General features: G+C 51.0%; 1 long non-coding RNA gene across 1 annotated transcript; it reads right to left on the bottom strand.

The window, feature by feature from the left end:
• Positions 1-86078: 86078 nt before the first annotated feature.
• Positions 86079-143919, bottom strand: LOC134756844 (uncharacterized). Its single transcript, XR_010130143.1, has 3 exons — positions 143813-143919; positions 124446-124522; positions 86079-86422 (listed from the first exon to the last, which is right to left on the bottom strand). It is a non-coding gene; the product is annotated as an uncharacterized lncRNA (long non-coding RNA).
• Positions 143920-144179: the final 260 nt, after the last annotated feature.

Below are 144179 nucleotides of genomic sequence, written 5' to 3'. Positions count from 1 at the left end.
AAGCAGGCTCAAGGCCACATCGCCCAGGTGAAGGAGCCAGGACCCCCTCCCAGCCCATTCCTCCAGGGCGCCGTCTCTTTCACTTCCACCTTCCAGCAAAAACAGGGCTGATCAGACGCCCAGGGCCTGGCGGGGGCACAGGACAGGAGCGTGGACAGGGAAGCTCGGCTGCGGCAGGCCAACAGTGGCTCCTGAAGAGAGGCCCACACTCACGCCCCGAACCCCTGGATATGATCTTATTTGGAAAAAGGATCTGTGCAGGTGCAATTAGGTTAAGGACTGTAAATGAGGCCATCCTCCTGCATTTGCCTCATGGGCCCTAATCACCACCCCCAGTGTCCTTATAAGAGAGAGGCAGAGGAGATTAAAAAGCCAAGAGAAAACCCATGTGAAGACAGAGGTGGAGTCTGGAGCATGGCGGCCACAAGCCAAGGAGCACCTGGAGCCCCCAGAGCTGGAGAAGGCAGGAGGGTGCTCCCCTGGAGCCTCTGGGGGTGCAGCCCTGCCGACGCCCTGGCTGCGGACTCTGGGCTCCAGCGCTGAGGGAAGAGATCCGTCTCCAGCCTTCGAGGTTGTGCTCCTTCCATCCTGTGGTGGCCACAGGACTCACCCACACAGCCTTCTGAGCTCAGGGCTCAGTGGGCAGGCCCACAGCATGGGGCACCTGGAAGGGCTGGGACAGCGCCAGCAGGGGAGGGGCTGGGGGCGGGAAGTGCCAGGCAGTGGATCGAGCCACCTGTGCCAAGACCCCTGTGCGACTGGGCCAGGGACTTGGCCCTCGGCATCTCTCCCGTGCCTGGCCAGTGAGGCTGACCAAGAAGGCACCAGGCTGGGCCAGCCCCAGACAGGCTGGAGACAGGGGGACAGCCAGGGAGGCCTACACGTCTGCTGTGGCCACTCTGGGCTGGACTCCTGGAAGAAGAGGATGGGCTCAGAGGCAGGAGCAGGCAGGCTGCCCACCCGGTCCAGACAGGGAGCAGGTCACACCCATGAGCCAGGGTTTTCCTGCCAGGCACAGGGCTGGGAATTCTCATGGATGCAGGGTAGGCCCTGCCCGGGATGTCATTCAAACGCTGGGGCAGCAACTCCCAGACCCAACTGCCCCAGCTGCAGGAGCAATCCCACCACGCCACAGGGGCCTGCGGGCTTCTGCAGCCAGAAATGCGAGCTGGGCAGGGGTCCGCAGAGGAGCTGCGGGGGAATGGGCCTGGGGGTGACACACAGGGTGAGCGGCAGGAGCCCGTGCAGCCCCCACCCGAGGGGCACAGAGGCGGCTCACCCACGTCGGCATCAGCCGAGGCAGCTATGAGGCACGAATTTCTGGTGAGGGAGAATGGACATTCTCTTCTGATTGCTTCTATTTGGCTGGGGGTGGGGGGTGAACAGGAAGGGAAGGAAAGGCAGCGCATGGTCCTCCAGGGAACAGCCGGGGAAGGGGGGCCGCGCTTACTTCCCTTGAGTGACCATGAGCTTCAGTGGAGATGGTCACTCGGCTGTGTGCCCTCCTCCAGCCACACATGTCCATGTGGGGCTGCACTGAATGGACAGAAGGTGAGAGCCAATCAGAGGCCACTGACATGAGGGTGACGCATGTGTCTGTCTCTGAGTATGATGTGTGGAGAGGGTTAGTGTGCCCCGTAGATGTTCAAACGGAAGGCACAGCCATAGCTGATTAGAATTGTGTTGCTGTTCGCATCCATTCTCCTTAAATAACCTTGAGAAAGAACTATTTGCCCCAAGTCTTGTGCAAATTCCTAGGAGGAGAAATTTCTTACATGTCTCTGCCTTCTATGGACCTGACATATCCTACTGAATACCGTGTGGAGTGGGTTGAAGGGTGGCCCTGGAAACAACAGGTCCACATCTACCTGGAAACTGTGGCTGGGGCCTTATCTGGAAAAATGAGTCTTTGCAGATGCAGGTAAGTTAAGGGTCTTGAGATGAGATCATTCTGGATTATCCAGATAGGTCTTAAATCCAGTGATAAGTGTCCTCGTAAGAGACACATAGCAGAAACACTGGGAGAAGAGGAGGGCTGGTGTGAAGACGGAGGCAGAGGCTGGAGCGACGCGGCCACAAGCCAAGGAAAACTTGGAGCCACTGGGAGTTGGAGGAGGCTGGCAGGCCTCCCCGGGGGGCCTCTGGAGGGCAGCAGCCCTGCTGAGATCTGGATTTCATGCCTCTGGCCTCTGGAACTATGGGAGAGTGCGTTTGTGTTGTTTGAAGTCCCCTCGTTTGTGGCATATTGTGCAGGACACTAACATGCTGTTTAATGTAGGTTTCCCACTTCCCCATCTACAGACCCAAAGCTCAATGCTGTAAGAGCCCGGCGGGGTTCCCACCAGGGCTGAGATGGTGACGTGGCATCCACCCGCCTGTCAACACCCCACTCTCCCCTGCACAGTAGCTGCCGCGGTCTTTCTGCTCCAGGGTGCAGCTGTCTCAGGTACCCTGCGCCGTGAGCGGGCCACCCATCGTCGGCGTCTCAGACGCGCCCACCCACTTGCCTGAGCTCAGAAAGTGCCGGCTGTGCAGCCCAAGCGTGCCATGGGCTTCCACTCGGCGTTCACGTCTCACCTCTCAGCTTAGGAAAACTCACGCCTCGCGCCAAGGAAAATGAAGCAGAATGTTGTGCAGCGTTAATGAGACCATGGGCCTGGGCATCTCCCGGCTGCTGCCCCCTGGAGAGGCACTTCCATTCACCAGGGCGCCCCGCCAAAGCCCCTGCCCGATGAGGAATTTTCCCCGCTTTGAAGCTGGTGGGTCTGTGCCAGTTTGGAACACGGGGATCCAGCTTCTTGCGGGAGAATAAAAGCAACTCGCAGACAGTAAATGCTGGCAGAGATTCGGTTCTCTTTATTTTTGTCAACAAGGAGATTTGTTTTAATGGGAACCAGCAGATTTTCCACTCCTGCAGGTCTCAACAGCAGCAGCCCGGCTTCCACCCCAGGTGGGACAGCTGCAAATCTGGGGACAGTGGGGATGGAGGGAAGGATGGGGAAAGAGGGAGTGCATCCTAGGGAGAAGGGGCCTCAGCAGCAGCAGGGCAACTCCCGTCTCTCTCCTGGCCTTGCGCCCCGTCCCCGCACGTCACCCTCCAGCTCACTGGCCCTCTGCTTCAGGCATCTGATGCCACTGTCCCCCAACGTCATTCTCCTCTTTGTGAGCTGACCTCAGGGCAGGACACTGACTCCTTTCCCTCCCTTGTAAGGAGGAGGGTAAAGGAGCAGAAATGCTTCCTGCAAGATGATCACGTATCTTAGGCAAAGTACTTAGCCTCTCTGTGCCTCGTTTTCCTCATCTGTAAACTGGGGAACCTCAAAGGGTTGTCATGAGGATTCTGTGAGATAATAAGTGCCTGCAGAAGCAGCTGGATTCACACGTCCTAATATCAATCAGGCTTCAGCCTGGACGCGGAGAGCTGATCAGAGAGGCTCTCGGTTGTGTGTGTGTTTCTGACCCAGCCAGGGTGCAAACCTCAGACACTGAGGGGCCTAGAGGCTGGTAACAGTCCCACAGCTGGACCAGGCTGCCTGAGCTGCCCTTCTCCTTTACTCTGTAGACCTTGAGGCCCTGGCAGCCTCACCTTGACCCTGACCCACTGCTTCACCTGAGGTTGGTCCACCTTCCTAGCCTTAGGAGAGGTCCAGGTATTCCGGCTTGCTGCAGCCAACAGTGCATGTCTCTTCCGAAGTCTGTGTCAAAATCTGCCTCGGCCGGAGAGCTTACACCACAGAAATAGGCAGATGCAGCAAATTAAGGCCTTTTCTCTGAAGAGTGAGTCAATCATTAAGCACTCGGCAGCACCCACTGGTTCCACCCCAGCGGGATCCTGCTGCTATTGGCCTGCCCTCCTGGGGGCCCAGGGTTCCTTGCCTGCACCGTCCCGGTGATGTGGCAGGCCCTCGGGCTCCAGCTGACGTTGGCCTTCCCTCCTGAGGACTCGGGTTTCCTTCCCTGCACCCTCCCGGTGATGTGGCAGGCCCTCAGGGGAGGATGGGAAGTTCAATCATCCCGTTATCCATGTTAAAAGCCCGGATTTCCTGTGGGGTGGCCATCTGCCTTCTTAAGAAGCTGTCTTTCCTAAACAGCTGCCTGCAGATATTTGCATGGCCATCATGGGGAGCAGGATTATTCCATATGGGCCAGGAGGAGAGAGGGAACATCACTGAGTGGAAGTTCGGGGAAGCAGTTTTGCTTTCACTCCGCATATGTCGTGGGGTCACAAAGGCCCTTCCCAGGCCCATTTCTCTTTTCTGAGGACCCCTCCAAACTCCACTCACTTAAAGAGTACAGAGATACTGTCGTTGCAAAGCCCCTGCTGTGGCCAGTTATGAAGGGTGCCTATCCCTGCCCCTGCTTCTGTCACCCAGAGGCCCTCCCAGGGAAAGGAGAATACATGCCCAGCTCTTGACACAGGCCTGGTGAGAATTCAATGTCTGACCATCAGTACGTCCCAGGCCCACGTTCGCATCAAATCATAGAACTACTGGGAGGACTCTCAGAGGTGTCGTGTTAACTTTCAGCAACTCCCCCTGAAAGGAGGCTGATTTCTTCATCAAAGCCCCCAGCTGAGGCTTGCTGAGTGGGGACGCTGTCCCTGCCTGCATGGGGTCTGGAGCTGCTTTGGTAAATGGCCAAACTGTCGGCCTGCATTGAGGCTGGCCACTGGACAGCCTGGATACAAAACATGCTGTTTTGTTTGTTTTGTTTACCTTTGAAACAAATTAAAACAATTAAGGCTAGATTTAAAACTGGGTTGACTGACAGTCTTTTGGGGGCAGGGTCAGTGATCACATGTGCCTGAAGATGAATCGTGAGTTAATGTCACAGGAAAAGGTTGGGTCTTATCTGGGGAATGTAAGTATTTCACTTCCGTGTTGTTTCTGGTTTACGCAGTGCTTTCAGACAGGCCCACAAGGAAAGTAAGCATAGCACAGAGAAGCCACGGGTGGGCCCAGCGTGGTGCTGTGTGGGGCGAGGTTGAGAGGAGAGCTCAGGGCTCCTGGCCACCGCCTCCGTCTTCATTCCCATGTGGAATGGCGACTTTCCTCATTCAAAAATGATAGCGTAGTTCAGTTAATAGATTCTGCAAGTGGAGCGTCACATCTGCCTGGCGCTGCGTGGTTACTCAAGACTCAGATTGCGGTCTATAATTGTCACAGTCCTGGGAACACGAATTCTGTGAGGCTGGAAGCTTGCGGGGAGCAAGGCTCTGGGCCAGAGTTTGGACCACGCCTTCCCGGGTCCACGGCCATGTTCCGTCTCTGCCTTTGCATCCTAACACCTTCAGTGCTTAGGGAACTAACCAGCTCTCCCCTGAGCCTAGACCTCTTATTGGCTTGACTTGGGGTCAGAGAAAACTGGGCTTCTTGCTAAAGAAGGAACATGTAGTCTTCTGTTCAAACATACATGTAGGTGTGGATTTGAGAGGCTGCTGGGCCTGTGTGAGGAAGCATTTGCTGCAGAGTCAGGAGGGCCTGGGGGTCCATTTATTGCCAAATCCAAATGGCTGACCTACTTTCCCTCCTCCTCTTTGGAATGAGACTTACTCTCCAGAAAGGCTGTGCCCCGTCCACTGTACCCTCCAGGCTGCATGACTCAACTGCAGGAAACTCAGTCCCTCCCCGTGATGAGCAATGGTGCTGGCGGGTGGGTGTCTGGAGGGACTGAGACAGCTCCCCTCCTCTGCAGAGAGACTGTTTTCAATGACCAGAGTGTGGGGAGGTCAACAGACATGCCTCACACCCTAGCCCCACTGGCAGGGCCAGCTGGTGACTCAGGGGCATGCTGGCGTGCAGAACTTCAGGTAGATGGTGGGCCCTGAGCTGCAGAGGCTGGGGCAAGCGAGAGCAGGACCCAGGAAGAGGCACCCAGTCGGGCAGTGTTTGAGGGGAGTGCCAGAAGGTAAGCTTGGATGGTGTTGGCCTTTCTGAGGCAATGTGGTGGCTGCTATGGGCTGCCGGAATGTCCTGGTGGCTTCTGGAACATCTACAAGTCCCCTTGCACATAGATGCTGCAAGAGGCAGACCAGATGGCTGGTGGATTGTCCCATTTCTTCTTACAAAAGCTGAATTTTTGTTTTCTGTTCTGAAGAAAGAATCTCGGAGAATTTGAATGCCCACACATAAAATAGAGCAGAAGCTGACTATATTCTTTCTACACTGCAGTGGGGGTCAGCAAACAGCCTGAGAGACCAATGAACAAACCCTTGCATGTCAGTCCTGGCCAGTCATGTGACCTTGGGCAATTTACTTATCCCCTCTGAACTTCAGCTCCTCCTCCCTGGGCAAGTCACGCTGTGAGTGTCTCCCGCGCCGGGCATGGAACAGCTCTGCGAATCTCAGCTGTCAAATGTAGACCTGACCCTCGTTCAGTGCTGCCTGAGACCAGGGGCTTTGCCAGCTCGGCCATTCTGCAACTGCGCTGTGCAATGCGGTAGCCGCTGGCCAGACGTGGTTACTTAAATATTCACTTAAAAGTCATTACAATTAAGCGACATTTAAATTCAGTTTTTCTGTCACACAAGCCGCATTTCAAGTGTCAACGGCAACATGTGCGTAATGGTTACCAATCACCCCGCCCACATATAGGATGTTTCCATTGGTGCAGAGTTCTATTGGACGTCAGATGGCATCAGTCCGGAACCTGGGGGGACCCACAGTCAGCTGGGACACTGGCCAAAACTGCAGACCCCTGCACTGCCCTCTACAGATTCTACTCAGTGGAGTCCTGGTGATGTTCCCCAGAGTGCCAGGACCAGATGCGGAGCCACGCCCACCACTCTGACAGCTGCTTCCGCTGAGTGACAAGCGGAACCGAGAGGCACCTTGATGGAAAACACAACTGAGGCCCAGCAACCTGCCGAGGCCCCACAGCCAGGGAAGGAGCTGCCCATTAGGCAGGGGTGGAGGGGAGGACGTTTGCTCCTCTTATGAGAAGCCTCGGCCCCCATGCCTGCCAGGGGACAGGGACTGGCACCCTTGCCTCCTTGGTCTCCCCAAATTACAGTGTGCTGCATTCTGGACACACAGCATGGTAGCACTGGGTGTTTCAGTGTGAAGCCCAGTGGCGCCGGAACACAGGACCTGTCATAGACCCCGTGTGCTAGCCTAGTCCACCGAAAACCATCCTGGCGCTCCAGAACATTTGAATGGAAGTGACTTCCAAATAGAGGGAACTGGCGAGGGAGCCAAGAGCCCGTTTCTCGCAAATGAATCATGTAGGGCTGGCTCCAGCCTGGCCCCGGGTTTCTACAGGATGATGCTTCTTTCTGTTCATTCAGAGCCGCAGTCATCTGTGGATTCACTTGAGTTCTGGAAAATTCATCAGTGCGGCCCAGAGGAGGGCTCTGAATGCGCGTCTGTTGGACTGTGTGGCCGCCGTGGCAGTTCTGCAACCTGCAGAGCCTCTTCCTGCAGCCCTGCTCATCCTCCCAGGCCACCATTGCCAAAGAACTTTTCCAGTTAACTCAGGCCCAAGGCAGTCTGCAGTCCCAAGCCAGTCCTTCACATGACTGTAAGCAGATGCCACGCCATGCTGGATGGTTCCATGTCTCCATTCAGTCACCAGATCTCCGAAGTGCACCAGCTCTGGCCAGCTTGGCCGCTAGCACTGCAGTGACAAAGGGGGACAAAGCACAGACCCTGCCTTTGCGGAGTTCCAGTTTGGTGGCAATGACACCCTTGTCAGCAGCTGGCTGCAGCACCAGAGATGCCCTGTACAAAGCCGATACAAAGCGGTGTGCATGCCAGAGAGGCTGTGATGAATCCTGTGGGAGCAAGAGGAAGGCAGGGAGAGAGGGGCAGAGAGAGGAGGGAAAGAAGAGAAAGAGGAGGGAGGAGGGGGGAGGGGGAAGGAAGGAGACAGGGATGGAGGCAGGGAGGAAGGCTGGGAGAGAAGGGCAGAGAGAGGAGGGAAAGAAGAGAAAGAGGAGGGAGGAGGAAAGAGACAGGGATGGAGGCAGGGAGGAAGGCAGGGAGAGAGGAGCAGAGAGAGGAGGGAAAGAAGAGAAAGAGCGGGGGGGAGGGGGAAGGAAGGAGACAGCGATGGAGGCAGGGAGGAAGGCAGGGGGGAAGGGGCTAAAAAGGAAGGAGGAAAGGAATGGGAGAAGGAGGAAGAGGAGGATGGAGAGGAGGAAGGAATGATGGAACGGAGGGAGAGAAGGATGGAGGGCAGGAAAGGAGGGAGGGAAGAAAGAGGGCTTTGTGGAGGAAGAATAACCTGTGCTGAATGAGGCTGGAAGGATTAAACGATGCCTGGAAGCGCAAACGTTGAACAAAGCACAGAAGCCCCTTCCAGGGAATTGCCCCCTTTGGGGAATTGCCCCTTCCAGGGTGTTGTGCCTTCCAGGGAGTTGCCCCCTTTGGGGAATTGCCCCTTCCAGGGTGTTGTGCCTTCCAGGGAGTTGCACCTGCCAGGAGGTTGTGTGTGGGTCATCGGAAGATGGAGAGGCATGGAAGGCAATGGTGGCTGCTAATCACCAAGGGCCTTGTCTGCTGTCACTGGTGTGATTTTTGTCCAGAATTGTCATTAAAATGAATTAAAAGCTCAAGCCAGCTTTTTCTGTGTAGCCCCTGCTCCTCAATGTGGGGTGTGAAGCCTGGCACATGGGTGCCCTGAGGGGTACCCCAAAAGGTTCAGGGCTCTCAGACCGATGCAGAACTACCCTGAATCCAGCTGAACACACAGACCCAGGTGCCCCTGTGCAGCCGGCCTGCCAGGGGGCAGCTCTCCTCCTGGCCACACACTCAATCCCACCGGGTCCAGCTGCGTCCCCCCATCTCTGCAGCAGGTCTGCCCCGATGACTCACACACAGGCAAGAATCGTGTTAATTTAGAGCGAGGCTGTTCAACCTCAGCACTACTGTAATGGAGCCGAGTCATTTTTTGTCGTGGGAGCCACCCTGTGCATTGCAGGGTGTGGAACAGCACCTCTGACCTCGGGTGGGTAGCATCCCCCTGCCATGTGCCATACAAAAGCATCCCCAGACATGGTCCCATGTCCCCTGGGGGACAAAATTGCCCTTGATTGAGGACCATGAATATGCATGGATCTGGGGGGTCCTGGACTGGACCTTCTGGCAGCCACAGGGCGGATGCTCCGCACCTGCCCCTTCCCGAGGGAGGGGGGGCCCTCACTCAGCAGATGCCGTAGGGCCCACACCCTTAAAAGTTCAGACCCTTGATCTGGAAACATCAGAAACGCTCTCTGTAAAGGGTTAGCCAGGACATACTTTGGCCGCACAGGCACAAGCGTTGGGGCGAATTTGGCTGGTGGCCCCTGTGGTAGCGCAAGCCTCTCCTTCTGCCCACGCGTCAGTGGGATCATCCAGAGGCATGAGCCATAAGTGGTACCCTTGACGGGCGTCCAGCTGCCCCGACCCTACGCCTGTACCCTGCTGCCCCCTCCTACCTTGGATCACACACCCGGACCCTGGAAGGGGCCAGCCCAGTCGGCCTCTGACCTGGGGCACACTTAAAGCTCCGGATCTCTTCCTGGCCAGAGTGGAGAGTGTCTGGTGAGGAGGGGAAAGAGATTGACATTAGCAGGAAAGAGCTAGATTAGTCACTGCCCCAAGTTAATCCCAGTGCGGGGGAAAGCCATCAGAATGTGACAGCAGGGTCGGGAAAAGCCCAGGGCAGGTGCCTTATCAGAACCTGGCCACTCCATGTATCTGGCAGGAGGAAAGATAACTCCATTGTCAGGGGCATGGGGGTCCTCCAGGGCCTGTCTCAGCAGCTGTGTGGTCGGCCCCAGCACACACAGCTGGCCTGGGACACCTTCTCCCCGAAAGGAGTCTACCCCCAGGGACCAGGCTGCCCTATTTATAGCTCTACCCAAACCTTCTCAAGACGGCAATTTCATGCCCACCCATAAATTCTCCTTCCAAACGGGTACTTGTAGGTCAGTGGAGACGAAGCCAAGAACCAAAATTGCTGGACTCTCCATTGGGTTGCTGAGGCAGAGACACAATTAGGATCCCAGCAAGGCAGTGGCCTGGGCTTTGCCAGAGGCCAGGACACGTCGGCTGCGGGCAAGGGTGGTGCCTGGCCATCATGTGGGTGAGTAGGGCACAGCCAGCCTCAGGGAGGACATGAGGGCAGCCTCCACGAGCTCAGCTGGTCGAGCCAGGCCCGTCGCAGGCACTCGAGTGGAGGCCAGATGTCCTGGCCCAGCCCCACTGTGTGTGTTTCTCTCTGGGCAAGGACCAGGCGCTGCCCCCTGATGTGCCACAGTTCCGCAGCCACACGCCCACCCCGAGATGCAAGCAGGGGCCTGTTCTGGATCCTCCCAGCACTGTGACCCTACAGGGGCATGGGGCCTCTCACCCAGGATCCCTTGTCAGGCTAAAAGCTAGATCTGCCATGAAGACACAGCCAATACCCCCAGCATGGGTCATCCCAGAGGGGCCTGGGGGCAATGGGAACCCAGGCCAGATGCCAGGTGTTGGTGCAGCCTGGACCGGAGGCCTGGCCAGGTACCTCCCAGTGGCCAGCTGGCCGGGAAACCCTGGGAGCATCCATCAGTGTCTCTGGGCCCCAGTTACCCCAACCATAAAGGGTACATTGGACTAGATGGGCCTGGGTCTCAAACACAGTATCGCCAGCCAACTCTGCACTGGGTCCTTCTCCCATCGGCCCACAGTGCTGGAGAGGATATTATCCTCAGGAAGTTGATGGCATAGGGGGCAGCAGTGGGGCTTAGGCTCAGACAACCCCAGGCTCAAGCCCTGGCTTCCATCTGATCACCCACATGTCCTTCCTGAGCCTGCAGACGCAGGTGGCCCCAGACCTCAGCAGAAGAAACTCAGGCTCTTGCTGGGCCATGCACTGAGGGCCCCACGGGCAGGCACCCTACTGTTGAGTGGCACAGGCCACTTCTCCCGGGTCTGCCTCCTCTTGGCCTCCTCTCTTCTCTCCTGGGAAGGATTAGAGCCGGGTCTGGTCTTCATAAAGCAGCACTTTTTCTAATCCTGGTGAGATCAGAGGCGGAAAGCCCAATGTGATAGTCTATCTCTCCAGATGACACATTCTCTCCACCCCCCACACACCAAGGGCTCAGGCAGGAAGCTGCTGTTCACAGGTAGGAGACCCTCAGCTGAGCAATACGAAGGGAGACCACCCTAAGACCCCCTCACCAGCTGGGAGACTCAGGATGTGGCTGTGTCCCATCCAAGCAGACTGCTTCTGTGATGGATAGAAATGATCGCCACATATGGGTGTGGGGGAGGGTGTGAGCTGTCACCCCGTGTCCCTGCACAGCCTCCAGGACCCCATCCTCTCAGCACTAAGCCCCCAAGCCTCTGCCTGGAACTCATGTCCTCGTCCTCTCTGACCCTGGTGTAGTCTGTCATAGAGCCCCTGCCAGTCTTCACAGGTCATTCCTGCAGTTTACCGGGCTGACCACGTGCCCTGGGGATTCCAAGATGGCACGGTGCAGCCTCCACCTGCCAGAAGCCCCAAGTCTGGTTGAGGAGAGAGACACGAGAATGGATCATTAGAGCCTACCAGGGTGGAGAAGGGCACCTCGGGAACAGGGGCTGGGTCTGGACCCACCCCTGAGGCTGCCTCGAGGGCCGGTGCAGTCCCACCGCCACATGCCTGCAGTGCAGGTGGGAAGAGCAGCCCCCCTGGGGGGATAGAGGCATGAGACACAGCATAGCTGGAGAGCACACCCCACCACTCCCCTGGGGTAAATGTCCACACAGAGGAGCAGGCGTAGAAGCCAGAGCATGTGGCCAGTCTCTCACCCGGCCTCGCTGCCCCAAGATTGCTGCCTCCTCACGGCACAGCATTTTGCATATTTTTTCTTCCCCACACCCTTCTCTAGGAAGCTGGGCTACCCTTCCAGGAATAAGAACCCACCCCTCAAGTCCCATCTGACTCCCACCTCCCTCAGCAAAGCGGCCAGGGCCCTCCCTTCTGCAAGACTGTTCCAGTTCAGCTGTCACTCTGAATAAGGTGGGCAATGGGCGTGGTCCCTCCATGGGCCTCCCGCGGCCTCATGTCCACCCTGGTCACCAGAGAGGGAACCAGCAGGCAAGGCACGTCCCAGAGTCCTGCAGAAGGGAAGTGAATGAGCCTTAGACAAACACATGCTGATGGGTCTTAGGAAATGGAAAACATCAAATCCTTTCTCTGGCAAGAGAACCAAGAGAGGAGCTGGAGGAAGCCAAGGAGGTTCCGGCCCGGCTTGTGGGCTCCAGTGCAGATGGTCCAAGCATCAGGCAGAGAAGCCAGCCTTGGCACCCGTGCGTGTGGAAACCCACATGTGCAAGCTGCACGAAGCTCATAAAGGCGGCCGGGTCTGGAGCTGAAACGTGGAGCAGGAAATGGCCTGAGTGAGCAGGTGGGGAGAGAGGTTCACAGGCAGCCCTGCAGCCCCGCTTCTCCCAGAGTGCCCTGTCTGTCTGGGCTCCCAAGAGCCAACAGCCAGGAGCTGGAGATGAGCTCCCTGGGGGAAAGGAGGCTGGACAAGCAGCCCACGGACAGGGCCCGGAATTCCGAAGGCGGTGGAGTAGTTGGAGGAAGGGGGTTGGGATGTCGCACTCAGTAGACAGGGGCTGGCGATTCTGCCAGGGGTTTGCATGAGAAGGAGCCCTATTCTTGGCAACCAGGAGGCTCTGTCTACAGGTAACAGAGTGCTCACTGAGGGCCAGTACTGCGAGAAGCCTAGGTCTCAGGAGGGCTCGGGTCCAGTGGCTGCGGGGTGGATTGCGCCAGCAGCTCACCCACGCCTCTAAAGCCTTGGTTCTTCTGGTTCACCTGCGCTGCTGGCCTGGGTACGGTGGCAGCCCCGGGCATCACATCCTGCACTCCTACATCCTGGGGCGGAAGAGCACTGGGTCTTTCTGAGCTTTCACAATTGTTTCAAGAGCTGAGGGCCTTTCCTTTCCCAGAAAACCCCCTCCATACCCACTCCAGCAGCATCTCCCTCGTGGCCCTTCCCCTACCAGTCAGAGAAAAGAACAGAGGCACGGTGATTGGCTTAAAGCGGGGATGATCCTGTTTCTGGGGTGGGGGATAGGGTCGCTGTGTGGGGTGACACTCAGGCACCCTCCCCAGGCTGCTGATCCAGGGGCCCCTAAGGGCTCAACTCTTTGCAGATCCTTCACCAGGCCAGCTTGACCCTGCGCAGCTTCCTGCCTCCCCACTCTGATGTCTCTGTGCAGCGAGGGCCTGGGAATAATACCAGACACCACTCAGTGCCCACGCATGAGCCACCCAAAAGCAAGGGGGAGTTCCTACCCCACGGGGGACACCTGGACCAACAGGAGCACAAGCCGGTGGATAAATTTTTCCCACTTTCTTCCCCTGGAGTGATGGTCCCAAGACCAGGTGTGAGGCTTCCCAGAACCTGTCTCATGGGAGACTTTCCCCACTCCCCCCATCCCGTGTCTGCTCCAGGAGGCCATACCCCCAAATGAATCTGTAGCACGCAGTCCTTCACCAAAGGCTAAGACAGGTGTATTCGCTGAGCACATGGGTATCACAGAAAAGGGTGAGCTCTGAAGCCAATCAGCCAACAAGAAAGAGAAATTTGGGTAGGCAACTAACAGTATCTGCTAAAACAGTGATTTTAGGGCCAGGTGCAGTGGCTCACACCTGTAATCCCAGCACTTTGGGAGGCTGGGGCAGGCAGATCACAAGGTCAGGAGATCCAGACCATCCTGGCTAACACAGTGAAACCCCGTCTCTACTAAAAATACAAAAAATTAGCCGGGCGTGGTGGCGGGCTCCTGTAGTCCCAGCTACTCAGGAGGCTGAGGCAGGAGAATGGCGTGAACCTGGGAGGAGGATCTTGCAGTGAGCGGAGATGGTGCCACTGCACTCCAGCCTCGGTGACAGAGCGAGACTCCATCTAAAAAAAACAAAGCAAAACAAAACAACAGTGTATTTTAATAAATTTGAAATCCAAGTAACGGGGAAAAGATGTGAGAGAAAAAACTTGTTCTGAGTAATACCTTCAGAGAAAAAAGGTCTGGGCCAAGACAGTTTTATGACAGTGCTCTTTCAAATGTTCTAGAATTATTATTAGAATTCTATCATGGTAGAAGTATGTATTCCCAGGCTGCGTAAGTGGTTCCAGGTCACAGAAGAAGCAAAAATTGTTTAACTCATTTCACGGAACTGCATCATTCTTATGTCAAAATCAAACACATAGAAAGTAAAAGCAAATGTATGAGTGCTTCCATGGGTCAAACACGTTTGAGGTCAGGTGCAGTGGCTCACGCCTGTAATCCCAACACGTTAGGAGGCTGACACAGGTGGATCACTTGAGGTTAGGAGTTTGAGACCAGCCTGGCCAACATGGTGAAACCCCGTCTCTACTGAAGATACAAAAACTAGCCAGGCGTGGTAGTGCGTGCCTTTAGTCCCAGCTACTTGGGAGGCTGAGGCAGGAGAATTGCTTGAACCAGGAGGGGAGGTTACAGTGAGCCAAAATCATGCCACTGCTCTCCAGCCTGGGCAACAGAGCGAGACTCCATCTCAAAAAAAAAACCAAAACAAACAAACAAACAAACAAAAACACTGAAGCATTTTATTTATTCAATGATAGGGATATAATTGTAATCCAGTTTACATAAGAGAAACTGAGGCACAAAAACATTAAGTTCCATGCTGAGGTTCACCTCCCAGATCAAATATGTAACACTTCCATCACCCCAGAAGGCTCTGTCCTGCCCTGAACCCACCTTAGAGGTCAGCACTGCCATCCGTAGATTCCTGCACATCAGTCTTGCTTATTCTTGAATTTTAAATAAATGAAAGCACACAGCATGTGCACCTCTGTGTCTGACCCCTTTTGCTCAGGATAGTGATGTGAGATCCATGCCTGTTGCTGTGAACATCAGCAGATTGTTCTTTCTTTATTGCTGGAAAGCGTTCCATGTATAAATCTATTACAATTTGCTGAGCCCTCCTCACTTGGTGATCAGTTGGGTTGTTTTTAGTTTGGACCTCATATCAATCAAGTTTCTACAAATATTTTTGTACATTGCGTGTGTGTGTGTGTGTGTGTGTGTGTGTGTCTTTATATTTTCACTTTTCTTGGACAGTTATCCGGAATTACCACTGGGTTTTTTCAGGTTTTAGCCGTTCTGATGGGTGTGTATTTACATCTCTTTATGGTTTATACTCGCCTTTTCCTGATGACTAATGGTGTTGAGCGTCTTTTCATGTGCTTATTGGCTATTCATTATCTCTACAACAAAATTTTATTCGTTTTTTTATTTTAAAATTTAAGCTTTTTACCTTTTGATTAATTAGTTGTAGGCATTTTTAAATATATTCTGGTCCAATTCTTTTCTGGTGTGTACATTGCAGATATTTTATTTTTCTCCTAATCTATCAACTGCCTTTCATTTTCTTAGTATTTTATTGAATAGAAGACACTTTAAATGTTTATTAAATTCAATATATCAATTAGTGCCTTTGGTGTCTTGTTTAATCAATCTTTGCCTAGCTCAAGGCCATGAAGATATTCCCTGATATTACCTTTTAGAGAAGATATAGTTTTAGCTTCCACAATCAGGCTTATAATCCATAGTAATTTTTGTTCATGTGGTGAAGTAGAGGATCAAGTTTCTGTTTTGTTTTTTCCTGTATCATATCCAGCTTCTTCAACACCATTTATTGAAAAGACTTTCATCTTCTCCACTAAATACAATCAATGCCTTTGTATGAGCCTATTTCTAGACTGTTTTGTCTTGTTGATCTGTATGTCTGTTGTCAATCTGTACGTCTGTTGTCACACCAAAGTCATGCTGACCTAAGGAGTGTACCTTTATAAGAAGCTGTGGAATTGGGTAGTGTAAATTCTCCAACATTCTCTTCTTCTCCAAATTTATTTTGCCCATTTACTCTAGGTTCTTTGCATTTTCATATACATTTTAGACTCAATTTATAAATTTCTATAAAAAATTATTTTGTTGATTTATTTTTCTTCTGTGTCAACTTTTTAGTTAAATGGATACCTTATACATTACAATGTGTATTCTTGATTTATGACGTCTTTTAGGCATATAACTCAAAATGCTAAAAATCATAAATAAAACCTTAAAAACAGCGTCAGGGTTGGGGGCATATTGTCTTCGAAAGAGCAAGGGTAAACTCGATGGCTGACTTTTCAGCGAAACGATGGAAACCAAAGCACAATGGAACAACGTCTTTAGGGTGCTTAAACAAAGGTGTGAACACAGAATTCTATAGCCAGTGAAAACGCCTTTCACAAATTTAGATGAAATAAATAATTTTCATGCAGTAAAAACAAAGCTTAAAGAATATGCTGCCACCATACTTGTAGTACAAGAAGTACTGAAGGGAGTTCTTTAAGCTGAAGAAAAATAATACCAAATAGAATCATAGGACTGTACAAATAAATGAAAAGGGCCCAGACGGTAAACATGTGGGTAAATATCAATGAATTGTTATTATGTAAGGCAATATCAACAACAATGTCTTTTTGGTGTTTATTATATGCAGGAATCAACAAAATATACGAACATAGCACAAAGGGCATGGGGTGTGTGTGAATGGAGTAAAACTAATATAAAGTTCTTGCATTTTGGGGGGAATTATTCTAGTAAGGATTTTTTTCTTAAAGTCTATTTGTTGGTATTAATCTAGCTATGTTTTTCTGTTGTTGTTAGTATGTACTTGGTCTATTAACTTTCATCCTTTACTTTCAACTTCTAGGTATCCTGATGTTTTAGATAGATCTTTTTAAAACAGCTCATAATTGAATTTTTTAAAGTGATTTGGCAATTTTTATCTTTTAACAGAATTTTTGGTTTATTTACATTCATTTTAGTCACTCATATGTGGATTTATTCCTGCTATTTATTTTGAACTTTTTATTTATCTTGCCTCTTTTCTTTCTTTTTCTTCTGTTTTCTACTTCCTTTGGATTGATTTAATATCTTTATTCCAGTTTTTCCCCTTATAGTTATACACACTATTTTCACTATTTTATTGGCTACCTTAAACATTAATATTTTAATATGTACATTGAACTTATGAAACTTCATAGTCAATCAACAGATTTACCCTGCTCCAAAACAGCAAAGGTATAAAGCACTTCAACCCAAACCATTCCCTCCTGACTTTTGTTTTATCGTAATTTGTAAAACTCCCTAAGTCATTTTGATTGTTTTACGTTGTCAGTTACTAATTACATTGGCCTACATATGTAGTAACACTTTCTTAGGTTATCATTTATTCTTCTTCTTTTTTTTTTTTTTTTTTTTTTGAGGTGGGGTTTCACTCTTGTTGCCCAGGCTGGAGTGCAAAGGCGTGATCTCGGCTCACTGCAACCTCCACCTCCCGGGTTCAAGTGATTCTCCTGCCTCAGCCTCTTGAGTAGCTGGGATTACAGGCATCTGCCAGGTTATCATTTTTTCTTGCATCTCACTTCCCACCAAAGATTACTTTCACTCTGCTTGACATACATCTTCCAGAATTTCCTTTAGGGAAGATATGTAGGTAGAGACAGTTTTGTTTATCCAAAAATACTTGTATTTTGCCTTTATTCTTGAAAGATATTTACTTTGGGTATGCACATTCAAAGTAGAATTTTTTTTTTTTTGCCAAGAAAATATAAACATGATTTCACTGTCTTCTGGCTTCCATTGTTAATACTGAAAAGTCAGATGTCAGTCTCATTTTCATTTCTTTGTGGGAAATTTGTCTTTTCTCTCTGGTACTTTAAAGATATTCTCTTATTCTTTGTGGGGGTGTTCTGCATTTTCACTCTTGTCTCTAGATATTGTGTGACTTTTATTCATCCTAATTTGGATTTGATGGGCTTGATGAATATGAAGATCAGGGTTTTTTTTATCATTTCTCATCAGAATTGTTTGCCATTACTTCATGAAATATTGCTTCTTCCTCAACTAGATGTAAGTGAAAGCTTTTCTCTCTGTTTCTATGATTATTTATCTCTCTTTTATATCATCTGTGCTTTTACATCATTTTGTTATATATAACAAAATTTGTTGTTTGTTGATATAAACATGATCCTTTATATCATTTGTTTATGTGCTGCATTTAGAATAATTTCTACAGCTCTATCTCTCAGTTCATTGATTCTCTCTTTAGTTGCATCTAATCTGTGGTTAAATCCATCCATTGAGTTTTTAAATTCAGTTAAAATGTTTTCCTTTTCAGCGATTATATTTGGCTGTTTTTCAAATCTGTTTGGTTCTTATACTTTCCTACTCCTACTCATATTTTCAATGTCTTCTTTTATTCTTTTAACCATATTAAGGATACTTATATTCCTGTCTAATAATTCCAGTAGGTGAAGTCTTTTGCTTCCTGTTCTTCCAGTTGTTCCATTTTGTGTTTTGGGTTTCATTTGAGTCTTCTTCATGGGTCTCTGTTTTCTTGTGTGTAATGTGACAGGAAACTCAAGCCACTTGAAGTGAGCTTATTTTGGGGAATACTTTGAGGCTAGATTTGAAGGGGAGTTTCTCCCATAAGGATGTATCCTTACTTCTTTTAAGTACCTCAAGGTGCTGCAGACCCTGGCTACTCTAAGCTGCATTTTCAAGTTGAGGCTCTTTGGACCACCTAGGTAGTGTGAACTCATACTGCAAACCATGTAAGGGCTGGATTGAGGCTACAAATTTCAGGGAGAACTTTTTTCTCTATTCAGTGCCAAGTTGTTTATAGCTGGTTTTCTTGACTGCCCCAGGGCATATTGGAGGTATGTTTAATTCACCCTCACACTGATATGAATCCTTTGGCATTGCAGCAATGGGTCTATCTTAGTCCATTTTCTGCTGCTTACAGGACAATATTAGAAACTGAGTAATTTATAAAGAAAATGAATTTATTTCATACAGTTATGGAGTTGGAGAAGTCCAAGGTCAAGGGGCCACACCTGGTGAAGAACTTCTTGCTAATGGGAGGCCATCTGTAGTGTCCCAAGGTAGAGCCAGGCATCATGTGGCAAGGGGGCTAAGCATGCTAGCTAAAATTTCTCTTCCTCTTATGAAGCTACCATTCCCACTCCCATGATCACCCACTAATCCAGTAATCCACAGTGAATTAATCTAGTCGTGAGGGCAGAGCCCCTGTGATGCACTCACTTCTTAAAGGGCCCACCTCTTAGTACTGCCGCCTTGGGGGGACTGGATTTCAACATGAGTTTGGAGGAGGCAAACATCCAAACCACAGCAGACTCCTGTTAGAGTCCCCTCATTGGACAAATGCTGGCCTTTTGTTGTTCCCTGCACCCTGGAAAGCCACCAACACAGAAGGTGACATTCACCTAAGGTTGTCATGGCAAAGACCTGTTCAGACACGTGGGGTATTTTGCCTCAGAGAATCCTTGCTTTCTTGCCAGGAGAGTGCTTTGACAAAGCAGTTTTAAAATGAACCTCAAAGAATAAACAGGTGAGAATAGCAGCCAAGGCATTTTGGGAAAAAATAGTGAGTCATAACATACCATCCTACGTTAAAGCACGACAGAAAGTCCTAATAATTTTACATCTATGGCGCTAGCTCATGTCACAACTAGAGATCAGCAAAAATAAATAAAATGTCTAGAAACTGACCCTGTCATAAGAAGCATTTTAAATCAATGAAGATAGAAAGAGTTTATCAACAAATAACCAATGGTTGGTAACTATCAGCCATTTAGAAAAATGTTCAGTTAGGGTTTCTTGTCCATCAAAATAGAGTGCAGATGGATTAAAGAGTCAACAGTAAAAAGTGAAAACATAAAAGGATATTCAAAGAGAAAAATAATATTCAAGCAATCTCCAGGTGGGAAAGTCATTTGGAAGCATAAAAAGCAAAGGAAGAAAATATAAAATAAAATTTAAAATATTTAAACTTCTATTCATGAGAGACTGTAGTGACTGAAACTAATGGGCAAAGGCCAATTACAGAAGTGGATGGGAGTCATGGCAAAGACCAAGATTTATATTGTTTGCCTTTAAGGAAATATTACAGCTTAATAAAGCAAAGGCTAGAATATGGTATAAAAAGAAAACTATACCAAAAATTCTCATGTTCACTAGTAATCAAAGAAATGTTCATTAGAAGAAATATAGCTTCCAGGCTCACCAAATCTTTTTCAATGAAAACACTGTTAGTAAGGTTCGGGTAAATGGATGTTTCCTCTCCTGATGGTAATTTAAATTGTAATTTCTGGAGGACAATTTGGCATTCTGTATCAAGAGCTATAAAACTATTCCAACACTTTGATCTAGCAATTCCCCTTGTATAATTGTTTTCTGAGGATAAATGAGATCCAGATACATATGACTGTTATTAGCAAAACAGTAACAACCACGAAATCAATATCTAATAATAAAAACTGACTAAATACAGTAAGGTAAATCCAAAGAGTTGACACATGACGAAACAAAGATTTTAAAAAATCAGGCTTTGGACAAAGGAGCAGAAGCAATACCATGGGGCAAAGACAGGCAAGAAGACAAATGGTGCTGAAAAAAACCACATATCCTATGTAAAAAACTGAATCTAGACACAGACCTCACACCCTTCACAAAAATTAACTCAAAATGGATCTTAGGGGCGGGCGTGGTGGCTCATGCCTGTAATCCCAGCACTTTGGGAAGCCAAAGTGGGCAGATCATCTGAGGTCAGGAGTTTGAGACCAGCCTGGCCAACGTGGTAAAACCCCATCTCTACTAAAAAAAATACAAAAATTAGCCGGGTGTGGTGGTGCATACCTGGGAGAGGCTGAGGCAGGAGAATTGCTTGAACCTGGGAGGTGGAGGTTGCAGTGAGCTGAGATTGCACCATTGCACTCCAGCCTGGGTGGCAGAGCGAGACTCTGTCTCAAAAAAAAAAAAAAAAAAAAAAAAAGGATCATAGACCTAAATTCAAAAGAGTTAATAATGAAATCTACCCGGTAAAGTGGCTTTGAGGGCTTTGAGGATCGGCTAAGTTATTTAAGGTGGTTTACAAAGGTTCCACCTGAGCTGACCAAACACAAAACTGTACAACTCCTAGAAGATAACATAAGAGAAAATCTAGATGCCCTTGGGTATAGCAGTGACTCTTTAGATAGAAAATCAAAGGCACATCTCTGAAAGAAATAACTGATAAGCTGGAGGTCATTTCAAATGGAAAACTGTTGCTCAAGGCAATGCAACACTTTGCAAAAGACAATGTCAGGAGAATGAGAAGACAAGCCACAGACTATGAGGAAATACTTGCAAAATAGACATCTGAGAAAGAATTGCTATCCAAAATATACAAAGAACTCCTAAAACTTAACGATAAGAAAACTAACAATCCAATTTTTTAATAGGCAGAAGACCTGAACAGGCACCTCATCAAAAAAGATGTACAGGCCGGACGTGGTGGCTCATGCCTATAATCCCAGCAATTTGGGAGGCCGAGGCGGGCAGATCACCGGAGGTCAGGAGTTCGAGACCAGGCTGGCCAAAATGGTGAAATCTCGTCTCTACTGAGAATATAAAAATTAGTTGGGCGTGGTGGTGCACACCTGTAATCCCAGCTACTCAGGAGGCTGAGGCAAAGGAATTGCTTAAACGTTGAAGGTGGAGGTTGCAGTGAGCCAAGATTGTGTCGCTGCACTTCAGCCTGGGCAACAAGAGCGAGACTCCATCTCAAAAAAAAAAAAAAAAAAAAAAAAGATATACAGATGTTCGACATCACATGTCATTAGGGAACTGCAAACTAAAACAACAAGGAGGCACCACTGCACACCTACAACAGCCAAAATCCACAACATTGACAACACCAGATGCTGGTGAGGATGTGGAGCAATAGGAACCCTCACTTGCTGCTGGTGGGAATGCAAACAACATTCCCTATGGCTGCTTTGGAAGACAGTTTGGCAGTTTCTTACAAAACTAAACATACTCCTACCATACAATGGAGCAATCATATTTGTAAGTAGTTATTCAAAGGAACTGAAAACTTACGTCCACAAAAAATATGCATACGAATGTTTATAGAAGCTTTGTTCAAAATTGTCAAAATTTGAAAGCAACCACAATGTCCTTCAGGAGGTAAATGGATACATAAACAGTGGTACATCCAAATAACGAAATATTACTCAGAGCTAAAAAGAAATGAGCTATCAAGCCATGAAAAGATGTGGAGGAATCTTAAGTGCATATTACTAAGAGAAAGAAGCCAACCTGAAAAGACTGCATGATGTGTGATTCCAACTCTGTGACATTCAGGAAAGACAAAATCATGGAGACAGTAAAAGGCTCAGTGGTTACAAGGAAAGGGGTAGAGGAAGGGAGATGAACAGCTGGAGCCCAGAGGATTTTTAGGGCCGTGAAACTATCCTGCATGATGTGGTACTGATGAATCCAGGTCATTAGACATTTGTCAAAACCCACAGAATGCAAACACCAAAAGTGAGCCCTAATGTAAACTCTGGACTCTGGGAGATGATGACATGACAAGGGAGGGCCCTCAACTGCAGCAAAGGTATCGCTTTGCTGGGGAGTCTGTGTGTGGGTGAGGGCAGGATGCCAAGGGAAATCTCTGTCCTTTCCTCTGAATTTTGCTGTGAACCTAAAACTGCTCTAAAAAATAGAGTATTAATTTAAAACAACATAAAATAAAGGCGATGTTCTGAATGTTTGTGTCTCCTCATGAACAAAATTGGTGCAAAACAGGCCTGCAGAGCTGCGGTGTCCTTTTTTTTGAGACGGGGTCTCACTCTGTCACCCAGGCTGGAGTGCAGTGGCCGCGATCTCGGCTCACCACAAGCTCCGCCTCCGGGGTTCACGCCATTCTCCTGCCTTAGCCTCCCAAGTAGCTGGGACTATAGGCGCCTGCCACACACCTGGCTAATTTTTTGTATTTTTAGTAGAGACGGGGTTTCATCGTGCTAGCCAGGACGGTCTCGATCTCCTGACCTCGTGATCCGCCTGTCTCGGCCTCCCAAAGTGCTGGAATTACAGGCGTGAGCCACCACACCCTGCTGCTACTGTGTCCTTTTTCACAATGTGAGGATTCAGCAGGAAGGTGCTGAGACAGGAGGCGGAGCTTGATTCAGGAGGCAGGGCTCCATTCAGGAGGTGGGGTTCGATTCAGGAGGTGGGGCTTGATTCAGGAGGTGGGGCTCAGACACCAGAGGAAATGAGGACAAGCTAAATAAAACAGGAATGCAGAGGAGGGAGCTTTCCATAAGACACACCCACCCACCAATGCGCCATTGTCAGTTTACCATTGCCATGGCAACCATCTGACCACTTGAAAGTTACCACTCTTTTCCTAGAAATTTCTGCATAATCGGCTCCTTGATTTGCATATAATTAAAATGGGTATAAATATGCCTGCAGCCCTGCCTCTGAGCTGCTACTCTGGGCTCACTGCCTATGGGGTAGCCCTGCTCTGCAAGGAGCAGGACCTCGGCAGCTGCTGTGCATGGCTGCTGCTGTGTGCATGGCTGCTGCTGTGTGCATGGCTGCTGCTGTGTGCATGGCTGCTGCTGTGTGCATGGCTGCTGCTGTGTGCATGGCTGCTGCTGTGTGCATGGCTGCTTCAATACAAGTTGCTGTTCAACACTATCCTCTCACCCTTGAATTCTTTCCTGGGCAAAGCCAAGAACTCTTGTGGGTTAAGCCCCAATTTGGGGCTCACCTGCCTTGCATCAGCACCTTCTGTAAACCAGGAGACAGGTCCTCACCTAACACCAAATCTGTTGCCTCCAGAACTGTGAGAAATGAATTCCTGGGTTTTTTTGTTTGTTTGTTTTGAGATGGAGTCTCACTCTGTCACCCAGGCTGGAGTGCAGTGGTGCGATCTCAGCTCACTGCAACCTCTGCCTTCCAGGTTCAAGTGATTCTCCTGCCTCAGCCTCCCAAGTAGCTGGGATTATAGGTGCGTGCCACAACACCTGGCTAATTTTTGTGCTTTTAGTAGAGACAGGGTCTCACCATGTTGGCCAGGCTGGTCTCAAACTCCTCACCTCAAGTGATCCACCTGCCTGGCCTCCCAAAGTACTGGGATTACAGGCATGAGCCACTGTGCCCAGCCCCTGTTTTTTTTTTAAGTGACCTGACTTAGGGTATTTTGTTATAGTAGACCCAGCAGACTATGATGGGAAATAGGTGCTGAGAAGCGGGCTGTTGGTATAACAAACCCCTGGAAATGTGGATGCAGCTTCAGAACTGGATAACGGGTAGAGGCTGGAAAAGTTTTGAGGTGTGTGCTAGGAAAAGCCCACATCACTGTGAACTGACTGTCGGGAATGATTCTGGTGAGGGCTCGGAAGGAGAGCAGGAGAGAAAGCCTCAGTCTTCTTGGAGATGACCTAAGTGGCTGTGAATAGAAGATTGGTGGGGATGCGGACGGGAGAGGCCATGATTGTGAGGTCTCAGATGGAAATGAGGAGCACTTATTGGAAACTGGAGGAAAGGCCATCCTTGTTACCGAGTGGCAAAGAACTTGGCTGAATTGTGTCGCGTCTGGGTGTTCTCCGGAAGGTGGAACTTGTATGCAATGAAACAGGATATTTGGCAGAAGAAATTGCTAAGCAGTGTCAAGAGTGAATCCTGGCTTCTCTCAATGCTTGGAGTAAAATGCCAGAAGAGAGGAATACTTTAGACAGGTGGAATTTGTAATCAAAAAGGAAGCAAAACTTTAACTTCGGAAAATTCTTAGTCTATCCTCATTGAAAAGAATGAGAAAGTGTATTCAGGAGAAAACACTCAAGGCGTGGCTGCATTCCCATCTGAGAAGGAGACAGTTCCATCTACACCGAAGCCAGGAGCTGTTGTCTAAGACAGTGGAAGAGCGGACCCAAGACTTTCAGAGGTTCTGGAGCTGCCCCTCCCATCACAGGCCTAGAATGCCAGGGCCTGGGGGCCAAGATGATTCAAAAGGGGCCACTCTAGCTTAGAATCCACTGGGCCCAGACCTGGCACAGGCCACACTGGCCCTGCTCACCGGGGACCTAGGGGTGGACCTTTGCTGTGTCTGCATGGTGCTCTCTGCCAGTTTGCACAGTGCATGAGCTACGGAGCTGTGGCTGCCTCCGCCTAGATTTCTAAAGATGGAGCCAGCCAGAGACACAGGTTCACAACCCACAACATAGACAGGGCATGACTTCAGGGACTGGGCCCCACACAGAGGCCCATAGCGGTAATGCCTGCCGGAGCCAAGCTGTGGGGCCAGGGCTCCCTCTCCATCCCAGACCAGTAGAGCCACTGGCTTGTGATTTCAGTCCAAGAGAGTTACAGACGCCACCCAGCAATGTCTCAGGGGCAGTGCCGGAGGAGCCTTGCAGCCCAGTCCCTGCCCCAGTGTGTGCAGAAGGTGGAACGATTATCATTATTATTATTTTTGAGAAGGAGTCTCACTCTGTCGCCCAGGCTGGAGTGCAGTGGTGCGATCTCGGCACACTGCAAGCTCCACTTCCCAGGTTCACGCCGTTCTCCTGCCTCAGCCTCCCGAGTAGCTGGGACTACAGGTGCCCGCCACTACACCTGGCTGATTTTTGTATTTTTAGTAGAGATGAGGTTTCACTGTGTTAGCCAGGATGGTCTCTATCTCCTGACCTTGTGATCGGCCTGCCGCGGCCTCCCAAAGCGCTGGGATTACAGGCATGAGCCACCGCGCCCGGCCTGAACGATTATTCTTGAGTCTAAGACTAGTCTGCCTCACTGGGTTTCGGGCGTGCTTGGGGCCTGTTACTCCTGTCTTCTTCACCAGTTATCTCTTTTGGAATGGGAGTGTCTGTCCTACGCTTGTCCCACCATTGAATTTTGGAAGCGTGCTTGATTTCACAGGCTCACAGCTGGAGAGAAATTTGCCTCAAGATGAATCGTACCTTTGGTCTCACCCACATCTGATCTAATAAAGGAAAAAAAATAAACAGGCTTTGAGGACTATTTAGCTGCAGGGAAAATGTTCACCATGTAACGTGAAGTGACAAAGCGAGTTCCTAACTGCAGCTGATTGTCGCTCGGCAGAGACTGGCACACTGGAGCAGCATTCGCTGTGATCACACCACGGGCACACACAGAGGATTCCAGCGTAGTTTGTGTGAGGGAGAGAGAGAGAGATTGGATTTGAGAATGGAACTGAAATTGTGCATGAATGGAATTTGAATTCCAAGACAAACCCAATCTAAATTCTCGCTCCTAGAGATAGCTTAGCCCTGCACAGTTCATCTAACCTGTTTCTACAATGTGGAGTCTTTGGTGGAATGAAGGTAGCGAAAAGCCTCCCTCAGAGGGCTGTTTGAGGGGCGCCCTAATAAAATGCTGATAGTCGAAGAGGCTCTGCAAGCTGTGACGTACTGGGCAATTGTTCCTCCTAATTTCCAGTGAGAATCGCTTCCACTCGGTGTCTATCCAGAATGAGTATCAGCACAGCTCAAACCTTCTAAGGCTCCGGGACCCAGAGTGGGAGCTTGGGAAAACCAAGAAGGCCATGAGGGGTGGGAGCTATGGAGAAGGAGAGAGAGGGAACCACATTGCCAGTGAAAATTCTCCCCCACCTTCTTTTCTTCCCCTCCCCTTCCCTTCTTATTTTTCCCTCCCTTTTCCGTTCTTTCCCCTCCCTCCCTCCCTCCCTACCTTTCTTTCTTTCTCTCTCTCTTTTTTCTTTCTTTCCTTCCTTCCTTTCTTTCTCTCTCCTTCCTTCCTTCTTTTCTTTCTTTCATTCTTTCTTTTTTTCTCTTTCTTTCCTTTTTTCTTCTTTTTACTTCTTCATGCATTCAAACACCCATCCAGTGTCCGCTGTGCCCCAGGTCTATATCAGGCCTATAACATGAAGCTGGCTCAGTCTAACCTCAAGGAACATCACTTGGGGGACAACGGCTTTTATCACTGGGGGATGCCCGTTCACGTCCACTGAGTTGTGTCTGCCTTTGTGCGCTCAGCAGAATCCCAGCCACACTCACATTCCCACAAGGATATTCCCCCCATCTCATCCCTTCTGGGTCTCTCTCCCTGTGGCCCTCTGTGCCTAGACTTGGAAAGTTGACCTTCTGTGCCCTTTACAGTGGTGGCCTTGTTGTTCCCTGGGCGCTGGAGGCCCGAGGAGGCCACTGCTTCTCTGTGGCCTTTATCTCTCATCGCTGTGCTCTGGGCCGGAGTGCGGTGCCCTTGCACTGGCCCACGATATCCCGCCTGCCAGGTGAAAGGCACCAGATAACACGACATGTCTTTTTTTTTTTTTTTTTTTGAAACAGAGTCTCAGTCTGTCGCCCAGGCTGGAGTGCAGTGGCGTGGTCTCCGCTCACTGCAAGCTCCGCCTCCTGGGTTCACGCCATTCTCCTGCCTCAGCCTCCCTAGTAGCTGGGACTACAGGCGCCCGCCACCACGCCCGGCTAATTTTTTGTATTGTTTTTAGTAGAGACGGGGTTTCATCATGTTGGCCAGGATGGTCTCCATCTCTGACCTTGTGATCCACCCGCCTCGGCCTCCCAAAGTGCTGGAATCACAGGCATGAGCCACCGCACCTGGCCGACATGCCTTTATCGTCATATATACACATAGCAATTAACCAGACAAGAGTTCCTCGTTTCTCTCCTGGCTCTGCCAGAACACGGAGCTGACCCCCTCGGTGCTTGCAGGGGGGCCGCCCTGGCCGTGGTGTTGGTGGCCCAGGGCAGGGTGGAACACCCGCCATCCTCACACCACACCAGCAGGCTTTTCCTCCAAGAAGAAAGGGGCGGTGATGGGAAGGACGGATGATCCAGTCTTTGTCAGGAAATGGCAATGATGCGGGCCTTGAGCAGGCCTGCGGGTTCCCATAATTGCTGGGCTCATCAAAGAAAATCCATCTAAGCAAATTTAAGAAGAGCCAGCCCCCTGGCTGGGAGCTGCTCAAGCCATTTGTCATTACTTCCTCCTGATAAGGCCAGTGTTTCATCCAGGAAGAATGTGGCTCGTGCGTTCCCAGTCTCTTTCTCGGGCCATTCCGAAGGTGGGAGCTGCGGACCTCTCAAGAGCGCAGACGGAGCCCCTGGCTCTGTTTGCAGAAATTCCACTGCCGGTCTGGGCTGTGAATCATGCTCAGGGTTTGGAAAAAGTTGCAGCATCAAAGCCAACTGAGGTTTGGGGCTCATCCCAGATGTGGTGTCGGGGCAGGGGGAAGGGCACTGTTCCTTCCCGAGGCTTCCCCATAGGCACTATCTGGGGACAGGGTGGGGGTGGGGGCCATCAAGCTAAGGATGGGACTTAGTCACTGGTCAACGTTCCCAGAAACCTGGATTCCTCCGGTTGACCAGCTCAAACCACAAACACAGCCTCTGCATCCTGGTTCTACAATTCTCTAAGGGGCCTCAAACAATTTCTACGAGTGTCCCCAAGTCCCCAGAATAAAACTGTTCCTCAGCAGGCACACAAACCCTTTTACCATCACCCCAAACATCCAGAATGTTGGTGAGACACCAGGAACTGGGAGTTGGTGGGGGGGAGTCTTATTACCAAATAGTGGAAGGACCCCTCAGTCATCTGGCGACAGAGAACTTAGAGAGACCAAAGGCCATTTTTTTTTATAAACAGAGAAATTGAGGCCCAACAGAGCAAAGGAGTCCCCCCTCCACCCCAGGTCCCAGAGCATTAAACAGCATAAACCACAGGACCTGCATCGACTCTAGAAATTTCCACCATTAGGCTCTCCTCCCACGTGACCTGCTGAGGACATATATGCATTTTTCCACTTTATAAGCAAATTTGCAAGACTTCACATGGAAGTCATTCATCACCACCACCTCTCACCCCATGGCCTCCTTTTGCAAGTCTTCGCATCTTGCTCTCTGGCACAGCTGGAGTGCACTCCTCAGGGATATTTTTCCAGAAGGGTGTGCTGCCGCTGAGAGCACGCCCTTCTGCGGCCATCACCCACTGCAGGCAGCTCGCTGGGCATGGAATTTAGAGTCACGTTCTCTATCCTTCACTGTGTGCTGGAGTGTTGTTGCTCCAGTGGCATTTCATTTCATGCTGCAGAGAGATCTTGGGACCAAGCTGATTCTGCTCCTTTGTAAATGAACTTTCTCTCCCTCTCAGGAGGACGTGAACCCTAAGAATGAGGTTTTCGTGTTTCCCATAAGAAATGAGTGCAGCTCAGCCAAGTTTCTCCATAGGATCCAGGGTCCTGCCTGGGCCTGAAAACCTGGACTCCAACTTTGTCCTGTCACGAAGTGGGTTTGTGGCCTTCAGTTGTCACTTCACTCATTTCTTTAGGGAGATAATACTTCCTTCCTGTATCTGCTAGCTCAGGCACGGTTATGCTGGGAAACAAGGATCCCCTAGCATCTACATGGTTTAAAACCAGAAGGAAGTATTTCTTGCTCCTTGTACCTTGAGGGTCAGGGGGCTGTCCTGTACCTCTGGACACCTTCACTCTGTGGTCCTGGCTGCTGGAGCCTCCACCCCCTGGGAATATCGTCCATGGCCATGGGAACAGAGGACTCCTCTCAGTGCCACTGCTCAGTGCCTCTGCTCAGAAGTAAAATGGTGGCTTCATTTGCAGGAGCAAGTCGAATGACCATGCTCCACTTCAAGGAGGGAGGAGGTGCTGCCCCCCTGCCCAGAAGCTGAGGGAGCTGGGCACTGGGGAGCAGTAGGAATGACAGCTCGTTCCCTCCCAGGGTCCACATGGGGGGCAAGGAGACCCTGACCCCACAGCCAGCAGCACACCCTGGTGTACGCAAACAGCAGCAGATGCAGGGCCTGGGGACTCTGCCCTGGGCGCTCCATGGTCGCTGACAGTTAACTATGGGAAGCTGGAAAAGCCAGAGGGCGGGTGATGGGGCTCTTTCTGCTCCAGGCCACCAGGTAGAGTAGGAAGTGATGCTCCTTGAAGGTGGCTCAGGGGCAGCGTGTGCACCCAAAGGAGGAGCTTCAGGGAGGGACAGCTGAGAATACGGCCTGGCCTGGCCTGGCCTGGCCAGCAGAACAGGGACCGTGATCCTGTTTACTTCTCCATTGCCTGTGTGGGTTTCTTTTTTTTCTTTTTCTTTCTTTTTTTTTTTGTTTTTTTTGTTTTTTATAGACTGGGTCTCGCTATGTTGTCCAGGCTGGTCTTGAACTCCTGGGCTCAAGCGATCCTCCTTGGCCTCCCCAGCAGCTGGGACTGCAGACAGGCACCACCACGCCCGGCCCGTGTGAATTTTTTCTTCTCATTTCCGTTTACTTGATGTAGGTTGGGGACCTTGCTCTGGAGATCACTCACGGACACTCCTTTGAAAAGGAAGAATGTTGCAGCCTGGCAAAAGTGGGATCGTCCAGTTTTCTAAATCCCCAGGTCCTTGTGATCCTTAAGAAGTGATCTTGTTTTATCTGAAGCTCCAGATGTAACAGAACTCAGGTGGGAGAGTCTGGTTTCAAGTGCAAAGCCCCATGGAATGGGGCGTGGAATCCCCAGCCCACCCCGTCCAGGGCAGCTGGGATTTTATCTTTATATTCTCTCTCTTTTCTTCCCTCTCCTTCTCTTCTCTTTCTCTCTCTCCCTCTCTCTTCCTTCCTGCCTCATCCCCTTTCACCCTGTCTCTCTTCTCTCACTCCCTGTTTCTCTCCTCCTTCTCTTTTCTCTCTGTCTCTCCCTCTGTGTCTCTGTCTCCTCTCTCCCCTCTCTCTGTGTGTCTCTTCTGTCTGTGTGTGTCTGTCTGTCTGTGTCTCTCTCAGTATCTGTCTCTGTCTGTCTGTCTCTGTGTCTCTGTTTCTCTCCATCTCTATATGTCTTTCTGTCTGTGGGTATCTCTCTCTCCTCTCTGTCTCTGTGTGTCTCTCTGTCGCTGTGTGTCTCTCTATGTGTCTCTCTTTTCTCTGTCTCTGTGTGTCTCTCTTTTTCTGTGTGTCTGTCTGTGTGTGTCTGTCTCTTCTCTCTGTCTCTGTGTGTGTCTCTATGTGTCTGTCTCTTCTCTCTGTCCCTGTGGGTGTGTCTCTGTCTCTGTGTGTCTCTCTCTCTGTCTCTCTCTTCTCTCTGTCTCTGTGTGTGTCTCTGTCTCTATATGTCTGTCTGTCTCTGTGTGTGTCTCTGTCTCTGTGTCTTTCCATGTGTCTCTCTCTTTTCTCTGTCTCTGTGTCTCTCTGTGTTTCTCTTTCTCTATGTCTCTCTGTGTGTCTCTCTCTTCTCTGTCTCTGTGTCTCTCTGTCTCTGTGTCTCTTCTCTCTGTCTCTGTGTGTCTCTGTCTCTCCATCTCTGTGTCTCTCTGTGTGTCTTTCTCTTCTCTCTGTCTCTGTGTGTCTGTCTCTCTGCCTCTGTCTCTCTGTGTGTCTCTGTGTCTGTCTCTGTGTCTCTTTCTTCTCTGTCTCTGTTTGTCTCTATGTGTCTCTCTCTTCTCTCTGTCCCTGTGTGTATGTCTTTGTCTCTGTGTGTGTCTCTGTCTCTCTGTCTCTGTGTGTGTCTCTGTCTCTGTGTCTCTCTGTGTGTCTCTCTCTTCTCTCTGTCTCTATGTATCTCTGTGTCTCTCAGTCTCTGTCTCTCTGTGTGTGTCTTCTCTGTGTCTCTGTGTGTCTGTCTCTGTGTCTCTCTGTCTCTGTGTGTCTCTCTCTGTGCCTCTTTCTTCTCTCTGTCTCCGTGTGTGTCTCTATGTGTCTCTCTTCTCTCTCTCTCCCTCCGTCTTCCGGTCCAGACAACACCACATAATGTTGCTTGGAGCCCAGCAGCCGCGTGTGTGATGCCTGAACAACCCACATGTTTTTGGTGTTTTAGGAAAGAAGGACGCCCTCCCTCTCATGGGGACAGGGCAGAGCAAACGACACCCCGGGCTCACCCTGACCCTGGAATAGATTCCTCAGACCCCTGGGACCTCACGCTGGGTGCCCCTCAGAGCTCCAAATCCCTTGGAGTCCAGAGACTTCCCTGCTCATGGAAAATGAGCCTCACAGAGGCCGCCAAGGTCTCTCCCTGTCCAGGAGGCCGGTAAACAAGCTGGCGGAGTCCGTGGAGCCCAGTGGGCTGATGACAATCACAGGCCTGCTGGAACGGCTGGGGCGCCAGCAGATGGAGCAGCCTCGGCTTCCCCTTCCAGGGCCTCATGTTTTCTGCACTGGCCTCAAGTGCCTGCCTGGTGGGCACACATGGTGGGTCGCTGGCTCCCCGCATGGGCTGTGATCCACCGAGGGTCCCTGCCCTGGATCCCACAACACAAGGCCTTCCTGTTCTGTGGGAACCATCTTTGGCACCAGATACACAAAAAGTATGTGTGTCCCTCTGCAGCTTAGGGCCGAGCCAGGGCCTGGTGACAGCTTCCACCGCTGAACGTGGCTTTTCCTGACCAGCCATTTGTCAGAGCCAGACGCGGACTGGAGGCCTAGGGATGTGTGCGGGTCCCAGGGGCAGGCGTGGAGAAGGCTGGAACCAAGGAGATTACAGACTAGAGAAGCAGACGTGCCTCTTGCTCTCAGTTTTCCTGAACAGATTTTCAAGGCAGTAAAGTTTGATGATGGAAGGAAAAAGAGGGAAAAGCAGTCCAGCTTTTACAGGAAAGCACAAATTCATACATTGCAGGTTCTCCTCCCCTGCATGGTGAGGAACAGAGAAAAGGGCCAAGGCTCCCCTATCCAAAGGCAGGCAGAGCCACCTGCAGGATCTGCTTCCGGAGAGGGACCAAGCATGTGGGTGGCTAAGGGACCAGGACCTGCCTGAAAGAGGGGGGACGGCACACCCTGACACCGCAAAGATCACAGAACATGGAGCTTTAGCAGGAGAGACCACAGATGAGAGTGCAGTCTGCCCCTTATTTTACAGATGGGGAAACTGAGGCACACACAAGGAATGACTTCCACAGGCTCTGATTTTATCCAGTTTCCTGATTCTTAGTCTAGAATTTTTCTCTTTAAATCTTGGCCGTCTGGGGAGAAAGCTGACTAGGGAGAGGACAAAGGGTTCTGGAATAAGAGTGCAGCTCTCTTGCAGCCACTGAGGCTGAGACAACACATCCTTGAGTGGGATGCGCAGTGGGTCCATCCTTGGCTCCCCCGTGCTCCTGGATGGACAGGGTAGGAAGGCTCGGCAGAGCACCGCTTAAGAGGAGCAGGCTGTCACTGCATGACTCTAGAGGACACAAGTCACACGGTGTGGACAGATCTCTGGAGTTGTGCAGTACACAACCTGCACAGCCGTCCACAGTGACCCTGAGTCTAACATACCCTGGTCACTTTGTGGCCCTGCATTTGGGGTTTTCACCCTGCTTGTGGGGCCTCCATTAACATACAGGGGAAGCGTTAGAATCCTAAACTGGTGAAGACAGACACTGCGGCCCAGGCATAGAACCCGGAGCCCTGGAGAAAGAAGAGACTTGCCCACCCATGGTGTGTCTGGTGCCTCCTAGGTTCAGAAACTGATTTTACCCTCTCTGCTGGCCCGTCAGGTAGACCTTGCTGTCCTCAGTTTACAGGTGGACAAAACCGAGGCTCTGAGGCGAGTCCACAGTGAAAACACTCAAAACACCAGGCACGCCAGGTCCTGGGCCCCGGCCTGTGTCTGCTGAGAGCTGGGGCTGGGGTGCTGAAACCGCACAGTGCTTCATAGGCACGCAGCAGGTAAGTGGTGACTGTGCACATCTGATGTCACTCAGCGGGGCCACCTGGAGCCTCGTGCCACCTGCCACGTGTGACGAGTACAGGGGCTGGCTCAGCAGCACTTGCTGGATGGAGTGTGAGCTTGGTGATTCATCCCATCTCCTCATGAAGCCCTGTATGGGTCAGGATTCAACAGAGAAGCCACCAGCGGCAGATATAAAGACTTCACAAGGAATTAGCTTACGGAATTGGAGGTGTATTAGGTGTGTATACGTATCTCCAGTAGGTTCTTCTCATATATATGTATATGAGTGTATATATATGCGTGTATGTGTGTATATATATGAGTACGTGTTTACATATATTAGTATGTGTGTGTATATGAGTATACATGTGTATATATGAGTATGATGTGTGTATATGAATAAACATACATGTGTCTAGATATGAGTATACATAATGTGCATGTATATATGAGTATGTGTGTATATATAGTGTGTGTATATACGAGTATATGTGTGTGCATGTATATATGAGTATATATGTGTGCATGTATGTATCAGTATATGTGTGTGTATATATGAGTATGATGTGTGTATGAATGAATGTATATGTGTGCATGTATATGAATATATGTGTGTGTATATATGAGTATATATGTGTGCATGTATCAGTGTGTGTATATATGAGTATGTGTACATGAATATATCAGTATATGTGTGTGCATGTATATATGAGTATATATGTGTACATGTATATGAGTATATATGTGTGTATGTATATATGGGTATATGTGCATGTGTATATGAGTATATGTGTGTGTATATATGAGTGTGTGTATATATGGGTATATATGTATGTATATATGAGTGTATGTGTATGTATGTGTGTGTGTATAAGTATATATACATGTGGATGTGTATATCAGTATATGTACATGTATATATATGAGTATATATGTGTGTGTATATATGAGTATATGCGTGTATACATGAGTATATATGTATATGAGTATATATGTGTGTGTATATATGAGTATATATGTGTATATATGAGTATATATGTGTGCATGTATGTGGTATATGTATGTGCACATGTATATGTGAGTATATATGTGCATGTGTATATATAAGTGTATATGTGTGGATGTGTATATATGAATATGTGTATGTGTATATGTGAATATGTGTATGTGTATATGAGTGTATATGGGTGTGCATATATATGTGAGTATATGTGTATATATATGAGTATATATACACGTGTATATATATGAGTATATATACACGTGTATATATATGAGTATATATACACGTGTATATATATGAGTATATATACACGTGTATATATATGAGTATATATGTGTGCATATGTGAGTATATAAGTGTGTGCATATATGAGTATATATGTGTGCATGTGTATATAAGTATATATGTGCATGTATATATGAGTGTATATGTGTGTTTATGTGAGTATATGTGTGTGCTTGTATATATGAGTATATATACATGTGCATGTGTATATGAGTATATACATGTGCAAGTATAAATGAGTATATATGTGTGTATATGAGTACATGTGTGTATATGAGTATATGTGTGCATATGAGTACATATATGTGTGTATATGAGTATAATGTGTGTATATGAGTATATACATGTGTCTATGAGTATAATATGTGTGTATATATGAGCATATATGTGTGTATATATGAGTATAAGTGTGTATATGAGTATATATGTGTGTATATATGAGTATATGTGTGTATATGTACATACATAGACATATATATAAGGAGATTTATGATGGAGACCAAGAAGTCTCACAGTCTGCGGTCTACAAGCTGCAGAACCAGGAGAGCCCCCGGTGTTTAATTCAGCCCAAGCCTGAAGGCTGGAGAACCAGGAGCACCAAGGTGAAGGCCAGGAGAAGATGGAAGCCCTAGCTCCAGGAGCAAGCCCCTGGTCAGGTAGGTCCTAGTGTGGCCTGTGGTTTATGGATGATGGAACAGAACCCCAGAGAGGATAAACAACGTGGCTGGTGACCAGCCATGCCAGGCTGTGAACTCAGGTCTGCCCCAGGTGGGCAGCGCCTTGGCTTGATCTTGTCCTTGGTGCCAGGGGCAACTCTCAGGTGCTCTCACTGAAGTCCACCCCCAGAAGTCCCCGCGCGGTCTGCCCCCCGGGAGACCAGCAGCAGGCCAGAACCCCACACTGAGGATATGGTGCAGCAGTGGGTAGAACGGACCCCACCTCTCCTGGGGGCCTCCACGACAGGGTGCCAGGTGGAATCGAGACAAGTCATCCATTCCCAGGCAGGTGGTGACCCCAGGTGCAGGACAAGGGGCCCCAACAGCTGGGGCAAGGGGAGGCTTCAGGCAGAGGGCATTTCAGCCAGGCTCAGGGTGATAAGAGCCCAGTCGGCACAGGCTGCCATAGCCAATTTCCAGAGTGGGTGGCCCAAGCCACAGATGTGGATTTCTCACTGTTCTGGGAGCTCAGGAGCTAGCAGCTTGGGGGTTGGCCGACCCAGCGCCCGTGAGGCCACTTCCCATTGGCAGGATCTCACTGCCGCTGTGTCCTCTCGGGGCCAGAGGGAGGAGCAGACACCCTGGTGTCTTCTTCCCAGGGCACCGATCCTGGTGCAAGCACCGCACCCTCATGTCCTCATCTGCCCTAGTCATTTCCCTGAGGCCTTTCCTGCAAACACCATCACACAGGGGATGAGGCTTCGGCATGGGGAAGGACGGTCAGTCCACAGGCTGAGTAGAGTGGGACCTCAGGTGAGTGGGAGGTGCATGGGGGCTGGTGCTTGGGAGGGGAGCAGTGCAGGCCGGGCCGTTGGCAGGGCGCCTGGAGGGTTCCAGGACCCAGCATGCAGCCCCCAGAGGGTGAAGTGGCTGGAAGAGGGCAGGACAGGAGGCCACAGAGGGCCAGCTGGTAAGAGGCTCACACTGCACCACTCTGCCTGCACAGTGTTGGGTGGGGAGGAGCAGGCCCCTGAGGACTGCTCCACTGGGACTGCCATCCTGGGGCAGGTGCTGCTGGGGGGCAGAGTGGGGCCCTGGACTCCTGCAAGGAGCACCCCTGAGCCGGGCCAGCCATTGCTCCTCCCTGAGGAGTGCTCCTTGGGACTCCCTGGGGTGGAGTCTCTGGGCTGTTGGAGGATTCAGACCAGGAAAGGCACTTCTCTGGCTTCCTCCAAGCCCCGGCCTTCTTCCCATCCCCTCATGGGACCCTCAAAGGTCCAGCAGATGAGGCCCTGCAGCCACCACTTTCCAGGACAGGCGAGGCCTTTCTCAGTCCCTGTGGAAGATGAAGTAGTGTCTCTGTGGCCAGCCCTGCACTGGGCTGCCCGGGGAACACAGCCTCACTGCCTGGCAGCCCCAACAGAGGTGTGGCAGGGGACATCAAGTCAGCCACCAGCCCCGAAAGACAGAGAGAAGGTTCCCAACTGATACCTAACCCCAGCACCCCACAGGACATCACCGTAAAGCCAGCATTTGGCCTTGGGGTGACCTCAGAAGGCAAGAGCAGACCCTGCCCAGGCCAGCGCTTCCCACACAGACCCGGGGCTACCTCAGGAGACCTTAGAGAGGCAGAGCGGGCATGGCCCAGAGCATAGCGTGCACCTGGCGCTTCGGAGATGCTTCCTGCATGCAAGGCTGAGTCCTCAAAGGTGCTCCAGGCCCCTGTATTGATTCACTCAACAAATATGAATGGAGCACATTTTTTGTTACATTCCATGCTAAACATTAGGGAAACCAGCCAAAAAAGAGAAAGAAAGAGACAAAGAAAAAGAGAAGAGAAGCAAGAAGGGCTGGGAAGAGAGAGAGGAGGGCAGGTGATTGTAATGACGTCTGGCCGTGCTGTCACCCGGCCTGGCTGCGCCCAGGTGCTCCAGGCGCAGGTGGAGGGTGGAGCCTCAGCTCAGCAGGGACCGCAGGCATCGAGCGAGGACAACGGGTCCCGAGGTCAGCACAGGGAAACACGGGCTTGCAGGGAGTAAATGACAAGGTCCCCAAAGGGCGGTGCATGGCAAGAAGGGGCGGCCAGGTGACGCAGGGAGGGGTGAGCTGGGACATGAGGCCCCAAGGGCTGAGCTGGCAGAACCCAGCCGAGTTCAGTTCAGCTGGGAAGGGCAGAGCAGCCTAGATGGGGGTGCGGGGCTGTCAGGAGAGGCTTCTCCAGGTGGAGGGAGAGCCGATGAGGAGATCAGTATGGCCGGGGCAGGGTTGTGGGGGTCAGCATGGCCAGTGGGGGTTGAAGGTGGGTCCAGGTATAGCTCAGCCTTGTAATCTCTGCTGGCTGCAGGGTAAAGAATGGAATGAGAGGGTGGGGGTGGGGCCTCCTGACCAGGGAGATCCGTGCGGTGGAGAAGAGGGGATGGATGGGGGGTCCATGGGGCTGCAGGGATGAGAGCAGTGGGACCCCAGTCCCCTGTAGCACCTGCCCTCCCAGTGCTGAGTCCCCCGCCCGCCCACCTTGCCCTTCAGCGCTTTCTCGTGGTGGTCGCTATTCCTCCCTCTGGGTAGTCCAAAGTTCCAGGGGCATACGGGAGAACAACAGAGGAGGAGGATGGGGTGTGACTTCACTTGAACGTGGCGTCCACCCAGCCCAGCCTCTCCCAGGTCTGAGCACAGACACAAGGTGACCCTTTGCTTTCAGGAGAACCCCGGCTCCAGCAGGCTGCAGGGCCGCTCGGGTTGGACTTTAGATCATCCGGGAGGCTTCCGGAGCCATGCAGCCAGCTGGCTCAGCGCCTGCCCTGTTCGCTGGCCATGGCGCTGTCTACGTGGGGCGCCCCGGGACCCCCGTCTAAGAATGCTGAGTCCTGGGCCTAGTGATGCACAAGCGTGGCCTGAGTCTAGGAACCCCAGGGGGGCCTGGAGGCCGGGCCAGGAGGGGCAGTGAGGCCAGTGGAAGATGTTTGCACAGTGAGTCAGCACAGATGTGGCTCTGTCATTACACGCTTGTCCACGAAGGCAGGAGAAGGCAGCTGCTCCCCAAACCCCACAGCGCATGAAAGGGGAGGCCCTGGGAGGGGACGGGGAGCCCGGCCGCAGACAAAGTCCTCAGAAACGCACCACCCATGAGCCCAGGGCCAGTTTGAATTAGTGAACATCTGAAATGAAGAAACTTTTGTTTTGTTCCCAAAACCCAACTCTGCTCGAACCGCCAGCCGCAGAGAGAAGCCGAGGCTGGCCGCCAGCTCAGCCTCTTGCTAGGCCCGCCTTGAGGAGCAGATATAAATAACTTGCTTTCAGAACTGGAGTGTTTGAAGGGACACAATTAAAGGGACCCGAAAGCCGGCTCTCTCAGGCTGGGCACCCGTGACCTCAGGGTCACCACCGGCTCTGTGGCCAACTACGGCACAGGGCTTGTTAAGCCAAGGCTGCCACCGCCTCTGGGTGCAGGGAGTGGGACCTGCTAAGGAGGGCCTCGTGCGGTGGATCCGGGGCCCCGAACATCAGAAATGCCCCTCCAAGGACTCGCTCCCACATCGGCGGCGCTGTTTTCCAAACAGAAAAAACCACTCAGATATTCTCCTGCGGCTAATTTGTTCCAGAAGGCACCAGACTGAATATTGCTACTGTAAATAGATTTCTTCATTATCCTGGGGCCAAAAGACTCAGGAAAAAAAAAAAAAAAAACAGGAGTCAGTAAGTGTCTGGGCTCCCAGCAGGGTGTGGGAGGACAGGCACAGGGGAGGCTGGGGCCAGCAGCGTGTATTCTGGGGGATGTCATCTGTGTGGTTGCGTTTGTTAAAGTGCTCGCCTGGCTGGAGGGTTCCGGGCTGTGCTTCCGTGAGAAACACGTTAGGAAGAGGTAGATGTTTAAACCCCAAGGAGGGAGTGCATTGGGTACTATTTCATGATGGTACCTGGGGCTTAATTTATGGAGGTAACCAGGTGATGATACAGAGAGGCCAATGTCATTGAAAGAAGAGTTTATTACAGCTCCCAAGAAAAGAGGGGCACACCACGCCATGCAGGGCCACCCGGGGAGGCACCAGGGTCGGTCAGGAGGCAGCAGGAGTGAGTGGAGAGCGTGCCCCAGAGTGCAGACAAGTCACAGTGAGCGTAGGACTGGGCAGTTTGAATAATTTTGGCAGGCTCTGGTCTACAGGGATGGTCTCTGGTTGCCTGGCACCTGGCCCTGGGGTGATTTAGGGCAGTGAAAATATTGGTTTGGGGTGTGAGAGTCAGATGAAGGAGGCGGTTGGGGACACAGGCTCTGGAGTGGTTGGAATGTACATGAAAGGCGTGTTGGTAGTCACGTTGCTTGCTGGCTCTAGGAATTAGCCAGCCATGGGAGGAGCAGTCTCTCCAGGATTAGCAAGGCCCCAGGATGTCAAAGCATCACAAAATACAGAAGATAAGAAACGCGATTAACACAGGCAGATAGGCACTTGCCGGCCCCACGTTTCTGGTGCCCTGGGGAGCAGGCGGCTGCTCCCTGCTCCTGGGAACTGCCACCCCCATCTCAGAGAGCCCCTTCCCTCTCCGTGGAGTCCTAGTCTCCCTGCAAAGCCTTCTTCTCTGGATGGTTTGTCACTGCCTCTCCTCAGGGCCCAGTCTGCGGTGGTCCTCTCCTATCACGGACATGCCCTGAGTGGTATCTGGGTGACATGCACAGGCCGAGGGTTTTGTCCCTGCCTCCGTCTCGCCCCCTCTCCTGAGCACCATATCTGTGTGTGGTTCCTCCCAGGGCCTCTTTCTGTGGGCAGACCCTCTGTTCTCACCATGCCCAAGCCAGAGCCCAGGGTCTTTCTCACCTCCACCACCCCTTGTCCACACCACCCCAAACCCATGGATGACCCCCATCCCCTTCTTGCATCCACATTAGTCCTTGCCCCCGGATCCTAGCAGTGGCTTCCGACACTGCCTGTCTCCCCAACTCCAGGCTTGGCTCCTTCTCCACCAGCACCAGAGCAATTTTTCTGGAGTCCCTGCCAAAAACTCAGGCATTTACACAACCATAGAGTCAACGAGTGCCTCTTTACCTTCTGAAGCCGGAGGCCCAGTCCCAGGCCTGCAAGAACACTTGGGGGCTTTCGATCGCCCTCAGGATCCATGTGCCTGGCTGTGCTCACCTGGCTGACCAGCCTCCCAGCCGGCCTTCCCCTTCCCCGGCCCAGCAGAACCACCCTTGGCCGGGCACCATGGTGCATGCCTAGAGTCCCAGCTGCTCTGGAGGCTGAGGTGGGAGGATTGTTTGAGCCTGGAAGGTTGAGTCCAGCCTGGGCAACATAGTAAGACCCCATCTCAGAAAAAAAGAAAAATCGAGAACCATCCTTGGCTCCTGGCACTCATTCTACGCCCGCTTGTCTCTGTGGCTTTGCTCGGGCCTTTCCTTCTGATCCCCCACACCCCAGCCCCTCTGCTCTTGCCTGGCCGGCTAAGCTGTCCAGGCCCTTGAAGCTCACTGGAGTCGTCCTAGTTACTCAAACCGCCCTCCAACGGTGATGCCTTCTCACTCAACCATTTCACCCTTCCCAGATATGCAAATTGGCCCTGGCTGGTGCCCCTGCCCCCAGGAGGAGAAAGACGAGAAGGTCACCACAGGAGCATCCCCGTGTGCTAGGAGCAGGGAGCTTCAGAAGCCTCCTTGGGAGGGAGGAGGCTGTCACCAGGAGGAAGTGGGCAGGATGGGCCGTGCAGGCTGAGGAGACAGCAGGAGGTGGGCTTTGAGTGTAGCAGCAGCCCCCACCCTGGACCCCCAGGAGTACACAGGTGAGGGGCAGGCAGAAAGAGCAATGCAGGTATCAGGATGATGCTGGCCTCAGAAAATGAGTTAGGGAGGATTCCCTCTTTTTCTATTGATTGGAATAGTTTCAGAAGGAATGGTACCAGTTCCTCCTTGTACCTCTGGTAGAATTCAGCTGTGAATCCATCTGGTCCTGGACTCTTTTTGGTTGATAAGCTATTGATTATTGCCACAATTTCAGCTCCTGTTATTGGTCTATTCAGAGATTCATCTTCTTCCTGGTTTAGTCTTGGGAGAGTGTATGTGTCGAGGAATTTATCCATTTCTTCTAGATTTTCTAGTTTATTTGCGTAGAGGTGTTTGTAGTATTCTCTGATGGTAGTTTGTATTTCTGTGGGATCGGTGGTGATATCCCCTTTATCATTTTTTATTGCGTCTATTTGATTCTTCTCTCTTTTTTTCTTTATTAGTCTTGCAGAGACACAAGCAAAAAAGAGAATTTTAGACCAATATCCTTGATGAACATTGATGCAAAAATCCTCAATAAAATACTGGCAAACCGAATCCAGCAGCACATCAAAAAGCTTATCCACCATGATCAAGTGGGCTTCATCCCTGGGATGCAAGCCTGGTTCAATATACGCAAATCAATAAATGTAATCCAGCATACAAACAGAACCAAAGACAAAAACCACATGATTGTCTCAATAGATGCAGAAAAGGCCTTTGACAAAATTCAACAACCCTTCATGCTAAAAACTCTCAATAAATTAGGTATTGATGGGACATATCTCAAAATAAAAAGAGCTATCTATGACAAACCCACAGCCAATATCATACTGAATGGGCAAAAACTGGAAGTATTCCCTTTGAAAACGGGCACAAGGCAGGGATGCCCTCTCTCACCACTCCCATTCAACAGAGTGTTGGAAGTTCTGGCCAGGGCAATTAGGCAGGAGAAGGAAATAAAGGGTATTCAATTAGGAAAAGAGGAAGTCAAACTGTCCCTGTTTGCAGATGACATGATTGTATATCTAGAAAACCCCATCGTCTCAGCCCAAAATCTCCTTAAGCTGATAAGCAACTTCAGCAAAGTCTCAGGATACAAAATCAATGTACAAAAATCACAAGCATTCTTATACACCAACAACAGACAAACAGAGAGCCAAATCGTGAGTGAACTCCCATTCACAATTGCTTCAAAGAGAATAAAATACCTAGGAATCCAACTTACAAGGGATGTGAAGGACCTCTTCAAGGAGAGCTACAAACCACTGCTCAAGGAAATAAAAGAGGATACAAACAAATGGAAGAACATTCCATGCTCATGGGTAGGAAGAATCAATATCATGAAAATGGCCATACTGCCCAAGGTAATTTATAGATTCAATGCCATCCCCATCAAGCTACCAATGACTTTCTTCACAGAATTGGAAAAAACTACTTTAAAGTTCATATGGAACCAAAAAAGAGCCCACATTGCCAAGTCAATCCTAAGCCAAAAGAACAAAGCTGGAGGCATCACACTACCTGACTTCAAACTATACTACAAGGCTACAGTAACCAAAACAGCATGGTACTGGTACCAAAACAGAGATATAGATCAATGGAACAGAACAGAGCCCTCAGAAATAACGCTGCATATCTACAACTATCTGATCTTTGACAAACCTGAGAAAAACAAGCAATGGGGAAAGGATTCCCTATTTAATAAATGGTGCTGGGAAAACTGGCTAGCCATATGTAGAAAGCTGAAACTGGATCCCTTCCTTACACCTTATACAAAAATCAATTCAAGATGGATTAAAGACTTAAATGTTAGATCTAAAACCATAAAAACCCTAGAAGAAAACCTAGGCATTACCATTCAGGACATAGGCATGGGCAAGGACTTCATGTCTAAAACACCAAAAGCAATGGCAACCAAAGCCAAAATTGACAAACGGGATCTAATTAAACTAAAGAGCTTCTGCACAGCAAAAGAAACTACCATCAGAGTGAACAGGCAACCTACAAAATGGGGGAAAATTTTCGCAACCTACTCATCTGACAAAGGGCTAATATCCAGAATCTACAATGAACTCAAACAAATTTACAAGAAAAAAACAACCCCATCAAAAAGTGGGCGAAGGACATGAACAGACACTTCTCAAAAGAAGCCATTTATGCAGCCAAAAAACACATGAAAAAATGATCACCATCACTGGCCATCAGAGAAATGCAAATCAAACCCACAATGAGATACCATCTCATACCAGTTAGAATGGCAATCATTAAAAAGTCAGGAAGCAACAGGTGCTGGAGAGGATGTGGAGAAATAGGAACACTTTTACACTGTTGGTGGGACTGTAAACTAGTTCAACCATTGTGGAAGTCAGTGTGGCGATTCCTCAGGGATCTAGAACTAGAAATACCATTTGACCCAGCCATCCCATTACTGGGTATATACCCAAAGGACTATAAATCATGCTGCTATAAAGACACATGCACACGTATGTTTATTGCGGCATTATGCACAATAGCAAAGACTTGGAACCAACCCAAATGTCCAACAATGACAGACTGGATTAAGAAAATGTGGCACATATACACCATGGAATACTATGCAGCCATAAAAAAATGATGAGTTCATGTCCTTTGTAGGGACAAGGATGAAATTGGAAATCATCATTCTCAGTAAACTATCGTAAGAACAAAAAACCAAACACCGCATATTCTCACTCATAGGTGGGAATTGAACAATGAGAACACATGGACACAGGAAGGGGAACATCACACTCTGGGGACTGTTGTGGGGTGGGGGGACGGGGGAGGGATAGCATTGGGAGATATACCTAGTGCTAGATGACGAGTTAGTGGGTGCAGCGCACCAGCATGGCACATGTATACATATGTAACTAACCTGCACATTGTGCACATGTACCCTAAAACTTAAAGTATAATAATAATAAATTTAAAAAAAAGAATATTAAAAAAAAAGAGCAATGCAGGGCACAGCCTGAGGGGCTCAGACCCCCCAATTCCACAGACCCTGGGAAGCCCTGGGGGGCACTGAGCAGGGACTGGAATAATCTAAAGTCCTATTTTGGGAAGAATTAGCCAGATGACTGAGAGGCAGAGTTTTTGCCACACACCCTCATCCTCTGGGCCACACAACCCAAATGCCCTGATGGGGTAGGCGTGGGGGGCTGGCCTGGCTTTATCACCACTAGGAGCAGGCCCAAGAAGATGAGATCCCTCTGCTGGCACTTGGGAGCCGCCAGCCACAGGGCTCGCAAGCTGGTGAGGCACACACCCTCCAGCCTGGGGCCTTGGGCATGCAGTAGCAGCCTGCAGACTCACTGCTGGGCCTCCCCGCCAACATCCATGTCCCAGCTGCCTAGGAGGGGCCCACGGTGGACTAGATACACCAAGGAGCGAGCCACATCCTTCCCCTTCCCCAGCCCAGCAGAGGCCTGGGTTAAAGAACTGCTCGTGTTTGCAGCCACTGAGCTCAGGATGGTTTCTTGGTGGAGCAGATTCTGGTTCCCTTGTTAGTGGGGCTGGTGGCGGAGGCCAGGAAAGCAGATGGCCCAGCTGCCTCACCGCACGTTTGACCTGCACAATCCAACTCAGCCTGGAAATGGATGGAAGTCTGGGAGCAGACCCCACATGCTGATGACTGGACCTTGGGCCACCACCGGCCGGAAAAGACTTGGTCACTCTGCCTGTTTTCAGAAATTGCACTTAAGACCAGGCAGCTGGCTATAAATTCATACTCCCAACCCAGACCCAGCTCAAAGAGAGACCAGCGGGGTAATTCCTTGCCTTGTCTCCCGGCCGGGCAGTGCCCGTGAGGCCATTTGGCCCTCCTCATCAAGGGTCGTGGCTTTGAGCCTCACCCTGCTATGCCTGCGACACGGGTTTTAGAAACCTCCTTGAGGTAATGCTAGAAAAAGAAATCCAGAAAATGAGAAACAGACTTCCCATATTGCGGGTCCGTCCAGGAAACCGGGAGCCGCTACGAGACTTTTGCTGGAGATGACCTCTTTGAGCAGATGACTGTATTCCAACAGGAGTTGCTGGAAACCAGGAGAAAAGCTCCGAAGCCTTGACCCAGCCCTTGCTGACTCCGCCTCCCACCCTGCCTGCAGGGACCCCTTCCCTGCTCGCACTGGCTTGGCTGGGAGAACCTGCATCTCAGCTCAGCTGTAAAGTGGAGAATGTGCTAGAACTAGAGCTCTGGACCTAACGATGAAGGCTTTGGACCCTTTCCCCAGAAAAACTCCGAGTGCATAAATGCACACATACCCAGCATGTCCCATGGGCTCCCCGTGTCTCACAGACCCTCTGAAGCCCAGCCCTGCCCTCCGAGATCCAGCGTGCTTCTCCTGGCATGCAGCCAGCTTCCAGTCACCAGGGAGGCCTTCCTAAGGTGGTGTCAGTGTGCAGCAGCATCCCAACTCCCACCCCCACTTCCTCGAGGGGCTCCCGCGTCCCAGGACGGCCCACACAGGAAGCAGGGCCCCGGGCCCCTCGGAAGTCATTCATGTGTTATCAGGTGAGATGAGATGATGCCACCCATATCGGAGCTCTGGCTCAAGTCAGAAGCTGCCTCACCGCCTGGGGTACACGGAAGGAAGTTGAGTCCTAGTGCAAAATGCAGGTGGAGGTTGCCAGAGTGTGCACAGCAAATGACAACCTTCGCTGCCAGTTCCGCTCCGCTCTGCTCATTTATTATACTAAGCAATAACTTTCCAAAGCAAGAAGTTCAGGATGGAGAGAGTCCCCTCCTGTCTAGTCATGGGGTGGACACAGTGCCCACCTGGGCTGCGTGGGGAGCACCGGCTCTCGGGATGCGTGGATTTAAAAAAAAATTAACAGGGCATAAGAAGATGATTCTGCCAAAATTGTCATGACTCTGAATTCTTGCTGTGGGGACTTCCTGAGTTTTCTCAGCTTTTACATCTAAGATTAGTCTTGGCTGAGGAGAAATGAGACGTGATTATACTACTTTTTCCAATTGTAGGTTTAAAGAGTTCAGATTTAATGACCAAAGTCACGGAGATAATGGAATCTGTCGTCTTCTTACACATTGTCAGCCTCGAGCACATTTATTGACCTTTTTGGGGCTGTCCATTATCCACTAGGATTGAGATTTTGGATGTGGCTCACAGCTGCAATCCCAGCTGTAGCTCACACCTGCAATCCCAGCACATTGGGAGACCAAGGTGGGTGGTTCACTTTGAGCCCAGGAGTTCAAGACCAGCCTGGGCAATATGGAGATACCCCATCTCTACTAAAAATACAAACAACAACAACAACAACAACAAAAAAAAACAACTAGCTGGGCACATAGTGGTGTGCACCTGTAGTCCCAGCTACTTGAGAGGCTGAGGTGGGAGGATGGCTTGAGCCCAGAAGACGGATGTTGCAGTGAGCCAAGACCATGCCACTGTACTCTAGCCTGGGTAACAGAGCCAGACCCTGTCTCAAAAAAAAAAAAAAAAAGAGGATGACTTTAACAACATAATTCCCATGTTTATTTATTTTGAGTCACTCATAATTAGTTGCCAAAAAAGCATTTTATACATTGAGTTGGGGGTGGGGGATAGTGGGTCTTAATGTGGTGTTGCATGGAAGGGGGAGATTTTATGTTTATAATCAACATGTAGGTTAACACGTTTTTTTGAAATCCAAGCAATATACAGGAAATTTAAGTAGAATAAAAATTGCAGCCCATTTTTGAAATGTCAGCACATGCTGTGTTCAGCTGAGGTTTTTGTTGTTCGTTTTGTTATTTTTTAACAAGTTGGTTATCAGTGTTGGGTTTTCAAAATGTACTTGTTCTAATAAGTTGTACAATGAAATAAATCGGTGGCATTCTCTAGATAGTGTGGGGGAAGGCTAGAATATTTTCCGGCCTCCTATGAGTGGGAACCCAGAATCAATCTGAATTAGTCCTATTTTGGTGGAGTTTGTACATTTTAAATCCTATGACAAAAATAATCTAGCTTTCATTTCCTTCCTAGCTAGATGCGAATTTGTCTTTTCAAATGACCCTGTCAATAAGCCAGAAAGGGCAACACAGAAAAAGTGCTCCCCAAATCCTTCTGAGACTTGGCCCGTGTGTCTGGATGAGAAGCCATTCATCATAAGGGTGCAGAAAGCTTGACCAAGCTTAATTGCAAACAGCCTTCATTCTATTTTTAAATGTACAGGTCCGATCGTTTCTATAGAAATGGGTTTATCTAAGAAAAGTCTTGGTATGTCTTTAAGGCCTTTCCGAACCCCTCCTTTTTTTCCTGTTCCCCATAGGGTGTTTGCACAGCTAAGGACCTACTGCATGTCTGTCCCCAGGGCCCCGGTGGAAGGAATGCAGCGCCTGCTCTTCCTCGACTCAGCCCGTCATCTCAAAATTCAGAAGTGAACCAAGGGTTAGACACCAAAGGTTGGGCTTCTGTTAACGGGGGTTTCAAAACATGAGCATTATAAGAAGTAGCTTAAAAAAAGAATGGGTGTACGCAGTGACTTCCGATGGAAATCTCCAAAACAATATTCCTAAGTAGCAATGGGGTTGGCTCAAGTCTTTATTAACAAAGAACATTCTCTTTCGTCTATAAAGAAATTCTTTTTTATTTTTTTGAGACAGAGTCTCACTCTGTCGTCCAGGCTGGAGTGCAGTGGCGTGATTTCGGCTCACTGCAACCCCACACCGGGTTCACGCCATTCTCCTGCCTCAGCCTCCCGAGCAGCTGGGACTATAGGCGCCCAACACCACGCCCGGCTAATCCTTCTGTATTTTTAGTAGAGACAGGGTTTCACCGTGTTAGCCAGGATGGTCTCGATCTCCTGACCTCGTGAAACGCCCGCCTCGGCCTTCCAAAGTGTTGGGATTAGAGGCATGAGCCACCGCACCCGGCCAAGGAATTCTTAAAGATGCGTTGACAGTACTGAATTACCAACAGCCTGTGAAGATCAGTTTGACCGGCATGGACGCGTGCTGGTTAAGAGCTCAGGCCTACGTGGGCCGAGCGGGATCTTGATCATGAGACTGGTGTATGGATCCACCGCCAGATTCTGTCTGCAGAGGAGGACGTAGAGGGCCTTCCCACCCACCGGGCCTCCCTGCTGTCTTTTAACACAGGCAAAAAAGGTTCACGGCAATGTAACGGCCAATGAACTTTCAGTTTAAATTGTGTACATTTTTAAATTGTAAGATTTTTACTGTATATTGATGCATAGTGTGATTCAATAAATTGCTTGTAATTTAAAAACTATTTAATATTCAAAATAAATAGTTATATATTTATTTTTTAAAAAAAGAACACTTAACCTATCCCTATAGTCATGAAAGTGGATATGTTATCTTCTAGAATGTATATTGCTTTATGTTTCATACTCAGCTCTACAAACCACCTAGAACTGTAAGTTTCTTTTCTTTTTCTGTTTTTCTCCCCATATGACCCAAATGATTGGACACCATATTTTTTTAAAAAATCTTTTTTCCATTGCTCTTCAGAACTAGCTGATCATAAATCAAGGGATCATACAGACGGGTCTGTTTCGTTCTTAACTCTGTTCCATTGGTCCATGTGCCTATTCTTAACTCTGTTCCATTGGTCCATGTGCCTATTCTTAACTCTGTTCCATTGGTCCATGTGCCTATTCTTGAGGAAATACCACACTATCTTACTGTAATTCTATAACACATTTTAGTATGTAGTAAAGTAACTCTTAATATTTTGTTTCTTCTTTAAGATTGTCTAGGCTACTACTCTTGGCCTTTCACATTTCCATACAAATTTTAGAATCAGCATAGAAATTTCCACAAAATGTATGCTGGGTTTTGATTTCAATTCCGTTGAAAGCAGATACACCTGGGGATGAGTGAGCATCTTTACATAAGTGAGTCTTCCATTCATGAATATGAAACATCTTTCTATTTGTTTGGGTCTTCTTCCATTTTTCCAAACAAGGTTTTGTAGTTTACTATGAAGGTGTCTTCCGTATCTTTTAATGCCTTTATTTTTGGAAAACTTTATGTATTTTAATACCATTATAAATGACCATTATAAATACCATTATATATAAAATACCATTATAAATCTTTAAAATTTATTAAATGTCAGTTAAGGATATAGAGAAAAATAATTTTTTTGTCTTGACATTATATTCAGTGCCTTTGCTGAATGCACTTATTAATTCCAATAGTTTATATATTCTTTTGGATTTTCTATGCAAATAATCATACAGTTTGTGAATAATACTTTTATTCCTTCCTTCCTCATCTTCACACCTTTCATTTGATTTCCTCTGAAATCTCCAGTACAGTTTGGAAAGGTATGGTGGTAGCGGAAGCTTGGTTCCAGTCCCAACCTCAGAGGAAAATTTCAATATTTCACTATTGAGTAAAATATCTGCTACAGATATTTTTCGTTTCTTTGGTTGGTTAATTTGAAAATTCTCTTTTCAGATTAAGGAAGTTTCCTGTATTTCTGGATTACCCATAGATAACAACTTGTTTTTTCTCTTTTATACTGTTACTGTAGTGAATTTCATTGCTTGATTTATTGAATGCTAAACTACCCTTGTGCAATACTTTTCTTGGTTATGATGTATTAGCCTTTTATTATTTCACCAGATTAAATTTGTTAATATTTGATTAGAATTTTCACATTTATGTTCATGAGAGAGACTGGTTTATACTTTTTCTTTTGTGTAACATCCTTATCAGATTTGATGTCAAGGATATGTTGTCTCCACAAATGGAGTTGAGAACATTCCATCTTTTCCCATTCTCTGAAAGTATGCATGAAAGACAAGCGGTAGTCTTCCATTAATATTTGGAAGGATTGACTAGTGAAGCCATCAGGCCTGAAGATCTTTTGTAGGAACATTTTAAATTAAGGATTCAATTTCTTTACTAGTTAAATTAAATTTTACTTCATTTCTTATATTTCTTTTGGTAGGTTGTATTGTTTTTAAGAATTTTTCCGTTCATCTAAATTTTTTAATGTATTGGCATAAAATTGTTCAAAATATTCCTTTATTAGCTTTTAATATCTGTAGGATCTGTAATGATGTCCCATTTTTTCTTCCTGATATTGGGAATTTATGCTTCTCTCTCTCCTTGGAGGTTTATCAATTTTAATAGTCTTTTCAAAGAATCAACATTTAACTTTGTTGATCCATGCTATAATATATTTGTTTTTTTACTTCATTGATTTCTGCTATTGTCTTTTTTTTTCTTCCTTCATTTTTGGGATTTGATTGAAGATACTGTTCTAGATTCTTGAGATAGATACTTAAATCATTATTTTCAAGTTTTCTTCTTTTCCAAAATGTATGTTTGTTTGACTATAAACTTTCCTCTAGGTATAGTTTCAGCTGTATCCAAAATTGTAAATATGTCATACTACCATTTGTTTCCAATTCAAAATATTTTTAAATCTCCATTTCTATTTCTTCCTTTATCCACTTTTGAAAGCATTTTGGTGAATTTCCAAATACTTAGAGATTCTTTAGTTATATTTTTATTATTGATTTCTAGCTTAATTCCACTGTGGTTAAGGGAAGATATTCTGTATTACTTCAACTATCAGAACTCTGTTGAAAGATCACTTATGGACTGGCTTAGTATCAATTTTGGAAAGTGGTTTAGTACACCTGAAAAAGGATGTGTATTTTTCAGTTGTTGGATGTAGTTCTCTATATGTCAAGAAAGTCATATTTATTAACAGCATTTTTCAAAGCATTTATTTTCTTACTGATTTTTTGTTTGATTAGAACAATCCAATTACTGATAGGGTGTATTCAAATCTCTCAATAATAGGTACATGCAAGTTTAGAATTATATCTTCCTAGCAGGACTTGATCCTTTTATCATTACAACCCCTCTTAATCTCTGGCAATCTTCCTCATCCTCCTTCTTCTCCTTCCTTCTTCCTTCTTTCCTCCTTCTCTTCCCCCTTCCCCTCCCGCTCCTTCTCCCCCTCCTCCTCCTCTTCCCCCTTCCCCTCCCACTCCTTCTCCCCCTCCTCCTCCTCTTCCCCCTTCCCCTCCCACTCCTTCTCCCCCTCCTCCTACTCTTCCCCCTTCCCCCTCCCCCTCCTCCTCCTTCTTCTTTTTCTTCCTTCTTCTTCTTCCTCCTCCTCCCTCCTCCTCCTCCTCTTCTTCTTCTTCTTCTTCTTCTTCTTCTTCCTCTTCTTCTTCTTCTTCAGATAGGGTTTTTCTCTGTCATCTAGGTTAGAGGGCAGTGGCATGATCATAGCTCATGGGTTCAAGACATCCTCCCCACTCAGCCTCCTGGAACTAGAGTCACACACCACCACAGCTGGCTAACTTTTTATGTTTTTTGTAGAGACAAGGTCTCACTATGTTGCCCAGGCTGGTCTTGAGCTCCTAGCCTCAAGCAATCCTCCTTCTCTCTCAGCCTCCCAAAGTGCTGGGATTATAGATGTGAGCCACTATGCCCGGCTAGCAATGCCTCTTTACTTTGATATCACCACAACTATAGTAGCTTTCTTATAGTTACTATTTGTCTGGGGTATGTTTGCCATGCCTTTGCTTTCAACCTTTCTAAATCCTTATATTTACATATAAATATTTTTAGTAATATAGAATGGGTTATTTATCCAGTGAGGGAAATTTTGGCTTATATTTGGAGTATTTTTCCCTATACATTTATTGTACATAGCTAATATTCATCCATTCTTTCTGATTCTCATCCATTATTTTACATTTTTTTCAGTGATGCTAAGACTGGGACTCTGCCAATTACAGTTCTCATTCTTCCTTGCTAGCTGGCCTTTGTTGGGATTCATTGATAGAATGGCCTAGAGACACAGGACTTGGGGTGAGGGGACTTTCTGGTTTTTCCTGTCCCTTTCAGCATTGCTCCTGTGGCAGCAACAGTTGGTTCTTGCTGTGGGCATCTTCTTTCACCCTATCCTATGCCCTTGGAAATATCAGCAGTAGCCAGGCCGCAGCACCCTTCCCATCTCCTCCCTTTGGTTCCTCCAGACCTAGGAACGGTAGAATCTTCCTGCAGTTACCATCTTTTTGTTATCTCATTGCTTCTTTTTTGCTCTTCAACAACTGTGTGTTCGATTCCCTCTAATAAATTCCCTTTGTTTGAAATAACTCTTGTGGTTTCTGTTTCCCTGACCAGACCCCAGCCAATATTCTGTTATTATTATTACGATTGAGATGGAATTTCACTCTTGTCGTCCAGGCTGGAGTGCAATGGTGCGATCTCAGCTCACTGCAACCTCTGCCTCCCGGGTTCAAGTGATTCTCCTGCCTCAGCTTCCCGAGTAGCTGGGATTACAGGCACCTGCCACCATGCCTGGCTAATTTTTTGTATTTTTAGTAGAGACAGGGTTTCGCCATGTTGGGCAGGCTGGTCTGGAATTCCTGACCTCGTGATTTGCCCTCCTCGGCCTCCCAAAGTGCTGGGATTACAGGCGTGAGCCACCGCGCCCAGCCTCTGTAATTATTATATATTGAGCTTTAAATCAACCATATTACTCTTCCCGTATGCTTCATCTGCCCTGTTTTTCTTTTTTTTCTTTCTTGACTTCTCTTTGTTTTTTATTGTTGCATTTTTGCTCTATCTAATCAAATTAATTAGACATTATTTTCTACTCTTTTAGTGGTTATCCTAGAGATGGTAGCATGCATTCTTGACATTTTAAAGTCTGGTCTATATTTGCACTTTTACCACTTCTTGGACAAGGAAAGGACCTTACAAGACTTCGTTTACCATTTCCTCTCAACTTACATGCTTTCATGGACATAGTTTATTCTCTACACATTTTAAGTATCACAAGATATTAGTATTGCTTTATCCATTGAGTTCTAACCACATATTCACCTTTTTCATTGCTCTTCATTCCTTCTTGCATTTCTGTTCTGCCATCTGGGTTAATTTTCCTTCTGTCTGAAGAGTTCTCTTTAGTGTTTCTTTTTGTGCCAATCAGCTGGTTCTATCACGTTTTGATGGTCTGAAAATGTCCTTGTTTCCTTTTAATTATTAAAGGATATTTTCACTGAATATAGAATTCCAGACGGGCCACTTTTTCTTTCAGTCCTTTGAAGTTATCACTCCATTGTGTCTGGCTTCCATCATCTCTGTGGAGAAAATTAGCAATCCATCTAACGTTAACATTTAAAAAAAAAAAACCAAGACGTCTTTTTCTTTGGTTGATAATAAATTTTGTCTTTGGTTTTCAGTATACTTACTACAATTTTCCAACATGTAGTTTCCTTTGGATTTATTCTACTTTGGGATATATCACTTCTTGGATCTGTGGCTTCTTGTCTTTCTTCAATTTGGGAAATTTCTCTTCAAATACTGCTTCTGCCTTATTCTGTATCTTCTCATATTCTGGGACTCCAATTTCATGTATTAATCTATATCACCATAGCCTATATAACTCTTATGTTCTTTTCTACATTTTCTATCCTTTTGCCTATCCATGGAAACTGAATATTTTTTAGACCTATCTTCCAATTAATTAATTATCCAGTCTGCTGTCTACTGCTAAATGCATCCATAAAGGTGTAGTCCTATTTTTTCATTTCCAAATTTTCTATTTTTTTAATAGTTTCTGGAATTTTTGCTAAAATTATCAATCTTAAATTTTAATTTCTTATATATATATCATAGTTTTTAAAATCCCATATCTGATGACAACGTTGTGTGTATCCCATGAAAGAGTTTGTCATTGTTGATACGTCTGTGGGAAGGGATTCTACCGTCTTCTAGGAGGCAGAAGCCAAGAGTCACATCTTTGGATCAACAGTGCCAGTCTCTAAGCCTCCAGGAGCAAAGCCAGTCTGTAAGCTAGAACCCTTCAGAGTGTCCGTGACCTCATCATCTCCTCATATTACACACACATGGTTAGCTCTGGCTCTGCACCTAGCAGAGCTAGGGCCAGGCAGGACAAACATAAGAAGGACATGATCTCTGCTCTCAGGGAGCCCATCATCCATCAGGGAGTGACAATTTCAATGCGGCCTATGAAATACTGAGGCTGGGCTCACCCTGAGAACAGTGGAGGCATTGGTGGCAAAGGTATGGGTTCCTCAAAATACAGGGAAATCCTGAGTCTGGAAGAGAATGACATTCGAGACATAAGCCCAGAAGGCACAGGAATGCTTGTCCATCCCAGGAGCTGCAATCCTGTTCCTCAGGGATGAAGCAGACATCAGGCACCTGCCAGGGAGGGGGCCAGGCAGGGTTGCAGGGGCTTTTCAGAACCCTTCCTCTTCAGCAGCATCAAGGTCATGACCTCATGGGAGCCAGAGACAGAGGGGGTAGCACTAAAGGTAAGACTTCTGCTACTATGGCAGGTGAGAGGAAAAGAGGCTCGGGGTCCTCCTCAAATTGCATTTACCTTTCTGTACGATACAAAGTTGGCTCTAAATCCAGAGCAGTGCCCTTCTCTGCAAAGCACGGCCACTAGAGAAACTAGGAATCCATGGATTCATCTTCTGGTGGCCAAGATAGAAGCAGGCAGTCACGTTCTTGAGAGATGCCAGTTCAAGCCAGAGAGAGCTGGAATTCACCACGGGTGCAGGGTGGAGTGCAGTGTGCGAGGTGGTGGCCACAGGAGAGTCTTGGAGATGGGAACTAAGAGCTCTTCCTCCTGTCTTCTCCAGCAACTCTCACACTGTCATCAGCCCACATCTCAGCCTTCCTTGGATGGCCCAGCCACCTTCCTGCCTGGGCCTCCCCCGACTGTAGCCACCCTGCACCCCCTCTTATCCCTCCAGATCCAGACCTGCCACAGAGCCCCAATTCCCTCACCCACAGCTGTCACGTGACTTAATCCTTGTTTCTGAATCCGTCTTCCTGAATTGGATTCCCCCAAGAGACCAAGACCTATGCCAGCCACATTCCCTCCATCTCCCAGCACCCAGACAGGCTCTGATCAGCTGTGTTAAATTTGTGAACAGGGTCCACCATGGGCCGCGTGCTGGGCACCCCACTGGGTGCTTCCAGAGGATCTGAATCCAGGGCTGTGGGATGCTGGGGGGGAATATCTGGTTCCTAGTTCCTTGGCATTTCCAAGAATGCAGCCATCCCTCCCTTCCCCTTGGGGCCCCTCGGGGCAGGCTGTGTCTGGAATTCCTGAGGCAGGGCAGGTTTACATTGACTGCTGGGGCACTGAGGCTGCAGGGAGGCACCCAGGCCAAGGCAAACAGCAGAAGGGATTCTGATGGCTGACAAGTGGAGGTCAAGGGCAGCCCCAGCCCAAGTGGGAGCCGTCAGGGGCACCCACGCCCTCACATGTCTTGCCTTCAGTGGGTTAGATACCAAGGAAGGCCTGCTGCACAGGGAACCACCACGGAACGGGCGGGAGACAGAGAGGGCCAGGTAGGTGCCCAGGGCTGGAGAAAACTCAAAATGCTCCTCTGAAATCAGAGAGTGCCAAGTACACAAGGCCCCAGCGCCACCATCGTCTCATCTGAAAAAGCAGGGCAAGTGCACTGTGCCTATTGATCGGGGAGGAAACTGAGGCCCAGAGAAGCCTGGGGCTTGCCACAGACCTCAAGCCTAGTGACTCCAGCCCTGACAGAAGGGCACACAGGAAAGTCTGTGATGAGGGAGAAGAGCTGGATCTGCCCAAAGTACCTGGGCCTTTTCCTCCAGCACCTCCATGGTTTCCCTGGCCAACCACCTTTCTGGGCTGAACCTTCTCCCTGTTCCATGTTCCCGTGGGCCCCTGGGAGCACCCCACGTGGGGTTTTCTACATGGTGCTGGAGGTGGGTGTCTGTCTCTCTGCCCATGTGCCTTGCCACTCAGCAGTGCCCTGAAGCATCTAGCACAGGACTCACACACAGTAGGAGCTCACAGGCGCCCCTCTGACACCCAGGCAAGGACCCACACACAGTAGGAGCTCACAGGCACCCCTCTGACACCCAGGCAACGACTCACACACAGTAGGAGCTCACAGGCGCCCCTCTGACACCCAGGCAAGGACTCACACACAGTAGGAGCTCACAGGCGCCCCTCTGACACCCAGGCAAGGACTCACACACAGTAGGAGCTCACAGGCGCCCCTCTGACACCCAGGCAAGGACTCACACACAGTAGGAGCTCACAGGCGCCCCTCTGACACCCAGGCAAGGACTCACACACAGTAGGAGCTCACAGGTGCCCCTCTGACACCCAGGCAAGGACTCACACACAGTAGGAGCTCACAGGTGCCCCTCTGACACCCAGGCAAGGACTCACACACAGTAGGTGCTCACAGGTGCCCCTCTGACACCAAGGCAAGGAGTCACACACAGTAGGTGCTCACAGGTACCCCTCTGACACCCAGGCAAGGACTCACACACAGTAGGTGCTCACAGGTGCCCCTCTGACACCAAGGCAAGGAGTCACACACAGTAGGTGCTCACAGGTGCCCCTCTGACACCCAGGCAAGGACTCACACACAGTAGGAGCTCACAGGTGCCCCTCTGACACCCAGGCAAGGACTCACACACAGTAGGTGCTCACAGGTGCCCCTCTGACACCAAGGCAAGGAGTCACACACAGTAGGTACTCACAGTGCCCCTTCTGACACCCAGGCAAGGACTCACACACAGTAGGTGCTCACAGGCGCCCCCTGACACCCAGGCAAGGACTCACACACATTAGGTGCTCACAGGTGCCCCCTGACACCCAGGCAAGGACTCACACACACACACAGTAGGTGCTCACAGGCAACCCTCCTGACACTCAGGTAAGGACTCACACACAGTAGGAGCTCACAGGTGCCCCTCTGACACCCAGGCAAGGACTAACACACAGTAGGTACTCACAGTGCCCCTTCTGACACCCAGGCAAGGACTCACACACAGTAGGAGCTCACAGGTGCCCCTCTGACACCCAGGCAAGGACTCACACACACACACAGTAGGTGCTCACAGGCGACCCTCCTGACACTCAGGTAAGGACTCACACACAGTAGGTGCTCACAGGTGCCCCTCTGACACTGAGGCAAGGACTCACACACAATAGGAGCTCACAGATGCCCCTCTGACACCCAGGCAAGGACTCACACACCGTAGGAGCTCACAGACGCCCCTCTGACACCCAGGCAAGGACTCACACACAGTAGGTGCTCACAGGCAACCCTCCTGACACTCAGGTAAGGACTCACACACAGTAGGTGCTCACAGGCGACCCTCCTGACACTCAGGCAAGGACTCACACACAGTAGGTGCTCACAGGCGACCCTCCTGACACCCAGGCAAGGACTCACACACAGTAGGAGCTCACAGGTGCCCCTCTGACACCCAGGCAAGGACTAACGCACAGTAGGTGCTCACAGGCGCCCCCTGACACCCAGGCAAGGACTAACACACAGTAGGTGCTCACAGGTGCCCCTCTGACACCCAGGCAAGGACTAACACACAGTAGGTGCTCACAGGCAACCCTCCTGACACTCAGGTAAGGACTCACACACAGTAGGTGCTCATAGGCAACCCTCTGACTCCTAGCCCAGGACCTGCATGCAGCAGGTGCTCAACACACACCATTGAATGAACAGAAAGCATCACTGGGGAAGGCCCTTGGTATAGGAGACAGAGGAAGTATCCTGGCCCCCACTCAGCAGCAGGTGGGTGGGACCCCAGCTCTGCTGCACCCCGTCATCAGGCACAGGGCCGGCGGTGGGACTGTCGGGTCACCTGGGCTCCTATCTGCCCCTGAGTTCTCCACAGCCTGGGAGACGATGGCTCGCCCCCCATCATCCCTGGTCCCATGACCTAGTAGAGTGGCAGTCCCAAGGAGGCTTGCTATAGGGCAACTTCAATTTCCAGCAGCTGCCTGACCACAGGCACCCCAAGCCCCAGGCCCGCTGTCACAGGGAGGGCTCACGGAACCCCCATCGACTTCCGGTAGCTCAACACCTCTCTATCCAGCACCTATCCAACCAGAAGTCAAGCCCCATCCACACTAGCAGGGCACAAGTCTAGTGGAGCAGGTGTTTGTCCAGGCAGTCATACTTGATACACTGGTGCTGCGGCGGGGTGGGGGTGGGTAGTATGGAGAGGGGTGCTGCTGAAAGCGGGAGAAGGGACATGCAGCCAGCCTCAGGGCATCCTGACAGCCTGCCCTAGCCTGAGCGGAGAGTGTTTCCCAGGAGATGAACCAGAGCCCTGGGAAGAGGGGCTGGGTTTCCCAAGGGGCCACCCACGCAGGGCCAGGCTTTCCCCCCACAGCACGTGCAGGGATGTGGGAGGGATGGTGATTCCAACATCCCACACCATCTATCCTGGGAACTTCCTGGAGAAAGGGGCAACCATGGGTGGGTGTGGTCGGCTGGATATGCCCATGACCTAATCCCTGAAACTGAGGATGTGATCTTATAGGACAGAGGGGACCTCGCAGCTGTGATGAAGGATTTTGAGATGGGAGATTAACCCGGTTCATCTAGGAGGGCCCGGGGCAGTCACAGTGCTCCCCGTAGGAGAGAGACAGGAGGATTGGAGGAGTCTGAATTAGGAAGTGATGGGCCACAGAAGTGGAGGTTGGAGGGTGCGCTTTGAGGACAGACGAAGGAGCCACAAGCCAAGGAAGGCAGGAGGCCGCCAGAAGCTGGAAAAGGCAGGATTGTGGGTTCTACCCCAGAGCCTCTGGGAGGAGCCGGCCCTGCCAGCTGACACTTTGACTTCGCCTCCATGAGACTGACTGTGAACTTCCAGCCCCCAGATCCGTGAGAAAATAAACTGTATTGTTTTGAGCCATTACACGGGGGGTCATTTGTCACGGTGGCAGCAGGACACCCGTATGAGGGCAGAGCTGGCAGGGACTGGAAGGGCTGCCTTGCCGTGGGCTGGGGAGAGATGCCTGGGAGAGAGAGTGTGGATTTGGCTGCAGAGGTCCAGGATGTCTGGATGTGGAGGGAGGGTCTCCACTCGTTCCCTGGGCTGTGCCACAAAATGAGAGTGCCCAGCCCGGCCAAAAAGTTTTGACTACGATCCCAATAACACGATGTCCTAAACAATTCCACCTGAGACCTGAAATCCTCATCAGAAGATGAGGGACATGAATGAACGGAAGGCTTCTCGGCAGCTAATGAGTCCCCACCTGCTCAGTGACGCTGGAAACATGTAAAGCAGGATAATCCCAGCAACAAGCGCGGTACTGGCAGCCGCCATGGGCCGGGTGCCAGGCATGGGTTCGGTTCTGCACCAGCGCCTGCTAAGCACGCGAGGCTCACAGCAACCTCATCCACGGGTCTCACGCTCACTTCCCAGATGAGGACACGGATTTGGAGCGCTTTGCTGAGACCTCCCTGCCAAGGTCGGGATGTGTTTCTGATCCTAAAGCCTTTGCTTTTAGCTCTGACACTTTACTGCACTTCTAACCCCCTGGGGGCTCCAAAACCACAGACTCTCACTAATTTGGACACTAATTCTGATTTTGCAAACATGGAACCTTTTCTTAAAGAAACATTTCCTCGTGGGCACCACAAATTCATGTCACCAGCACCACAAATTCATGTCACCAGCACCACTGCCAAGCAAGCTTTGGAAAATCCTGAGAAAATGTTTGACACGCTCTCAGAAACCTCTCCTGACTGTTTACCCAGAAGGAAAAAACAAATCCAGCTATTCAGTTTACCTGCTTTTTTAAGGATCTCAAGAAGACAACTTCCAGTGACCTTCACACACTGTTTCCAAGCGATCAACACACGCACCAAGTCGCACAGCTGCACGTACAACCTCAACTCAATTCAGACTTCTTCAAAATCCACTCCGGCCACTCTCCTAAGTAATTCGAGTAAGTGAAGGCGCCTCCGTCCACCCTGACCCATCTCCTGCCAGCCCCTCCGTGTGCTGGCTTCCATCTACCCACAGAGGCTGCAGTGTTTGCTCACAGCGCTGAGTGCAGTGCAGCCAACGGGAAACCCAGGTCCCTAAGGAGAGCCACAGATGCTCCGCTGAGGCATTGCCCAGGTGCTTCACAGGGCAGCCTACATCTGCCAACTCCATTGATTGCCCCAGAGGAACAAGGCACAACCATCCAAAAGCAGTCACTTCACAGGAGTGCCAGAGACCTCCCCCACAAGGAGGCAGTGAGGAGGCAGGAGGAACTAGGAGCATCCTGAGGGCACCTGCCACCCTAGCTCTGCCCTCGGTGTCCACCTGGGTCTTGGCCAAGTTCCTGGCCCTCTCCTGGCCTGGTGCAGCTCACCTCTGCACCAGGGAGGGGGGTGAATTAGCTCATAGGCCGCCAGGTTTGGGACTTTTGTCTATCAGTAAAATTCTCCCCCAACCCTCAAAAACGGAAAGGCAATCTAGGAGTTGCCAATATTTGAAAACCGTTTAATAACCCCTCTGTCTCCTGCCAATAGGAAGAATATGATCTCAGAATAAAGGGCAGGATAAATGGAGCTTCACGAAAACCTTGGTGTGTTATCCTTGTTTGGTTTATTTTGCCTGGGTCCTGTGGAAATGCGACCCACACTGGCATCATTTGGGACACACAGGGCTGGGTGGCTCTATGGCCTGTCCAGCTTCTGACCCTTTATGAGTTGTAGGAAATCCGTGTTGAGGCCAATTTCACTGACCAGGTCTCCTCGTCCATCTCCCTGACTCACATAAACTTTTGAGGGCTAAATGTGGCATTCTATAATTTTGAGAGCCTCATTTCCGCTAATGACAATTTGTTGCATGAATACAAAAATGTGTGGATACCTGGGTAGAGTGATAAACCGTGACCACACAGACCATCATTTTGAGTGTAGGTCACCTTGGCTTCAAGACGTTAAAAGGTTTTAGGGCATTCATTTGCATTCCTTCTGTTATTACTAGTCTACTTCTGTTCTTTATTTTTCTCTTTCAGAAAATGCAACTTACCACTTTCAACGAGGTCTTTATTACAGAGAAGATGAACTCTCCCATGTCACTTTCAGTAGGCACGGCTCCCTGCTGCCAGTCACCTTTTAATCTAGAAATGTTCATGTCTCAGTCACTTTTAATTTGTGTTTCCTCTGTGACATTTATCTAAGTGATGCTTTTGTTCCTCTATCATCTTTGCCCTTTGTGTATTTTCTCTGGATTAAAAATGTGCTTCGGATTGTTTTGTTTTGTTTTGCTTTTTTGCCAAAATACAGATGTTACATATTAATGTTTCAAACATCATTTTTTTTCTTTCTCTGTTAAGCACACAGTCTTTTGTTAGGCCTTCAAATAGTCTATGGCATGTGTATATACGTAAGAATCAGGCAGAAATTCAACATTTGCATTAAAGTAAACTTAGTCTGGTGATCGTCATAAACATTTGATGCCAGAGTTCTAAGAACAGAACTCAAATTCCATGCACAAAACACCACTATGCCCACATTTCAACACATGAACATTTGCCTAATTCCAGTCTTGTCACTGTTACACACACACACACACATTACTTTATAGTAAATGATTCAACTATCAAGCTTATAGATGAATAGAGTGAGCTTTGGTTTCTAAAAGTGATCTTGATTTCAGGTGCCATAAAAGAAAAATAGCAAAAGATCAAATATTTGGGATTAAAAATCATAAACAAGAATTTTGCAGTGTGTGTGTTTACATTTATTGATTCAAATTTCATTCAAACAGGCTAACCCCACTCCAGAGTCTTTGGGCTGGCTAGGGGGACCTCCTGGGGTCAGAGGGGCTCTAAGGACTTAACAGCCTCACAGAATATAAGAAAATACCTCATTTTGGAAACAGACCGGTACTTGTTCCATCTTTGCTCCTTCCTTGATGAACAGTGAGGCAGGCTGGTGCTCACCCCACACTCAGTCCAAGAGCAAGGGTCCTGCAACCCAATCCCCCCTCCAAAATCTGGGGGTGGACAGAGGAGAAGGGTATCTGGGGTGCCAGGGAAGACAGTCCAGGCACCACGGTCATGGGACGGTAAGGGACTGACCCTGTGATCCTCTGGCCAGACCCTTCAGTGAACGTGGAAGGGCACTGAGGCCCAGCAGAGCCCAGGCTATGACACAGGGCTGGGGCTCCTGGCCCAGAGATTTTCCCTCTGCACTGTAAGGCATTTGACTCTAGGGTCTGCTGAGGGCATGTGGGCCACAGTGCAATCAGGTCTGGGTCTGACCCAACTGGGGTGAAGGCTGCTCAGAGCTGCCCTGCCAGGAAGGGTGGTGGACAGTAGCCGGGAATAGTTTCTTAACCACATTCCAGGAGCTAATAAACTTCCACAGGGCCATTTTGGAGGTGACAAGGGAGGGTATAGAGGAAGGAAATGTCAGTGCAAAACTTGGTGATGAAAAGACAAGGGCAGGTGTGAGGGGCACCTGAACCCATCTGGGGATCCTAACCCAGGTGAGTCCAGAATCCTGCTGCAGAATGGGAACTCAGGAAAATACCATTGTTCAGACAATTGTAATCAATATTACTGGCAGCCTCACTCAATCAGAAACTACCACAAAATCCTTTATTTTAAAAGTCATGCTAATGTTTCCTTGGAAGGTTTGGTAAACCTTTAGTAAAGATTTTAGTAAAATCTAACAATAGGTTCACGAAACTTACTCCTTTAAAAGCATTTGATAGAAGGAATGGGGAGAGGGGTGAGATTAAAAGTGTCAAATCACCCCAGAGAGATAAATAAAAGATGATGGTAGAAAGAGGGATGATAGACACATAGATGACAGATAGATGATGAATGGATAGATAGATGACAGATAGCTATAGATAGCTACAGATAGCTACAGATAGGTGATTGATGGATAGAGATATATATGATAGATAATAGATGATGGAGTGACCGATAAAGAGATAGATAGGGCAATCGATCAATTTCTTATTTCATTGCTCAGTACCCAAGAGGCTGTGTGCGTTAACATGACGTGGAAGATTATATTTTCCACAGATGAATGTGACACTATCTTCCCTCCCACACACTCGTCTACAGTGTAACCTTACCACCCTTCCATCAAGAGGTGGGGTCTACATTCTTTCCCTCTGAATCTGGGCGGACTTGTGACTGTTTGGGCCAATAGGATCTGGGAAGAGTGATGCATGTGGCATCTGGTCACTGGGTCACAGGGCCATGCAGTTTCTGCTGGGTCTACTGGTCCACTCGCTTTGGGAGCCTGGAACCACCGGATAAGAAGTCTGGCTCCTCTGAGGCGGCCATGCTGTGAGGAAGCCCAAGCTGCATGGAGAGGCCGTGTGCAGGAGCTGCGGTCAACAGTCCCAGCTGAGCTCCTTGGCATCTGCTGGTATCAACCACCACACAGGGAGCAAAGGTGCCTTCAAGTGGTTCTAGCCCCAAGCTGTTGAATCTTTCCAGAAAGAAGGCCCCAGAGATGGTGAATCAGAAACAGGCATGCCCAGCACACCCTGTCTAGCTTCCTGCCTCACAGGATCATGAGCACACAACAGGGTTGATTTGCACACACAGCAATCACTACCGGGACACATACGGCTTAGCATCTTTCTTTCTCTAGCCTCTCTTTTTAAAGTCCCTCGGAGTTAAAAAAAAAAAAATCTGAAATGCTGTGATTTTCTTGTTGGAAAATTGGCCATCACTGCAAAGCACATACATTTGTTCCCCTTCTCAGAGCTGGCAGGCAGGTCTCAGACTTCCCCAATCAGACTCCTTAATTCCACAAGGCTTCTGAGCGGGAAATTGCCAGACATACACATGCTGGTTGGGCAAAGCCTGTCGTTAAGAAGTTATGGAGAAGCCAGAGCTGGCCCCAAGGTGGCCAAGGGGCCCAGAGGCCTGGCGTGAAGGTCAGGAAGACCCTAGGAAGGGGAAGAGGGACCCACCAAGCCAGGATCTGTCAGCAGTTATCCGTAGCTGTTAAACTCTGTGCAAATCTCGGGGGTGCTCTAAAACTTCTCGAGCTCTGTGCTAAGAGTATGCATGCGGGTCTGCACAGTGCCAGCTCTTTGCATTTCGCTGCTTAACGGTATTCCACAGGGGATGCCATGTTCATTTCTTCATTCGCGTTCCTGGCCATGGGTCGTTTCTGGATTTCCATGGTCAGACTCTGTTGCAGCTGCCTTCTGAGGCTTGGCTCCTGGTGAGCACACAGGAGTGGCTCAATGCCCACGGTCACTGATGGAATAGAGGAAAGCTGAACTTCTTTTGGTTGCTGTTGTTCAGTTTTTTTTTTTTTTAACGGCTTTCTTGAGATATAATTTATAGGCCATGCAAGTCACCTATTTAAAATGTACTATTCGACCAGGTGCGGTGGCTCACGCCTGTAATCCCAGCACTTTGGGAGGCCGAGACAGGGGGATCACGAGGTCAGGAGATCGAGACCATCCTGGCGAACATGGTGTGAAATCCCGTCTCTACTAAAAACACAAAAAATTAGCCGGGTGTGTTGGTGGGCGCCTGTAGTCCCAGCTACTTGGGAGGCTGAGGCAGGAGAATGGTGTGAAGCCGGGAGGAGGAGCTTGCAATGAGCAGAGATGGCGCCACTGCACTACAGCCTGGGCGACAGAGCGAGAATCCGTCTCAAAAAAAAAAAAAAAAAAAACAAAGTACAGTTCAATGGTTTGTGATGTTTTCACAGATATGTGCAACCATCACCAGTCAATTTTATAGCATTTTGGTGATCTCGGGAGGAAACTCTATGCCCTTTAGCCATCGCCCGCTACCCCGCAGCCCCTCGTTCCTGAGAGACCACAGCTCTGTCTCTGCAGATCCCTGTCGTGAACATGGGATAAATGGGATCATGGGCTGTGTGGTCTTCTGTGACTGGCTTCTTTTGCTTGGCACCTTTTCAAGTTGTATCCGTGTTGCGGTGTGTATCCGTACTTCACTCCTTTTTACAAATATTATTCCATTGTGTGGGTGTAGCACAGTTTATGTATTCATTCATCCATTCAGGAAGACTTGGGTTGTTTCCACTTTCTGGCTATTACAAATAAGGTTGCTACAGACATTTGTGTACAGGTTTTTGAGTGAATGTAAGTTTTTTTTTTTTTTTTTGAGAGGGAGTCTCGCTCTGTCTCCCAGGCTGGAGTGCAGTGGTGCAATCTCGGCTCACTGCAACCTCCACCTCCCAGGTTCAAGCGATTCTCCTGCCTCAGCCTCCTGAGTAGCTGGGACTACCATACCCGGCTAATTTTTGTATTTTTAGTAGAGACGGAGTTTCGCCATGTTGGCCAGGATGGTCTTGATCTCCTGACCTCATGATCCACCCGCCTCGGCCTCCCAATGTGTGTGAGTCACCGCACCCTACCGAGTGAATGTAAGTTTTCATTGCAGGAGTGGAATCGCTAACTTTATGTTGCGTTGTTGGAGCCCCTGCTTCCCACAGCAGCTGCACTATTTTGCATTCCCCAGCAATGTGTAAGAGTTGGATATGTGCTTCTGTAACTTGACAAGATGCCACCAAACTGTTCACCAAGTTGGTGAGTCATTGTCATCCATCAGCCCCTCTGTCAGGATCTATAAGTCCCTGCTGTGCCACTCTTCACCAGCAAATGGTATTGTCAGGCTTAAACCTTTGACACTCGGATGGGTATGAGGACACTCGGATGGGTGTGAGGACACTCAGATGGGTATGAGGACACTCGGATGGGTATGAGGACACTGGGATGAGTATGAGGACACTCGGATGGGTGTGAGGACACTCAGATGAGTGTGAGGACACTCGGGCAGGTATGAGGACACTCGGATGGGTGTGAGGACACTCAGATGGGTATGAGGACACTCAGATGAGTGTGAGGACACTCGGATGGGTGTGAGGACACTCAGATGGGTATGAGGACACTCGGATGGGTATGAGGACACTGGGATGAGTATGAGGACACTCAGATGGGTGTGAGGACACTCAGATGAGTGTGAGGACACTCGGGCAGGTATGAGGACACTCGGATGGGTGTGAGGACACTCAGATGGGTATGAGGACACTCAGATGAGTGTGAGGACACTCGGGCAGGTATGAGGACACTCGGATGGGTGTGAGGACACTCAGATGAGTGTGAGGACACTCACGCAGGTATGAGGACACTCGGATGGGTGTGAAGACACTTGGACGGGTGTGAGGACACTAGGATGGGTATGAGGACACTCGGATGGGTGTGAGGACACTCAGATGGGTATGAGGACACTCAGATGAGTGTGAGGACACTCGGGCAGGTATGAGGACACTCGGATGGGTGTGAGGACACTCAGATGAGTGTGAGGACACTCAGGCAGGTATGAGGACACTCGGATGGGTGTGAAGACACTTGGACGGGTGTGAGGACACTAGGATGGGTATGAGGACACTCGGATGGGTGTGAGGACACTCAGATGAGTGTGAGGACACTCGGGCAGGTATGAGGACACTCGGATGGGTGTGAGGACACTCAGATGAGTGTGAGGACACTCGGGCAGGTATGAGGACACTCGGATGGGTGTGAGGACACTCAGATGAGTGTGAGGACACTCAGGCAGGTATGAGGACACTCGGATGGGTGTGAAGACACTTGGACGGGTGTGAGGACACTAGGATGGGTATGAGGACACTCGGATGGGTATGAGATCATGGCTCACTGTGTTCTAGCTCAGACTTCCCTGAGCTCTAGGATGGAACTGTATGAAAGCACCAGCATTCAATTGTGTTGAGTGGCTGAAAGTGATAATTTCATAAGGTTCAACCTCATAGTAAGATCGAGCTCCTTTCCATGGGATTTCTCTCTTTTTTGCCCATTTTGATGTCTTCCACTGTGAATTTTCTGTTCCTATCTTTTGCCGATTCTTCTGCTTTTTTAAGAGGGTGAGATCTTTTTCTTGTTGATTTATTAAAATCATTTATGCATTTTGGATATTAATCCATTATTGCACACATGTTAAAAATACCTTCTACTGCTCTGTGGCTTGCCTTTTCTTTTTGTGTATGGTATTTCTTGACAATCACAGGTTTTAAATTTCAATAGAAAGGACTTTATGAAACTTTTCATTGTCTGTACATCTTGTGTCTTGTTAAGAAATCTTTCCCTACACTGGAATCATAAAGGTCATCTCCTACTGTATTAGTTGGGGTTCTCCAGAGAAACAGAACCCATAGGAAATATACCTATCTATATTCCATATTTATATCAATACCCATATCTATATATGGACACACAGAGAGAGATTATAAGAAATTGACTCACACAATTACGGAGGTGGAGAAGTCCCACCATCTGCAAGCTGGAGACCCCAGAAAGCTGGTGATGTCATTCTGGTTGGAGTGCAAAGTCCTGATAATCAGGAATACCAATGGTATCAGCCCTAGTCCAAGGGCTGGAGAAGACCAATGTCCCAGGCTGGCAGAGAAAGTAACTACTTCTTCCTTGGCCTCGTTGTTCTACTCAAACCCTCAATGGATTGGATGGTGCCCACCCATAATGGGGAGAGTGAGCTTTGCTCAGTCCACTGATTCGAAAGTCAATGTCTTCCAGAAACACCCTCACAGACACACCCAGAATCAATGTTTAGTCAAACATCTGGGCACCCCGTGGCCCAGTCAAGTTGACACATTCGAATTAATCACCACACCTTCCTTCTCTTCTAGAAGTGTTAAAATTGTGCTTATCTCACCTAGGCCTTTCATCCACCTGGCATATACCTTTTGTGAGCAATGTGGTGTAGAAACCCAGTGTAGCCAGGTGCAGTGGCTCACGCCTGTAATCCCAGCACTTTGGGAGGCCAAGGTGGGTGGATCACGAGGTCAGGAAATCGAGACCATCCTGGCGAACATTGTGAAACTCCATCTCCACTAAAAATACAAAAACATTAGCTGGGCATGGTGGCAGGCGCCTGTATTCCCAGCTACTCGGGAGGCTGAGGCAGGAGAATGGCATGAACCTGGGAGGTGGAGCTTGCAGTGAGTGGAGATCGTGCCACTGCACTCCAGCCTGGGCAACAGAGCGAGACTCCGTCTCAAAAAAAGAAAAAAAAGAAACCCAGTGTAACTTCTTTTCTATACTGATAACCCATTATCTAGGCCCCATTTCTTCATTTGTGCTTTCCCACCACAGCCCAGTCCTCTGCCACACCAGTCTCCCTGTACAACTGGGTCTCCTGGGCTTCTGTCCATCTGATCCTTCTGCACCAATCTACATTTTTTTGATCTAGCTTTTAAAGACTTGATAGTTTAAGGTACAAGTGACCATACCTCGCCCTTCAAAATTGCCTTGCTAATGTTCCAGCCCTCTCCTTGCTCAATAATACACCCTGTAGAGTCGGCTGATCAAGTGTCACTAAAAGCAAACACAAATGTATTTGAGATTGTATTGGAATTGTATTGAATGAATAGATTGAGGACAGATGACATCTTTAGGAAATGGAGTGTTTCTATCCATGAGCTGAGAGTATTAGCTCATTTTGTCTTTCCAGCTGCTTAGGATTTCATTCTGGAGAGGAATCAAACATGACTTAAGCAGGTCCTGACTGACCGAGTATTCAGAGAGAGTGCGGGATTTTCTGTTATAAACAATGCTGCAGTGAACATGGCCATGCAGGCGTCTTGGAATGTGAGTGGGAGAATGTCAGCAGGGTGAATCCCTACCAGTGGAGCTGCTGGATATGGTGTGAGCACTCTAAGTTTAGGAATGTGTGCCAAATTTTCTTCTGGAAAGATTATTCCAATTTACATGGCAAGGAATCAGACTTCATGTGTGAGTGGTGGGCTCAGGCTGGTGGGATGGGGTTCATCCTGACTCCTTCGCAGGCTGACAAATGTCAAGGTGTCCTGCTGTGACTTAAAAGCAGCAAGACCGCCCTGGCCTGTTCCCTCTGCCCCTCTCATGGATGGGGTTCTGAGGACAGTGCTGGGAAGTGCAGCTCCACCTCCCACTTTCCTCGTAGACCTGGAGTAAGAGCCAACCTTAACTCATGACTCCGGAGCTTACCTGCATTCTTCCATAGGGTGCGAATTCTGCAAGGGACAGGGGTTGACCCTTGCCCGGAGCTTGTGCCCAGTAAATACTTGTTAAACTAATTGGGTTAATAACATGTCCAGCTGAAGCATTCACATTCAGCAGAGCCTTTCCTATTCCTATTAGCAAGACACACCCTGGTTTGTTTCTCAGTGCACCTTCTCCAGCCTTCCAGAGGCACCTGACGGTGAGCCTCCAGCACCCCACGAGCCAGGGCGCCATGTCTCCTCTGTAACCTGGCTGTGGAGGAGCCAGGGACCAAGTCTGGGTGGCTGATGTCCCAGGAAGCCCTCCAGTCTGATCTTCAGCAAGACCTCAGAAGTTCTTAGACCTTGCTTCTGCTGCATTTTATTGGTCAGTGCACTCAGATTCAAGGGGAGGAGCAATAAAATCTGCCTCTCAGTAGGGAGGTGGCATCAATGCGTTGGGGGGAGTGAACTGATGGTGCCATCTTTGGATCTAGTGGCCCGAGACATTGGCCATGATGTCAACACCAGCAATCACAGATGCCACTTGTTAAGGTTTAATCCGTGCCAGGCACCGGGCAAGAGACAATCTTTTCAGCTGCCCTTCTGGGTACCTTTTCTATTTTTGTTATTTTATGGGTTGGTTAATAAGATTCTGAAAGGTTTCATGTCTTGCCCAAGGCATTATATGTATTACAGTAAGGAGCGGTGCCAGGGATCAAACCCACTTCTTTCTTGTTCCAAAGAGGGTGCCCTTTCCGCCTCACTAGGGACCTCCTTTTATTATTTTCTAGGATATTTTTTCAAGGGCACTAAACTTGCCTCAGCTCTCCCATATATCTTAATTTAAAAAAAAAAAAAAAACAACTTTTTTTTTTTTTGAGACGGAGTCTTGCTCTGTCACCCAGGCTGGAGTGCAGTGGCACAATCTCAGCTCACTGCAGCCTCCGCCTCTTGGTTCCAGCGATTCTTCTGCCTCAGCCTCCCAGGTAGCTGGGATTACAGGCACATGCCACCATGACCGGCTAATTTTTGTATTTTTAGTAGAGACGGGTTTCGCCATATTAGCCAGGCTGATCTCAAACTCCTGACCTCAGGTGATCCGCTCACCTCAGCCTCCCAAAGTGTTGGAATTATAGGCATGAGCCATCACACCTGACCTGAAAATTATTTTAATTGTGAAATATAATATACAATAGAGTATGTACATTGTTATAAAGCAAACATCCATGTATCCACCACTCAGGTCAAGAAATAGGCAACGGCCCACACCCAGACGCCCCCGTCTCGGACGCCCTGAGCTCCCGGCCGCCTGAGCGGGGCCTCCTCCCCTTCCGGAGATAACCACCACCTTGACTCTTATGGTAAGCGCTTCCTGCTTTTTCTTCTGAGTTTTACTATCTAATTATGCTGGCCTAACAATGTAGTTTCGTCTGTGTTTGAATGTTATATAAATGGAAACATACAGTAAGAACTCTTTCATGTCTGGCCTTTTTTCTCTCTCAATATTATGTTTCTAGGTTGATCTGTGTTGTTCCCTGGGTTCGGTTTATTGGTGTATGTGTGTGCTTGGAGGATTTTGTGGGTTTCGGGTTTTTTTGTTGCACGGTGTTTCATTGCATCAATCTACCACGCTTCAACCGTGTTTCTCTGGATGGGCATTTGGGCTCTGGCAAAGCTCCTATGAGCCTCCATCCCTACCTCCAGGTGCACCCAAGCTTGGGCTTCCACAGGAGGGGGACGTTCCTGGATTGGAGGCCCTGCCTTGTGGGCAGCCATGGCCTTGGCTTTCCCAGGTCAGACCAGACCCTTCTGCATGTCCACTCCTCCCAGTGAGGATATGTTTTCCCATGGCTTTGTCTTCTTGCCAACACCTGCTATAGATAAATATTTTAATTTTTATCCATGGGGTGGGCACCTCATGATGTCTCCATGTGATTTTTATGTTCTGCAGCATCCCCAAGCCAGCCTCCAAGGACATGAGGCACACACACAAGGCGGAACAACCCTCTCCCTCATCTCGGAGTGCAGTCGCAGAGCTCGGACAGCTTCGAGTCCAGCCCTGGGCACATCTGACCCCATGGCCCGTGGTTTCTTCTCTGCCTCCACCTTCAATAATTTCAGGAGCCAACCAGGACGATTGATGCCAGACCACGCACAAACGTGGGCAAGGACGAAGCTGCCCTCCACGTATACCTGGTGGGCAAGCACCTCTGAATTCTCCACTCAGTGGCCAGGGCCTTTGATAAGTGGCTTGGATGAAGCAGGGCTGGAGGCTGCCATTCATTGTCCAAGCCTTCAACTGCCCGCAGGAACCGATCATGGCTGAGAGGATGGAGCTCTGCTAGGCGCAGGTACTGTCTTCAGCATTTCCATACACATGAGCTCATGTTTGTTTGTTTTTTTTTTTGAGATGAAGTCTCGCTCTTGTGCCCCAGGCTGGAGTGCAATGGCGCAATCTCGGCTCACTGCAACCTCCGCCTCCCGAGTTCAAGCGATTCTCCTGCCTCAGCCTCCCAAGTATCTGGGATTACAGGCTTCCGCCAACACACCCGGCTAATTTTTGTATTTTTAGTAGACATGGGGTTTCTCCATGTTGGCCAGGCTGGTCTTGAACTCCTGACCCCAGGTGATCCACCCTCCTTGGCCTCCCAAAGTGCTGGGATTACAGGCGTGAGCCACCGCGGCTGGCCCATATGAGCTCATTTAACCCTTACACACACTTCAAGGTACAGCAGTTTTCCCATTTGACAGCCAAACCATCAAGGCACAGAAAAGTTAAGAAAATTAGCCAAGATCACACAGCTAGCAGACGGTGGAGGTGAAGCTGTGTTTGGGGCATTCTGTGAAGGTGTGTTTGGGGCAGTCGGTGAAGGTGTGTTAGGGGCAGTCGGTGAAGGTGTGTTTGAGGCATTCTGGCCCCAGAGCCTGCACACAGAAGTCCCGTGCTGTGCCTCTCCATGCACCACGTGCTCAGGGCACCCAGAAACAGCTCCAACCTCCCCAGACCCAGGAGGACTCCTGCTGCCCAATTGCAAGACACTATAAAGCCACAGACCACATGATGGCGAAACGATACCCACAGATCAATGAAACAGGAGGAAGCCCAGAAATCAAGCCACACAAATACACCTGACTACTTAAAAAAAAATGCATTGAAAAATTTAAAATGGGCTTCAATTTACGGAAAAATTGCAGACAGTACGGAGAGTGCCAGTGGACCCTGCGCTGTTTTCCCCATTTTTAACATCTTACTTTCCAATGGTGTGTTTGTTACAGCTGAGAGACCAACAATGGGATGTTATTAACTGAACCGGCCTTGGTGCTATTCACTTCACGCTTTATTCTGAGCTCGCCAGTTTTCCTCAATGTCCTTTTCTGTCCCCAGAGAGCCTCCAGGACACCATGTCACCTTCGGTCACCATGTCTCCTTAGCTTCCTCTGAGCTGCAGCAGCGTCTCAGACTTTCCTTCTTTTTGATGAACTTGGCAGTTTGAAGGTGTTTCAGTCAAGTCTGTTGTGGAGTGTCTCCTAGCTGAGATGTGTCTGGTGTCTCTCTCTTGATTACACCGGGGCTACGGGTGTTGGGGGGCAAGACCGTGGAACGGAAGCACCACTGCAGTCCCATCGTGTCAACATCACTTATCACCATGGAGTTGACCTTGATCACCTGGCAGGGACAGCACATGCCAGTTTCTCCACCACTGAGTTCTTTCCTTCTCCTTTCCATTCTGTCCTCTCCAGAAAGGAGTCACGAAGCGCAGCCCACACTCCAGGCTGGGTGGGGCAGGAGGCTTAACTACGTAAAGCAGAGCTCTTCTGTGCGGGAGGCCTGTCTCTCCTCCCCATTCGCTGACTGACTGAATCATTTATTACGTCACTGTGGAGTCACGGGTGTTTATTTTATAATAATAGGGTTCTACCCCAATACCTCATTATTCATATCTTGCTCGAATTGTTCCAGCCTTGGCCACTGGGAGCTCCTTCAGGTTGGCCCTGTGACGTGCCCCATCCTTTTGCTTTGAGTTTGTTTGAGTTTATTTATTTACTTATTTTTGGTGGGGGGCAGTTTGGGTTTTTTTGACAGAATCTCACTCTGTCATCCAAGCTGGAGTGCAGTGGCACGATCTCAGCTCACTGCAACCTCCACTTCCTGGGTTCAAGTGATTCTCAAGCCTTAGTCTCCCGAGTAGCTGGGATTACAGACACGTGCCACCACATCTGGCTAATTTTTGTATTTTTAGTAGAGACGGGGTTTTGCCATGTTGGCCAGGCTGGTCTCGAACTCCTGACCTCAAGAGATCTGCCCGCCTCTGCCTCCCAAAGTGCTGGGATTACAGGCATGAGCCACCATGCCCAGCCTTGAGCCTGTCTTTACTTTCCGGCACTACACGGTGCTCCCATCTCGTGTGTCTACTCCCTCCCCAAGGAGCTCTGGTCCCTTTGATTGGAAGATAGAGTCAGAACCCGAGATCTGGGCTCTGGAGTGTTTGCCGCGGAGGCACCCTTGCTTCAGTCTCGCTCAGCAGATGGGGTTAGGAAGTTTGTGTACAGCCCACGTATCCATGCAGAGCTAGATCTCTTTCCATACCCGCCCACCTCTAGCTACAGGACGCTGATGGGTGTTCACAGTGACGTCCCCAGTGCCTGTGGTTGATTCCAGCCTCGCATCCTTGCTCATTCAAAACCTCCCTCGCCAAGAATGAGGAGCCCAACTACTGTTTCATCCCTGTACACACGCACGGCAGCTTCAGGATCGGTAACCCGCACTCCCGTGAGCAATATCTGCGCTGAGTGCAGTGTTGAAGCACGGTTCCCTTTTCCTGTAGTCATACAGATTCTTATCAAAATTGTGTTTCCCAAAGTTGCTTAGGTGAGTGCATCTGCCATGCTTACTGGGGCAGAGGAGTCACACCCCGGGGACCATGCAAAGCAGCTTTCACCTTCCCTGCATGCTCTTGCAAATCCCACAGAGGATTCTTCAACCATCACCCTCACCCCACAAAGCAGCAACCTGTTCCCAGGAAGAAATGAACATAGGAAAGACAGAAAACATGCCAGGGACCTGATTGCATATGGCGGCTGAGCACTCCCAATGTGACGGCCCAGAAGCAACCTGGCTTTGGGATGAGAAAAGGAGGAAGCGTCCACCCTCTGACACACCTACTGTTTCCACACCGAGGCCCCTGCTGTCTCCAGCGCACATCTGCGAGCCAGTGTCTATCCCACAAAGCCAGCTGCCAGGGCCCCGGCCTCTTCATCATGGTGCGTGCGGCCACGGCCCAGCCTGCTCGCTTCCTGCTGCATTAGAACATCTCCCCACTGGGGATTCCAGGGCCCTGAGCATTCTTGAGCAAATCTGTTTCCTTGCAGAGCGCATATCTCAGGCAGACACAGAATGTATAGAAAGAGCCAGGCCATCTGGGCTGCAGTCCACAGGCACAGGGCTGATGTTGCAGTGCTGGACAGGCTGTTGACTCCACACCCAGCTGAGCTGGAAGGCTTTCCCTTGCATCTCCCAGCCACCGCTGACAAGAGGTCCCTGACGAGAGGTCCCTGCCCAAGTCCAGCCCAAGGCACCCCTGAGGGTTTGGCAGGAGTGGGGCACAGAGCCCACTGGTAGGGAGAAGCGGCTGTGGGCTCAGGCAGCCCTGGCTTTGAATCTGCTGTGCCCCTCACTCGCCATGGAACCTGGAGAGGTGGAAGCTGCCCCTGTGGGTCTCCATCTGCTCATCTTGGAGAAGCAGCAATAAAAGCTACCTGATTTGGTTTTTTCAGGGGTTGTTTGTTTGAGATGGAGTCTTGCTCTGTCACCCAGGCTGGAGTGCAGTGGCGCGATCTCCGCATACAGCAACCTTCGCCTCCCAGGTTCAAGCGATTCTCCTGTGGCAGCCTCCCGAGTAACTGGGATTATAGGCGCCCACCACCACACCCGGCTGATTTTTATATTTTTAGTAGAGATGGGGTTTCACCATGTTGGCCAGGGCGGTCTCGAAATCCTGACCTCAGGTGAGCTGCCCACTTCGACCTCCCAAAGTGCTGGGATTACAGGCTTGAGCCACCGTGCCCTGCCGTGCCTGATCTGTTGAATGGACTCAAAGAGGCAGTGAGAGGTGAGAGCTCAGTAGACGATGCCTGCAGCAGGGCGGTTCTGTGGGTCCCTGCCTCTGGTCCCCGAGACATGCTGAAGCCTCCACCCCAGGCCCTGTACCAGGTACCTGACAGGATGAGGTCACCTACCATTTCAGATGGGTGGGCAGGGACCCCATAGAGCTCAGACACTGCTGGGCTTGCTCCTGAGCTCCCCCCGCCCCGACACAGGGCTGGCATGCAGTGGGTGCTCCAGGAAGCCCCCAATCAGCCACAGTCCGATGACCAACTCCTGACCTTTCCCTGTGAGCCCAGACTCCTTTCAGGGAGGAGGGTGTCCCAGAGACAGTCCTGCAGGCGGCAGGCAGGTTCGGAGAGAACCCTGTCCTTTACTTTTTGGAATTAGGGCCTCCCAATCGGAGCCAACATCCTGGGACCCTCAACAAGTCCCTACCCTCCTGTGGGTCTCCCATTCCCATCTGGAAACACATGGGTCAGCTTTCCCCTGCAGCCCCAGCTGGCTCTAAGAGCCTTCCTTCCAGAACATGGTAAGTAATTTATCAAACGCTCTCAAAATGCCCTGCCCTCTGCCCAGCTCTGTGGCTCAGAGAAAATTCCTGTGCTCTTTCCATGACTTCCTGCAATGCCTTCCCACACGTTTCCATATCACTGGGTCCTGTTCCCTTAGCCGTCCCTGCAGCTGTGCGGTTTTAACAACTGCTGGCCTAGAAGGCAGCATCCACTGAGACGGTGACCACTGAGGAACACGATAGACTCAGACATGGGGAAACAGCCGCCCAGAGAGGGCAAGCGAGCTGCCCAAGGTCACACAGCGTAGGATGGGTGCTGGGATGCTATGACGCCCTCCACCCACCTCGCTATCCTCAGGGGCCTCCCTGAGATCTCCCAGGCTTCCTGTGCCCAGAGCATCCACGAACCCAGGACCTGGCACAGCCACCAGCCACTCTGCATGGCTGGACCCATCATCTGCGGACCACTGAGCCTTTGGGCTTATCTGGATGATTCTAGCCCCACCCCGGCTGGGCCCAGGCTGTCTCCAGGGCCTTGGGGAGAGCGGCTGGCCCAGCATATGGATGAGCTCAGCCTCCCGCGTCTGGTCCCCAGATGCCCCAGCGAGACCTCCTCTGCCTTCTCAGGCGATCTTCCTCTGATCCCCACCCAGCACGCTTGTCCTCAGGAGACAGAGGTCAGCTCATGCTTGGCCCGCAGAGCCCAGGCCATGGAGGGCCCAGCCAGGACAGCCAGCGGAGGTCGCCTTGCAAGCCTGGGGGTGGGGCCTCCATGGCTGGCTGCAGAGCCGAGCAGGGAGGAGGCCAATGTTGTGAGTGCAGGGAGCGGCTGGTGATGCCTGCCATGGCATAGATGGGGGCAAGGCTCACTGTGTGGACCACGATGGAGATGCCCTTGAGTCGCTGTGGCACTTGTCCACCTTAGGGCTTGTTTGCTGGTCTGGATGGGTAGGGGAGCAAGGGGGGCCCTGTCAGTCCAGGGCTCTGCCTGGGCAGCGCTCTACACAGACAGTGCCCAAGGCAGGTACGGCGTCCACAACAGCAGCGCTTCCTCAGTCCTGCAGAACTGGACACCTCAGCACCCGAGCTGCTGTCGCCCAAACCGTCTCACCTGAGCCTCCCAGCAGGTGACGAGCGCAGAGCAGGGGGAGTCAGTCCGTCTCTTGGATGAGGCACTGACCCCCAGGGCAAGGTCACAGTCAAGGCAGCCTGGAACCCAAATCTCTCTCAAGCCCAAGCGACAGGCCCCTGCGGAGCCACCTCCCACCAACCCCAGCGGGCCGTGCCTCTCACACCTCCTCTACGTCCTGGCAGCCTAGAGATCCTGGCACCCTAGACGCCCGCCTCCCAGCATTGTCCATCTCTGGCTTTCTGTTTGCTGGGCCTCCGGAGTGCCCTCCATCCACAGGGCATTGGCCCACCTGGGTCCCCTGAAGCGCCTTCCTGTCTCCCCACCTTCCCAGCCCCCACACCCCCTGCTCACTCCGCCAGGCCTGCAGGACTCCCAGGCTCTGTGTCTCCCTCAGACCCACCCAGGCCCCTGAGGGCTGACAGCCCCCATCCCCTGCTGGGAAATGAATTCCCCCTCCCCAGCCTTCCTCTTCCTCCCCTTCTCTTTGCCCGGAAAGGCATTCGGCAAGAAAGTGAAAGGAGAGGCTGTCTCTTCTTATTAACCTGGAGCTGTGTTGCGGGCGGCGCCAGAAACTGCAAAACCATCGCTGTCCTCACGTGTTTCTCTGTGGAGACCGAGGGAACCAGAGCCCTCCAGAGCCGCACAGGAAACCCCATCGGGGATTGGACAGCACCCCTGATGAGCTGCTATTCCCCAGGGAGCACTGAGGGGCTGGAGAACCTGGGGAGGCAGGAAGAAGATCACTCTGACTTTGCTGGGAGTGGCGTCTTCACCGTCACAGCCTGGCACCAAGGGGGCACTTGCCAAAAGTCTGAGAGCACGGGGGTGGGCTCTGCCCAGCTTCCTGCCCGGACCTCCCAGGAAGCGGGGAGCCCAGGAGGAGCGGATGGAAAGTGCAGAATGCCGGCCTCGGGCCCCTGCTTTCCTCTCCCCAGCCTGCCTGTCCCAACAAGTAGACCTGGTCCACACTCGCACTGGGCCAGCCGGGCCGCGCCAGGCCTGGCACATGCTGGGCACTCAAGAAGTGCCCGCTGCATGAAGGTTGGGTGAGCGCCATCTCTGAGCAATGCTGTGCCTACAGGCCGCTCAGGGTGACTCTCTGGACACAGCCCACCGTGACTTCTGCCCCAAATCAAACTGCAGCTGCTGGTGCTGCCAACAGCAGGGAAGCCCCTTGGGACCCAGGAGGAGGCCTGGTGGGGATCTGACGCGGCTGAGGCCCAGGCTGAGCTGGAGCCCCGGGTCAGCCCCAGGCACTGCATCACGGGCCACAGCTGGTTGGGGCTCTTCTCTCCACTACCCTGACCCGGCCTCTGGCCCGCCCCTTCCACTGCCCAAAAGGGAAAAGCCACAGTCTGTCTCCACAGAGGGGAAAGTGCACTTGGTCAGGAGCGTCAGCAAAACCAAAGTCTAAAATGCTGAGCCCCCTGAGCTCAGAGCTTAGTGTTCAAAGGCTCACCAAGTCCTGAGGTGTGGCCAGCAGTAGGGAGCCAGCTGCAGGGACTCCACCCGAGGCAAAGGCCCAGCCCTGTCCTGGGGAGCTACAAGCCAGGGCAAGCATGGCTGAGGGACATGGGCACAGGTGGTCCCAATCCTCACTTTAGCAGGTGCTGGCACTGGGGCGCCAAAGGACTTCTGGGGGAGATGGTGCCCAGGGTGTGGCTGGCGGTTGATCTGGGGTTACTGGTCCTGTTTTCAGGTCACTGTAGTGGGGTTACATGGAAGCCCCCGGTCACACTCACCTAGAACCCCCATTCTGTTCCTGGGGGACCTGCACATCTGCAGAGGGCTTTCCATGCCTGCCCCACCCAGCTGGCACCCAGGGAGGTGGAAGAAGACAAGGTAGCCTCCCTCCAGTCCCTCAGACTCCGCCAGACCCCAGTGTCAGCAGAGCTGGTCACTGAGTAGTAGTAGTACTAGTACTACATGGGTACAAGGGAGGCCCAAAGCCAGGGCAGGGACCCCAGGCCACCCCCGCCCCCACATCCCCTTGTTCAGCTGGACTGGCCAGGTTTTCCCTTCTCCTTGCCATTTCAATCATCTCAGGGCAATTTCCTTTCTCGTCTGAACTCTGATTCCTCCCCAGATGGCTTCCTCCCTCGTTCCCCCTCTAGCGGGTCTGGGCCAAGCCTCGTGGCTAAGGAACATCACAGGCCGTCGCTAGGAAGGGCACCGCGGCGGGTCGGCCGGAAGGCTCTGGCGGCAGCGCGCGTGCTTGGAAAGGGAAGTCCTCCCGCAGAAAGGCGCGGGCTGGGGCTTGGGGCCTGTCCCACCGAACCAGGCTCAGTGGCCACAACTATGCCATGAGCACATTTTTAGACTGTGAGTCAACTGCCAATAGAGTGATTTTTATAATCACCCCAGAAGGAAGGCTGATTTATAGCTCTTCTCGATGGAGCAGAGTCAGCAGGAGGTGGGTCTGAAATAGACTTGGGGTGGGGGGTGGGGGAGGGATCCCTCCTAGAACAGCCACTGGCCGGCGTGAAACAAGGCAGAGAAGGCTGCACAAACCTCTCGGCCCCTTGTCCACAGGGAGTCTGGGCTCCCTGAGATGAAGAGCAAGACCAAGTTTGCTGTCCTATCAATCAGGACACTGAATTAGATCCCCTAGGGCTGGCTTATATTACTGTCACTTCAGCATTTAGTTACAAGGGAAAATAAATCAATCGCAGAAATCATTGTCTGTGCTTCTATCCTAAGCTAAGCCGTATGGATTTTGGGAGATGAAGAAGACCAACCTTTTGTGCAGGAAGGGGGCCACATGCAGGAAAAAGAAAGTTCCAGATGTAGACACATAACGGTCCGTGGGTCTCATCTGAGCCTGTTGAGCAGGAACTCGGTGGAGAGCGGTCCCGTCAGACCAGCCTGTTTGTGTGTCGAAGGCTGCGAGGGATGCGCGCACACCTGGACCGTTCAACCAGCGGCTGACGCGGTGGAGGCTCTGCAGCCTTTGCCCTCTGCCCCCTCCAGGTGGAAGGCCGGCTCCCTCACCTGCGGAGGATGCCAGGTCATGGCAGGGCTTCTGCAGGGCGGCTCCCAGGACCACTGGGGTCTCTACTTGGGAAAAGGGGCCATGGGCAGGGAGCCAAGACCCAAAAACTCAGCGACTCAGCCTTTTGCTTCTCCAGGACGGGGGGAGCCGCTGCACAGAGGACTCCTTCGATTCCACCCTCACACGCAGTTGACAACCAGCTCTGGCCCGCAGCTGCGGCCCTGGGGAACAGAGCTGCCCCAGCTCTAAACTGAAGGTGGGTGTGATGTCTCCCACACGGAGGATGTAAAGCGGGACAGGTGTGAAGAGGCGGAGAGATGCAGGCGCTGAAGCACCATCCAGTCCAAGGACAGCAAAGAGCCAGTGTCCACCTGGCCCCCTTCCCTCGTGTTCTCACAACACACGTTGCTGGTCAGCCCTCCCTCCTGCCAATTTTGGGCTGCTCCTCAGAGTCCTTCTCAACACAGCCCTCTGGGCCACCACCTGGAATTGGTGAGGATCATTTATGAAACAAATTCTCCGTTTCTCTACATTATAAATAAAACTGAAACTCAGAGGGGCAAGGACCTGCCTGAGACCACTCAGAGTTGGAGCAAAGCAGACACGTGGCCGCAGTTGTCCAGAACACTCAGGAGAGGGGGCCGAAGGAGGCGTCCGGGGAGGCGGGGACACCTGAATGACACAGTGCCAGATGGGACGGGGGCTGCAGGGACATCACTAAGGACACATGTGCTTTTTGAGTGAGTGAAGGATAAACATGAAGTCAACAAGACGTGGGGTGGGAGGTGGCACAGGAGCTGAGAAGGTGGAGTGGAAAAACAAACAGAGATGACAATCGACGGCCTGCAGTGAAGGTTATTGTCGATAGGAAACAAGTCTTTTATGATGGTGGGAAAAGAACATGCATTGGCTCAGGCACTTGAAATGAATATTCCCATGTAATAACCAGCAAGACCCAAAGGAAGGGGATTGGTTGGAAACACCATAGAGCTGTTCCTCTGGGAGGCCCCCAGGGAAAGCAACAGGGTCCCAGACACAGCCACCACTGCCAGGGATGACCTTCAGAGAGGTAGGCCTCCAGCCTCCACCACCCAGCCTCCACCACCCAGCCTTCTCCACCCAGCCTTCTCCACCCAGCCTCCACCACCTAGCCTTCTCCACCCAGCCTTCTCCACCCAGCCTCCACCACCTAGCCTTCTCCACCCAGCCTCCACCACCCAGCCTCCACCACCCAGCCTTCTCTACCCAGCCTTCTCCACCCAGCCTCCACCACCCAGCCTTCTCCACCCAGCCTTCTCCACCCAGCCTCCACCACCCAGCCTCCACCACCCAGCCTTCTCTACCCAGCCTTCTCCACCCAGCCTCCACCACCCAGCCTTCTCCACCTAGCCTTCTCCACCCAGCCTCCACCACCCAGCCTCCACCACCCAGCCTTCTCCACCCAGCCTCCACCACCCAGCCTCCATCACCCAGCCTTCTCCACCCAGCCTCCACCACCCAGCCTTCTCCACCCAGCCTTCTCCACCCAGCCTCCACCACCCAGCCTCCACCACCCAGCCTTCTCTACCCAGCCTTCTCCACCCAGCCTCCACCACCCAGCCTTCTCCACCCAGCCTTCTCCACCCAGCCTTCTCCACCCAGCCTTCTCCACCCAGCCTCCACCACCCAGCCTCCACCACCCAGCCTTCTCCACCCAGCCTCCACCACCCAGCCTTCTCCACCCAGCCTGCAGCTGAAAACAAAACAGGTTGTGCCCTTCAGCAAGGGTGAGAGAGCCCAGTGAAAATGTCACTTTCCCTCAGATGGCTGCCTTGGTGGCTCTGTCTTACTGACGGTGTGTGCCGCATGTTTCCTTTATTTCAGCTGATGTGGGGTAACGGGGCCCTGCCTTCTCCCACAAACCCCCTGTCAGGACTCTGGAGGCAAACTGTCCCCAAAAGAAATGGTATGAGGCACCCTCAGCTCCTCCAGTGACCCGTGCCCTGCTCCCTCCACAACATCCCCACCCCCAGCCTCAGGCTGGCACAGAGGGACAACCACGGCTGGGCAGACTCCCAGACGGATGCTCACGATGTTAGGGGCGGCCTGGCCCTGTGCCCACCTGAGGGTTCCCGGAATTCCAGCTGCCTGAGAAAGTCGGTGAGAGCCCAAGAAGGTGTTCTGGCATCCTGGATCTCCCGGATCTCCCGCTTCCCGAGGGGCCCGGAGAGAAGAGACTTATGGAAGCATGGATTCTACGGATAGCCAGAGTCAGAGATGGTCTGGGTGCCAGCCACAGAAGGCACTGAAGCCAGAAGGGAAACATAACTGTCCACATACGGTAGTCAGTGCGGTTAAGAAGGAGGATTCCTGAGTCGGACATACCTGGGCTCAAACGGCTCTGCCACATCCTAAGTGTGTGGCCTTGGGGAGGGGCCTAACCTGCCTCACCTGAGCCTCCTCATCAGTGGAGATGACACCTATGAGACGGGGTAGCAGTGAGGTTGAAACACAGTAACACACGTGTTTAATCACACACATGCATATACACACACGCAGGCACGCACACAAGCATGCGCACACTGCTTGGCACAGAAAGTGAGATATACTCAATGCTGGGCTAGTACATGTTAAACAATCTTAGCTCTCTGGGGTAAACAAAGTGCTAGAAAACAGACCCACTTTGTAGCACGCGCCGAGTCGACTTCCCTTTGGCAGATACTCCAAACCCTGGCTCTGCACGCGATGTCCCTGAGCGGGGCTGGGAGGAGGTGAGAGTTACCTGCATGCCACCGGCTGCACTGGTCCCAGCACAGGGCTGCTCCACCCAGAAGCTGCTGGCCTGACAGGTGACAGAGGGGCCTTTTGACCAGGCTGCAAGACTCTGGCTTGGAGACAGGCCGCTGGAGGGTGAGTGCTATGGTTTGAACATGTGCGTCCCCCCAGCAGTTACATGTTGGAGCCTAAAGCCCAATGTGATAGCATTAAAGGGTGGGGCCCCTCAGAGGCGATTGAGTTATAAGGGCTGCAGCCCCATGAATGGGATCAGTGTCCTTATAAAAGGGCTCAAGGGACCTAGCTAGACCCCTTTTTGCCTTCCTGCCTTCCACCATGTGCGGACACAGTACGTGTCCCCTCCGGAGGATGCAGCATTCAAGGCACTGTCTTGGAGTGAGAGACCAGGCCCTCCCCAGACACCAAACCTTCCTTCGCCTCCTTGATCTTGAACTTCCCAGCCTCCAGTACTGTCAGCAATAATGTCTGCTGCCCTCAGATGACCCAGCCTGAGACGTTTTGTTGCAGTAGCAGACACAGACTGCCAGCAAGGATGGGGCCCCTCTCCAGAATGGCAGACCCCAGTCCCCGACCATCTAATGGCCTTGTGCACCCAGGGGGTAGAATACACCAGTCTAAGAGCCAAGGGAAGGGAGAGGGGAGGTCCCACTCACCACACCCCCATGATTGGGTAAGGGAGCTCATCTTCCTGTCCTCATAACGTCGGGCCCAGTGAGCCCAGGAGTCCAGTTTCTCCTAAGGCATTGCTGTCCCCAGAGACACAGGAAGAAGAGTCCCCTCCAGTTTCCCTTGACTGCCTCTTGCTCACTGTGGGCTCCTCACGCCAACAGACCAGCAGCGTAAGAAGGAGATGGTCACTGAAGCGGGAAATTGGCCTCTTAGCCGGAGTCACTGGGCCTGCTCCTCGTGGGGGGAGTGGGGTGCTGCTGCCACACAACAGGGGGAGGGAAGAACACAGTTTCAACTCTGCGTACACCCCTAAGCATGTGTGAGGGTGACAGGACAGATGCAACAGCTGGTTGGAGAAGGGCCTGGTGACCGGGGCACTGACCTGAGGCGCAAGGGTGGGGGTCACCCAGCTTAAGGCCAGACCAGCAGAGGCAACAGGCGGGGGTGAAGGGAATTGAGAATGGGTGGCCGGGGGGAGAAATGACGAGGCTGGCTGCAACCGGGCGAGGGTGGAGGGTGCCGTGGTTTATCCCATAACCCTTCTGTTACCTTTCCCCAGAAAAACAGAGCAGCCGAAGCTCTCGCAGAGTAACTGAGTGTTCGAGGAAGTGAGGAGGCTGCAGCAAATGCTCCGTGTGCCCAAGATGCCACCCTCAAGACCAAGGCTGTCACTCCACGCGGGCCTGGAGCTGCCGGCGGATCACAGCAGAGTCTCTGCCAACTGCCCTGCCCCCAAGGGAGCTGCACTGTGTGAGGTCACGCCCGCTCCCAGGCCCAGCCACATCTCAGGACCAATCACAAGGGGGTCGGTCCGGAGGCTCAGCCCGCTTACCTCAACGCAAGACAACTCCAAAGGGAATCCCAGCTCCAGAACCGTCCACAGGATGGGCTGACGCCCGAGCTCACGACCGCGTCACCACTCAACTCCTCCCTCCGCCCTGTGCTGCACCCCTCACGCCCTTTTAGTTGTTGGTCCCAAAAGCGTTTCCCCAAAACCACCCATACATAATTCTCTATTTCCAAGGACTCCAGAGAGCCCGTCTTAAGACACTTCGGTTGCAAGATCCCAAACCAACATGAATGGTGCCCCTAGCCAGGTGTAATGGGAGAGAAGGCCCGTGGTGGAGGCCTCGGCTCTGTCTGCCATAACTGGAAGAAGAGGGTGGTGGCTGCCAGGTGCTTTGCCAGGTCCCGCTTACCACCCTGGGGCATTGGAGGAGTCACCCGTTGCTGCCCATCTCAGCAGACAGGGGCAGGTGACCCCGGAGCATCGCCCCTCAGGGCAGGGCTGTGAGTTTTCACTCCGTGGAGGCTCAGGCCATTCCCAGCGAGAGGAGGCCATGTCTGCGTGGCACATTCTAACATATGGTGAGTGTGATTGTAATCAGTTGTCCAAAAGCCACGGGGATTGACTGTTCATCGACTCCCTTTCAGGGGCTGTTGGAAGAATTAACCGCACGTCAACTAGCCGCGGAAAAAGGCCGAACTGCTTCTCAGCATGTGTGTGGAATTCTTGACTGGGATTTTCAATATGGTTCAGAGCCAAACTTTTCTTTCTCTCGGAAAACATCTGAGAGTCTGCTGAAAGCCAGTGAGAAAGTAATCCCATGTACACATTCTCGGCAAGCCTCAGGCTGAAACGGCTCTCACATGTGGACTCGAGCCTGCCTGGATACAGACGGGTTGGAGACAGATCTGCTCAAAGGCGGCTCAGCAGGAGTGAGAAACCCGCCCTTCCTGAGCTTTCTGCAGCCCCCCGGGAGCCCACTGAGGAGGCTCAGAGGCTGCTCTGGGACAGGGAGCAGCCAAGGTGGGACGCAGGGCAGTGGGCAGGCTTCCCCGGGCAGCAACCCCAGCACCCCTGCTTCCAGCATCCCCATCTCAGTCCCCTTCACATGCAGGACTTCCCCCATGTGATTAATGTGACAAAGGGGCCCTGTGGCTAAGGAAACACCAAGGCACAGGACGGTCACGTAAACGACAGCCACGCTTCGGCAAGGTCCCCACTGGAAATACGGAAGCGAGACAGCGCGTCTGCAGCCACGTGTCCATCGGGTACCGAACCACCCAGTTCCATGCTGGGACCACATGGATGGGGAGGGGACACCGTGGCCACCCCCTAGGCATTGCTCAGTCATTCTTGTACAGCGTACAATCGCCCGTTTATAGGAAGAATGCTGACCATATATTCTGGTTTTCCATGCGCAATACTTCACTAGGAAAGAATGCAGAACTCACCAGAAGGAGCACACGCTGCAGTTTTCCCCGTCAACCAAACCTCTTCCCAGGGGTTGGGGAATAGGATGGCGGGGTTCTCCTGCCCTTCCGGCACCTGGAGAAGGCACAGGTGGCCCCAGCAGGGTCCTAGACAGACAAGGGTCCCAGAGATCAAACCATAGGGTCTTCCTGCCTGAGACAGGGACATTTGACAAGGCAGCTGTGAGTTTGGAACCTGTAACCAGGGCACGGCGCCTCGGCACTCCACTCACCCTGCAGAATGAAATCTCAACCCAGGATGGACGGTGGAGGGAGTGCTGCCTCTCACCGGCGAGGGCACAGCCTCACCCAGCCACAAGGCTCCCTGTGTGACACAGGCTGAGCTCTGGGTCTCGGGGGAAGGCACACACACGCTTGCAACGTGAGGTTTCCTTGCAACACAAAGTTCAGATTTAGGAGGGGAAAGATGAGTTTCAGATGCTAAAACTAGTCTTTGGGGACTTTTCAAGGATAAGCGATGGCCGGCTTCTGGGCCGGCCTTTGGGAAAGGTTTTCATTCTCAATTTCCACCCTGACCGACGCTGCGTCGTGCTGTTGATATGTGAAATGTGGTCTGTGATGTCCTGAGGCCTGGAAATCCAGATGTTCCCCAGTTCAGACTTCACAACTCAGGAAAGTGAATCTTAGTGAAATACACTTTGGAGCTTTTAAGAACTGTTTTTAAGGAGACATGTAACAAAACGTGACTCAGTGAATGATCACAAAGTTTGCATCCAGGTGACAGACACCCAGGTGAAGAGGCACAATAGAACCGTCTCCCTGGAGGCCCTCTGTGCCCCTCTCACCCTCATTCCTTCTCCCTTCCTCAGAGTGGCCACTGCCTGCCTGCTCACGCTGCCTCCGTCACCGGGATCGCGCCGTGGGTGAATCTGGTGTCCGGCACCTTTTGCTCCATGTGGGCAGCCTCCCCTCTGTTGCTGGGCCTGGCTCTTCATTCACTCCCATTGCTTATAAGCACATGGATGCTTTTTAAAAGGAGAAAAGAAAATTAGCCTGTTGTTGTTTGAAGGCAACAATCCTGCCTTGTCCAGCTGAGAACATCTGCTGGGAGAGCTTGGGGCTGTGCCGTGTGGGGAGCCGTGGGAAGCAGGGTAGGTGGGTGTCTGTCAGGGGAGGGGAACCAGGGATTAGGTCAGACAAGAGGCGGAACAGGGAGACAGGCAGGACCAACACCATCTCAGGGGCTTGGCCAGACCGGCCACTCATCTCTGCCAAGTCAGATGCCTCCAAGGAGCCGAACCCTAGAGAAAGCTGCAGGGCCGGGAGCCTCTGGGACGGGAGGACCCCACCTCCAGGGCAGCCCACTCTGGAGTGGGACAATGGCCTCCTTTGCTGCCCCATGGACGATGAATGGCACCCATGTGTGACTCATGCCGCTGGTATTTTCTGGCTGATTCCAGTGAGCCGAAGGAAGGAACCTTAGTTACTAAAGGCTGCTCTCACTGCAAGCCAGTGGCTCCCTGCAGCTGGTGAAAGTGGGCGCCGCAGGATAGCGCAGCCCTACCCCTTGCATTTCTCCGGATTTTACTCTTCTTTTAAAACTATGAGGATGAAAGGACGAAAGCTAGTCTAGGATTGAAAACATGGGCCGGGAACGGTGGCTCACGCCTGTAATCCCAACACTTTAGGAGGCCAAGGTGGGCGGATCACCTGAGGTCAGGAGTTTGAAACCAGCCTGGCCAATATGGTGAGACCCCTGTCTCTACTAAAAATACAAAAATTAGCCAGGCATAGTGGCACACACCTGTAATCCCAGATACTTGGGAGGCCGAGGCAGGAGAATTGCTTGAACCCAGGAGGTGGAGGTTGCAGTGAGCTGAGATCACACCATTGCACTCCAGCGTGGGTGACAAAGGGAGACCCTGTCTCAAAAAAACAAACAAACAAACAAAAAACAAAACAAAAAAAACGAACAGAAAACATGACACCCCCTCCCGGCACTTCGAACACCCCTGCGACATCTGTGTCCCCTGCCCAAGTCCTGTCCTGCACAGAGAGGGTGGAGAATCCACATGCGAGGCATGAAGAAGCCACACAGGCTTAGCGAGGAGGGGTGGCCACGCCCGACCCACAGAGGCTATTGGCTCAAAATCCTTCCACGATAATCAGCTGCTTTCCCACCAAGAAACAAAAGCCTGGAGCACGTGCAAAGGAAGAAGAGAGCTCAGCTGTAAAACGCCAAGACGTTCAAAATAACTACGGATGTTTAACAAGAAATGCACAGGCCTACTTGAAGAAATGTTAGAAACTCTATTAAGTAACCTAAGACAAAAATGGAAAAAAGAGGAAATTCCTGGTGCATAGGAGACTCATTAAAGGTAAAACTGGGCCAGGCACAGTGGCTCACGCCTGTAATCCCAGCACTTTGGGAGGCCGAGGCGGGCAGATCACTTGAGGTCAGGAGTTCAAAACCAGCCTGGCCAATATGGAGAAACCCCATCTCTACTAAAAATACAAATATTAGCTGGGCGTGGTGGGGCACACCCGTAGTCCCAGCTACTCGGGAGGCTGAGGCAGGAAGAATCTCTTGAACCCAGGAGGTGGAGGTTGCAGTGAGCCAAGATTGTGCCACTGTATTGCAGCCTGGGCAAAAGAGTGAGACTCTATCTCAAAAAAAAAAAAAAAAAAAAAAAAAAAAAAAGGTAAAACTGCCATTTTCTCCTAAAATTATCTACAAGTTGAATTCAATCCTGCTAATTAAAATACCTCTAGTAGTATTCTCTGCAGCGCTGGAGGGGGGTGCTTAACAGATGATTTTTATTTCAAATAAAATAATTAATTCACAAGGACAGACCAGAAATTTCTGCTCCTGTAATGAAGTTGCCTAAGTAGCCGTTTGTGGTATCGAGGCCGCCTTGGTACTGGAGCCATCGATGGGACAGAGCAGAGTCCAGAAATTAGTCCAGAGAGACATGTGGAATCTTAGATTCTGATAAACTGAAGATAGAAGACAGACTGTCCCATAAAGCGTGGGGAGGCAAATGCCTCGACATTCGGAGAAACAAACCTGAAGGAAGAATGGAATTCTTACCTCCCTCCTTACCCCAAAACAAATTCCAGAAGGAGAGAGTATAAAACATGAAAAATGACACATAAAAAAGTAGGAAAAGGCCACGTGTGGATTTAAAATACAATCCTGGAGCATGAACGATTCTAGATGGTACCAAAAAAGTGATGTCAAAATGTCTATGGATTGGAGTACATGAAACGTGAACGTTCTGTATAGCACACACACACATATGTGTATACACATCTGTATAACACATGTATGCTACATGTATGCGTGTGACTGTGTGTATACATGCACACACATGTGTAAGCATCTCACATATTATTCAAATACAATGACAACCTGGCCTGTATACACATCTGTATAACACATGTATGCTACATGTATGCATGTGTGAATGTGTGTATACATACACACACATGTGTAAGCATCTCACATATTATTCAAATACAATGACAACCTGGACAAAAAGAAAAATTGCTGCAGGATAGACCAAGGCTTCAATTCCATAACATACAAGAGCTTATACAAATCAGTAGGAGAAACAGACAGTGGACAGGAAGCAGACAATTCAAAGGAAGGGAAAACAACTAGGCTATGTGTATTGCGAGACGCAAACCCAATTGATATGGCTTGGCTGTGTCCCCACCTAAATCTCACCTTGATATCCCCATGTGTCAAGGTAAAGATAACGAATCATGGAGTCAGTTTCCCCCATACTATTCTTGTAGTAGTGAATAAATCGCACAAGATCTGATGGTTTTATAAATGGGAGTTCCCCCGCACAGGCTCTCTCTCTTGCCTGCTGCCATGTAAGACATGACGTTGCTCCTCCTTTGCCTTCTGCCATGACTGTGAGGTCTCCCCAGCCATGTGGAACTGTGAGTCCATTAAACCTCTTTCCTGTATAAATTACCCAGTCTTGGGTATGTCTTTATTAGCAGTGTGAGAACACACTAATACACCAACTCAAATTATTTTTGACCCATTCTCCTGGCAACAGTTAAGATGTTTTCAATACCTGGCATTGGTGTACAGGAGAAGAGGTGACCCTCGTGCTCTGGTGTGATGCCACGGGGGCGCTCGCTGCCGGGCCAGTGTGGTCACAGATCGGTACCTAAACTGCGTATACCCTGCACCCTCAGCATTAGAATCTCTACTCAGTGGATTTCATCTTTATTTCATCTTTTTACGGAGTCAGCCAAGATGTACCCAGGAGAATGGTCACCACCCCGTTGCTTAAAACACACGATGTTGCTCAGACACTTAGGGCTCAAACAGTGAGCAATGCTCCAGGTCCTCTGGGAACATTAACTTGATCCTCACAGCCACCTGTGAAGTAGGTACCCTCCTCATCCTCATGACACAGACGAGGAAACAGAGGCACAGAGAGGTTCAATAACTGCCCAAGGTCACACAGCAGTCCCGCCTTCTCGCCAGTCGTGGTGGGGCACAGTAAAGGAGGGGTGTGAGCCTCGTGATACAGAGCCTGGCGTGCAGTGTGTGTCCAATCCCTGCCTAGTGCTGCTGTCATCATGGTGGGCACGGGGTGCTCTGGGTAGTGGTTCGTTTCTTGAAAGGACTTAGATCTCCCTCCCAAAAAGTTTGAGGTTGATCCTGCTTCGCTAAGCACTCTAACAGCAAATTGTAGGGTGGACCCGACGCGGGGTTGCAGTGCTGTAACCACCAGGCGGATCTGATGACTCTGCTGTGTCCTGAGACCGTCGCTGTCCCAGGATGATGCCACAGGCAGATCCCAGCATCCCGAAAAGGACCATTAATACACAATTGTCCAGGGGCTCCGTGGATTCCAGACAAGGGACCTTTTCCTCCCCTGCAAAGCCGCAGCCCCTCTGGACCGTTGAGCCTAAGGCCACGTTGGCCAGACGGCCTGTGACAAGTGTGACCCTCCTCCCCTGCATGGAACATTGCTCTCCAACGAGGCCACGGGGGCTACAGACCGCACTCGGCCATTTCCAGGAAGTGATTTGAAGCCAGCCGTAAAAGTTGGGAGTGTTCCCCCTCCTCTGGGTTCCGGCTCTGGAACTGGTCCAGACCAGCTCCCCACACCCTTGGCGGAGGTTCAGGAGGATTTTTCCCTCTCGTTGAACCAGAGAATCAATAGGGGGATTGTCCCACAGATGAGAAGGTAGGTCCCGGGGTTGCCGAAACCATGACTCTGGTGCCTCCCCAAGCAGCGTGGAGGTCACTCTGGAGGTCAGGGCCTGGGGAGGTCATGGCCTCAGCCCCCAGCAGCTACAAAGAAGGCAGGAGCAGATGCCTCACACATCCATGGTTTTGGGTTTTCTCACCCAGGAAGTTCCAGGTTCCTTCCCTGGTGCCAGCCTTGGACCATCCACAGGGCCCTCAAGCACATGGGAAGAGGGTGTCTCCAGGGGCCACTCTGGAGGCCTCCACAAGAGTGTCCAGGCCCAAAGCCTCAGGGCCCTGGGGCTCTGTCTCCTGACAACTGCTTCACCCTTCCTGCTGGTAGGGGAGCACCCACTGCCAGGTGGGACCCTCCTCTCGGGAGAGACCCACAGCCAACTCCAGGGAGCCAGCCAGTGTGTGTTTGCAGCATGGGGGTGGGAAGGCCGCTGCCTTGATAAGGAAATAATTGTCTGTAGTTATTCCCGGCGCAGCCAAGACCATCTTGTGCATTGACACTGACCACCCCTCTAAAAACACAACCTCGAGGTCGGTGAGAGATGGTGGGGTAGGAGCATGTCAGCCTTTCAGGGGACGCCTGCACTCGGCCATTCACTCCCCAAGTCACCTTAGAAAGCTCCCTTCCCACCCAGCCCTCAGTTTCCCTAACTGACCAGGTCTCATGGTTCCTTCCAGCTGCACCTTCTGGGCTCCCCCAGGTCTCTTGGGGCATCTCCGTGGGGTGTCCAGGTAAGGTGCTCAAAGGACAGCTGGCCACGGCAGGACCATGGGGCGACAGTGAAGTTCCCTGTGGCACAGGGAGGAGGGAGGACATGCGAGCAGATGGGCTGGGTAGGGAGGTGGAAGAGGGGGACGTCCATGAAAGGGCTGGGAAAGTGTCCGAGGTCGGGGCCTCCTGTGGCCTGGCACACAGTGCTGAGCAAAGGGCAGGGGAGGGCACCCAGGCAGCACCCCCCAAGCTGAGGTGCCCCCAGGAGAGGTCCCAGAAGAAGCCCAGCACATCCGGAGGAGGACAGCACACCCCCAGCCCCAGCCTCAGGACCAAGTCCCCAACAACAGTTCCCATCCTTCTCCCTCGGCCACAGCTGGGCAGCAGCTGTTTGTGTCTGAAACCTTCCCCTCTCCCCCCACATCCTTTGCTTAGAGTGCTTTTTGCTCCAGTTGAAATTTTGTTCCAAATGGTAAATATTTTATTTCCATCTGCACGCCTCCCATACAGATGACTTTAACACAATACGGAAAATACCTTTTGCTCCTCAGTTCAGCCCAGGAGTCGAGATGAGTTCTCTGTGCGGCCAGAGGGCACGCTTTTGGCAAAACATCCCGCCTTCCTCTGGATCATGATAAGCCCAGGGAATGCGCTTGCCCGCTCCTGCCCTCCAGGGCCTACTTTTGGGCTTGTGAGATGCCATGATTCGGGCAGGGAAGCAGCATCCACATGTGGGTTTTATTCTGGTCCTGCCTGCCCGGCGTTGGCATGCACCTCTGAAACTCCTGAACCAAGTGGAGCACAGTGGACAGGGGTCTGGACAAGGTGGCTGGGCTGCTTTGGGAAAGTCACCTCCCCTCTCTGATCCTCGGTTTTTTCCTTCCGTAAACTGGAGGTGAACGCAACAGAGCCCATTCCACAGATTCTTGCAAGGACAGAATAAAATAGTACTTATGAAATGCTTAGCCCACTGCTAAGGCTGTTACAATGGCAGCCACTATAAATATGGAATCTTAGAAATGTAGTCCACCCCACTTCAGCTCACTGACGGGGAAGTGGTGCCAAAACCGTGCTGGCTGATTTGCATTTAGCGACTTGGATTACAAATGAAGCAATGGCTGTGGGGCCTGGGAGGGGCCCTGGCACATCAGAGCAACCCCAACAGTGCATCAGCACCGCGTGCCCCACATGCATGGAAAGACCAGCCCCTGTGGATGTCCCTGTCCTAGGAGAATGAATCCAGGGACCAAGTGACAGCCTCTCTGTCCACCCCAGCGTGGCGCATGCTCAGGGCCCTGGTACCCAGAGGTCTTTTGCAGGTTCATTTCCAAATAGAAGGCTCTGCTGAGCGGCGGGTTGATGGCAGCAATAGGGTCGGGGAGGGGGCTGCTCCGCACCTCACCCCTGGGCCCACTAGTCCTTTAAGAAAGTTCACACCCGAGAACAGCTGCCTCATAAATTCGGTTTTCATTAATTTCCTGGAAGATGATGTTTTAATTTCCACATGGTCAGCCTTGGGAGACCTGGGGAAGGAAGGCCGAGTGCAGAGTGGCTCCTCTGCAGTACCTGGCACCCTTGTTTTTATGGATTCCCACACTTTCTGTTTAATCATCTCCAGCCTACAATTCTGGCACCCAAGGGGACAGGAGCAAGCCGATGGAAAAACCCCGATTGCTTTCTTGGAGTGAGAACCCAGCTTAGAGCAGCTCCAAGAGTCACAAAGGGGGAAGAACTCAGAACCCCACAAAGGACAGCCAGGACCCTCCAAGGGCTGGACATCGCTTCCCTCCTCTGAACGTCCGTCCCAGGGAGAAGGTCGCTGCCGTCCACGTGGCACAGGGAGGAGGAACCTTCAAACATGCAGCAACAATGCTGTGTTTGGAGGGAGACAGACTCTGCCCAACTCCAAAAGTTCGTAGTTTTTTTAATTTTCTTCAGGTTTCCACAAAACCTCCAATAAACAATAAGCTAGCAGGGTCATCTTTAGTGTGAGGCCCGGGGTGTGGACGGGGATGAGGTCATGCGGCCTGGGCTGCTGGGATCCTGGACACAAAGAGAGCTGCCTGGTGCAGTCCCACACGAGCAGAGTGCGGAGGCTGCTGCATCTCGGCGGGCGTCAGGCTGTGGGGGCAGCCGGCCGGGCAGGGCGACAGAGGTTGAGGGCTCTAAGCTCTTCCTTTACTTTAAGATGTTGCCTCCAGCCAAAGTGCAGGTGACCCCTAGCTAGTAGCCCAGGGACCTGAGTCTCTCTGGACAGATCGACAGATCATGGGGCCTGGTGGTAAGGTGCACAGACTCCCAGCCAGACCCCAACTGACCGTGTGACCTTGGTGAGGTTGCCTATCCTCCCTGCCTCGGTTTCCTCATCTGTAAAGTGAAATTCACAAGACCACTCCCCCTATGGGGTTGCCATACCAATTCAATGAGCTAAACTCTGTAGTGTTCAGAAAGGGTCATGGCACGTGGTAAGTCCTTCCGAGGTGCTGGCAAAATTCAGCAAATGCACCAGAGGAAGAGAAATTCAGCCAGGAGGAAGAGAGTGCCCTGGCCCTGTAGGAGACCAGAGACCCTGCTTATTTCAGACACAAGGAAACCGAGACCCAGGGGCCTTTTGGGCCTGTCCAGTTGCCCAGCTGGTCGGCCTGAGACCTGCTCTGTGGAGAGGGTGTCCCCCACTACTCCTGCTCCAGCACGTGCTCTGCTCCTGGAAGATGGGAGGGGCACAGAGCCCCCACTCAGGGTCCGCCCCTGCCTGGCCCTGCCTGCCCTCCCCAGGCACCCTGGTGCTTGGAGCTGTACCGGCCTCTGGGTGCTTTACAGACCCTACGGCCTCCTGGGTCTGCACGCCCCAGCTTTGAACCCCGCTCTAAGCAGTGCCTTGACCTGCCTCACCCGGGACAGCCTCGTCCATGTCCCCAGACCCACCCAGCTCTGCAGGGGCCACATTCCAGACTGAGAGGCTGAGCCCTAGCTTGAAGGGCTCGGAGTCAGCTGGTTCGAGCCAGCACTGCCAGCAACCCCTGCGGATCCTGCCCCCGCTGATCCTGGCCCCACCGATTCTGCCCCTGCTGCACCCATGCCACTCTCATGCTCCAAAATGGCTTGTTTTCATTGTTCACTTTGGGGTTCTTCGGGGCACGTTTTTAAGTACAAAATATTTCCCAAAAATATAGAGCAGCAGCACTGTCCAGTGGAACTTTCCCGATGATGGGCATGTCCTATATCGGCCCTGTCCAATTCGGTAGCCACTGGCCACTTGAAATGGGGCCATTGTGCCTCTGGACCTGCATTTAAAGCCAATCTTTTTAAATTCACCTCCATTGAAACAGCCAAGTATGGACCGTGGCTTCCACATTGCGCAGCACGGGTTTAGAGAAGGTGACTCAGAACCAGAACTAACAGATCTCACATTTGTTAAGTTTCTGTGACATTTCCGTTTCCCCAGAAGCAACCCCTGACACAAGGACCCAAGGATGGAGAGAATGCTGGGGGGAGCGGGGCCACCAGGGAGGGGGGTAGCCATCGAGAGAGCACGTGCAGCTCCACAGCCGGGTGTGTGCCTGGAAGAACTGAAGACAGGGACTCCAACAAGTGTGTGTTCACCGAGGTTCCTAGAGCACAATTCACAGAAGCCAAAGGTGGAAGCAGCCCAGATGCCCCTCAGCAGAGGAGGGTCCACACGCGGTGGTCTATCCGGACAGCGGGATGTTCCTCAGCCATGCAAGGGAGCAGAGCTCTCACACAGACGACCACACAGCAGAGCCTCAGAAAAGAAGCCAGACCCGAGCCCACATGTTGTGTGATTCATCTCCATGAAATGTCCAGAACGGGCAAATCCTCCAAGACAGAAGGCAGATCTGCGGTCACCAGAGGCTGGGCGCTGGAGGGGGAATGACGGGGGTGGTAGCAGACCCACAGTCACCAGGGGCTGGGCACTGGAAGGGGAATAACAGCGGTGATGGCAGACCCACGGTCAGCAGGGTCTGGGGGCTGGAGGGAGAATAACAGGGGTGATAGCAGACTCACAGTCACCAGGGGCTGGGGGCTGGAGGGGGATAGCAGGGGTGGTAGCAGACGCACGGTCAGCAGGGGTTGGGCGCTGGAGGGAGAATGACGGGGGTGGTAGCAGACCCACGGTCACCAGGGGCTGGGGGCTGGAGGGGGATAGCAGGGGTGGTAGCAGACCCGCAGTCACCAGGGGCTGGGGGCTGGAGGGGGAATAATGGGGGTGATAGCAGACCCACAGTTACCAGGGACTGGGGGCTGGAGGGGGAATAACAGGGGTGATGGCAGACCCACAGTCACCAGGGGCTGGGGGGCTAGAGGGGGAATAACGGGGGTGATAGACCCGCAGTCACCAGGGGCTGGGGGGCTGGAGGGGGAATAACAGGGGTGATAGCAGACCCACAGTCACCAGGGGCTGGGGGCTGGAGGGGGATAGCAGGGGTGGTAGCAGACGCACGGTCAGCAGGGGTTGGGTGCTGGAGGGGGAATGACGGGGGTGGTAGTAGACCCACGGTCACCAGGGACTGGGGGGCTAGAGGGGGAATAACGGGGGTGATAGACCCGCAGTCACCAGGGGCTGGGGGGCTGGAGGGGGAATAACGGCGGTGATGGCAGACCTGTGGTCATCAGGGGCTGGGGGCTGGAGGGGGATAGCAGGGGTGATAGCAGACCCGCAGTCACCAGGGGCTGGGGGCTGGAGGGGATGATGGGACATGGTACAAGGTTCTCTTTGGTGTGATGCAAATGTTTTGGAACTGGACAGAGGTGGTGGCTGCCTCACATCATGAATGTACTAAATGCCATCGAACTGCTTACTTTAAAATGGTTATCTTTCCATTGTGTGAAGCCAGTTCCCAGCAGGGTGATGGGGAACCCTACGGTGATGCTCTGGAAAAAGGGCCCAGAATTCCCCTCCCTCTCAGGGGTAGGGAGTTGGGATATGTATTCACCAATGTCCACCTCCAGCCCCATCATGATGGTGAGGTGTGCCAGGGACACAGAGATGCAGCCACTGGGGGCTGGGCTGCTGGAGAGGGTCCCTGATGGGGGTGGGTGCAGAAACTGCTACCCCTGTTTCTTAATGCAACAGTGATAATAAAGCTGTCCAGCCCCGAAGACGTGCCTCTGTATGCCTCCCCTATCCCATCTGCCCTCCCCAGAGACCCCCATTCTCCTGGGTGCATGTTTGTCATTCATCTGTGCGGTAGACAGAATGGTGGCCTCCAAAGGTGTCCCAGTTCCTGGAGCTGGGAATATGTCACCTGATTTTGCAGATGTAGTGGAGCAGTGAGTCCAGTGTAATTAATCGGGTCCTTACAACAGGGAGGCAGGGGGGTCAGAGTCAGAGAGAGAAGATGTGAGGATGGAGACCAAGGTCGGGGAGAGAAGATGCTGCTGGCCTTGACGACGAAGGGTGGGGCCAAGAGCCGAGGACCGCAGGTGGCCCGTAGGTGCTGGAGGGGGACTGCTGTCCAGAGCCCTGCCCACACGTGGATTCTAGACCAGTGAGAGCAATGCTGGACTTCTGACTTCCAGAGCCATAAGATAATCAATATGTGTTGTTTTAAACGTTAAATTCACGGCGATTTGTTATGGCAGCAGTAGGTATAGCATTTGTGAAATGTATGAAATTGAATATACATACATTTCTTTCCCTGACTTTTCTCCCTCAATCATATTTGATACTCATCCATGGCAAGGTGTGCCTGGGGGCACACGGAGCCATTATCCACACATCTAACTGCCGTGTAATATTCTACCACGTGGATACAGCCCCATTCTTTTGTCCAGCCACCTGCTGATGAGCCTCTGAGCTGTGTCCGTTTTCTTGGCTTTATAAGCCATATTCTTATAAACATTCTCTTCTGTCTTCCTGTTATATAAACAAGGGCTTCTCTGGACTACCATGTTCTGTTATTTGTTTATTCAGCAAATAGTACTTGTGCATCTGTGCTCTATGCTGAGTGCAAGCCGGGGCTCCACGCAGCTGGGATCCGCCACCCACACACCCGGGGCACCATCAGGCTCTTGGCGGGTCCCTCAAGTCCCCTTACCTGGCCCTACATGAGCAGGAAGCTCTTTCATCCCCACAAGCACCCTATTTACAGGATCATCACATGAAGCTAAGAATATCCCATTCCCAGGCGGGCAGCCGACGTCACCTGCCCAGGTAAGCCCGAGGTGGGGCTGAGCCACGACCTCGTTCTTCCCAGACTGCAGAGCCTTCACTGCTCCTCTGCCGAGTGAACTTCCTCCTCTTCATGAGGCTGTCCCCAGCACCGAGCTGTCAGTTTGATTCCCTTTTATAGACGAGAGAGCTTTCGGGGAAGCCGGTCTTTTCTCCACTCAGGCCCGAGGCCAGAAGCTCCACGTTTCCGACGTGCTTAGAATATGTGAGCAACTATCGAAACAGTGAGGCCATTCTTTCATGCGTCCAAAATATCCCTACTGACCTCTGCGTCCTGCTGGGCATTCGGCTTGGGGAATAGGAGGAGGGGAGCTCCTGCCCCTCCGGCCTTGAAGGCGCATCCATTCCAGAGCACACGGGGGCTGGGGGCCGATTTCAACAGGAAATGGGGGACTCACTCCAGCCCAGATGATTCAGGGACTGCTGATTTACAAAGGGAGTGTTTGTAATAGTGTGGGTGAAGGGAGCCCCAGGAGAGTGTGGTCACAGGGCTCTCACCGCAGGCCCAGGGAGGAGGGAGGCAGCTCTTCCGATCCCCATGGAGTCACACCTTGGGAGAGCTGCCACCTCCATGCAGCTGCACGGCCACCCTGAGACAACCTCACAGGGAGGGCCCTGGGAACGCCCACCCTGCCTTCGCTCCTGTCACCCCGCCCGCCGGCTGAGCCCAACCTGGAATTGGAAGGGAAGGGGGCCTTTGGCACTGTCTACCCAGGACCACGTCAGGTTACAGAGCAGAGCCGAGAAAGGTGGAGGGTGGGTATGGAGGGGCCAAACAGACCCACCGGCAAATGCATCATGTGCCGTTGGAAACACTGCAGTGGCGCCTCAAAAAGCTAAACATAGAATTACCAGGTAACCCAGCAATGATACTCCAGACATAGTCCCAGTGGAATTGGAAACAGGGGCTCGAGTGAATCCACACACAGGCTCCCAGCAGCCCTATTTCCAATCCCCAAAATGCACCAACCACCCAAGTGGGACAGGCGAATGGATAAACAAACTGTGTTCGTTCCATACAATGGAATATTATGTGGTCATAAAAAGGAATGGGGTTCTCATTCCTGCTACGACATGAATAAGCCGATGAAAAACACCACACCACACACTGTGTAATTCTATTTCTTTTTTTGCGGAGGTGGGAGCAGGGATGAAGTCTCACTCTGTCACCCAGGCTGGAGTGCAGTGGTACAATTTCTGCTCAAGGCAACCTCCACCTCCTGGATTCAAGCGATTCTCATGCCTCAGCCTCCCAAGTAGCAGAGATTACAGGCACACACCACCATGCCTGGCTAATTTTTATATGTTTTAGTAGAGATGAGGTTTCACCATGTTGGCCAGGCTGGTCTCAAACTCCTGACCTCAAATGATCCGCCTGCCTCAGCCTCCCAAAGTGCTGGGATTACGAGTGTGAGCCACCGCATCCAGCCTATAATTCCATTTCTACGGAATATCTAAAATAGGCAAATTCACAGAGACAGAAAGTAGATTAGAGGTTACCAGGGTTGGAAGAGGGAAGAATGGGGAGTTAACTACTTAGTGAGTGTAGTTTCTCTTTGGGTTCATGACATTCAGAAAACAGATAGTGGTGGTTACACATTGCCAATGTAATTAATGCCACTGAATTATATACTTAAGATGGTTGAAATGGCAAAGGTTATTTTGGGTTTTTGTTGTTGTTCTTGTTGTTGTTGTTTGAGGAAGGGTCTCACTCCGCCACCCAGGCTGGATACAGCAGTGCAATCGCAGCTCACTGCGGCTTCAATGTCCTGGGCTCCAGCGATCCTCCCGCCTCAGCCTCCCTAGTAGCTGGGACTGCAGGCCTGTGCCACCACACCCAGCTAATTTTTTAATTTTTTTGTAGAGACAGGGTCTCACTATGTTGCCCAGGCTGGTCTCAAACTCCTGGAATGCTTAAGCGATCTTCCCACTTTCGCCTCCAAAAGCATTGGGATAACAGGTGTAAGCCATGGCCCCGGCCACAAATTGTATGTTTTATATATTTTACCACAATTTTTAAAAATAATAACAGACCAAAAAACATTGACTCGTACACTTTAAATGGGTGAGTTGTTTGGTATATAAAATAAATCTCAATAAAGCCATGTTAAAAAAAGAAAAAAAAAACACCCAATACATTCCACCCCTTTTGCCCCTCAACATCCATGTACTCCTGTCCATCTGACTGAAAACTTGCTGTCCTCCACCTGCTACCATGTTGTCATGGGTGGTGTCGGGACATGGCTCCTCGTGAGATGTGACAGATCAGCTACCACCAAGGCTCTTCGCATAAGCGGAGTGGAAAGAGCAGAGGCGGGAAGGAAACGACAGGAGCAGAGCTGCCGCCATCCCGCTTCCGGAGCTGGCCTCACACCCAGGTCAGCACTCCTAGCTCCTTTCTCCCAACACAGGTTCTGCGTTCCTCTTGTCCTCTGCCGTGGCCTCGGCTGGCAGGGTGACCCAAGGGTCCCCCTAACAGACCTGGGTCCTGCCTTGATTCTCTTTCCTTATGAGAAACTTCTTCCAAAAACAGCACATACCTGGGTTTCATATGTTTTTCCAGCCTGTCAATTTCATTCTGTTTTTCCCCTCTGCTGTTTGGCAGTAAACCATTCTATTTCGGTTTATGTTTAGCTGTTGTGCTCACCATTTTGACATGCATACCTAAGCCTGAAATTGATTTCTCTACCTTTCTCTTAAACAGTAAAAGGAACCCAAGGCACTTTAACCGCCACCAAATCCTCTCCTGTTAGCTGTGGCTAATATTTTAGTTCTTTTTTTTCATCTTTCAAACTGGATATTATTTAATGCAGTCAAAGTAAACAAGGCTGATGTGTGACCTCCGCTTTATACCATTTCTTGAGCACCCTCTGGCATCAGTGGACTTTTGCTTCCAAGAGCAGCAATTCTAGGTCTTTTTATTTATTTATATTTTTATTTTTTGCCCTTGGGATATTGCAGCCCATTTTTTCCCATAGGCTAGAAGAATCAGAGGGAACGGTGGCTGCCCTCCACCTGCTCTTGACCAGGCCTGAGGGTGGGAAGCATAAAAACCCAGCCCCTCCCCGGAGTGGGGTAACAGCCAGGCCGAAGCCCTGCTCTTCACTCTTCGGGCTTTGCTGAGAGCCTCCCCCTTGGCCACCTCCCTTTCTGTTCTACTCCCCGCTCCCCTGCTGACTTCCCAAGAGTACTTACTCAGTCAGCCTTGGATGAACGTGTGAGTAAATCTAAATGATTCCTTCGCATGTCACTCCTTCTGGCATCTCATTCTCCCTTCTGGAATCATTTTCTTTCCTCTTGATTTATGTTATTTATAAGTTGTTTTAGAGTGGGTCTGTGAGGAGGATCTAGCTCAGCTTTAGTTTGTCTGAAATTTTCCTTATCCACTATGATTTCAATGACATTTATCTGGTACAGAATTGAAGTTAACAGTTCTTTTGGAGCACTTTGAAGATATTTTCTAATTGTTTGTGGCTTTGTTTTCATTTGGGGTTTTTTTTGTTGTTTTTGGAAATTGGCTGGCAGCCTACATGCTCTCTCATAGGGAATCTGTCTTTTGTATGGTTGCTTACAGGATCTTCTCTTTGCTTTTAGCACATATTTACTATATGTCTAAATGTCACATAGTAAATACCCAGCTTGCCTTGATGGGGCTTCTTGAATCTGAGGATGCATGTCTTTCATCAGTTACAGAAAACTCTCAGCTACCATTGCTTTAATTACTACTGTATCCATCTTCCCCCTTCTCTCTTTCTGTGGTAGCTGGCCTCCGTGATGGGGGGACCCTCACACCAGAATCAGAGCTGACCTCTATGACCAACACAGTGTGGCAGGAGTGACAGTGTGTGACATCCAAGACTGGATCTGAAAAACCCTTGCAGCTTCCCCCCACACACAAACACACCCACTTGAATCTCTCACTTTAAGGAAGCTGGGCACCATGCCTCCCTGCCACTCTGAGGACACCCAAGCAGCCCATGGAGAGGCCCAGGTGGAAAGGAATTAACAGCCCTGGCAAGCAACCTACACCAATTTTCCTGCCATGTGAGTGGATCCTTAGCCCCAGTTGAGCTTTCAGATAATGGCAGCCCCAGCCATCAACTACCTTCGACCTTATGAGACCCCAAGCACAGCCCAACCGAGATTCTCAGTTCCTTATGCACAGAAACAGTGAGAAATGAGAAGTGATTGCTGTTGTTGTGAACCTTAATTTTGGAGGTAATTTGTTATGCAGCAATAAATAACTAAGACATCTTCTGAAATGTCTCTCAATCCCTCTTCTATACTTTCTGTGCTGTCTCTCTCCACTATTTTCTGAATAATTTTTGGCTATATCTTCTAGTTCACTAATTCCCCCTCAGTGGTATCTAATCTTCTTTTAAGCCCATCCAATAAGTTTTCAATTGAATGCTTCCATTTTCTATTTCTAAAGGCCTATTTGGATTATTTTTGAAAAAATTACTCATGACTGTTGATATTTTCTCATGTTTGATTTAATTCTTTATTTCTTTAAACACACTTATCAGTGTGTTTTATATCTGATACTATCAATATCTGAAATCCATAAGGCTTGAGCACTGCTGTTGTTTTCTCTGCTGACTTGTGCCTGAGCTGGTTTGCCTCCATCCATGGTCTCTAATTTTGGATTGTGAGTTAATTTTTGGCTGGTATTAATCTTGGGGAAAACAGAGGGAACTGTATAGCGTGCACCTGCACTTGTATGCATCTGCAATCATCTTAAACATTTTTAACTTCATCCCCAAGTTAAGAGTTTCATAAACTATATAGTTGGTACAAATTTGAACACTGAATTCATATGAGAGAAGATGTATGGTTATGAATTCTCAGAGACAGAGCAAAAAGGTTAAAAAAAATAACAAAAGGAGGTCACAGCCAGGTTCTGCAGCCCATTCCTGTAATCCCAGCTTATTGGGTGGCTAAGGTGGGAAGGTCACTTGAGCCCAGGAATTTCAGACCAGCCTGGGCAATACAATAAGACCCTGTCCCAAAAATAAAGTAGATCAGCACGATGACAGAAACTAGAGAGACATAAACTGGACCACATCAAAATTTAAAACTCCATGCTGTAAATAATGATGTCACGAAAATGAAAAGATAACCCACAAAATAGGAGAAAATCATTGCAAATGACATTCCTGATTAGGGACTTGTATATTCAAAATATAGAAAGACCTCTTCAACCACAATAATAAAAAGACAAATAATGTAATTTTTAAAAGGGAAAAGGATCTGAATAGACATTTCTCCAAAGGAGATTTGCAAATGGCCAGCAAGCACATGAAGAGATGCTCAACGTCATTCACTGTCAGGGAAATGCAAATCAAAACAACAATGAGATACCTCTTCACACCCACTGGGATGGCTGTTACAGAAAAGACAGATGATAACCAGTGTCAGTGAGCGGGTAAAGGAATCAGAACTTGTATAGACTGCTGGAGGGAATGTAAAATAATGCAGCCACTGTGAGAGAACAGTCTGGCAGTTCCTCACAGAATTAAACATAGAGTTAACACATAATCAAGAAATTCAACTTCTGAAATGAAAACGTCCATTCACACAAAAATTTGCACATGGGTGTTCATGGAAGCATTATTTGTAGTTGCCAAAAAGTGAAAATAACCCCCATGTTCACCAATTGATGAATGGATAAATAAAATGTATTACACCCATACAATGGAGTATTAGCCATCAAAAGGCCCAGAGTACTGATTCATGCTACAGCAAGAATGAACCTTGAGAGCATGACACTGAGTGAAAGCAGACAGACACAAAAGGCCACATGCTGCCTGATTCCCATTATACGAAATGCCCAGAATTGGCAAATCCATGGAGACCAAAAGTAGATTCGTGACTGCTGAGGGAAGGAGTCAGGAGAGTGTGAATGGGGTTTCCTTTCGAAGGGATGAAGATGTTCTAAGATTACGTTGAGGTGCTGGTTGCACAACTTGTGAATATGCTAAAAATCACAGACTGGGGACACCTTCAGTGGGTGGGTTGCCTGGGATGTGAATTGTATCTCAACAAAACTGTCCCAGAAAACAGACCACTCTTTCCCCAGGGGTGTCACCCTTCCAGAGATCCAACCTCCTCTTTCATCGGAGACCTGACTCTCCACGCACTACTGGCCCAGGCCTTGCCCCCATCTCTAATTCCAGGAGCTGGTTTCGGCAATGATCCCAAGGAGTCCCAAGGGCTCATGGGTTACGCTCTGCTTGGTTTTCAATGCCTGCTTCCTCACCCTCCCTCTCAGAATGCTTATTTTCTTCTGCAATCATTTATGCCTTTGAGGGGATGTTTGTTGCAATTTGTCCAGATCTTCTAGGTGTTTGGATGATTTCCACTAGAGCCTCATCACAGGACAAAGGCTTTGACATGGACGGAGGAGGGCTCAAATCCCAGCTCCACCATGCAGCAGTGTGAAGCCATCAGTGAGTTATTAAATCTCTTCCTTATGCACAGAATGGGGACGCTTCCTCCTAAGATGATTGATGAATGGATAAATAAAATGTATTCCACCCATTTGATGGAGTATTACTCAGCCATGAAGAGGAAGGGAGCTCTGATTCATGCTTCAATAAGAATGACATGGAAGACATGATGCCAAGTGAGGAGGCACATGTATCCGCTCATCAGTTGCTCCTTCCTCACAAGCTAGATGCCTATGTGAAGCCTCCTGCACTTGCTGGTGGTTCCTCCTGTCCCCAAGGGAAGTCCCCAAACCCTGCTCCCAACAAGCCTTGGTCTTCTGAGACCTTCTGCAATGTATCTCTGCATGTGGCCCTTTCCCCACGGGGCCTGCCCATGGGAGAGGCTCCGATTCTTTTTTTTTTTTTTTTGAGATGGAGTCTCACACTGTCGGCCAGGCTGGAGTGCGGTGGCGCAATCTCAGCTCACTGCAAGCTCCGCCTCCCAGGTTCACACTATTCTCCTGCCTCAGCCTCCTGAGTAGCTGGGACTACAGGCACCCGCCACCACGCCCGGCTAATTTTTTGTATTTTTAGTAGAGACGGGGTTTCACTGTGTTAGCCAGGATGGTCTCGATCTCCTGACCTCATAATCCACCCGCCTCAGCCTCCCAAAGTGCTAGGATTACAGGCGGCTCCGATTCTCAAGCTGGGCTTCCCGGATGTTCTTCCCCTGAGCAGCTCAGCCCCTCCCTCCCAGAGAGCCCGGCAGCCTCCAGCCCTCATCACCCTTCCTGCACACACAGACCTTCCCTGGCTCCAGAAAGCTTCGGGAACCTCTGCTGCTGCCATCTGATGTCCCCTCTCCATCACCCTGGGCCTTCCACCCTTTCACTCAGTGACTCACCTCCTGGCATGGTTGGACGTTCCACTCCATTGTCCCAGTTCCACCGCCGGACCACCAGGTCTCTCTTCTTAGCTTGTTTCTAGGGCCCCATCTGGGCCATGCATGGTCCCACAGCCCCGTTCCCCACGAGGTTGTGTGAAATCTCTTGGAGACTCACTGCCTGAAAACGGACTTCCACCTGGAGGAACTCACATTGCTGTCCCCATGAAGAGGGACAAGTGTACGGGGGCTCCCCACAGCGGGGGCTCCCTGAGGGTGGGACTGTTTTGGTTTCATCATCAGTGTCATGTCTCCAGCACAGGGCCTGGCACGTAGCAGGTCAATTTATCTTTTCAGAATGACGGTAAATGGACAGTTTTCTTTTCCCTTTGGCTGCAGGCAGAAGAGGGGGCCGCGAGCCACAGCTCCACCCCACCAGCTGGGAGGACTTGGGCCCGGATCTGTCTTCTCCTTCTCCCCGCTCTAGTTGGAATTTTCCCCAGCCAAGAGTTGTTTTCTTGTTTTGTTTTGGTTTTGCTTTTTTTTTTTTTTTAATTGCAGGAGAATACATAAAATGTACCACTTTAACCACTTTGCTCTGTGCAGTTCGGGGGCATTTAGTAGATTCCCAAGGTTGTGTAACCATCTCCATGCTCCAGTTCCCGAGCATCTGGCTCGGGGTTTTCCTAGTGTCTTCTCACTTTAATTCTTCACTGTACAGTTTCCCAAGAACCACCTCAAATCCTCATGGAGTGAGACAAGATTTCCACCAATGAATCACTGAGTTTAAAGCATTAAAGTTGGACTCCTTCAAACCTGTGGCACTCCTGTAAATTCACAGTGATACAGGGTGGGTTGAGGGTTTCTGGGGCAGCCTCAACCCCTCGTGCTGTCTTTCTGAATTCTGGACGCCTAGGAACTCCTTCCACAGACACCACCAAACCCTGGAGGCTCCTGTTCTCTGGAGACCCTCCGTGGCGGCGGCATGCCCGAAAGCTGCTTCAGCCTACAGATCCTCATTTCCTCGGGCAGCACACAACTCTGTCCCCTGGGCTCTGTGCCCTGGTTCTGTGGTTACAAACGATGGGTGCTCAGAAGAGCCACTAGGAGCCTGCCTCCCTGGAAAGGTCTCGGGCCAGGGCTGATCCAAAGGAACCCTCGGGGAGCTCCAACGGCAGCTGTCTGAAGGGCAGCAGCTCCCAACTTCCCGCTGCGCCCAGGCAGTCGCCTTTCTCCGCTCTTGTCCTCCTCCTGGCGGTGCCTTTGCCAAACCCTGAGTGGAAACATCTGGGCCACTCCGGCTGGCCCTCAGGGCTGGGATTCGAACACGGTGATTTCATCCTCAGCCGCAGCGCAGGCTGCCGCCGGTCAGCACGCTAGACTTGGGCTGCTGTTCTCTGCACCATCCGGCAGTGCTTGGACTCATGGTGGCTCCCAGGAACAGGAGGAAGAGGAGGTCAGTGAACGGGTGAAGTCTTGGTGGCAAAGAGGCACTGCACCCTGCCGCCCATTGGTGCTTTCTTTTAACCGTGAGATTGTCAGTGCCCGGGAGGCTGGGCTCCATCAGGCCTGGGGGAGCACACGGCCGAGAGAAAACCCCACCAGACCAGGTCCCCGACCAGGCACAGCATCTCCAGGCCAGGAGGCCACGTAGACCGGAAGACCCTGGGCATTGCCTGTCTACTGTCCAGCGAAGAGCCTCGGTCAAGGAAGGGAAAGAGGTCACCGTATGAACCCCCAGCACGGGACAGGGCCGGGCTGCACGAGGGCGTTGGGCCCTGTTGACCCCGTCGCATCTAGCAAAGCTGCGGCAGACCGGGCAGCTGGGGCTCTGATCTGACGGCAATCTCGGGCTCCTCAGCTGCGAGCTGGGAACACTGGGTCCCCTCCCTCTGGGATCATGTGAGGCGGGAATGTTTGGCATTTTGGGATTTCGCAGGTCCGGCAGCCCAGGGAAGTTTCACCAGGCAAGAGGGTTGTTGGCTGGAAGTGGGTGTGAGCTCACTGTGCACACTTGGGCCTCCTGAGCCGCATCCGTGGCCTCAAGGGGGATCGCTGTGGGCAGGGCTGGCCCCGTGTCACTGGTCCTGAGGCAGCAGGAGTCAGGATGGGTTTGCTGAAAGAACCCACTGGCCTTAGCAACGCCCCTCGCGGGAGGTGACGTGGCCTCAGCAGCAGGACTATGCAGGGAGCACTCTTTTCTGAAAGGCTGACTGACCCTGAGCCAGCCTTTGGGGGTGCCACACAGGGGAAGAGGGACCCCACAACAGGACAGGCTGCCAGGCACTGGCTCTGGCCTCCAAAAGTCAGCGTCATGGGGAAATAGAAGATGGGCATGTCCCGGCATAAAACAGATTCCAAGGCTGAACCAGACACACCAGGTACAAGCATGCACTGCCTCAAAAATAAGCATAAGGGGCCGTTTTGAACAATTAGGAAATTCGCATGTGGACCGGATCCCAGGGGATGGGAGGGGATGGGAGGGGATGGTCAGGTGAACAATTAGGAAATCTGCATGTGGACTGGATCCCAGGGGATGGGAGGGGATGGTCAGGTGAACAATTAGGAAATTCACCCGCGGACCGGATCCCAGGTGATGGGAGGGGATGGGAGGGGATGGGAGGGGATGGTCAGGTGAACAATTAGGAAATTCGCATGTGGACCAGATCCCAGGAGATGGGAGGGGATGATCAGGTGAACAATTAGGAAATTCACATGCAGACCAGATCCCAGGTGATGGGAGGGGATGGGAGGGGATGGTCAGGTGAACAATTAGGAAATTCACATGTGGACTGGATCCCAGGGGATGGGAGGGGATGGGAGGGGATGGTCAGGTGAACAATCAGGAAATTCACATGTGGACTGGATCCCAGGGGATGGGAGGGGATGGGAGGGGATGGTCAAGTGAATAATTAGGAAATTCGCATGTGGACCGGATCCCAGGTGATGGGAGGGGATGGGAGGGGATGGTCAGGTGAACAATTAGGAAATTCACATGCGGAGTAGATCCCAGGGGATGGGAGGGGATGGGAGGGGATGGTCAGGTGAACAATTAGGAAATTCACATGCAGACCAGATCCCAGGTGATGGGAGGGGATGGGAGGGATGGTCAGGTGAACAATTAGGAAATTCACATGCGGAGTAGATCCCAGGGGATGGGAGGGGATGGGAGGGGATGGTCAGGTGAACAATTAGGAAATTCACATGCAGAGTAGATCCCAGGGGATGGGAGGGGATGGGAGGGGATGATCAGGTGTCTCAGGTGCTGATGCTGTGGTTCTGAAGGAAACTGTCCCTATTCTCAGGAGAGGGATATCCGCCTGTTTGGAGGTCAAGTTTCAGGACACCTGCAGCTTTCTTCCAAGTGGTTATTAGACCAGAAAGGAGGCAGGAGGAGGAGGAAGACACGAAAAGAGGAAAAGAAAGAAGGAGAGAGGAGGAGGGGGGAGGAGGAGGAGACACAGAGACGTCGGTCAGAAGGCCAGTCCGACTGGGTGGCTGGGGACGTGAAGTAGAGGGACAATTTACACACGTCTGGACGGGGTTAGGGACCCTGAGATGAATGGTATGCCCGCAGTGCTAGCGACAGTGGGAGCCATTACTCCCACCCGCTGGTCTGAAGAAGGAACGGAGAAGATTCTGGGCTCTGAGAGGGCAGTTCTAGGCAGAGTCCCTTGACAGGAGCTGCAGCCTCCAGCCGAGGTGCCACATCCCTGGCCACGCTGCAGAGAGGGAGCCGGGAGGAAACATGATGAGTGCATTGTTGAATCCAGGTGGTGGCCGTATGGGTAATCATGTTCTATTATTTCATTCTTTGCTTGAAATGTTGAATGCTTGAAAACTTTCATAATAAAAAAAAAAAATGGGGCCAGGCATGGTGGCATGCACCTGTAATCCCAGCTGCTCGGGAGGCTGAGAAGGAAGGATCGTTTGACCCCAGGAGATGGAGGTTGGAGTGACCTGTGATTGCACCACTGCACTCCAGCCTGGATGTCAGGACAAGACCTTTTCTCATTAAGATAAAAAATGAGGAAGGGGTGAGGAAGCAGCCCAGAAAGAAAAGAGGTAAAAGCAGACCCCAAAAAGAGCTTCTGGAGCAGCGGCCCCCAGGCAGTGACAGAGAGACAGCCACGCCCCCAGGGAGGATGGCGCAGGCTTCCAGCTCTGGGAGTGCTGTGTACCCCCACACGGGGCCTCCCAGGAGCCTGGGACCTTTGCAGGCAGGCCAAGGGCTGGCTCTCCCAGGGAGCAGAGCCGGCATGTGTCTGGAGCACCCAAAAATAGGTAAAATATGAATAAAAGGGGCTTCTGGGGAAAAAACGGGGACAAAACCAAGCTGTCTTGGACAAGTTGGAGTGTATTTCACAGTTCAGCACTGTCTCACTGGGATCCCATGGGCGTCAGGGGTGCTCCGTGCTTGGCCTCCTAAGCAGCCTCTGCCAGGCCCAGAGACTCAGCAGACACTGAGCACAGACCGGCTCAGGCACGGTTCCCAGCAGGTCGGAGGCACCAGCCCTGTGGCCGTCACACAAACACAAGGACAAGAAAACCCAGGGCCCAGACAGAGGTGGAGACCTGGTCACTCTGGTGAGGCCCAGCCATGTCAGCCCCTACAGGAAGCCCTGGGGCTCTGGTTCGTGTCTTGGTTGCTCAGCAACCAATATGTCGTGCCCTCATCAGCACATTGAGGGGACACAGCCCCCGAGCCTGGGGAAGTGGGAGCGGAAAGAGAGAAGGGGCCCAGGGATGAACCAGCGAGAAACCAGGGCACCCCCACCTGTGGAGAGCCTCCTTTCTAACAGGGACAAATGGCAGCTCTGCCTCATGTCTCTTGTAGGAAATTCGGGGGGACAAGTGTCCACGCAGAGGCGCTTGGTGAGCCATCCTCAGCACAGGGAAGCTCCAGCACCTCACGGGCTCTGGTTTCAGGGGCCGGCCCATCCTCCACTCTGATAAAGCAAACCTGGGGGTTGCCGTCTCTGGCCCCACCCCTCCAGCAGAGGCCCCCACTCTGAGCAGTACATTCTTGGAAGTCCTCTGGCCTCTGGGGTTATAGCAGGTGCTGTTTCTGCATTGGCTGGAAAAACCAAATGCTACCATCCCTGGACTCCTGGCACTGCCCCAACTCCCCTGGCCCCTAGAAGCTAAGAGCCCAGCCCTGAGGAACCCCTACTAGCCCTTAGAGCTGGAGGTTTCCAGCCAAAAGGAGCAGAGAGCCTGGGCCTGGGACCAGGGGGCTAGGGTCCAGCCTCAGCCTGTCCTACCCACACTGTGGGACCGGGGCAGGTTAGCTCACCTCTCCAGGCCTGGTTCTCCCATATTTAAAATGCTTTAAAAAATAAATAAATAAAAAATAAAAAAAAGGACCTGTCTCCACAGTATAATAATATTATCTATGAGTCCAGACTTTATTTTTTTACAAACTGAACCCCCCATCCTCCTTGGGTAGGGCAGAGCACCCCCAGGCTGGGCCCTGACTGTGGCAGTTCTCCCTAGTCCTGACACTCACTCGGGGACAGTGTGCACCATGCAACCTCAGGCTCCCACCCCGTCCACTCCCAGTTCCTCAAGTGTGGTACCCCAGGCAGATCTGTCACCTCATCCTCCTGACGTCTCTTCGTAAGGAGAGGACACGGTGGCTCAGGAACCATTTATGCCCAAAGCTACACAGTATGACGGTACAAGGGCCCAGGACCCCTTGACCAGCCAGGAAGAGCAAGTAGGCAAAGGCCAAGAGCATGGTTTTGGGCCAGCCAGACTTGAGTTCAAGTCTCCCCTCCGTGATGTTTCTGAGTCTCCACATCTTATCTCATAGGGTCACTGGGAGGATTAAATGCACTGACCTACCTTCGTGGGCTCGCTATGGGATTACTGTGTCAGCTCATAGCCTGACTGTATACACTGGTGCCAGGGCAGCCACAGCCAGAGCCCGGCAATGTCATCCTGCTTGGTACAAATGCTCTCCTTCCCTAGGCCTCAGTTTCCTCACCAAGGGCTGTGACGGTTTGTCCTTTGTGGGTCTCAGGCCTCTGTGGAAGACACAGCCCAACCCCACCTGCAGCCCTTAGCTGTGTGGACACTCAGAGCCAGACAAGACCCTGGTCCTCAGCCTTGTCCACAGCTACAGGTGGGCAGCAGTGTATTAGTCCATTCTCACACCGCTATAAAGAGCTGCCCAAGACTGGGTAATTTATAAAGAAAAGAGGTTTAACTGACTCACAGTCCTGCATGTCTGGGGAGGCCTCAGGGAACTTACAGTCATGGTAGAAAGGGAAGCAGCCAGTCTTACAGTCTTACATGGCGGCAGGAGAGAGAGAAAAACTACCATTAATAAAACCATCAGATCTCATGAGAATTCATTCACTATCATGAGAACAGCATGGGGGAAGCTGCCCCCAGCATCCAACCACTTCCCTCCCTAGACGCGTGGGGATTACAATTCCAGATGAGATTTGGGTAGGGACACAGAGCCAGACCATATCAAGCGGGGAAAGCTGAGCCCTGGGAGAGGTGAGCCGCAGTGACTGGGGAGAAACGGCTTCCCTGTCCAGGCCTGGGGACCTGGCCTCAGCGGACGGTGCCCAGGCCTGCCAATTCCATGGACTCTGCAGTGAGCAACAGCTCAGCAGCACAGCCGCCCGCAGGCCAGGCCCAGAGCTCCTTGGCGAAGCACCCTCCTAGAACAGGAGAAGGACCACAGCTCGAGGCCCTGGCTCCAGCTGCGCCCGCCCCCACCAGGTGCAGTTCCTTAGTGAACCACCCCACCCCGCATTCCTGCAGCCTGGCCGCTGCCTACTCTGCCTGCTGGGGTCAGGCCGGGATTCTGCGGATGAGGCCGTGGTTCTGGGATGAGAGGCAGCAGCCCCACCATGGCCGCAGCAGCCATGGCCCCCTTCTCATTCGCTTGGGGCTCCCAGCTGAGCTGTCACTGGTGGCCCGGCGCCAGCGCCTGCCAGGCCGAGCTGCAATGACATCATCTTGGCCTGGGAGGCTGCTAAGTGGAAACAGACGGCGGCCTCCTTCCCGGGCCAGGAGCGCCTCGGGAGGCACCCCGCGAGCAGCCCACCACTGGGTGGGCCCAAGGGGACAGAGGTGTCAGGACAGCTGCCCCATCACAGTCCCACCCAACCGAGCCTTAACTGCTGTCTGCTTTGCCTCCCCCACTGGCTCGGCCCCACAAGGGTGGGCACGGTGCCCACCTTGCTCGTGTTGTTTCTAGCCCCCAGCGTGGCACCTGTACATACTTGGTGCTGGGGAAATACCAAATGAAAGGCCGCCCACTGTCCCCGAGGACTTGGTGGGACTCTGCACCCCCTCCCCCAGAGCCTTTAGGTGGTGTTTCCTGCCTTTCCAGGCTCTCCGAAGTCCCTACCACCCCCAAACATGAACCACTGCCTCTTGCCTGCTGGATGGGAGGGAGACAAGCCACCAGCAGCTGGTGAGACAAAGGACAAGAAATCTACCCGCGTGAGGTCCTGAGGCTCCATCCGCCTCCCTGACCTCCATGCTCCCTCTGTGCACGTGGGGAGGGACCTGAGCTGGGTGAAGGTGCGGCAGTACCAGTTGTCTGCGGGAGCAGCTGCCAGGCAGGGGTGTCCTCGGGGCACAGGACACCCCTCAGGGCAGGGTTGGCACCAGCCAGTACAGAAAAGCAAAGCCCGAACGGGGCCGCCAGCTTTAGGGGGAGCCAGGCTGGGCTAGGGCCCCAAGGAGTCCCACCTTGCAGAAGGGGCCACCTGTCAGCCAACAGTGAGCTGGCCCCACACGGATGAGCCTCAAACGCATTGTGCTGAGTGAAAGCAGCCAGGTGCTGCATGACTCCGCTTATACAAAGCGTCTGGAGTAAGAGAATCCACTGATACAGAATATAGACTGATGGCTGCTGGGGCCAAGGAGAGGGAGAGGAGGTGGGAGGAGAGGCCGGTGGCTGAGGTGTACGGGGTGCTTCTCAGGTAACAGAAGCATCTGAAATTGATGGTGGAGACGGTTGCCCAGCTGTGAATATTCTGAAAGCCACTGAATTGTACACTTTAAATGAGTGAATTGTATAGTGTCAATTACATCTCAATAAAGCTATAAAAAAAAAAAACAGTCACCTCACTGTCGTGTAGAGAAGGCCCAAGGACTGGGGCAGAGGTACCCGAGGGGCTCTGCTCCCAGGACCCCCTTATTTGTAAAGTGCATTAAGACCGCCTGGTGGGGGCCAAGGGTGTCTGTATGACCCCTGTCTGCCTTTAAATCGGGCCTTCCCTGCTGCTAGTGGAGATGTACAGAGACCAACAGCTTTGCTATTATCATCATCATTCTTATAGTTACTGTACTTCTTATGCCTAAAGTGGAGGAACAAGCACTTGACTTGGGTCTCGTTTACCCCTTTAAGAGCCTTAGACTGATGGTGTAATCGTCTCATTTATAAATGAGGGAGCTGGGGCACAGAGGACCTCAGCTAGGGCAGGGGTTAGGCAACCTGTCCAAGGACCCACAGATGACAGACAGCCATGGGGGCCTGAGGCCTGTCACCAGACAAACCAGGCAAGGACCCACTGGACAGTAAACAGCCACAGGTTCTGTCACCATTCTTGGAGGCTGTCAGAGTATAATTTTCAGAAAGAGCAGGGATCTTGTACAAATATAAAATAAATACATATCAAAAATTTATTAGCTCATTAACACAGAAACTCGTAAGATGGGAAAGTCCATTCCTGGAGCTGTTTGAGGACTTGGAAGGGCATTCTGCAACGCCTTCACCGAGTCAGAAGTAAAACTGGTTAATGTACTACAAGGCAATGGCCGTAACCCTTTTCTTTTCTACCAAATACAAATCTACCAGTTAATGTAACTTTACAAAGTCTGAATCCTTAATTAATAGGAAACAGCAAAGTCGGACACAGGCACAGTACATTTCTCTACATAAGTAAATTCTTCTTGTGAGGGCCTGTCATACAATGCCCCAGGATGACTTGGAAAAGATACTTGAAAAAGGATGATTTTTCTTTTCTTTCTTTTTTTTTTTTTTTTTTTTTTTTTTGAGATGGAGTCTTGCTCTGTCGCCCAGGCTGGAGTGCAGTGGCACAATGTCAGCTCGCCGCAAACTCTGCCTCCCAGGTGCAAGCAATTCTCCTGCCTCAGCCCCCCAAGTGGCTGGGATTACAGGCGCATGCCGAAACACCTGGCTATTTTTTTTTATATTTTTGGTAGAGGCGGGGTTTCACCATGTTGGCCAGGCTGGTCTCAAACTCCTGATCTCAAGTGACCCACCCGCCTCAGCCTCCCAAAGTGCTAGGATTACAGGTATAAGCCACTGCGCCAGGCTAGATGATTTTTCTTAACAGGGGAGAGAGTAAACCAAGTCAGATCTGGAAACACATCCCATCCGCTGCCGTCAGCTACCTTCTACCAAAAGTCTGTATGGAAACTGGAGGCTGCTAAGTCCCATCCCTGCCTCCCATGAGCAGCATGCAAAGAGACTTATGCCCTCATTTATCCAGCAAGCACGTCCTGAGCAGCTACTGGGTGCAGGCACGGTGTGGGTGCCAAGATGCCTGTGAGCCTCCACTGTCCAGGAAGCTGGACAAGCAGGTTCATCAGGGAAGAGGTGCTAGTTTCCCATGGTGAGCCACAGCAGTAATGAAAGAAGGAGAACGTGGAGGTCAGAAAGGAGCTGACGGGTAGGGCACGGGAGCTGAGAGGGCTCTGGGAGGGCCTCTCTACAAGACGAGATTGAGAAGGGCCTGAAGGATGAGACAGACCCAGTCTTGCAAAGTGCTGGGGGAAGAACCTTCCAGACTATGGGGAAAGGACAAAGATGGGAAGGAGCTTGGCATGGGTGAGCAATGGCACGAAGGCTAAGGCAGCTGGTGAGTGAGCGGTGGGGAGATGGGGCCGGAGGGCTGGACAGAGGCCAAATCACATGAGACTCAGCCATGGCGAGGGAATTCAGTCTCATCCTGACTGTAGTGGAGACACGGGAGGGCTTTCCACAGGAAAGGGAGGGGCTCTGATTTGTGTTTTCAAAGTCTCTGACTGTTGGGGATCAAGGGTGGCCCCAGAGAGTAATGAGGAGGCTGCTTCTGAGACCGGGGTAGGACGGGGAGTGGCCATGGGGTGGGACAGATAGTGAGGGCAATGGGACAGGGAGGGCCCTTACCCCAGAGCTCTGCTGACTTGCTGATGATGGGGATGTGCAAAGCACGGAGAGAAGGAACCAAGTCCTTCCCTTAACTTACATTTCCGGTAAAGCACCAGGTTAGGTTAATCAGTGCAATCACTCGCCGACGAACAAAACTGCTGAAAACAATATTTTTAAAAGCAAAGAGGTGACCAGATGGTAAGGAATCAGCAGATGCCATCTAAAGGGAGGTGGGGCCACAAAGAGGTGAGCAGGGCCCGGCAACACCCTTCGTCGTGAGCCTATGGCAGAACCAAATGGGCTCAGAGGCCTTATGCAAGGCACAGAGCCAAGCCCAGGGCCCACTCGAGGCCAGTGGGAGGCCTTGTTCACAGAGCTGGGGCACGAGTTGCACATCCCTCAGATGCAGGTCAGACAGAAACAAACCCACCCATGCCCCACCTCAGGACACCACCAGAAACGCTGCCCTGGTGCTGAGCTCAGGGTGGGGCTGGGGAGGGCACATCGCTGAAAATGGCAACCACAAGCCAGCCTTGCGGCACAATTTCCCATCTCCCGGCAAATTAAAGATGCTCCATCAATGAGTTTGGAGCAAGATAACCCTGGATCTGCGGTGGCCCAGAAGAACCAAACGCAAATCCCTTCCAGAAAAATTCACCTTCATCCTAGGCCTCAAAGAACCTCCACATATTACATACTAAAGAACACAGGCAGGTCTCAGTACAAGGACAAAGGGGAACAAAATCCAATGAGTAAGAGACAAGAGAGAAAACAGAGGGCAGAAACAGACACGCAGACTTCAAATACTAAAGAAATCAGGCATGTATCATAAAACAACTAGGCTTTTATTGAGCTTAAAGAAAAGCCAGACTGAAAATAGTAAGCAGGAAGCTAGAAACAGGCATTGACTTGGTGAAAAAGGAGTAGAAAGCTAAGGTAAAAATATAATTAAGATTATGGCTTTAATTTTTATTCTCATAGTATGTTCACTTCAACTGAAGAAGAACTGATGAACTAAAGATAGGTTAGGGCTGGGTGCAGTGGCTCACACTTGTAATCCCAGCACTTTGGGAGGCCAAGGTGGGTGGATCATCTGAGGTCAGGAGTTTGAGACCACCCTGGGCAACATGATGAAACCCTGTCTCTACTAAAAATACAAAAATTAGCCCAGCATGGTGGCATGCACCTGTAGTCCCAGCTATTCAGGAGGCTGACACAGGAGAATCCCTTGAACCCAGAGGGCGGAGATTGCAGTGAGCCAAGATTGCACCACTACACTCCAGCCTGGGTGACAAGAGCGAAGCTCTGTCTCAAAAAAATAAAAATAAAAAATAAATAAAGACAGGTTAGGTTAGAAGAAATTCTAGAGAATGCTGTACAGTGAGGCAAGAGGATGGGGAATCTGAGAAGTATGGAGGCAAGAAGAAGAAAGTCAGAAGGTCTCATGTCATCTCATCAGGTTGCAGAAGGTAAGAAGAGGCAATGGGAGCAGCATGATATTTTAAGAGATAATGCCTGGGGATTTCACAGAACTGATGGGACACAGCCGCAGATGTAAAAAAGCGGCTGAGGCGGGCGGATCACAAGGTCAGGAGATCGAGACCATCCTGGCTAACACGGTGAAACCCCGTCTCTACTAAAAATACAAAAAAATTAGCCGGGCGTGGTGGCAGGCACCTGTAGTCCCAGCTACTTGAGAGGCTGAGGCAGGAGATTGGTGTGAACGTGGGAGGCGGAGCTTGCAGTGAACCAAGATCATGCCACTGCACTCCAGCCTGGGTGACAGAGCAAGACTCCGTCTCAAAAAAAAAAAGCCCAGTGGACCCCAGGTGGGATAAATAAAAAGCCATCCACACCTGGACTCATCTTAGTGAAACTGCAGAAACAAAGAGAAACATCTTCAAAGCAGCCAGAGACGGAGACAATTACCTGCCAGAGAGGCAGGCTGACATCTGACTTGTCAAACACAGGAATGAAAACCAGAAGCCCATGACATGGCGTCTTCGATGAGCTGAAAGAAAACCCCACTGAAACGCCAAGAAAGAGGGCAGAATAAAGACATTTTCAGAAAACCAAAACCCAAGAGAGTTCAACAACAGAGTGTCTCTACTAAAAGCCTAAAAGGTAAATTCCGGGCCCAAGAAACATGATTCTAGGTGGAAGAACTGAGAGGAGGGGGATAAGGTGGGCATGCATCCTGGCAGAAGTGGGTCAGTTGAAAGGAGTTCTGGCTGCAAAAACAAATAAAGCCTGTGGGTTACGATAGGACAAGACAGAACAGAAATACCTAGAAATCAGCGAGGAGTAAATGTGGGGCCTCAGGGTTCCATGTGGGATTCCTGTGCTGTCAGGGTATTGATTAACTCTGCGTCTTGGTAAGCATAATGCAGTGCATAGGGTCCCCCAAAGTTCATGTCCACCCAGAACCTCAGAATAAGACCTAAATTAGAAATTGTGTCTTTGCCGATGCACATGGTTAAGGATCAAGGTAAGATCATACTGAGTTAGTGTAGGCCCTAAATCCAATGACTTGAGACTTTACAGGAAGAGAAGAGGACACAGAGCGACACAGAGAAGAGGCCACATGAAGACGGAAGCAGAGGTTGGAGTGATAGAACCACAAGCCAGGGAATGCTTGAAGCCACCAGAAGCTAGAGGAGGCTTCCCTAGACCCTCCAGAGGGAGTGCGGCCTTGCTAACACCTTGGTTTTAGAGTTCCGGCCTCCAGAACTGGGACAGAATAAACTTTCTCTATGTTAGGCCCCACGGTTAGTTGATTTATTATAGCAGCCCTGGAAAACTCATAGAAGCTAAAGATGTATATTGCAACTACTAGATAAACCACAAAAAGACCAGCAATGGTACAGAACTCCTAAACTAATAGAATAGAAAATAGAAATAAAAAAAGACTTAAAGCCAAAAGAAGACAATATAGAAAAGAAAAATATGCAACAGCTAAAAATAAAAAAAAAAGTAGTCTATTTGAACCTAAATATAAAGCAATCATATTAAATTTAAATAGACTAAACACTGCAGTAGAAAGACAAAGGCTGACAGACTATGGGGAGAAATCGAACCTCATGGTGTTTACAGAAAATGCTCAAAACATAAAGATCTGCAGAGGTTGGAAGTACACAGATAAAGAAGATGCAACGGCAAACCAGAGGAAGCCAGACAGAGTATCTGCAGACAAAATGCATCACTAGGAATTGTTGCCTTGCTATAATGAAGAGTTCAATTCACTGGCAAAAGAAAACAAAACCAGTCTGCATAGACTTAAAACACAGCCTGAAAATTAAAGGGAAAAATCAAAAGCCTCCAAGAAGAAACCGGCAAACCCACAGTCCCAGTGGGAGACTTTGAGAGGAGTTGGACAGGCAGAGAAGAGGTGAGCAAAGCAATTAGCGACTCGGTTCCATTCACATGGAACTGCACTCACAAACCCTTCTGAAGCAGACATTTCCTCACCTGAGGAAAGGTGACTATATCTTGAGGCCTACATGGACCTCAAACAACCTCAAAGAATTAAAATAGCCAGCGAGTATTTTCTTACCACAGTGCAAGATGATTAGACAATCCTCATATGTTTAAAAACTAATGAACACTTTTTTTTTTTTTTTTTTTTTTTTTTTGAGATGGAGTCTCACTCTGTTGCCCAGGCTGGAGTGCAGTGGCGTGATCTCAGCTCACTGCTAGCTCTGCCTCCCGGGTTCACATCATTCTCCTGCCTCAGCCTCCCGAGTAGCTGGGACTACAGGTGCCTGCCACCACGCCCAGCTAATTTTTTTTTTGTATTTTTAGTAGAGACGGGGTTTCACCGTGTTAGCCAGGATGGTCTCGATCTCCTGACCTCGTGATCCACCCGCCTGGGCCTCCCAAAGTGCTGGGATTACAGGCATGAGCCACCGCACCCAGCCTGAACACTTCTAAATAACCTATTTTCAAAGCAAGATTTAACAAAAATTAGAAAATGCTTTTATTGAATACTAAAAATTCATGAATGTTATGAATACAAAATGCCACATAAAGCAATACATTAAAGACATTTATAGTCGTAAGTGATTAGACTAGAGAAAAAAAAAGGTTGACAATTACTCAGCTAAATCCAGATCTCAAGAAGAAAACACAGCAAAATAATTCCAAGAAAGTAGAAGAAAAAATAAAATAATGAATAAGTAAGTTAATTAAATAAAAAGAACTTAATGAAATAGAAAACTATAAAATAGAATAAAAAATCAGAGTCAGTTTCTTAAAGATAATAAATAATAAAATTTACTAATTTTGGCAAGACTAATCAAAAGAAAAAATTAGAAAAGGTACAAATTACTTACTAATATTGAGAATGAAAAAGAAAATCACTACACATATTATGATATGGCAACATTATAATAAGAGGATATTATGAAACTTTCCTAATAAATATTAGCATTTGACACAATGAACATGTCCCTAGAAAAATATCACAAACTCATGAATAGAACCCCTACATGGTCCAATCACCACTCAAGAAACTGAATCACTAGTTCAAAATCTTTCCACAAATAAAACCTCAAGCCAAGAAAAATTCATCAGTAAATTCTCATCACTCTGCTGGGCATGGTGGCTCAAGCCTGTAATCCTAGCACTTTGGGAGGCCGAGGCAGGCGAATCACGAGGTCAGGAGTTTGAGATCAGCCTGTCCAACATGGTGAAACCTCGTCTCTACTAAAAATACAAAAAATTAGCCAGACGTGGCGGCGCATGCCTGTAATCCCAGGTACTCAGGAGGCAGAGGCAGGAGAATTGCTTGAACGCGGGAGGAAAAGGTTGCAGTGAGCCGAGACTGCACCACAGCACTCCAGCCTGGGCAACGAAGTGAGACTCTGTTTCAAAAAAAAAAAAAATTCTCATCACTCACAGATAATAGAAAAGAAGGAATTCTACCCCCAAGCCTGACAAGGACAGCATAGGAAATGACCATCATGGGCCAGCCTCACTCATGAACATAAATGCAAACACAATCTTAGCAAACTAAACCCAACTGCATATGCAGAATCACACACCATGGACAAGTTGAATTTATCTAAGGAATGCAAGGTTAAATGATTGAACATTCAGAAAAATTAATACAACATACTACACTAACAGATTAAAGATTTAAAAGTCATAGACTCATCTCAGTGAAGACGGAAGAAGATAATTGAATTCAGGATACATTCAGGATTTAAAACTGTTTTTCAGTGAAGGAAATAGACAGAAACTTATTTAACCTGCTAAATAAATAGTATGTACCAAACGGAGAAATAGAAATAAAAGACAACTTCTTTAACCTGATAAAGACTGTGTGCAAAACACCTACTGTAAAATCATATTTAATAGTGAAACTTTAAAGCTATCCTTTGAAACAGGGCATAAGACAATATGTCCGGTCTCACCACCTCTATTCCATATTGTACTAGAAGTCCTAGCCAGGACAGGAAGACAAGGGGATAAAAGCTACCAGTATTGAAAAGGAAAAACCAAACAGTTACCATTTGTTGATGATATGATTATGTACATATAAGAGCCGTATGAATGTGGAGATAAGCCAACAGACAGGAAGTTTGGCAAAGTTGCCAAATACAAAAATTCATGCACAAATTAGAGTTAAATTTCTACATGATAGCAACAAATATTTATAAATGAAGAAAGATACCACTCATAATATAAAAATATGAAGTTCCTATGAATATATCTACTGAAAGACATTTATGAAGAAAATAATGTATATTTGGAAAATATGATGAGACTTTGAGCCATATTACAGAATATATAAATAAGTGATTTAAGACGTTAATAGATTGGAAGACTCAGTATTGTAAATAAGTCAACTGTCCCCAAAGTGGGCTATAGATTCATATTCACTGGACTCAGAATCCCAAGAGAATTGTAATCTGTGGAACTGGCAAAGTGATTTTGAAGTTCATGTTTAATTGCAAAGGGCCAGTTATAGCCAAGACATTCTTGAAGGAAAGCAAGGTAAAAGAACTGTCCCTTCTTATTGTCAGGATTTCTAATCAGGCTGTAATGATCATGACAGTGTGGAATTGGAACAAGAGCAGATAAATCTCCAGGAAAACAAAATCAAAAGCTCAGAAAGACACCCAGACACAGGGACACTTAGATGGATTCACAGCTGTATTCTACCAGAGGTACAACGAGGAGCTGGTACCGTTCCTTCTGAAACTGTTCCAATCAATAGAAACAGAGGGAATCCTCCCTAACTCATTTTATGAGGCCAGCGTCATCCTGATACCAAAGCCTGGCAGAGACACAACAAAAAAAGAGAATTTTAGACCAATATCCCTGATGAACATCGATGCAAAAATCCTCAATAAAATACTGGCAAACCAAATCCAGCAGCACATCAAAAAGCTTATCCACCACGATCAAGTCGGCTTCATCCCTGGGATGCAAGCCTGGTTCAACGTACACAAATCAATAAACATAATCCATCACATAAACAGAACCAAAGACAAAAACCACATGATCTCTGCATCTCAATAGATGCAGAAAAGGCCTTCGACAAAATTCAACAGCCCTTCATGCTAAAAACTGTCAATAAACTAGGTATTGATGGGACGTATCTCAAAATAATAAGAGCTATTTACGACAAACCCACAGCCAATATCATACTGAATGGGCAAAAACTGGAAGCATTCCCTTTGAAAACTGGCACAAGACAGGGATGCCCTCTCTCACCACTCCTATTCAACATAGTGTTGGAAGTTCTGGCCAGGGCAATCAGGCAGGAGAAGGAAATAAAGGGTATTCAATTAGGAAAAGAGGAAGTCAAATTGTCCCTGTTTGCAGATGACATGATTGTATATTTAGAAAACCCCATTGTCTCAGCCCAAAATCTCCTTAAGCCGATAAGCAACTTCAGCAAAGTCTCAGGATACAAAATCAATGTGCAAAAATCACAAGCATTCCTATACACCAATAACAGACAAACAGAGAGCCAAATCATGAGTGAACTCCCTTTTACAATTGCTACAAAGAAAATAAAATACCTAGGAATCCAACTTACAAGGGATGTGAAGGACCTCTTCAAGGAGAACTGCAAACCACTCCTCAAAAAGAGGACACAAACAAATGGAAGAACATTCTACCCTCATGGATAGGAAGAATCAATATTGTGAAAATGGCCATACCGCCCAAGGTAATTTATAGATTCAATGCCATCCCCATCAAGCTACCAATGACTTTCTTCACAGAATTGGAAAAAACTACTTTAAAGTTCATATGGAACCAAAAAAGAGCCCACATCGCCCAGTCAATCCTAAGCCAAAAGAACAAAGCTGGAGGCATCACCCTACCTGACTTCAAACTATACTACAAGGCTAGAGTAACACAGCACGGTACTGGTACCAAAACAGAGATATAGACCCATGGAACAGAACACAGGCCTCAGAAATAACACCACACATCTACCACCATCTGATCTTTGACAAACCTGATGAAAACAAGAAATGGGGGAAGGATTCCCTATTTAATAAATGGTGCTGGGAAAACTGGCTAGCCATATGTAGAAAGCTGAAACTGGATCCCTTCCTTACCTCTTATACAAAAATTAATTCAAGATGGATTAAAGACTTAAATGTTAGATCTAAAACCATAAAAACCCTGGAAGAAAACCTAGGCAATACCATTCAGGACATAGGCATGGGCAAAGACTTCATGACTAAAACACCAAAAGCAATGGCAACAAAAACCAAAATAGACAAATGGGATCTAATTAAACTAAAGAGCTTCTGCACAACAAAAGAAACTACCATCAGAGTGAACAGGCAACCTACAGAATGGGAGAAAATTTTTGCAATCTACCCATCTGACAAAGGGCTAATATCCAGAATCTACAAAGAACTTAAATTTACAAGAAAAAATCAAACAACCCCATGAAAAAGTAGGTGAAGGATATGAACAGACACTTCTCAAAAGAAGACATTTATGCAGCCAACAGACAAATGAAAAAATGCTCACCATCACTGGCATCAGAGAAATGCAAATCAAAACCACAATGAGATACCATCTCACACCAGTTAGAATGGCGATCATTAAAAAGTCAGGAAACAACTGGTGCTGGAGAGGATGTGGAGAAATAGGAACACTTTTACACTGTTGGTGGGACTGTAAACTAGTTCAACCATTGTGGAAGACAGTGTGGCAATTCCTCAAGGATCTAGAACTGTGAATACCATTTGACCCAGCGATCCCATTACTGGGTATATACCCAAAGGATTATAAATCATGCTACTATAAAGACACATGCACACGTATGTTTATTGCGGCACTATTGACAATAGCAAAGACTTGGAACCAACCCAAATGTCCATCAATGATAGACTGGATTAAGAAAATGTGGCACACATACACCATGGAATACTATGCAGCCATACAAAAGGATGAGTTCATGTCCTTTGTAGGGACATGGATGAAGCTGGAAACCATCATTCTGAGCAAACTATCGCAAGGACTGAAAACCAAACACCGCATGTTCTCACTCATAGGTGGGAATTCAACAATGAGAACACTTGGACACGGGGTGGGGAACATCACACACCGGGGCCTGTCGTGGGGTGGGGGGAGGCGGGAGGGATAGCATTAGGATAAATACCTCATGTAAGTGATGAGTTAATGGGTGCAGCACACCAACATGACACATGTATGTATATGTAACAAACCTGCACGTTGTGCACATGTACCCTAGAACTTAAAGTATTTTTTAAAAAGTGTGTTTCACAGAGATGCCATTTGAGATCAGTGGGGAAGAGATAAATTAATTCAATAAACAATTTGGGAACAACTGAATACCCACCCACATGGGGCGGGGGGAGTGAAATTGATACTTGACCTTAGATTGCACACAAAAACCAATTCCAGTGAAACAAAGACCAAAACATGGCAAACGCAATTCTACAGCTTTAAGAAACTGACTTGGGAAACGATTCCTCAGGGCACAGAAGGATTTCCCAAACAAGGGACCAAGGTCACTAACCATAAACAAAAAGAAGATAAATGTCACTGTTCAGCAAAAGACATGCTAAAGAAAGAGAAAAGACAAGCCAGGGTGTGGGAAAAAGTTGGAAACCCAGAACTAAGTCAAGGGTGCAAATCCAGGATATATAAAGAACTCCTATAAATCAGTATCTTTAAAAGGCAAACATTGCAATACAGAAATAGGCCAAAAAAATTGACTTTCAGATAATGAACCTGCAGTAGCCAGTAAACACGCCGAGGAACTCTAGCACATCAATATGGAGAAAATTTAAGTTAAACCACAATATACGATTACCCACCAGATTGTCAACACAATGGAGATACCAATTATTGGTGAGGTTTCAGAGCAATGGGAATGCTCATTAGCTTGTCCATTTGTAAAAACCCACTCTGGAAAGCAATTTGGAATTGCCTCCCACCTTTGAATGTGTGAAAATCTCACAACTCACCAAATCCTCGAGACGCTCATGGACTCTCAGCAGGAAAGCCGTGCAAGCACGTCTGTGCCATTTTATTCACAGGATCCCTAAATGGAAGCAATGCAGGTGAATTGAGGAATAGTCAGAGAATGAAATATTACATGACAACGCACAAGAACAAACGACAGTCCCTGCAACAACACAGCTGACCCGCACCCCCCCATCCACACGGCCCCCCACCCACCCATCCACATAGCCGGGCCACACAGGGGACCCACACCCCCCCATCCACACAGCCGGGCCACACAGGGGACCCGCACCCCCCCATCCACACAGCCCGGACACACAGGGGACCCACACCCCCCCCATCCACACGGCCCGGACACACAGGGGACCCACACCCACCCATCCACACAGCCCGGCCACACAGGGGACCCACACCCACCCATCCACACGGCCCGGCCACACAGGGGACCCGCACCCACCCATGCACACGGCCCGGACACACAGGGGACCCGCACCCCCCCCATGCACACGGCCCGGACACACAGGGGACCCGCACCCCCCCCCATCCACACGGCCCGGACACACAGGGGACCCACACCCACCCATCCACACAGCCGGGCCACACAGGGGACCCGCACCCACCCATCCACACAGCCGGGCCACACAGGGGACCCGCACCCACCCATCCACACGGCCCGGACACACAGGGGGCCCGCACCCACCCATCCACACGGCCCGGACACACAGGGGACCCGCACCCACCCATCCACACGGCCCGGACACACAGGGGACCCGCACCCACCCATGCACACGGCCCGGACACACAGGGGACCCGCACCCACCCATGCACATGGCCCGGACACACAGGGGACCCGCACCCCCCCCATCCACACGGCCCGGCCACACAGGGGACCCGCACCCCCCCCATCCACACGGCCCGGCCACACAGGGGACCCACACCCACCCATCCACACAGCCGGGCCACACAGGGGACCCGCACCCACCCATCCACACAGCCGGGCCACACAGGGGACCCGCACCCACCCATCCACACAGCCGGGCCACACAGGGGACCCGCACCCACCCATCCACACAGCCGGGCCACACAGGGGACCCGCACCCACCCATCCACACGGCCCGGACACACAGGGGACCCGCACCCTCCCTATCCACACAGCCTGACCACCTATGCCCTCCGAGGGCTCAAAGAGCATCTCATTTGCCAACACAGCGTCTTGAATGAGGTTGCCTCTGGCTGAGGGACAAGCTACAGTGAGAGAGGTGGCACAAGGACTGTGACCCAGGACAGAATTTTTTAAAATGCATGATTGCATTTATGTGCATCACAAATTGGAAAAAATGAAATCATTTAGGAATGAAGACCACAACAAAAAACAAAACTGGCTGGGCGTGGTGGCTCACGCCTGTCATCCCAACACTTTGGGAGGCCAAGGTAGGCAGATCACCTGAGGTCAAGAGTTCAAGACCAGCCTGGCCAACATGGCAAAACCCATCTCTACTAAAAATTCAAAAATTAGCTGGGCGTGGTGGTGGGTGCCTGTAATCTCAGCTACTTGAAAGGGTGAGGCAGGAGAATCGCTTGAACCAAGGAGACAGAGGTTGCAGTGAGCCAAGATTGTGCCACTGCACTCCAGCCTGGGTGACAGAGTGAGACTGTGTCTCCAAAAAAAAAAAAAAAATACAGTCATCACAAAAAACAAATCAGTGGCAATCTCTGCAGGGAAGGGCAGATAGGATTGCTTCCAGGGGGTGTGGGAGGCACGCCTGGAGGGAAGGCAGCATCATTTCTCCAGTCCTGAGTGGCAGTTACAACTTTCCCCTTTCACAGACCTGGAGACAAGGTCCTTCTCACCAGTTGGGGGAACTTGGCCTTCACCTCCCTTCCCTGGCCCTCAGTTTCCTCATGTGTAAATGGAGAAGATAAAGATAATGACCCCGTCTCCCTGCAGCTATCTGGAGGCCGTGTGAGTGAGGAACTAGCCATGCCTGATGCGCCACGGGCACTCTGGTACTGGCGGCCAGTGAGTGGCTGATGCTGCTGGATTTTCCCAGTGGGGAGTCAGTGGTATTCCTGCTGTACTGATGTGCGGACAGCAGAGGCAGGATTTGAACCCGAGACTATCTGACTCTAGAGCTTGTGCTCATTAACCTCTGCCCCCGATAGGAAGAGCAGGAGAGACCCAGCCCAAGGTTCGGCAGGGAATACAGACAGGGGGCCCGGCTGCCCTTCCTAGCACAGCGGATCAGCCAGGGTGAGGCCTGGGCTGAGGCTCCCGGCAATTGTGGGTGGGCATGGGGGGAGCCCAGGGCACTGGCTGGTGAGGTCTGGAGAATGGCAACTTCACAGAGTCTAGTGTGAAAGGTACCTCTCCCCACTTGCAGTGATGGGAAACCAAGGCAGGGAAGGCAGTTGAAGGAAGCTGGTTCCTTGGCATGAGCAGGTAGGTCGGACCAGCGCCTGTCTGAAGGCATAGGGGAAAGGGGCCGACAGACGTGTCTGGTGTGAAAAGGACCAGGATGTGAGGCTGGGCGTTGGCTGCTCAGTGTAGAGGAATGGGGCGACAGTAGACCTGAAGGATGAGGGGCTCTAAACACCCTGGTCTGGCCCAGTTGCCACAGAGCCCACCAAATCTGGAATGCAGGCTAGGTGCTGGAGCAGAGCATTCTGGAAGCTGCCTCCAGCTTAGCAGGAAGGAGCACCACTAATTGTGGAGAGGGTGGAGCTCATTGCCTTGTGCCACCATTGCCACCCCAGGCCACTGTGGCTGTCAGCAGGAACAGCGCCAGGCCACACTCCAAAAACTCCAGGCGCTGGTCCTAGGAGCTTCAGGACCCTGGGCCTGTGTCTTAATTTCTGTGAGCCTCAATTTCCCCACGCCAGGCCATTGTATCAAGAGTTCTCCAGGGAATGTTCTCCAGCCATGCAGCCCCCACTACGGTGACAACTGTCTTGCTTTGCCCAAAACTCTACCACCCCTAGAGCTGAAAGGCTTGAGTCCTGGGAAGCCCCTCAGTCCCGGGCAAGTGAGCATGGTGGGCCACCCTAAGACAGGCAGCGTGGGTTGGACATGGGGGCGGCCAGGGTCTCACCCCTCAGTGCCCAGCCTGCTGCCCACGACAGCTTTTCCGCTGTGAGTGCAGCCCCCTCCCGGGTTTCTGCGCCGTGATTTCGTCATAACGCAGGGATAAGCCCAGACTCTCCAGACAGCTGGGCCTGGTCTGCTCAGCTCCCAGCTCCTGATGAGTCAGCCCTGGCCAGGCCTCCCACAGACAAGGCCAGCCAGGGCTGCGGATGCCACGTCCCCACCTCAAGCCTGCCCCTGGGCCCCAGGATGGCCTCCCTGGCTCAGGCCCAGCTGCAGGCAACAGCAGCAGGATCCAGGGAGAGCTCCTGGCCTGAGCGACAGAGAGGCACCAAGCCTGCTCCCCAGCCATGTGGCCCCGCTGCTCACGGTCCTCCTGGCCGGTCCTGGAAGGGAGCTCGTCCATGGACACCCCCACATGAGACAGAGAATGAACGCAGAGGGCAGGAGGGCGAGGACACGGCCTGGTGGCCTCTCGCTGTACCCACCTCTCACCCCAAGGCCCCTTCACCAAGCCGTGTGGGCCACAGCTGGCACTCAGACTCCACCAGGGGCCGGGCCCGGCTGTCACTCCCATCCTCCAGTGAGCGAACAGGACTCAGAGTGGGCTACATGGCCAGCTGGAGCCACCAGGCCCCCTGTCCCCCACGACCTAAGCTCACCCCTCCACTGGCCCCACTGCATCTGGGTGCAGAGAGAGGGCCCAAGTCTGCTCCCTGCAGGAGGAAAGAGGGTGCAGGGCCGCCGTTGAGGCAGTGGAGAGGCAGCAGGGAGGCAGGGGGAGGCAGAAAGGGAGAAGCTGGGGTTGGGGGGCTGCCGGCTGTAGGTACAGGGAGGAGCTCTGTGCCCAGAGGCCCATGGCGGTTCCCAGCCACATGGCTTGTCCCCCCACCCCCAGGGTCTTCAAGGACCCCACTCACAAGGGCAGCCCTGCAAAGAGAAGCTAGAGAGAGGGTGTGACGGGAACGGATGTGACGGGAGTATCGGGACCCCCAGCTCGAGGGTGGAGGGTGGGGCAGTCCTGGGGGCAGGTTGGGGAAGAAGTCACAGACACCCCCACCTCCACCCCACGCACAGAGCGGTCCTCCTAAGGAGACTGCTAGCAGCGGGAGAGAAGCATGGGCAGCCCCCAGCCCCGCCCTTCCTCTCACCTGCCCTCCTCTCCTACGCCCAGAGAAACCGGAGGCCAGAGCGCAGGAGCAGAGCCCGGGACCTGGGGCCGACATACTCTCCTCTCCTCCCAGCGACTCTGGAGTCTGCAGGACCAAAACCTCCCAGCAGCCCCCTCGCCTCGGCAGGAAGAAGAGGGCTGAAGGCTGAAGCTGCAGAGGGGGAGTTGTGATTTAGATTGGAACTAGACTCCTAGATACCCCCACAAGCCTGCCCTGACACCTCCGAAGTGCCCCCAGGACCCACGGGCCCACCCAAGTTGTCCCACAGGGGTAGGGAGGGAGACTCAGCAGGGGTGAGGGGCGGGTGGGAGAAGAGCCCTTCGCTAGGGACACACTCCCCCGGCTCCGAGCCCTGCACGCAGCCCTGATATACTTAGCCCGACTGTGATTGAAAACCACGCTAAGAGTTCTGGAGCCCATGCCCTGCCTGGCCGCCTGGCCTGGGTGGGCCAGGGGGATCCCCAGAAGGCGTATTTGAGCTGAGTCAGGACAGAGGAGGATGGGCAGACCAGGGGGGGCCAGGGGGATCCCCAGAAGGCGTATTTGAGCTGAGTCAGGACAGAGGAGGATGGGCAGACCAGGGGGGGCCAGGGGAGCAGGAAGGTCCCAGGCCAAGTGGGCAGCCAGAGCCCCGAGGCTGAGCATTTCCGCGCACAGGTTTCCCGAGGTTCCGCGCACAGGTTTCCCGAGGCTGAGCATTCGCGCGCACAGGTTTCCCGAGGCTGAGCATTTCCGCAGACAGGTTTCCTGAGGCTGAGCTTTCGCGCACACAGGTTTGTCCCTGCATGCGTTGATTCATTCGACCGCTCACGGTGAGCGGGCTCTGGGCTGGCAGGTCCTGGCTGCGGGGCCTCTTCCCGTGGAGCTGACAGTCTAGGGATGGGCACGAGGAGAGAGGAGCAAAGGGTCAAGGGGAGGGGCAAGGGCCCAAAGACAAATAACAGGGGAGGAGGAGCCGTCCCTCTCCTCGCCCCCAGCTGGGGTGACCGCGTGGTTCATCCCTAAAACCAGGACACCTAGGATTTCTCCTGGCAGGGCACCAGCAATCATTAAATTTATAAAGGCTGGGAATGCATATTTTAGTGACTCGCTGGGTGTATGAAAATGGTGGCTCCATAAAAGACAGTCTGCCCTTGAACCACGAGGGGGTCGGAGCACCCACCCTTCTTACAATTGAAAATCCATAGAAAGCTTTTTTTTCCGATGGATTCTCGCTCTGTCACCCAGGCTGGAGTGCAGTGATGCGATCATCACCTCACTGCAACCTCCACCTCCTGGGTTCAAGCGATTCTCCTGCCTCACTCAGCCTCTTGAGTAGCTGGGATTACCGGCGCCTACCACCACGCCCAGGTAATTTTTGTATTTTTAGTAGAGACGGAGTTTCCCAAAACATTAACTGCTAATAGCCTACTGTTGACAAGAAGTCTTACTGATAACAGTCAATTAACACATATTTTGTACATGTATCTATACTGTATTCTTACAATAAAGTAAGCTAGAGAAAAGAATGTGATTACGAAAATCATGCTGGGGACGGTGGCTCAGGCCTGTAATCCCAACACTTTGGGAGGCTGAGGCAGGCGGATCACCTCAGATCGGGAGTTCGAAACCAGCCTGACCAACACGGAGAAACCCCGTGTCTACTAAAAATACAAAAAATTAGCTGGGCGTGGTGGCACATGCCGGTAATCCCAGCTACTCGGGAGGCTGAGCCAGGAGAATCACTTGAACCCGGGAGGCGGAGGTTGCGGTGAGCTGAGTTCACACCATTGCAGTCCAGCCTGGGAGACAAGAGTGAAACTCAAAAATACAATGCGGCCAGGCACAGTGACTTACACCTGTAATCCCAGCACTTTGGGAGGCCGAGACGGATGGATCACCTGAGGTCAGGAGTTTGAGACCAGCCTGGCCAACATGGGAAACCCCATCTCTACTAAAAATACAAAAATTACCCGGGCATGGTGGTGGGCACCTGTAATCCCAGCTACTCGGGAGGCTGAGGCAGGAGAATCACTTGAAACTGGGAAGCAGAGCTTGCAGTGAGCCGAGATCGTGCCATTGCACTCCAGCCTGGGAAACAAGAGCGAAATTCCAACTCAAAAATAAATACATACGGCCGGGCGTGGTGGCTCACACCTGTAATCCCAGCACTTTGGGAGGCCGAGGCAGGTGGATCACGAGGTCAGGAGATCGAGACCAGCCTCGCTAACACGGTGAAACCCCGTCTCTATTAAAAATACAAAAAAAATTAGCCGGGCGTGGTGGCAGGCGCCTGTAGTCCCAGCTACTCGAGACGCTGAGGCAGGAGAATGGCGTGAACCCGGGAGGCGAAGCTTGCAGTGAGCTGAGATTGCACCACTGCACTCCAGCCTGGGCGACAGAGCAAGACTCCATCTCCAAAAAAATAAATAAAGACATACATACATACATACATAATAAATAATGCTTCCTACAAGTATGAAAATATATCTGTGTATACTAATGCAACATAAAATAACATCTTTATACAAATTATTTTTGGTACATAACCATGCATTCCCATCAGTATCTCAGCCACTGGTCTCCAAGACTTGTCACTGGTGTTTTTTTCAATATGGCATTATATTTTTTTCATGAAATTCCTGACAAATCATTCAATTTATGTTAATTAATTTGAATTTTTTGATGCGCCCCAGAGCCAGTTCTCTGGAAATAAAATAGCATTTTTATTTGAGAAAAATACATTCTCACCAGATGCTGAGCTCAAACCTGACGGACCCAGCCATTTCTGCTGAGTAGGGAATATTGACAACCCTAGGTTGGTCTGTTTGGGGGCTTTTGGTTTGTTTCATTTTTGTTTTGTTTCTGTTTTGCTTAAATGTGTAAATATTTCATGCCAAATATTCTCACAGGTGCTGTATTTAGTGTGCCCTTCTTCAACAAATATATTTGTGAAACAAAATTCAAATAGGCCGTCTCTACATAGGATTCTTTTGAATGACCTTCTCAATTTTGTTCTGCTTAGTTAGAACAGAATATAAATGTATCCACTTAACATAAAAGCACCAACAAAGCATTCTTCCCACAAGTAAAGATTTTCCAGAGCACAGTTATTCCATTTTGACACTGAACGTTGCACACCCACTGGGCCTGCAGTTAAATTTGTTCTGCTTCCTCCTTGCTTTCATAGGGATAAGCCTCAGTGTACTCGCCTTTGCAGAAAAAGATGCAAAAGCTCAAGTGTTTTGACACTGTCTGTCAAATCGCTTGACTTAAAACCTCCAAATGGTTTTAAATAAAATGCAACCAAATTTAGAGACTCATTTTCTTTTCTTTTTTTTTTTCTTTTGAGACAGTCTCGCTCTGTCACCCAGGCTGGAGTGCAGTGGCGTGATCTCAGCTCACTGCAACGCCACTACGCCCGGATCATTTTTGTATTTTTAGTAGACAGGGGATTTCACCATGTTGGCCAGGCTGGTCTGGAACCCCTGTCTTCAAGCAATCCGCCCATCTTGGCCTCTCATGCGTAGTGCTGGGATCATAGTCGTGAGCCACTGCGCCTGGCCTGGAGACTCATTTTCAAAAATGTTCAATACCGTCATGTTGAATTACAAGGTAATTCTTCAATGGCTCAATCAAAAAGAAAGTTCATGCTTCCACGCGGAAAGGTTTTTCCTATACGCATCACTCTGACACAAACCAAACTACAGTTCAGCTACTCTGTGTGTATATAAAAATATGTGCACACTTTGACAGCTACACCGTCTGTTTGTACTGGTTGAATATCAAGCTTGTTTAAATGCAGTGAGGAGTTTTGTACACCGCAACCAGTTCCCAACAATGGGCTTCTTCATTGAGTCAGAACACTGCGTCTTTACCATGGTGCCATGGTCCTGTAAAATCCATCTCCCTGTCACCATCATCAAAACAAATAAAATGCCAATGTTGACATTTTCTTGCTGAATTTGCAGCAGCATTGACTGTACGTCAGATGTTCCATATGTGATAAAACAAACTTCCAGAGGCTTCACCTAGATTCCTGCAACTGGATAGGGAAAAAAAAAAAAATCAAAGCATTATTGGACCTAATTTAACTGACTTCCTGCTTGACACATCTGATGAGTCAAGCTAAACAGGCATCAGTGAATGGTTTGCAAAGTTCTGAGAATCCACGCACAAGAAAATTTGGAATAAAAAGCAAGCAAAATTCATTTAGAGGAGCAGACATTTCATCTGAATAAAGTGGCAGGCTCCACAAAGTCCTGTATTAGGGGTTCCTCAGCCATCCTTATCCTCAGCCAGTCCTCTTAAAGTGACAGCTTGAAGGACTGACTCGCTCCTCCGGTTCTCGTGTGTCACTGCAGCCCCCATATTGGATGGTTAATGCCAACACTAAGTTTATATATGAGTTCATCATCAACTTCCTCGAGAAAGAGAAATAAAAATTTAATGTTGTGATTAAGCATGACTTTTTCTTTTCTGCTTGTTGCTGCTGAATGGGTTTATTGCAAAATTTGAAAAGCATTACCAAACAGTAAAAAAATAGTTGTGGGTTTACACGATTCAATAAATGGCAAAACCACAGGGGAGTTCAGGCGATTGTACGCTCACACTCAGGCAGGCCGTCTGCCTTTATTTTCCGCACACATTTCATGTTCTCTCAACATGGCATTTCCACCGCCCCACACACACTCCGGCCGCCCAGTGATTTCGTGCACGTGCCAGGCCATAGCAGCGACCGTACGTCAACCCCACTCTCTCGGAATGGCCCTGAAAGGCAGAGCTGCCAGCAGGACGCCTGACATCCACGTTGCATGGAGGGAGACATGGATGGAGATTTGGATACGCTGTGAGTCCTGGGCAGTGGTCAGTGGCCTGGAAGGATGGTCGGGGCCTGGAAGGGCAAGACTGGAAAGTTGGAGACAAGGTGTCCTGGGGGAGAGGTGTGCAGATGGACTGGGAAGCATGTGAAACTTTGTCTGGGGCCTCCTGGTTCATGGGTATGAGTGTAGCCGGGAGGAGAGATGCTGGGCCCATGAGTCAGCAGTGAGTCAGCCTGCCTTCCCCGCCACCCAGAGCTGAAACAGTGAGCGCACAGCCCCAGCAGCGTGGACGGCTCACATCCGAGAGGTTCTCTCGCCCAGGCCACCCGTGTCTGCCAATGCCGCGTGCCAGCAGAGCAGAGAGCCACTCGAGCTGTCCAGGGGGAGGCTTCAGTTCTCGAGGAGACCAACCAACCTCTTCATGACCGGTGACACGTCAGAACCCAGCTGACCCTCCCACCCTGGAGGCCACTTCCTCGCTGGGTGGACCCACATCCCAGCGTGGCTCACCTGCCCTCTCCACGTGGCCTCACCACTTGCACCTTCCAAGGACTCATAGAGCATCTCATTTGCCAACATGGCATCTTGCATGAGGTTGCCTCTGATGAGGGACCAGCTACTGTGAGGGAGGTGGCATAGGGATCGTGACCCAGGAGCACCGTGGCACTCAGAACCTGCCAGCCTGACAGAGTGGGAAAGACTCCTTAAAGTCCTTAGTAAAGTCCGGGAGGGGACAGCCTCTGCGCCGAGATACAGAATGCAGTGGCCCAAAGGTAGGAGCCACCCAAAGGTCCAGCAACGGTGATGGGGAAACAAAACCGGCCCATCCGCACAGTGGAGTGTGATTCAACCACAGAAAGGAGTGAAGCTCGGATGCATGCTGCAACGGGGACCCAAAAGACATGGGCTCAGGGAAGACGTCAGATCCCAAAGACTCATACTGTACGATCCTATTTGTATGAACTAGAATAGGAAAAAGCAAATCATACAGACAGAAAGGAGACTCGCGGTTGCCAGGGGCTGGGGAGAGACTGTTTAATGGGTAAAAAACGCTCCTCTGGAGTGCAAAAAAGTTTTAAAATGAGAGAGAGGTGGCGGCTGCACCTGGTAAATATACTGATTGCATATTTTAAAGTGGGGGATTGTAGGTTATGTGTGTTTCACCTCAATAAAAATAAAATAGAGCCGGGCACGGTGGCTTACACCTATAATCCCAGCACTTTGGGAGACCAAGGTGGGCAGATCACTTGAGGTCAGAAGTTCTAGGCCAGCCTGGCCAACATGAAACCCCTTCTCTACAAAAAACACAAAAATTAGCCAGGTGTGGTGGCTGGTGCTGTTACTAGGGAGGCTACTAGGGAGGCTGAGGCAGGAGGATCGCTTGAACCTGGGAGGTGGAGGTTGCCGTATGCTGAAATCACGCCATTGCACTCCAGTCTGGGCAACAGAGTGAGACTCTGTCTCAAAAATAAATAAATAAGAAAAGAAAAAAGGTACATTGCATATATTTTGAAACATCACCCTTAAATAAGATAAATTAAATTAATAAATAAGAAAAGAAAAAAGGTACATTGCATATATTTTGAAACATCACCCTTAAATAAGATAAATTAAATTAATAAATAAGAAAAGGAAACAGGTACAATGTATATATTTTGAAACATCACCCTTCAGGATATGATGTATGCTTGAACCCACGGATTACACAGTGCTGTGTCCCCCATAACCAGAAGACATGGGCCAGGAACGAAAGTGTGGAGGCAGGAGGGATGCTTCTCTGTAGGGTGAGAGGTCCTGGTGCCCGGTGTGGGGCGCTTCCTCCAGGGACCATAGTGAGGACCCCACTGACCTAACGCTGCAACTGCTGGCTGGTCACACAGGAAGCGAAGAAAGCAAACCCTCCCTTGCCTACCAGGATGAGCTGTGGTCACTGCTACGTCAGGGGGCAGGGACCTGGATTCCAGGCCCCGCTTGGTGCCAGCAGGGTAACAGTAATGGACAAGCCTGGCAGCCAGGCCTGGCCAGGGCAAAGCCAGCCCTCAAAGAGGGAGGTCTCCATCACTCCACGGCAACAACCTTGGGCTGGAAGTGCCGGTCCAGGAAGAGACACCGGCACGGGACGGCGGGGGAGGTGGTGATCTCAGGTGTGACGCTGGAAGGCCTGAGGGCCACAGGGGCTGCAGCGGGACTCACAGGCTCTCCTGATTTAAGAGTTTGGGGAGGAATGCTATTAGCCACCACCCTGAAGAATCAAGGACAAATGAGAATGGACTTGGCAGGGGCTTCAGGGGATTTGGACAAAGCCAGGGGTGGACTCCAGCAGCCAGCATCAGTGCCCGGCCCAAACCCCCACCCACCCCCGATCCACCCCGAGACAACTTGCAGGCACTCCCTGGAGAGCATCCCCACTTCCCTTCTCCTTCCTGGAAGGGTTTCCCTGGCCACGGGGGGCTGCTGAGGCTGTGAATGAGGGGGACTGAAATGCTGGAGTGCCAGAGCCCCTGAAGGACCCCCAGAACAGTTGGGGATGGGAACGGTAGCTGAGTACTCCAGCGCCATCCACCACCCCAGCGCCAACCACCACCCCAGTGCCATCCACCACCCCAGTGCCATACACCACCCCAGCTCCATCCACCACCCCAGCGCCATTCACCATCCCAACGCCATCCACCATCCCAGCAGGACCACTCGGCACATCATGGGCCTCTGTTCTCGGAGGGTCCCCAGCGGGCTGAGTTGCTTTGCGGGCCCCCTGCATCCCATCCTGCTTCCCCCGGTGCCTCGCAGCAAATCCTAGACTCCCCTCCAGAACAGCCACTTGTGCCCAGACCCTTGTCTCGGGGTCTGCTTTGCAGGGAAGCCACCTGAGACTAAGGACCCTGCAGGCTGTCCTGACAAGGGCGGTCCTGACAAGGGCAGTGTTAGTCGCGTCTGAAAAAGAGAAGAAAACTGCAGGTGGCCCCGGCTGATGGTTTTCCAGAATGAACCACAGATGTGACTGTGGCAGACACTGCAGGTGCAGCGGCCAAGCCCCACCCAGCCTGTCTGAAGGCAGCTACTAACTAGACTTTGTTAAGCAGTGAAAATCCAGGGCAAGGCTCAATAAACGGGGTGCCTGGAAAGAGGCTTCAAAGGGGACTTCACCAGGCAAAGGCAAGGGCAGCCCTCCCGGGGCACTGCCAGGATGCCGCTCCCTCGGTCCGTCTTCCCCCCGTCACCCTGATCCCAGCACCCAGCACCTTCTCTCATCCACAGGATGGCGGGAGCCTCTGACCTGGTGGTACGTGCTCTGTCCTCACCCTGCGGTCAGGGGAGCTTAGCCGAGTGGCAGCTGGTGACGTCCCTGCCCCACCCTCATCCCACCCCACACTCTCCACTCACACTTAGAATCCTGCCATTTGCTCCCAGGGTTTCAACGCGGCTGGGCCGCCAGGACTGCTGGGCCAGGGTTTCAGATATTGAAATACTGCCTTACAGGTCAGGGTCAGTACACAGTCACTTCCCCACCCCCGTCCCCCAAACACCGGGGCCTCAGAGGGACTAAAGGGTTAACTCCACAACTGGCCCCGGGACATTACTGCAGCCTGGCTCCCAGCTCTCCTTCTAGGGGATAGGGGGGTGGTCATTGTGGAAATCCCCTCGGTGCTTCCACCGTGCGGCCCTGCCCCCGGCCCCACCTCCTCCCTGCTGTCCTGGGTCACCAACTCCCTGGTCTGTGCAGACCCCAGGCGCTGGCCCCACTCCCTCCTGCCACAGAGCACAGCCTGTCTCCTCTGTCTCAGAGGCTACGGCCCCAGCTCTCCACCTCACTAACTCCTACTCATCCCTCAAAATCTTGACTCAGATGCCGCTTCCTCCAGGAAGCCCTCTCTGACCTCCGAGGCAACTCTGGCCCCCACAGAACTGAGTGCCCGCCCTGTTGGCACTGCCCATGTTACACTCTTGGTTCTCGGGTCACTTGGCTAACACCTCCAGGCTGTTAGCTTGTTGGGGCCGGAGCAGGTTGGGTTGGATTTGTTCTGTTTTGGTTTTTTCCCCGCTGTATCCTCAGCACTGTGCAGGGCACCCAGCCCAGAGCAAGAACCTGGCTAAGGGAATGAATGGACTAGTGAATGGAATGCGGTCCTCGCTGGCCCCGCGTTCCCTGCGAGCTCCCCACCCAGGAGGTGTGGGCTCCGCTCTGACTCCGGACTCTCGGGAGTACTTCAGCTGCATGGAGCAATCTGCTCAAAAGCCCAAATGGACTCCTTATCTTAAAGGATTGCACAAAACCCTGGAGCTCGCTTTAATCCCAGCTGTCCATGTAGAGAACACGCAAACCAGCAGTGCTCAGGGCCCCCGGGTGAACTCACTTATCCTTAATCAGCAGCAGATGCTGGGAAGGGCGTGAGCAGGCTTTTCTGAACCATATGGACTGTTTCTTAATGCTCATGTTGAAAATTCTTCAGAGGCAGATCAGGCTTTAGCTGGAGGCCTCCTCTTCTCTGATCCAGCCTGGTGCTTGGGGTAGGGTCCATTCCTCCTCTGACCTCCCAGCCTCAGGGGTCAAGACCTCCAGGGGTAGCCCAGGCAAGGGCCAGGCGAGGGGCACCTCCATCAGCCGCCAAGAAAATGCAAGTCCGACATCCCGAGCCTGTGGCCCATTTTCTTGTCAGGACTTGGGCAGAATTTCACCCGAGTTAGCAATGGCTTGTCCTCTGACAATCAGGTGACAAATACTTACCCAGCACCTCCTGCACCCTGGCCGGAGGGCCTCAGAGGCAGGCAGAGGCAGGAAGAAGTGGTCGGGATACTGGAGGGGTTACAGTGGCCCTGGGGTCAGACGTGGGTTCAAACCACAGCAAATCATTTTACCACTGACTCCACAGTCCCCTCATCTATAAAATAGAAAACAAACAAACTCTCCTTTCAGAGAGTCAGCAGACGCACTGCGCCCGGCACCTAGTAGGCCATCCATACGCAGAAATGACTTTGTGATGCACCCCCGTCCAAAAGGCTCTGGGCTCAATAAAAGACAGCCCTGGTCATGGCCACTCCCCCCAGCTGTCCCAGGAGCCGATTTCTGACCACAGACGGATCCTGCTTCTAGCTCACATTATCCTGCTTCTAGCTCAGATTATCCTGCTTCTAGCTCAGATCCCCTTCTTCATCCACAGAGAGAACCCAGACCCAGGATTGCGAGCACGCCGACGAGAAAAGAAAGACAGGAGAGTCAGGCACCGAATTCACAGAGCAGGTCACGCCCCAGGAACAGGGCAAAGAGGCTGTCGCTGTTTCTGCAGTTTCCTCCGATAAGAGGAAGTGACGTGGCCCATGTGCTCTGCTGGAAGGTTCCTCCAGTGAGCTCTCGGGCGAGAGGAAGTGGCAGAGCCCCCGACACCCAGAGGCACACAGCACGAGACAGGATGGTGTGGCACACGCAGAGACACAATAACAGAATACTCCAGCCCCGCCTCTCTCTTTTTGTTATTCTTGGGTATCTTTTTTATTTATTTATTTATTTTTAGAGACAGAGTCCCTCTGTCACCCAGGCTGGAGTGCAGTGGTGCCATCTCGGCTCACTGTAACCTCCACCTCCCCGGTTTAAGTGATTCTCATGCCTCTGCCTCCCAAGTAGCTGAGATTACAGGCACCTGCCACCCCACCCGGCTAATTTTTGTATTTTCAGTAGAAACGGGGTTTCACCATGTTGGCCAGGCTGGTCTTGAACTCCTGACCTCAAGTGATCCACCCGCCTTGGCCTCCCAAAGTGCTGGGATGACAGGCGTGAGCCGCCGCACCCGGCCTATTCTTGGGTATCCTTATTGAGCAGTTACTCTGGCCAGATCCCCGGCTAAATGCTCTCCACCACCCCGTATCTCACAGATTCCTCCCAACGAACCAACCTGATCACCAGGATTGTGCACGTGGAAGGCTCTGAAGTGCCAATAACTTGCCCAGGATCCCAGGCAGAGCAGTGAAGATTTGGACACAGGCCTGAGGCCCATCAGGACACTCATGCAGAAGGGAGGCCTCCATGCCGGAACAGAGGCCCGTCCTCCACACACACAAGTGGAGCCCAGAATCCTCTGCTGATTCTCAGGAGGTTGATTCTCAGGTCCCCACTGCCTGTCTCTTCTAAAGATGGGATGTAGTCGTGTCAGAGTTGACTTCACAGTGTCTGCGTCATTGTATACCTGCTATGGTGCAGGCTCAGCCACCTGCAACTTCCATTGTCCCCCTGGAACCCGGAGGGAAAGAGCCCCTCCCTCCTGGGGGTATTGGGCATCCGTATATGCACCATGCAGACCTCTCCTCCCTGTCATAGACAAGGCACTGAAGCCCCTAGAAGAAATGGCCACCAGTAGTAAGGGGCTGACTCAAGCATCTACCACATGCTGGTGCTTTGCATCATTGACCCTCTTCAACCTTCCCAAACTGTGTGACATGGTGACATCACCCCAACCACCCTGACTCACAGGGACACAGGCTCCTGGAAGGGACCTGACCCCGGGCAGTGGAGTTTGGATTTGAACCCAAGTTGGTGGCTCCAGAGACTGGGCTCTTCTCATCATAAGGCCCTGTGACCCTCCCAGGGGATGTTCCCCACTCAGCCCCTTTCCTTTGGGGACAGCCACACTGGGGAGGGTGGTTCCTTGCAGCAGGAGCTGGGTCCTTTCTTTCCACCTGCACGATCAGCTCATCCAAAGCAGGGCTCTGTACTGGTGTCTTTCTCTCCTTCCTGCATCCACCTCAGGGTGAGAAATGAAGCAGGTGTTCCAGTACGACCTGGAATCATCCCGGAGCGAGTGTGGCCCCGTGCACGGAGGGAGATGTGCTCCTTCTAGGAGGAATGGTAAATAGGCTTCATCTCGGAAGCCCCCTGCAACCCAGGGGTAGTGCCCCTCCCAGCCAGGTGAGAGGTTGTGTATACAAGTCGGTAATGGCCAGATCGCATATAAAAACAGGACTCTGACTCACAATCCGCAGCAACCCACCCAGGACACACTGCATTACCCACCGCAATCAGCCCAGGAAGCCACCTGCCACCCACAAGTCTGCCTTGCAGAGAAGGTCAGACCACTGTCTCTTGCAAACAGTCCAAGAAGCCAAACAGTAACCCCTGTAACAATCTGCCCAAAGTGGCCTGGACTTGATGAATAACTGATATGTTTCCTAACGCTTTCCTTCCTTCCAACTTAGGACCAACCAGAGAAAACTAAATCCGTATCCCTAGCCCATGGCACAGGACACTGCTTCTAATCAACCACTTCCAGCTTCCCGCCACCAACAGCCTCCAACCAGGGCTCACCTGAAGTCTTCCCTTTTGTCCCCTATGGTATCAGGTTTTTCTACTTCTCTGCCTGCCTTTGAGCCTCTGCTGAAACACAAGTGACAGTGGCCGACTCCCGTGCTAGAGTCAGCCTCTACCTGTTCTCACTTGGGTGGCCTTCATTTATTTTCACCAAGGGCACTGTGTAAAGAAGGGGTCTGAGACTCCTTCTGGGCTTGGCGGCCAATTAGCAACATCTGCCATGGCATAGGCGGTGGGCAGGGGGGTGACCTGGATGCTCAGAATCAGCCCCTCCAAGGGTACTTCCTCCTGCTTCCAACAGAAAGATGCCTCTGTCCAAGCACCCTCCTTCTGCTTCCCTGATCCCGGGCGACTGGGTGAAATGCAGGAGGGGCAGCTGGTAGGGGAGCGAGGGAGCTTGCTCCCCCACCGAGCTAACGAAAAGCACGGCTTGGCACTGGCAGTTTCCCCCTGCCCCTCATCTCACACTGGAATGAAAAACGCAACGTGGAGCTTCCGCAGGCAGATAGCAGACGTCCCCAAACTCTGATGGTTTGACCACGAAATCAGCACAACACTGATGAGATCACAGACGGTTAAAATCCCCCCAGGCAGGGCAACAGGGCAGGATCCCAAGGACAGAGCTCGGCAGAGGTGGCCGCTGGCCCATCAGGCTCTGACTCTCTCCGAGGCACAGTCACTGTGGGAAGCAGCTGCCTGCAGGGACGTTTCCCAGCGCCCTCATCACTGGGCGGAACCGAGGCACCAGTTCTCAGCAGTGGAAGCTCAGAAGTGACAGAAGCACTTCCGTGTGGGTACATGCGGACACCAGCGCCTCCATGCACTCTCTGTAAAGGGCTCAGAGAAGCCACCAGACAAAGGAAGCCAGGTTTTTACGCAACTGCTCAGAGGAGAACTGCCCGAGCAGGGGCGGCTGCCCTGGGCCCCGCCTGAGTGAGGCTGCATCCTCTGTGTCCGCCGCCACGCTGTGCAAGGCCAGGGAGCCAGGTGACCGCCACCCACTGCAGTCGTATTCACATACCTGAAGGCATGAGGCATCCAGCATGAAGGGGCATCCTCTGTCCTGGAGGAGATAAGGCACATGCCTATAATCCCAGCACTCTGGGAGGCCGAGGTGGGTGGATCACTTGAGGTCAGGAGTTTGAGACCAGCCTGGCCAACATGGTGAAGCCCTGTCTTTACTAAAAATACAAAAATTAGCCAGGTGTGGTGGTGCGTGCCTGTAATCCCAGCTACTCGGGAGGCTGAGGCAGGAGAATTGCTTGAACCTGGGAAGCAGAGGTTGTCGTGAGCCGAGATCACACCACTGGACTCCAGCCTAGGCAACAGAGCAAGACTCCATGAAAGAAAGAGAGAGAGAGAGGAAGGAAGGAAGGAAGGAAGGAAGGAAGGAAGGAAGGAAGGAAGGAAGGAAGGAAGGAAGGAAAGGAAATGAGCAGGCGCCCATGCAGAGGGCACGTGAGAATGAACGTCCCTGCCTACTCTTGGTAGAGGTGGGGGCTGGGTTGCTTTTGCAGAGGTCATTTGTCAGTCGGCATCAAAATATAAGAAAAGGCATTCGTTCAGAATCTGTAGTCCTGACCTGCGAAGCCAGCCTCAGAAGTAACAAGCCAAGTTCAGAAGGTTCAGGGAGCGTTATCTGTATTAACAAATCAATGGGCATCCCCTAAAAGTCCCTCACCAGCAGACTGGAGGAAAGAGGGTTTGCTGTGCTCGTGGCGTGGGGCACCCATATGGTGCCCTAAAACATGGGGGACTGCCAAGTTCAGCCCTGCCCACCGTCCCTCCTCACTGAGGAAGGGGTCCGCACAGGAGAGATGAGCCCCTGATGGTCAGTGTGCCCGGCTTCTTCCCATCAGGGCTGTGGTTCCATGCCGCCTGATGGGAACTCCAGCAGAGCCGACTGGGGCCTATGATTTGGGCTCAAACCCAGATCTGGAGGTTCTCCCTCTCCAGCTAACTGGTGGTACAGAAACTCAGGCATGACCATGCTCTAGGGCACATAGCAGTGAGAAGGGGGGCAAGAGGGCTGGGCCCATGGGGATGTGGGCTCAGCTCACAGCTCTGCCTGCATGGAGCAGGGGAGGGTGAGTGACCCAGCTGGGAGGGTGCTGAGGTCTCTCCACCCGAAGAGCAACAACATCCTCGTGACAGCGGTGGCCACTGAAACTGCTGATGGACAAACACACGGATGGTGAGGAGCGTGGGCCAAGCAGAGTTCATTCACCATGGATTTCCAGGCTGGGGCATTTCAGCGGAGCTCTGTCTCTCTCTGATCATCGGATCTGGGGAGATTTTCCCTCCCAAGTGAACCTGGCTCAACTGTTTGAATTGTCCACAATGAGCACGGATGCTCTTTGTAGAGAAACAAACGATTTGTAATGAGTTGGCAGAGAGGTTATCATGGAAGGAACCTCCCGTAAGGTGGCAGAGGCAGCGTGGTATAGACACCAGGAGAAGAAAGGCCCCCACACTGGGCAGAGCCTGGTCCTGGCCAGGAAGAGGCACCCTGCGAGGTAGGACAGAGCCACCACGCGGTTCTTCCCAGCGTCCCCATGAACACTCGCCAGCAAGCACCTCCCTCCACTTTGTCCCAAGCCCGCCAGGCACGTGGCAGCCTAAGACTCCCCCACCCACCGTTTCCTGGAGAAGGCCATCTGGCACTGCCCGTTTTGTGTGTGTGAAAAAGTCCTGGTCTGGGTCCCTGGTTCCCACCACGAGCAGCTTCGAGGCTTGGACACGCCCTTCCCTGCCTGGGCCACTCTCCCCCTCCATCCAACAAGGAGAGGCCGCAGAGCCCTCTCCATGGTCCCACCCAGCCCCAGGAATCCTGTGATTTCATGAGCCCACAGTTATTATCCCTGGGTAAACTCTCTAGCCCACAGCATCACAGGCTGAGGAGCCAATTCCAGAACCGAGCACTGTGTAGGCGTGAGGCGCACGCCCGCAGTGCCAGCCCGGCTCTGCCTTCCATGGAAAATCCACATCTGAAGGCCTGGCCCGGGCACCTAGGACTCACCAGCCTCTGGGCGCTGAGTCTGGGTAGAATTTAGGAAAGTCTCAGGCCAGGCGACTTCCTGGAGCAATGGCACCGCTCCCTGGCTTGCGGGGCAAAGGCGCTGGGCCAGCCTGGGTGCGATCCCCGTTGCCAGGAGACTCGGACATACCTCATAACCCCTGCCAGGCCCCGCCAGCCTCTGCCAGACCCCACCAGGCTGAGCTTGGGAAATCCAGTGAGGTAGGAGAGCAGGAGGACCCCTGCCCAGGAGCAGCCGGGCCTAGACACAGGCCGGCTCTGCCTCTTCCTGTCTTCACAGGCTGGAGCATGATGCTTTACCCACGTTAGCCTTGGTTTGTCATCTGTCCAGTAAAGGGGTTTCAGCAAA

Source organism: Gorilla gorilla, chromosome 13 (assembly GCF_029281585.2).
Source record: "Gorilla gorilla gorilla isolate KB3781 chromosome 13, NHGRI_mGorGor1-v2.1_pri, whole genome shotgun sequence".
NCBI classification, from domain to species: Eukaryota; Metazoa; Chordata; class Mammalia; order Primates; family Hominidae; genus Gorilla; species Gorilla gorilla.
The sequence above is the reverse complement of the archived record's forward strand: the minus strand, read 5'-3'. Positions and strand labels throughout refer to the sequence as shown.